Source organism: Apteryx mantelli, chromosome 4 (genome assembly GCF_036417845.1).
Source record: "Apteryx mantelli isolate bAptMan1 chromosome 4, bAptMan1.hap1, whole genome shotgun sequence".
NCBI classification, from domain to species: Eukaryota; Metazoa; Chordata; class Aves; order Apterygiformes; family Apterygidae; genus Apteryx; species Apteryx mantelli.
This window is the reverse complement of record NC_089981.1, coordinates 50469518-50592348: the sequence shown is the minus strand read 5'-3', so window position 1 is coordinate 50592348 and position 122831 is coordinate 50469518. Positions and strand designations below refer to the sequence as shown.

The 122831-nt window shown below is 38.9% G+C and overlaps 1 protein-coding gene across 5 annotated transcripts; it reads left to right on the top strand.

The window, feature by feature from the left end:
* Positions 1-21288: 21288 nt before the first annotated feature.
* On the top strand, positions 21289-113640 carry PCNX1 (pecanex 1). 5 transcript variants are annotated; one of them, XM_067296539.1, is made up of 35 exons: positions 21490-21575; positions 28288-28353; positions 30855-31063; positions 36489-36594; positions 39741-39786; positions 40595-40684; positions 42482-44182; positions 68998-69088; positions 70842-70899; positions 73114-73331; positions 74453-74606; positions 75444-75476; positions 76534-76705; positions 80401-80511; positions 81008-81099; positions 82378-82487; positions 84295-84400; positions 87158-87250; positions 88741-88891; positions 91073-91214; positions 92586-92763; positions 93166-93274; positions 93860-93989; positions 95082-95140; positions 95845-96060; positions 96520-96773; positions 97719-97949; positions 99358-99458; positions 100762-100912; positions 103379-103609; positions 103994-104268; positions 106001-106242; positions 107321-107757; positions 109187-109327; positions 112758-113640. In XM_067296539.1, exons 3-35 carry the CDS (start codon positions 30870-30872, stop codon positions 112896-112898), a joined length of 6564 nt encoding a protein of 2187 aa, XP_067152640.1. In that variant the 5' UTR covers positions 21490-21575; positions 28288-28353; positions 30855-30869; the 3' UTR covers positions 112899-113640. The 5 variants fall into 5 exon arrangements, with proteins under 5 accessions (XP_067152641.1, XP_067152638.1, XP_067152640.1 ...); XM_067296540.1 differs by lacking the exon at positions 28288-28353 and having other exon boundaries at positions 21289-21575; positions 42482-44002; XM_067296537.1 differs by lacking the exon at positions 28288-28353 and having other exon boundaries at positions 21289-21575.
* The last annotated feature ends 9191 nt before the right edge of the window (positions 113641-122831 follow it).

Below are 122831 nucleotides of genomic sequence, written 5' to 3'. Positions count from 1 at the left end.
CCGCCCACCCTCTCTCCCCGGAGCCTCGCACTCACCGCTAACCCCCCAATTGGCCCCCGCCCCGTCAGCTTTTGCTTCCCATTGGCCTAGAGGCGCTTGTCAGTTAGGCGCTCCCAGCACCGCCTTCCCCGCTTCTTCCTGCCTGGGAACAGGGGGGTAGGACACTAGCCCGGAGTGAGGGTGCGGGACCTTCCTTCCCATTGGGTGAGCGGGGAGATCTTCGCCCGCCGTCAGTCGGAGGGCGGGATCAACCGAGACGCTGCTAGCCAATGGCAGCCGGCGGGCTGGGGAGGACGCACCTGCCGGGAGAGCGGGCCGCGGGGCACGTGCTGCTCCCTCCTCAAAGCCAGGGCTGAGGCCCCCGCGGCTGCTCGCCCGGCGCGGCCCGGCCGCGCAATGGCGCTGGCGGAGCCGCCTGGAGCGGAGGCTTACTCCGGAAACCGAATCGAAACGGGGTCTTGTTTTTTAGCTATTCCGGTCGTTCATGCTGTATTTCGCTGCAGGTGCTACCTAACTGCTACTAGCGAGGTTAACATGGACGTATCCCTCGTGGAAGCATTTTATTTTTCACTCTCTTACAATCAGTATAGCTTTTTGGTCCTTACAATGTGAATTCCTTCTCCTTGCCGCCACCATTTTTCAATTTGCAAAGATAACAGACCTCGTGAAAAGGATTCATTCGTATTTACAGTGATATAAAAGGGAGTTTTTCTTTCCCCTTCTCTCTCGTTTGCATTAAGGTCCTTGTTTGGTTCCCAGTGGTAAAACTGCATGTGAAAAGTCCCTGTTCATGTTTCTCTTTAACAAAGCCCACTGATTGTGAATGCGAATCCAGGTTTCCCCGACCATACATGCTCTCTTCCCAGCTACTTAAGATCCTGGGCTTCATTTTTCTTTAGTGTTCTGTAAAAACAGTTACACAGTTATACCCTCTGTAAGATTAAATTTAAAAAATCTTCCCTAGTGAGGTATTTGTTTTAAGTACAGAGTTCTTAAATTTTGTGCAGCTGGGCTTTGTCTCTGTCTCTGTATTATGTCTATCCTTACGTTAGCATTATGCCGCTGCGCTTAGGAAGCACCCGGGTCTCTGTTCTAAAAAGAGAGATGAAGATCTAAAGAAGAATGTGCTCTCTAGAAGTAGTTCACAATCCTTATTGTTTGTGAAATACTTGAATTTGCTAGTCTGTTTTCTGGGGAAACACTTTCACCCCCTGAAACTTAGTAATGAGTATTTTGGAGGACCCTGTACGGAGCTGAAAATTTTCCTTTATTTCTGACAAAAAATAAATATACCTGGCCTAGAAAGGACTGCCATATTAATCCTTATTTTACAGATGAAGAGCAAAATGTGTGTAGTTGGGATCAGAATTTACATTTTAACATGACACACTGAAGAATAAGGCATGCTGTCCCACTAGTTTTCCAATTGAACTTGTTTGACAAGTGAGCTTTAGGTTTTCCCCTGGTGTTTTCCCCATCTCCTGTTGCCAGAGTGAGGATGGATCCAAGGACGCATCCTTTCCACTATTCATTTGTTATTAAGGGTGTGCTTTCACAATAAGGCTAAGCTTATCCAATATTAATCACTCTGATGCTGAAAGGGACTTTCCTGCCCCTTGTCACATGCTTGACCTGCTTTCCCGATTCCAGCTGTAGTGATTGCACGGCAGCAGGGTCATTTCAGCTTATTTATCCAACTAAAAGCTAAGCCACCAAGTAAAAGCAGTTAGTTTTCAATCAGCTCTAGGCTGATCTGACCTGTGCCAGGACTGTACAGGACAGGTGAGGGGGACAGCCAGTCTGCCCTTTTGGCAACAGCCCATAGTTAGATTAGCTTGTCTTGATCATGAAGCTGAGGGGTAACAAATAATTGTATTAGTAATTTTTGTAGTTCAAACAATAGATGATTGAGGTGAAATCTGAAGGACTGATGCTAATGTCCCTATTTAAAACTGCCACAGTTAGATTTCTCTCTGATTTAATTTATGGGGGAAAATGGGGTCTTTAATTCACATAATGAGGAAATATGCTTCAAAGCAAATATTATACTTAAAAAGTTGTAACACCAAAATTTTAGTAAGACTTGCAACAAAATACAGGTTTCCTGTCTTTCTGATATCTAGTACCTGTTTTGATCACTGCTATAAAATACTGAAGGATTTAAAGTCGAGAGTTGGTGGATGTAGATAGTGGAAACCATGAGAAAAAATGACTTATGCATGCATTTGAGTTGTCTACTGTTGTGGCCTAAAAACAAGACAGAACCCTGCCATCTGGTGGTCTTTATATCGTAGCACACAGCTTTACTAGCAGAGCTCTTGCTCCCCTCCTCCCTGCCCCCCCTTTTTCCCCCTTTTTTTCCCATGATGTGTTTGGCTCTACAGAAACAACATCGCTGGCCCAGGGATCCCAGAGCAGCAAGTGCCTGGAGCTGGGACAGTGTCCTGAGAGTGCTCTGGAGGGGCCAGGACAGGCTTTCCCCAATCTCACCGTCATCTCTTGGCATCTTTTACCAGCCATGTCAGAGACTGGTTTCTGGATGAAATGGGCTTTGGCCTGATTGGGAAGGCTGTTCTTGTGATCTAGGTAAACAGAAGAGTCAAAAAATGTCGAGTTGGTATTTCAGTCACTGGCAAAAGACAGAAGAAAATAGCATTAAAGAGTGTCTGCATGCAGTCTGTGAATGATCACATTTTACCATTTGCAAGATACAGAAAGAGTTTTGAAAAAGTACATGGCTTTCTGGTGAATACATGACCTACATGCTGTAGTGGAGATTTTTCTTACACATTTTCTAACAAGACTGTGTATGGTTCTGTTATTATTCAGCAAATCTCAAAGTCTCTGTCAGAATCCACACCCAGGGTTTCCCAAGGTTTGGGTACAGATTTTTGTTTAACACATTTTAAAAGGAGAGTCTAACCTGAAAAATGTGAATGATAATCTGAGTGTAGTTCAGACTTCCCCCAAACTGGAAATTTTGGACCCAGGATTTTAATTCAGGCTCATTTTTGCTTCTATGTTAGGACAACAGAAATTATTAGAGGACAGACAAAAAGGCCAGTGTATCCCAAGCCCTTGCTTTGAGAGGCCATGGAAGGAGCTCAGTTTATTCCATTTCATTATTCATATATATTTAGGATCACCATCTCAGCTTTTGCCCTGTCTTCTGTGTGATGTTTGTGCAGACTACTAAACCAATATTTTCCCTTTTAATTGACTTCTTTCTTCTCTCTTCACTGGACCTAGTGGCTCTATAACAGCATGTTACTATGCCAGCCCATAGCTCTAAACCTACTCTAGATATCAAAATGTTGGCATTATGCTCCTAGCCTCTGTGCTCTGAGAGAGGAAAACAAAAATCTAAATGCTACAGAAAGAAGGAAAGGGAATGTCCAGAAAAAAGAAAAAGTACCAACATAGTCAAACTGCATCACTGTACTGGAACACTTCCAATTATAGCTATGATGGAAGCGTATATCTGCCAGCACAGTAAGAAAGCACAGAAGATGAAGGAGATGCTCCTTAGTACATCTGCTTAGTGCAGCTCACTCCTTTTAAATTCCATGGTAGTTTATATAGCATCTTAAATTAACCCATCACTAATGCTCTCATTTTGCTTATATACATTTCAGAGGATCTTTCTCAGATGTGTTCCGCGCTTTTATCTATAGATAGAACCATATGAACCCCTCTGGAGATGTACCTTAGGCCAGCAGACAGAGTTATTTGATCAGCTGGTGATAAAATGTCCTCAAACAATGTAAGTTTTACTGACAATTTGATGCTTCTGTCACTATAGATGGCCTCTCTGCATAGCTGTAAAATGGGAGTGTGTTTTTCCCCCCACTTCAGAAAAGCATTGCCTTGCCAACGTTGCCTTAGGGTAGGTTTGTTCTTCATGTCGGGGAGAGAGGTAAGCCACTGGCAACAGAAGTTTTATGAACTGTGCTGTGCTAGCTAGGAGGGAGGCTGTGAATCTGAGTCTGTAGCATCTGAGTCAGGAAAACAGAGAGCTCTGCTCTGCTTCATAAAATATATATGCTAATCTCCCAGATGGTTATCTCTTCTTTCTTCATGGAACAGATGACCTGGGAAACAAAACAAGACTAAAAACTGTGGGTAGTGGAAATTCTGGGCCAAGTAAAATCTGGGAGCTTCCAGCAGATTTCACAGTCAGACTTACCTTTTAAATTTAGTTTGGATTTGTTTTGATAATAAAACATAGTAGTGATTACATGACTATTGTTACAGGTCTCCATACGATTTCACATGTACCACATAGCATAAGGTAGTGATGCAATTATCATCCATATAAGAAAAATAAAACAGAGAAAGATTTTCAAATGAGTTTTCTGCCTACACTAATAGATATACAGCTAACTGAAATGTTGTTTGACTTTGGTTTTGTCAAAAGTGCAATCCAAGCCACTTTTATAGGTCCTGTTTCGTTTGGCACTGGTGAGCAGCCACTCCTGCAGAGGAACATCAAAACTGCGCACTGCTATGCAAGCAACATCGTGCCACAGTTTTGTAAATGTGTAGAACAATTAATATAACTGATCTGAATAGAGGAACTGAGATTATTGCAATGCGAATGCACCCACTGCGGTTTGGCAGACACTAGAGTAAACCTTTCGGGAAACATCCCTGACATCTTTACAGCCACTGGTGGCCTTGATCTTCCTTTTTATGTTTCATGTTAAAAATGAAACAGCGGCACAATACCCATCAGTGCCATGTCCAGCATCTGGCTTGGCACTGCTTCAGCGCTCTGCTTCCTAACACACGGCCAGCAATGCCTGGGGCACCCTGGCTTTCCTTAGAGGCCTTCTGCCTAAGTAGTGACCCAGCAAAGTCTCCTCTGTTAGTCCATGGTTTTGTTTAGGTTTTAAGTTTCTCAAACAAAGAGTTTGGGCCAGTTTTCAGGTTGCCATCTTTGAATAGCTTCAGAAACACAACAAAAAAACAAAGAATCCTGCATCTGAACTCAAACCATGAAAGATAGATACAAGCTTTCTTCCTAATTCTAACCGTCCGTGAGACCTAAAACATCCATTAGAGACACCAGGGTTCATATCCAAATCACAGCTCTGTGATCCAGATCATAGCTCCACTAAATGCCCTGACATAAACACATTACAAAATTATAAAATAAAATAGAGACCATTTTCATTTGGTATAAAATAATACCTGTGTTGATTGAGGCTGATGTCTTTTTTTTCTAAGATGTATTCAGTAAGCTAACTTACTATGCAGGAAAATAAACCTCAATCTAAAATAAGATCAGATAGGTCAGTACAGTAGTAATTGTTTTTTTCCCTGTTGTCTTGAGGGAACAGGCAACATTTGCCTGCTGTCTCCTTTTATTTGCAATCACAGTTTAAACCCTTAGCAGAGTTATTAGAGAAGCCTCCTTCAAAAAATGTATGACTCTTCACTGGAAAATTTTCGGTCTTGATTTCCCTGTATAGTGCACACTCTCTGCCTAGTGACTAAGCTCAAATATGATACTGTATCAATTTAATATTTCATAAGGCTCCTGGAAGGGGATTTCCTTGTACTTGCATGGAAGTGGAGCTAATTCCGTTTGATCTTTTTGTGAGTATGGGCAGAAAGACAGATAATGTTTTTATTGTAATGCCATCTCTTAGTACTGGCAGCACCAACTCCATAGACAGCCAGGGACATCAACTCACTGAGCAAGAATACCATAGAATACCATGTTGAACTATTGCAACTATCTCAGGGAGTTTGCCTTTACATTCCAGAATTAATTTACATTATCTATTTTTTTTTCCTTCCTTAATTGGCATATGGTGGATTCTGGCTCTGCATACCATAAAGGCATTATGCAGCTCTGTGCAGCTGAAGCTTCTGTAGAATGTGAGATGAGCATGACTCATGGCATTAGCCTACACAGATCAGTGCCAGACCTCCAGACTGTTGAGTGTCTTCAACTCTAATTGGTACCTGAGTAGTTATCAAAAGATAATATTAAACAAGATTAACTTCTGACAGATACATGCCTCCTTCTTTCTCACAGTGTGGCATTTTCCCTCCAAATTATGCTGCTGAAAGGACCTGTATGTGTAAGATTCATTGGAGTATGAATGACAGGCTTTTTGCACATAAATATTCCTCAAGTGTAAGTTTTCCTGCTCCACTGGTGGTAGAATTTGGAATTTTATATCACTAAGAAGCTGAGATTCTCAGCTTCTATCCTAAAAAGTCTCACGTGATAGACTCTATTATCCTAAATGTTCATGCACAGATGAGTAATATTCTATTTTTTTGAAGTCAACTTTGGTGCTTGTATTCAAAATAAGTAGGACACTTGATTTTACAGGAAAAGGGAATTTGAAAAACAGTCACAATAAAATTTTGTACAATTCTCAGATCTTGTAATATATATTTTTCTGTAACTTCTGTCAAACTAATGGGCAACAGGATAAAGATGAGCCAGCACCCAATAGACTGAGCACTCAGTTCACTCACAGTGAACTGTTTGTCAAGCGTTCACCTCCAATTCATGCCAGTAAAGCCTTTACTTTATTCCACAGCAATATTTACTCTTGTTAGATTCCACACTGCTCCTACTGAAGGCTAACAGGATTGAAGACTGCAACACAAGTTAACACCTAACTGGGATTGTAGACAGGCTTCTAGGGGAATTAAAACACTGAACCAAATGCACCTTTTTCTAATAAGCTTCAGGAAAACCTGGTGTGCTATTTGCCTGTATTATTCTGAATGCATATGTAAAATATATTATAGTGAGACCATTTCAATGGCTATGAAAAGTCACTTTTTTCACATTTTCATCATGTTATCTCAACCTTTTTGGTATAACATAGCTTCTTCATTGCCAGCAAAGAACGCGAGTAAAAGCAATGAGAAATGCTTCCTTTTTATCAAATATTAGTGTATGACTTGTTTAGCCTGCTTATTCCTAACAGAAGGTACGTGTCCTGAAACTGTGAATATTATGCCATGATTTCTTAAGTGGATAATAAAAGGAAAGGTTAACAAATTCCGCAGCTGCCCGGAGAGGAGGATCTATAATGAGGCAGGTCTCATTATCCCTATGCCACGGGAATTTCACGCAGGCTGAGGAGCCGCAGTGCCAGCCTCTGTGTAGTCCCTCTTCTCCTCCGACTCGCTCTGGAGATACAAGACGTAACATGACATTTACAGCAACCTTTCCACACTTGTTTTTGGTCCTCGTTACCAGTGAGGCAGAACGGAGATCACCTAACCAGCAGGAGCTGTAGCTAATTGGCGTCGATATTCTCATCAATCTTGATTAACACAGCAACGGAATGAAACCTTCGACTTGAGGAAGGTTAAAAAAAGGAGGAAAAAAAACGCGGAGAAGAGCGCGTCGGCTCCGCGGCCGCAGGGGTGCCGTGGGGCCGCGGGGCGCCTGCCGTGTCCGGGGGCCGTGTCCGTGTCCGTGGCCAGGGCGGGGGGAGAAACCCCCCTCGGAGACCCTCCGGGCCAGCAGCACCGCACGCTCCCGTGCCTGGTATCTGCACCGCAGCAGCTGCTCATCCCCTCTCCTCCACTACTGCCTTTTCAATACAGTTTATTTTTCCATGCTGTGGTAACAATGAAGAAATTCTCGCCCAAGCTATTTTCGGCCATGCTGGAGCCACATGCTGTTTCCTCAGGGCTGAAAGCTCATTGTTTTTATTCGCTTACATGAAACAATTGTAGTCTGCATAGGACATATTTGTTTTCCAGTTCCTCAAACCATTATTACCTTTTCCTGTTCTCCTTGAGAAAACGGACCTTTGATACTCTGCCAAGTTGCATTATTTAATTTCCTGCACATTTTGGATGAAATTATGACAAAGGCAGGCACTTTTACTGGAGGGAAAAAAATCGCAGAGAGAATGTGGAAGAAAGCCTTACTCTGGAAACAAGCAAGTTGCGTAACACTGAAGGAATGAGGTAGTGTGAGTCATCTCACTCATGAGCACTTCATCTGGTAGAGTTCTCATCCCATCCAAGAGGGAGGTTGCCAGGCCCAGGCTACATCCCACAGCCAGGAAGCCCAGCCAGGGCTATAGCAGCAAATACAGAACTGTGTATATGCAGCTACTAGCATATATGAGAAACAATCTCAAGGTTACCCGTGTAGAAGCACATAAACTCTCTTTCCTGCATTTTACAGCTAATGACACCACTAAACCCAGCCTTATCTAGGAGCGCAAGGAGGTCTGGAAGATTTAGGTCCACGGATTCCCTAAACACTAGGTTCCTGCTTGGAAGACACCTTGTCATGGTCTATGTGTCATACTACTCTTCCCACACTTTTCCTTCACCTTCTGCTTCAGAACAACTCCCTTTTCCTCTGAAATCTTTTTTTTTTTTTCTTCCTTTCAGATTTAGACCTTTTAATCATCTATGGGACTTAGATGTGCCATGCCATTCCAAATTGTACTGGTGAGAAAAAAGAAATACATGCTTTGGGGATGTAATATTGTTTCTCATTCTTAAAACTGTGCAGTACGGTGAGGTAGGTGTATAATTCATTTTTGCTTAGAGTTTCAATTAGTCTTGATTCAAATGTAGCTATACAGGTACTTCTAGGACTCCTGCTTTTTTCCTCTGCTCTGACTGATTCAGAGAATGTGACAGTTTCCAGGTTTATATCCACAGAGACTGAATGCCATCAAAAATATCAATAACTCTCAGCACATTTCTATCTTATTTAGGATAGCGTGTGTTAGAAAGAAAGAAGAATCACCAAGAGAATAGCTCTTGCTATCTTACCAGCAGGAAGGAGAAGAGAGGTGTTATCATAAAGGATAAGTGTTCAGAAATGCACTGTCTCCTTTTCCTGTAGACTACACAAGGCCACACACACTGCCTGGACAGCCATCTCCCACAGAATTTCCTTGAAGGTCACTCTAGCTAACTGAATTTGATGGACTTTCCTGAGAAATCAGTCGCATTCTACTAAACACTTTTAGCCTGGAGATGATGTTCTTCTATCACTTCATTAAACTCAGTCCCTTGTAATTTGTTTATTGCATTTACGAGCAAATCTGACAACATTAAGCACTTGTTTCAAAGTTTATGAGAGTATGAGGTTCGTAGAACCAGGAAATGCAATTAGATAGTGAGAATAGCATCTGCCAAAAGCTCCTACCAGGCCTGCCAATCACATACAAGCCTTTTTGAGAAGATGTATGTTGTTTAGACCTGTTGCTAGGAGTAAGGCAGAAGGGAGGCTTGTGAAAAGTTGGATTATAATAAGCTCTGAACTATTTCCTTCTAAGACCCAAATCCTAGAGACCTTCTGCATAAAAAAAAAAAACTTGAGTGCAGTTTTCCTGACATCAGTGGAAGTGACAGTCATGAATAAAGATGCTTTTCAATATATAGCTTGCAAAATTAAGCACAAAGCTGTGACTAATATCTTTTTTTTCAATTTAGAATGTTGTTTGTTATCTGTCATATACCCATTTAAAGATTTACGTTTAGTTGCATCAATACTAACAAAAGAATGAAGTAGCAGAAAGTCCTAGGGTCAAAATATTTTGGCCACCTGTGCTTAATTGTGCTGTTACCACAGCAAGAATGTTTTTCAAATGATTTGTGTAACACTCACTATTGAATTAAATCTTGGAAGTACATTTTCTACTGCAAAATAGCTTTTTGTGGTTCAAATACTGTTTGCAACAAAACCTCCTTTTTTCATGTCATGTCACATGCTGAAACAATGGCAAAAAGATAAATCACTCAAAATCTAATTTTAACTGCTGTAAATTTTATAATAGGGTCACTGATTTCTGTAAAGTTTAGAACACTTTATATAACAGATATATGCAAATAGCTTGAAGATTTCTGATGCAACCTTCACTGGCATTTCTGGGCTCTATAAGCAGAATTAAGCAAAGTGTAAATCTCTCCAAAAGGGTTGCTTGCTCCACCCTTCCTTTGTTTCAAAGTCTTTTCTGATTTTTTGCTTTTGGGGTTATTTTTAATGTTAGATTATTTCCATTGTTTATCTCCAGAAAAGTGTTTCCAGGCCATTCTGCAGTCATCGCTATTCTGGGAAGGCCTATGAAAAGATAAAGGTTATATGCTTTGCAGGCAGATGTGGTCAGAAATACATGAGTAACTGCCATCAGCATCACACTCCTGTATCTAACTCTTTTTCTCACTAACAGTTTTCTCCCTGTTCATTTTCACTGCATAGTCCATTGAAGATTTCCCAAGGGGCTGGACATATCTTTCCATGCTGAGAACTGATAAAGAATGTACCAATGAAATAAATATGCTAATGATATTAATAGGGACAATTTGCTGGAGCCAGGCCTGGAGCCAGGAGCCTAGCAGCCGCACAAGTCATCCAGGCAAGTGGCTCTCAAGAAACAGAGATCCTTCTGGGTGCCTAAAGATCCCTAAGAATCTGCCATGAGGGATTTACAAGCTGTTCTACGATGGGCGAAATCCCTTATTCCTGACCAAATGATCAGGAAGGAACTCAGCAATGGATTGCTCATTGTTGCGCATGGAGTAGATGCCAGCTTTTACTGGATTTCAATAAGAAAGAATTTCCACTTGAATCTTCAAGGATAATACGATGTTTAATCAGAATATTCAAAGACAGTGAAATAAAAGATTAGCAACTAAATCTTACATCCCTTCTGATGCTAGGAACCCCAAGATGATACTGCATCGGACGGACCTCTCAACCAGGACACAGCACGCTGTGCAGATCCCTTGGCCATAGGATATACTTAGCTAGCTAATCGTAACAGAGGAGCCTGTAGGCAGCTCCCACTTGGCACCAGTGATTACACCACCTGTGTGTCCTCATCTTTATCTAAATGTGTAGCAACATGTTCTAATGTGAACATCCTTTTGCTCAACAGTAGGAATGATAAAATTGTTTTCATCTAAGAAAATCCTGTAAGACAAAATTGCTGGTGAACCTCGCCATGGGCAGGATCTGCACAGCATGCCATGTCCTCACTGAGAGGTCCATCTGATGCTCCATCATCTTGGGGTTCCCAGCATTGGAAGGAACCATAGTTCTCCACTCAACATGGTGATTCATTATGCCACCACTGTTAATGAGGGTCATCAAGCCTTATCTGTATGACAGGCCTCACAGGGAAGGGGATAAATGTAAAAAGCGAAACACAATCTGTTCTAGAAAACAGACTGAAAACTATCAGCTAATGCAGCTGAAGGATTATTTGCACTATCTCATACATGTGCTGTCCACCTGTACTTCAGCAAACTGGGGGATATGCATTAAAAAAAAAAAAAAAGCTATTGGCTGAAAAACTATGCTATTTCAGAACTTATGGTATATGTGTATGTACACATATGTGTATATACATGCATGTGTGTACTCTGTGTTCTTACTGGGTTACAGCAAAAAGCTAGCTGAAAGTAGAGGCTCCACGGAGAAACTGAGCTGAATGTGTGTGTGTGTGTGTGTGTGTTTGTGTATAGTCATGGATTTCCTTCACTGTAGGAGTTTCCTCCACAGTCAACTTAATATAAAATGCTGTCTTTGGAGGGTAGGTTAAAATCAGTTGCCCCTTGAATAGCTACAGCAAAATCTATTCACCCAGCAGGGGAGGAAAAAGATCTTTGCAGCTGCTGTTATTTTTCCTAAGGAATAATTATGCCACCTCCAAGTGGCTGTCAAAAGACCCTGTCTTTAAAAGCCATATGCCCTATCTATTACATCCTTTTTAAAATAGAATCACAGAATGGTTGAGGTTGGAAGGGACCTCTGGAGATCATCCAGTCCAACCCCCCTGCTCAAGCAGGGTCACCTAGAGCACATTGCACAGGATTGCATCCAGGCACGTTTTGAATATCTCCAGAGAAGGAGACTCCACAACCTCTCTGGGCAACCTGTTCCAGTGCTCTGTCACCCTCACAGTGAAGAAGTTTTTCCTCATGTTCAGATGGAACTGTCTGTGTTTCAGTTTGTGCCCGTTGCCTCGCGTCCTGTCGCTGGGCACCACTGAAAAGAGTCTGGCTCCATCCTCTTGACACCCTCCCTTCAGATACTTGTACACATTGATAAGATCTCCTCTCAGCCTTCTCTTCTCCAGGCTAAACAGGCCCAGCTCTCTCAGTCTTTCCTCATAAGAGAGATGCTCCAGTCCCCTCATCATCTTTGTAGCCCTTCGCTGCACTTGCTCCCGTAGTGCCACATCCCTCTTGTACTGGGGAGCCCAGAACTGGACGCAGTACTCCAGATGTGGCCTCATCAGGGCTGAGTAGAGGGGGAGAATCGCCTCCCTTGACCTGCTGGCAACACTCTTCCTGATGCACCCCAGGATACCATTGGCCTTCTTGGCCACAAGGGCACGTTGCTGCCTCATGCTTAACTTGGTGTCCACCAGCACTCCCAGGTCCTTCTCCGCAGAGCTGCTTTCCAGCAGGTCAACCCCCAACCTGTACTGGTGCCTGGGGTTATTCCTCCCCAGGTGCAGGACCCTGCACTTGCCTTTGTTGAACTTCATGAGGTTCCTCTCCGCCCACCTCTCCAGCCTCCCCAGGTCTCTCTGAATGGCAGCACAGCCCTCTGGTGTATCCGCCACTCCTCCCAGTTTTGTATCGTCAGCAAACTTGCTGAGGGTGCACTCTGTCCCTTCATCCAGGTCATTGATGAAGAAGTTGAACAAGACTGGACCCAGTACTGACCCCAGGGGGACACTGCTAGCTACAGGCCTCCAACCAGACTGCGCCGCTGATCACAACCCTCTGAGCTCTGCCATTCAGCCAGTTCTCAATCCACCTCACTGTCACTCATCTAGCCCACACTTCCTGAGCTTCCCTATGAGGATGTTATGGGAGACAGTGTCAAAAGCCTTGCTGAACTCAAGGGAGACAACATCCACTGCTCTCCCCTCATCTACCCAGCCAGTCATTCCATCATAGAAGGCTATCAGATTGGTTAGGCATGATTTCCCCTTGGTGAAGCCATGCTGACTACTCCTGATCACCTTCTCGTCCTCCACATGCTTGGAGATGGCCTCCAGGATGAGCTGCTCCATCACCTTTCCAGGGATGCAGGTGAAGCTGACTGCCCTGTAGTTCCCTGGGTCCTCCTTCTTGCCCTTTTTGAAGACTGGGGTGACATTGGCTTTCTTCCAGTCCTCAGGCACCTCTCCTATCCTCCATGACCTTTCAAAGATGATGGAGAGTGGCTTAGCAATGACATCCGCCAGCTCCCTCAGCACTCGTGGGTGCATCCCATCAGGGCCCATGGATTTGTGGGTGTCAAGTTTGCTTAAATGATCTCTAACCCGATTCTCCTCGACCAAGGGAAAGTCTTCCTCTCTCCAGACTTTCTCTCTTGCCTCCAGGGTCTGGGGTTCCTGAGGGCTGGCCTGAGCAGTAAAGACTGAAGCAGAGAAGGCATTCAGTAACTCTGCCTTCTCTGCATCCTTCGTCACCAGGGCACCCACCCCATTCAGCAAAGGGCCCACATTTTCCCTAATCTTCCTCTTGCTGCTGATGTATTTGAAGAAGCCCTTCTTGTTGTCCTTGACATCTCTCGCCAGATTTAATTCCAAACGGGCCTTAGCCTTCCTCGTCGCATCCCTGCATACTCTGACAACATTCCTATATTCCTCCCAAGTGGCCTGTCCCCCTTTCCACTTTCTGTAGACTTCCTTCTTCTGGTTGAGTTTTGCCAGGAGCTCCTTGCTCATCCATGCAGGTCTCCTGCCTCCTTTGCTTGACTTCCTACTCATAGGGATGCACCGCTCTTGAGCCTGGAGGAGGTGATGTTTGAATATTAACCAGCTCTCTTGAACACCCCTTCCTTCTAGGGCCCTAACCCATGGGATTCCTCCAAGTAGGTCCCTGCAGAGGCCAAAGTTTGCTCTCCTAAACTCCAGAGTTGCGATCCTACTTGGTGCCCTGCTGCTTCCTCGCAGGATCCTGAACTCCACGATCTCATGGTAACTGCAGCCAAGCCTGCCCCCGACCTTCACATCTTCCACCGGTCCTTCTTTGTTTGTTAGTACGAGCTCTCATCACACCTCCTTCAAGCTGCCCTCATTCTGCTGTACTTATGCCTGATTTCATCAAATATTTCATGCAGTGGTATGGTTTAGGATGATGGCTTCCTTAAGGTAGTGCTTAGAGAAAATGTGGCCTAGAGAAAAAGGAAAGATTGTCTGGGACAGCCTGGGTCTTCGCTTCTGTGATTCATGGAACATTACTCATTGGGTTTTCTTTTTTAGTAGCTCTTTAAAGGGCTGCTGGAATCCGAGTTGCTTTAGATCTGCCATGAAGTGACAATGTTTCAGGGCACTCCCCTGAGATTAATCATCATTTTCACATTCTGAAATCTGTTAACCGTACCTTCAGGCATTGCCAATTCAAGCAAATATAAAAATAGTAGTCACGACACCTCAGTGTATGATGTCATCAGACCTTCTAAGCTAAGCAGGTCTGACCTGCCCAGTATTTATCTGGGAGACCTCCAAGGAACACAAAGAAGCATACAGAAAGCAGCAGATCTTGTGGGGCAGCTGAGATTTCTTGCCAGCATGAATCATATAGCATCTCTGGGAATCTAAATCTTGGTAGTTTAAAAAATGGCCCTGCTTCTCCTGAGACCGACCCATATTGGTGCTGAAGCAGAGTGTGACTAGAGATGTTACCTTCCGGAAGGGATTTGAAACTGAGATTCTGTAGTTCTTTTCTCAAATTCAGTTTGTTAGCTATGGCCACTTTCCATCTCAAGGCAATGAATGACATACTGTTTCCAATAGTCTTGAATGTCAAAATCATGCTTCACATCTCCTGCTAAAGCACACAGTCACTGCCATATTCCACTTCAGACAAAGCTGTATTCAGTGAGGAGTCTTACATACACAGCTAGTAAAGCTGTTGAGATCAGACAGAAATATAAAGTTAGTATTTTATTTATTCAGAATGAGCTTAAATCTGAGAAAGACCAAGGGAAATTGCCAAGGCACAAGGGCCTCTGAACGAATCTGCCTGGGCAAATTATCTGCCTTCTACTTGTGTGAAATCCAATCACATGAAATTGTGACATATATTCCCTATGGCTTTTCCCCCCTGCAATGCTGCTGGTTATTCCACAGATTTCCTCTGTTCTTTTATATGCACATTACTCTCAGCACTATCCTGTGCCCCCACCACAATACTATAGCTTCCTCCATAGTTCCCTGCAATAATCTCCCCAAATCATGTTCCCTGTCTACATATTTTTGGCTGGCTAACTGTGCAAGAGATAGTCCATGCTGTGGACAATATGACATTACACGCCTGTTGATAAGTCAGCCATTTTATGACTACGTTCCAAATATTGCCCACATTTCCTCTTTGTGGGTCCTAATTTCGTCCTCTTCCCAGTACCCTGAAATCGGTAGGCATTTAATATTTTTAAAACTTCTGTCTTTCTGACTGTGGTTAAACTGAAACCCTCTTCTGTGCTTTTTCTTAGAAAAATGTCTAAAAAGAGCCATGAGAGAGAGGAATTCTTTTAAAATGGAGAAGATGGTCTTGTGGACTCATTTGCATGCCCTATAGCTTTGCGCTTCAGACAGAGAGTTTTAACTGTGAACAAAGGTCTTAATTAGGAATTTATCCCAGTGGCACCATGAATTATTGTTTGATAGAAATTTCTTACAGTGAGGCATTGCTGTGCTGTAGTTTAAAGAATGTGGTATAAATGCTGCTAAAATACTGTCAGCTCAGTGTTTGGATATTCTAATTTTAGCCTTGTTTATTATGTTTCATCTCCATGGTGTTTTTAGGAGATTCTTGTACCAGAAACACCAGAAGATGCCTCCCTCTTCACAGACACCCTCCAGTCACTGGGACATTGATGACGCTTCTGTGAGTGATTTCTGTATGGACAAGTTCACAGAATTAGGTCTTGTAATGTGAATGATAAAGTCTACTGTGTCATAATTTTCTTGCAAGAAACACTAAACAGTACCATCTCTCAGAGGAAAGTTCATCTTAAAACTGCAAATTACCCTCTGTCTCTAGCAATGGGAGTATTAAGCCATTCCAGTTGATTTTTCAGCCATGCTAAAGCACCTGCAAGAGGTTCCTTTAGGGATACTAAAGGGACCAGGCTTTCTAAAAATGTACAGCAGAAAGCTGTGTAGAGACAATTTCTAGACAACAAAGAAAAAGGAGTGGAGCTGAAGATGCTGTTGTTCTAGTGGTGAGTTGGAAGGTTGCTATCACCAAGAATTTGGTAAGAATTCTTTTCTCCTTGGCCCTCATGGGACTTCCTTTTCAGCATGGATCTAATTTAAAATTTGTTCCCCTTTGAGCATTCCTCGATAATAAGAATCTTAGGTAAGTGCTCCCTAGGAAAAGTCTAACTTTGGTCTGCTTATTTTGTCTTAAGAAAACCTCACGGCTTGGGGAGTGTGCTAAAAGAGCTTACATACTCAGTGTAGCAGGCAGCTGAGAGAGACTGCAAAGGCAGGATTAATGGTACTGTGAGTTTTGTGGTCCAGGTGTGTGCAGATCAGTAATTAGCATCCTCCACTCAGTGAATTAAAGTCTTGCTAAGTAGCACTGTGAAATACTGTGGAGAGCTGTATTAGTCATAGGTATAGTTAAAAATAATAATAATAAAAAAAACTTTCTCCCCTTTCTTGGTATTTGAGTGCAAGGAGTTTGTTTTTCCACCCTGAGAGAGAGGGCATGGCACAGCCTGCCCCAAGTGGTGCCTGGGCAGGGTGCATCCTGAAGAGCCAGGTGGATCTGGAAGTGCAGGGTGTGTGCCGCTCTGATAAAGGTGGATGCAGGCCATTTCCTGATACATGGTTGGGGCTGCAGCATGTGATGTGAGTGGTGAACCTGCTGGTGCAGTGGGGAGATGAGGCCTTGCAGCATGTAGTCTTCCTGCTGGTAAATCCGTGCCTGATCTGCTCAGAGGTGCTATGGAATATGCATACTTTTTCCATTGTTTCTAATGGCTACATTGTGATTGACAGCAGGGGTAATAGACAGGAGTGAATTTCACAGAGTGATTTCACAGTGATTTATTAGTTTGTGAGGCTGAATCTGGTGTGACTTGTTATGGAAGGTTTTGAAGAATGAGGGAACAGAACTGCTAGGAAGGGAATGCAGTCTGTGAAAGGATCTGGCTCTTGCTTAGAAGTTTGTTAAAAGCTGTGAAAATAGCAGATAAGCCTCCATCAAGTGCTAACAAGATGGTAACATGTTCAGCAAACTACTAGTAGAGTACTACAGTTGTTGAGAACCATTCTACTGTAAATAAAAATAAAGCTAGGAAAAACACCTGACAGGTTTTATAAGAAAACTAGCTATCTTACAGTGAAACCAGGCTAACAAATATTACTGTAGAATGACTTTCTGCTTTCTTTCCTCCTTGTAAATAAGCCTACTTCTCAATTCTTTTCTAAGATAGATAGGGAATAAAACAGTTTTATTGCCATCTATGACAATATTCCAAATTTGGATCACCCTTTTTCTACAGGGTTGCACTTACATGCAAATGGCAGAAAGAATGTCAAGACTTTAAGTTAAACAAAGACTATTAATGCCCAAGTAGCAAGGAAATACTTTAATTTTTGCTCCTTCATGAAAGGAACAGTTAGGTATGCTATTTTCCTAGGCTGATCAGTAATGAAGGAAAAAAAATTTGGGGGGGGGATGGGGAGGGAAGGAGGGGAGGTTAAAATTGTAACTTTGGATACTGTATCCAATCCACAGTAAGAAATATCTGTCAGCAGGATTCAAAAGTCAGGGCTGTAATGCTGCTGATCAGCTATAGATCCTGAGCCGAGGGATCAATGGCAGGAAATCAGTAAGAGTCGTAGTGAGCTATGAAGGCCTTCTTTGTCAAAGTTTATCTGAAAACAAACACTGTAGTCAACATGGAGACAGAAGTGCTAACTCTATCTCATAATTGTGAAGTCAGTAAATCATTGTTTCTTTTGTTTTGTGCTGCTTGTTTTAAAGGCTATTAACAGCTTGGGTTTAAACTGCGAAGATTACTGTAATGAAAAATTACAAGAAAGTGCTAATAATATGCTTATTTCTGGACATAATAAATTTCACCCAATTTAAACAAAATCTTGCCTTTAACTTCCTGTTAGCCCTCATGTCTTAATTATCTAAGTTATGTTCTCATACAGCTTAGCAATTCTCTTGATAACTAACTTAAAAATGATAATTTTGGATAGAAAAGATTGCTGTGGGAAAAGTATAAAACTTAATTCCCTTGAATGAAGAGATAGGAGAGACTAAAATATTCCTAACGGTCCAAAGCATGCTCTTACAAATGGCAACATGTTGAAGCATTTCTATGGCAGGCTTCAGTGTTTTGCTACTGTTATAATAAACTTCCTGTTCTTGTGATACCAAGCATTTACCCCTCCCCCCCGCAAAAAAAGTGTATTCATAAGTTTGATCAAGAAATTGTGATTAGCTCATCTGAGTATTTCATAAAACCTTTTCTAAATATAATAGTACTTAATAAATTTTTCACTCTTCACCAATGTTCTGTTCTAATTTTCCCAGAGCGTGCTCTCTTCTCTCACAGAGAGCAATATCCATCCTAAAGAAGTACTGGGAAGCTAAAGCAGAGCATGACGGTAAGCTAGTTATTTGTTGGATTGCAGAGGCTCAATGCATAGATCTAGTCTACTGCTGTTACTTTCTACCCAGATGCAGTTTGTTTGTTTCCCTGAAAAGCTAATCATGATTTTTTTTTTCTTACTTTGTTAATGATGCTGACAGCTCGGCTTGTTACCAGTTTTACCTTCAGGCATGGAGGGATTCCAATAATATTATTTGCTATCTCATGTCTTAATGTTTTCAGCCTGTCTGCATTTAAGTAGCTAAACAATGAAATTTAATTGTCCCCGCAAGGACGTGATATTCTCTTGCTTATTTTGCTGGACTCCGAATACGTCTTCCCAGGATGCAGTTCTCTTGAATGGGGCTATGTGTGCTAAACCAGGTTATGCTGCTTTGGATCAGGGTTGAGCCTATAATATTCATGCTTTGTTTCCTGGGTTTGTTTTTGCTCCCCCTCCTGCCCCCCTTGTCAGCTTCCATCGCTCCATGTTCAGACCAATGACTTCTAGGAGCAGGAGGGGGGAAGCAGCCATAAGCTTCCACAATATCTATTCTCTCACACAAGGGAACTGTTCAGTGCAAATCATCACTATCAAGGTTGAGGCTAATCTGTGCAGATTTAATCAATAGCTCCTAAACAAAAGCAAAAAGGTTTTTAAAGCATTTAGGGCAGCCTTTAGACTCATTATTAGTGAGTGTTATCCCTCTTTCCTCCTTTTTGTGGAGAGGATGAACAGCTTTTATGTAACATTCGTAAAACAGCTGCAGAAAGTACCTACAAAGAACACTTCTTAATCTGGATCATTATAGAGTCACAGTATATTTATGGATAACACCTGCATCCTAAAAACTTCATATTTTAACAAGTGTATTTGTAATTTCAAATTTTAAAGCTATTTTGGAAAATGATGTAGTTGAAACATACTTTACTTTTTTTATATATATATATATTTTTTGAACCTACTGTAACTGGTGATGCTTCTCATGCTTGGCTTCATCCCAAAAGAAGGAATTCCCCCTCCCCACCCATGATAAATCTCTGTAGGTATTTTCTGTTTCCCCCCCTTCCCCCCAACCTTTTTTCTTTTCATGTTTCAATCCTGTTTGACAGACTGAAAAAACATTCCCCTGCCAAATACTGTTAGCAGTCTCATATTCAGAAATGCACTATTTTAAACACTGAATTTATTTATTTTTTATTATTTTTTAATATGAGGAGGGAGCCATCATGATTGGGGGTCTTGTGTCAATCCCTTCTCCCTTCTTTCCCACTGGGGAAACAAAAAAAAATAGATCAACTACATCTGTTTTGAGTCAGTCACTTCTATCTCTTGGTTTTCCAAGAATAGTCAAATGCTGCCACTGGTTTAGCTAATGGAGAAAAACACTGTGGAGACTGTGACATTAAAAGAGTCTCTTGAAAACACAGGTCCAAATGCATGTTAATCATGAGTCATGACTGAGTATTTGGATAGTACGTGCATGCAATTCCTCCTCAACAGAGAACGAGAAGGCTTTGTTCTCCTGTCGTATACCTGGTGGAGTCGGACAGTTACTGGGTTTTGGGCTAGAAACCTAGGTGGGATGTTCCTGCCACCACAGGAGCAATATCAGAGCATGCCCTCATAGCTATTCCCCTCCCCCCCCCCCCCCAATTATGACTGAAGAGTTGGGTAATTTGGTGAAGGATTCTCAGCATTTCTCACTTGCAGGGTTTGAAGGAACAGACTTCCCCTTTCCCCTGCTTGGCAACAGTGTCAAAACTCCTTCCCTAATCTGTCTCTTTCTATTTGACTCATGGTTGTCGGGATTCATTTGTTTAAGTGGAAAGTTTGAAAAGCCAGGATTTGATGAAAACTAATGATCTTCTGTTGCTCTTCTGTAAAATCCTTGAATCTGGAAGTTCAGACTTAAAGCTCGGGACTTGTGATATACCTGTGCAACACGCATTCTCCTTTGCAAAAGCGGGAAATAAATCTAAACAGTTCTGGCTTCATATGTGTTGAGAACAGTAACAAAATGAATGCCGAGGTGGGGACGGGCACTCGAGGCTTTGGCTGAAGTCATGCCCTGACGGCAAATTGGAGGGTTCTAAAAATGGAGATGTTGTTATCTCGCTTTAATTTTAAGGAACCAAAACATAGGATGGGATGATGTCATCCCCCTTAGTGGTGAGAAGAGGCTGTCGTGCCTTATCAGGAATAACTGGTTCAGAAAGGGCAAGGACAGGCCCTCTGCGACTGCCCCTCTCCGTCCGCTTCCCAGCACCGCCGTGACCCGGCCCGGGAAGCAGCCGCGGGCCGCTGCCGTGCGGCTGGCGCCTCCTCGCCGGGGCGAGGGCCGCGGCCGCCCCGCCGCACGCGTGGCTGATGCGTAACCCTTGGTGGTACAGGGCAGGCAGCAGCAGGGGCTGGGGGTAGCGGCCGCAGCCCCTCCGCCGGGGCGGGGAGGCCCGGCCGCGCCGCCACCTCCTCCGCTCCGCTCCCGCCCGCGCCGCCTCCTCCGCGCCGCCGGGGGGCGCCGCCGCGGGCCTCCGCACCGCCCCCGCGCGCAGGCGCAGGCACCGCCTCCCCCGCAGCACGGCCCTCCCCGGCGGCAGCGCGCGGGGCGGGCGTCCCCTGCCGCAAGGGCTGCCGGTCTATCGGGGGCGCGGGGGCGGGCGGCCGGCCCGGGGCCCGGACATAAGATGGCGGCAGCGTTGCTGGGGAGGCGGCGGCGGTGGTTGCGGCCGTGCGGGCTGTTGCGGAGCGCGGGCGGTGCGCGGCTCTGCCCGGGCTCGCAGGGCGGATAGAGCGGAGCCGGCGCGGCGGAGCGGGGCCGCCATGGGCTCCCAGGTGCTGCAGATCCTGCGCCAGGGCGTGTGGGCGGCGCTGAGCGGCGGCTGGTACCAGGACCCGCACCAGGGCGCGGGGGTCAACGCGCTGCACCTCTACCTGTGGCTCTTCTTGCTCGGCTTCCCCTTCACCCTCTACATGGTGAGCGGAGCGCCGCGCCGCGGGGAGCGGGGCCCGGGGCCCGCCCGCGCCCCGCCGGGCCTCGGGGGCGCCGCCGCGGTGGGGCGGGCGGGGCCGGGCCGCGCGCGCGCCCCCTGCCCGCGGCGCCGCCTGCGCGTGGGGCCTCGGGGCCCCGGCGGGGGGCGCTGCCCGCGGCGCGGCCCCCGCGGCTCGCGTGGCAGCCGCGAGCGAGGCGGCCCCGGTGCGCCGGAGCCGCGCGGGCTGCGGCGTTGGGGCAGCCCTGACCTGCCCCGCGGAGGCGCGGCTGGTCCCTGGCGCTTCACCTGCGCTTCTCTGCACCCGAGTTTTCCTTGGCTATGGAGCGGTGGTAACGCTAGCTCCCGCTCCGGGTGTACTGATAGTGCAGAAAAAGCACAACTGGAGTGGAAGCTGTCGAACATAACCAGTATTTCTGGCTGGCGGTGGTATTGCTTTCCCTTCTGACTTTTGAGACTGGGAAAAGGATGTTCTTTAGAGTTCATAATGTAGAAGTTCATTTGGCTGTAATGTGGCATACTGTGTGCTGGCTGGTAGTATATATGGAGTGCTTATTAGTGATGAGTTACTTTGTGCTTTTTGCTCACAGCCAGACTGTGGTATATTTGGTTTGGGAGAATGCCTGCTGAATGTGTCTTTGTATCTGACATTTTGGTGAAGGTTTTTAAAATCCTGACCTCTAAATCTAGAAGTTTCTTGACATCTGTACTTGGAAACTGACATATGAAAGGTACCTTTGGTTGTGAGAGAAGGAAGCAGTTTCCTGTTGGTCACTGCTCACTTGTCTTTCTGTGTTAGTTGTGTGTGGTTTACAAAATGCTGGTGTTTTTCGGGCATCTCAGCAGTAGAACAGTGTGATCATTCTAGGTGTGATGTGACCAGTCTTGAGCTGATGAAGTAGAATGTAATTTGCAAGTCTGCCAGGTCCAGATATTGTGACAACTTAAAGTAGAAGCTGGCTTGTGAAAAACTGAATTATAGTGAGACCTTGGAGGGAAAAATCTGCATGAGTGCAGTTGCAGAGATCTAGAACTCTTGGGTCAGGCATTTTTGCTTTGTTTAAAGAACAGTTTCTAAGGATAGAAGATGCAATGTGGGATGCTTTGTATGAAGAAATGGCTAATGTGGAAGAGGAGGTTACAGCTCTGTACACTTACCTCTTAGTTCATGTTACTATGTTCTTGGAAAAGGTAGCTCCAAGGCTTTGTTGTCTGAAAACTCTAGGCTGTTGGCAAGGAAACTAAAGGCTGAGACAAACTGTTTTTAAAAGCAAAGATAGTGTGACAGCAACTAGATCAAATGTTCAGCTAAACAGATTTCTGTAAAAACTGAGAATCTCTATCTATTTAGAGTTCCACTGAATGTGGGGAGAGGATCCTTTTGGTCTTGAATCCACACTTGCTCAGAAGTAGTGCTTTTATGCTTTGACAAAATATAGGCTATTTAACTAGTACTGCCTTGCTGAGAAAGTGATTCATAAGTGTGATGAGTTATATGTTGCATGTGCAGGAGCCTTTGAAGGGGGTCTGATCTATATTGTATTTAGATCTTCTGACAATTGATAGATCTCTGATAACTAATAGATCTGGATTGGCACTTGAGCCTCCTGCTGCTGTTGAAGCATCAGTTAAGCTTCAGTTGCCCACACTATGGGGTAAACTTAAGTGTTGCTTAAACTTGTTTCTTTTTTCTGTGCAAAGGGAAGACGGGCAAAAGCAAGCTGCTTCAGGTTTTGTTGAGGTTGGAGAAATTCTCTTGCTTCATAGCTTTGGACAAGTTAAAGATGAAACAACAAGTGCCAGCTTCCCTGAGAATAAGTATGGAGATTAGTCACAAGTTAAAGTAGATTGAATCATATTTGGCTATTGTCCCTCTTTCCACCCTCTGCAGTTTAAGTATTGTCTAGACATAAACTAAACAGGCAGAACTGTGATGGTCATCTCAGCCTTTTAACATCTCTTAGACTCTTTTCAGAATAGACAGCAGTAAATGTTGCATTGCTGTAGGACATACATAAACAAGCAGAACTTGCTAAAATCTTAGGTAACAGTAATCTGAATTCTGAGTATGGCCCACTGGTGTGGGAGGGAATTTCTAAGCTAGTTCAGATGACTTGTTGCTGGCAAACAACCCTGCATGTTTTAAAAAAAGGTGTGTGTGTGTGTGTATAAAAACTTAAAATGCTGTTAAGTTTTACACTGCATATACAACTTCCTTGCATAGGAATTCCAAGATCATGCTCTTGCTTTGCTGCATCAGTAACAACTGTAGTTATTTCTAAGTTGTTTTGTAGCAACAAAGGTAAGTAGGATCACTTAAGCACCCTGCCTGTAGCTAGTTCTCAAGACTGAATGCATCTTACAATAGGCTAATCACTTTTCAAGTGTTATTTAACCTCAAACAGTAATGGAAGGCTTCATCTTCTCTGGATTTTGTAATTCAGATGCATTCATTGCTTAAGGACTTGGTTTATTACACCAGTACTGCTGTTTCCCCCCCCCCCCACCCCAGACATTCATTGTATTGATCCTGTAACTTCAGAATGGGATCTGGTAATGGTTATTGTCAGCAAGTCATAACATAAATCTGTGTGCTTCTTTGTGCCTGTATAATGCCACTGCTGTTAGGGCTGAGAGGTAGTGGATGCTTTCTGGGTTTAATGCATGGTGCCGACCAATTGAAGAAATTAGAGGTGGAATTTGGCTAGCTTTTCTTCCTTGGTTTGTGATCTCCCTTCTGAGCTTGGGCATGTGTAAGTCTGGGGTCTGTACCCTTGGTGAAGGAGAGGGGAAAAGATGTATGCATACGGGCATCTATCTTGCAGATCAAGGTGGTTGTTGCTCTCATGCGTATTTATATGCTTGACTGTCCTTGACATAAATGTGGCAAAAAAAGTCTAGGTAATAAAGGGATCAGGGTGTAGAGGAGAAGGGTCTGGATAGGTGAAGCTACTTAAGTCTTTACTCTTAGATCTGTGGCTTGGCAGCATGCATGCAAAAGTATTGCTTGCTAGACTACTTTAATCTATCCTCTTGTAAAATTTGTGTTTAGTAATAGGCTCAATTGTGCCAGTTGCTCTGCATGTCTGTCATAAGAGTCGATCCTTGCTTTAGTCTAATCCAAAACTGAAGATGGGAAAAGAAAAATATGCTACAATATGGGCAAACTTTTGTACAAGACAGTTGTAAAAGCTAGTGACAGAGTTAACAAAAGCTAAGGTATCCTAAATCCAGAGACCAATGTCTTTACATCACTACTAGGAGGGGAGGGGGAGAGCAGAAGAGCTGCCAGAGCACTCTCCCCAGTTGGAATGCTGCTCCAGCCCCCCACATGCCTGGAAGGGGGTGAAGTCTTGGCTCTGGAGTCAGGGGAATTTTGCCAGTGACTGAAGAGGAGCCAGAACTGAAGCTTGCTTTGGGTGATGGGCTTGTACCTACAGAATTTGTCTGTCAAAGACAAGCTCATTTAGATAACAGTTCATTTAATAGGCATTGGATTTCCTGACTTGTGTATGTAGTAATAGAAGTAGGTCATGTAAATGTAGCTTCATGTGAAAGTCTCCTCTAGCCAAGTTTCTGATAGAAGTGCTGTTTCTTAACTTCTCAGTTTAAGTACTCGGAGGTAAACCAAGAGTTTAAGTACTTGGAAGCGGATGTATGGTAAGAGTCCCTGGTATCTCAGCTTGCTCTAAGCCACTTCTAGTTTCTTGGTTACTAGAAGTTTGACTTTGTTCATGTGAAGCCTCAGTCAAAAACCTAGGTAACTTATAACTGAATATGCTTCCTAATATCAGTAGTTCTTTAGGGCTCTGTGTTTGTAAACAGAAAACAGTGACAAAACTAGATCTCCTGCTTCCTGATAGTCTTCTTTCCGCTCCTCCAATGTGAATGTGTCTATAAAATATTGGCCTCAAAATGCTTGAACTTCATAGAATTTTACAAGGCAGCCTTTATTGCTTAATGAATATTTGGTTGATATCAGTTTTATGTAAGGATTTGCAATCTGATTTGGGGGTGAGAGGTTTTGCTATGAATATTTTTAATAGGAAACATCTTTATTTTGAAAAGAGTCAGGAAATTCTTCATTGTATTTGCAGTGTCTAGCTAAAGCATGATGTGGTTAGCTAAGATCAACTTCATAGTCTTCCTTATTTCTTTGTAAGTATACAGCACAACCTGTGATCAAGTGGAATTCCTTCTAGTTCCTGGCACTCTTCTATTTGAAACATTGAATCAAGATGTAGAGAGACCTTTGGAGTTTAAATGGATATGTTTGAAAGCCCTGTAACTGTTGGTCTGAGGGTTCCCTTCTGTTCCAGGCTGACACTTGGAATTTGGGAATGCTTAAGCTTTCCTACCAACCCTTTCATAAAGGGTGTGCGGTGATACAAGTGAGCTGACCTAACAGCCAGCTGCTTCCAGAAAGGACAGTCCCACTCTTTGTAACTGTACATTCCTGCATCTTCCCTTTCTTCACCACTTGTGCTCATCTGACCAACTGTTTTGTGGCCCCCTTCCCACCCCAGGTGATTCAGGAAACTGCAGTGGTAGAACACTGGTTGCCTGTTGTAGTGAGCTTTCTACTAGCCCAGTTGGCTATGGGCACTAGTAGCCTGCTACAGAGAGTAGGACCATGCTTTTTGCTGGCAATAGGCTGATAGCATAGCAGTTTAAGACCACACCCAAATAATGTCTTGCAATAAATGTGCTTTAGAAAAGGAGGAACTCAAATTTAAGTGCTATTCTTTGCTTCTTGTATGTGGTTTCTATCATATCATATATCATAGAGGAAAGATGAAGAGGAGTTAGCCAGATTTGAAAAAGCTGTTGATTCCTTTGATATCAAGGCTCAACATGTATAGTATAGATTTCATAAGTTATCTTGAAAGTTTTAAATTTTGGAAGTAAGTCCTGAAGGAAGGGTAGTAGAAAGTCCAGGCTGTGTGGTGGGTGTCTGTGGTTTTTGTTTGTTTGTCTTTTGTCCCCCCCCCCCCCCCTTAGTCTTTGGAGGTGCTACTTAATGTCCCTTAAAAATGCAGAGAAATACTCTTAGCTAGGAGTTTATCTAATGATCAGGTTTGTTCAACCATTAGATTACTGAAGTTATGGGTAGAAGTTTCTCAATAGAACACAATTAAAGCAGACAGTTTATGTATGGACAAGTCTAGTTTCCGCCCCCCCCAATACAAGAGCTTCAGTTGTGAGCAGTCCTGTTCTGTGTATGTTTTCTTTTAGTGCTAACTGAAGTGGCTACACAGCTGTGCACTACAATTGGATGTTCTCTGAAATGCTGTTGCATCTGTGGACTTGTGGCCAGTTAGTGTCTGCTAACAAGCTCTAGCCTGAGCTTTTAGTCTGTTGGGCCTAATAAAAAGGCTGCTTTATCACTTGTGAAAAGAACTGAAATGAGACCTAGTTGCAAATAGGTAGGACTTCCAGGCATTCCTATTAATCTAGGAGATGGTATTGTGTAGGATTCTCAGTTACGCTGGCAAGAGACCTCTTTCTTGCTGAGTGCAGTAAAATGTCAAGCATCATTTAAGATACTAATCTCATTTTAATTTGACTTCAACCTGGGTTGTAGAGAAGAGATCCCAAATGGAAGTTAGATGATTCCAAGTATTGCAAAGAAAAATAGGTTAGGCACTGGTGATTTAGGTTGGGTTGCAGAAACTCTTCCTCTTGAGACTGTGATGCAGATTAGTTGCTGGTAGCCTGGATAGAACTGCTGTGCCACAGCATGAGATTTTGTGGAAAGTGTGATCAGATAGCAGAATGTGCTGGACATGTTCAAGTTTCTTTTATTCCTACAGTATGCATGCTATCCAGAGAGGAATAATTGCTAATAAATGCTAAGAATTTGAAGTACTGAGTTCACAGAATCACAGAATGGTTGAGGTTAGAAGGGACCTCTGGAGATCCATCTAGTCCAACCCCCCTGCTCAAGCAGGGTCACCTAGAGCACATTGCACAGGATTGCGTCCAGGCGGGTTTTGAATATCTCCAGAGAAGGAGACTCCACAACCTCTCGGGGCAACCTGTTCCAGTGCTCTGTCACCCTCACAGTGAAGAAGTTTTTCCTCATGTTCAGATGGAACTGTCTGTGTTTCAGTTTGTGCCCATTGCCTCGCGTCCTGTCGCTGGGCACCACTGAAAAGAGTCTGGCTCCATCCTCTTGACACCCTCCCTTCAGATACTTGTACACGTTGATAAGATCTCCTCTCAGCCTTCTCTTCTCCAGGCTAAACAGGCCCAGCTCTCTCAGTCTTTCCTCATAAGAGAGATGCTCCAGTCCCCTCATCATCTTTGTAGCCCTTCGCTGCACTTGCTCCAGTAGTGCCACATCCCTCTTGTACTGGGGAGCCCAGAACTGGACGCAGTACTCCAGATGTGGCCTCACTAGGGCTGAGGAAAGGGGGAGAATCGCCTCCCTTGACCTGCTGGCAACACTCTTCCTGATGCATCCCAGGATACCATTGGCCTTCTTGGCCACAAGGGCACATTGCTGCCTCATGCTTAACTTGGTGTCCACCAGCACTCCCAGTTCAATTCTTCTATTATTCTTAGCTGTCTGCAATCCTGTGAAAATGGAATATGAGTAAAAACACTCTTTAATTCTTTACTGGGTTTGCTGCAAGTTGTGTTAGTTTCTTGCCTCCTCCCCCTGCCCTCCTTGTTCTCAAAACTTTCCTTTGCAGACCAAGATGTAGAATGTGAAATCTACACTGGAAACATGGTGTGATCTGGTGGCTGACAGAACAGAGGTGAGAAATTGAAGAGCTCTCCAGATAGTTTATGGTAGACATGCCTGTACTTTCCTAACCTTCACCATCAAATGTTAAGATGACTCCTCTGGTAATGGTTTCCAAACACGAGGTAGCTGTAAGGGAGAAGCCCGTTGCATTAGTGTTTGCAATGGGGCAGCAGACTGCTTAGCACTTATAGGAAGCTGATATATTTTGCCAGAGTTAACGGGTCTGCGTGTGCCTGGAGGAAGCTAGCTGCCTCTGAAGTTCTCAAGGCATAGCATTTCTTGAGGAAACCCTTGTAGCATTGCTTCAGGGGCTGTACAGGTGTCATTATCACCATTGTGGTTTCTGGCTGATTACTGATGCAGTTTTTAAATAGCTTTGTTTCCTCTTTCTCTTCCTGAGGTGGTGGTTGGGAAGTGAATATTTCCCTGTCAGGGAAAGTTAGGGTCTTGTCCAGCTCAGCATGAATAATGACGGGCAAAATCTAAATTGGCATACCCTGGCTTAGTTTGCCCATCCTCCTTCAAACATTATATTAGGTGTTGACTTGTTTTGGAGGAAATGAAGTAGGTTAAACTTAATCTCTCCAAGAAAAGAATCATAAGTAACTTCCCTCTGATCAGTTCCAGACTCTACTATTTATCTGTATTTGACCTTAGAAATGTTATATTGTGTGTGTGTGTGTGTGTGTGTTTTGGTGTGTGGTGGTGTGTGTGGAATTTTTTTCTTCTTTTTCTTTTCCTGCCAGAAAATGGACAGCAAGGTTAGGGTTTGGTTTTGTTCTGAAGTCAGTAGTTGATATGATATTTAGAAGTGTTTATTTTTTTTAATCCCCTTTGTTAGTACAATATTTTGTACTTGGAGATCTCTTCAAACAGTGTTTTTTGGTAAACTCATGGCCTAAATTACATGATGAGCACTGCCTGTTCTTTCAGGACTAATAAGCTCTTGAATATGTAGAAATCTTAATGTTTTAATCTGATCTCTGTAAATGACTGAAACGAGCTCTGTGTGCAGAATAGAGAGGGCTTTTTGTCTTGTTCTCTGGTCATGCTTCTGTTCTGTTTCTGCAAAATGTTTGTAAGGCTGTGATCATAAAACGCTTCTCTATTACTATGGTCTGTATATGGAGGGTGACTAGGTGTATCAAACAACCTGGAATTAGTGTTAGAATAGGAAGTCTAAGAAGACAGTTCATTTATTCTCCTCGTATGCTAACTTCATGTTTGTGCTGGATAAAATGCTATTTAATTGACTGTATTATATTTCTCTGAAGAAGTTCTTAGAATTTGATATAAAAACTGTATCATTAGTAGGTAAAGGAAAATGATGCAGCAAACTTGAGTATGTGGATTCTTGTTGCTTTTGTAAGGAAGTGGTGTATTTATGGCTGAAGACTGAGAATTAATATCTCATATTGTTCAGTGACTGACTGGGTAAATGAAGTGGCAAAAGTATGAGTGAAAGGTGAATTAGATAGGTAAAAGCCTTGAAATGAAAGAATTTAAGTTTGTCTAGCGCTCTAAAATTTCTTTAAAAAGCTAGTAGGCTGTGCTTACTCAATACCTGTTGCTGAAGTGACTGCTCTGTGAAAACTTTTTGGCCTTCAGCAAAAACTGGGGGAGAAGGCTTAATTTTGAGTGGAATTTCAAAAATTGAATTCAGGCCTGAGGTTTTTCATGTGGCTTTTGGCCACCTTTGACACAGCTGAAATTCTTTTCAGAGCGTCTGTGTTGGCTGCCTCTCCATGGGCATGTTATGGTCGAACACAATCCTTGTAGCATGCGATCCCACAGATTGATGTGGGCTGCTGCTCAAACCTGCGAGCCACAGAATGTAAACAGACTTTTTTTTTGTATGCAAGTAAGGAAGGGTTAAGCTTTTGTGACTGATCTTTTTGTGCAAGAGTAGCTGTTGCAAGCTGACAAGCTAAGTCAATCCTCCAGGTTGAGTTGAGCAGGATTTCTCCCCCAGCCATACCTTCCAACTTGTATCACTGTTTCCGAAATGGAGTCACTGCTGTGTACTGGCCCTAAAACAAGGTCTCACCCTGTGCTTGGTTGTAATTTAAGTTGCTTAAAATCTCTTGATCTTCCCAGTTCATAACAACAGATTTAAAATATTGGGTATGACATAAAAATCATGCTGGCTGTAAATCTTCTAGTCTAGGTCTTGCATACTGATAGCCTGGACAACGAGGACAAGGACTAAACATGGTTCTTAAACTCCTTTGATAGCTCTAGTTAGCATGCTGCTCTAGTGCTTTGATTTCTTGTAGTTGGACAGAACACCTTTTTTCTGTCTTGCTAAACTTTAACAATCTCCCTGTAAGATTTGACTGTGGGTGGTTTTTTTTGTTTGTTTTTGGGGGGGCTTTTTTTTTTTTTAAGCCTTAATTATTGGTGTGATCAATATCTTCTGTGTGAAACACTGTTAAATTCTAGAAAGCTTTATATATTCTTATGGACTTTTGACCTTGTATTCATTAACTTTCTTTTATTCTCTTTTGAAAGGCCCTTCCTTCTTCCATGATGATAGTAGCTGTCTACTGCCCGGTGATAGCAGCTCTCTTTATCGTTTTGAAGATGGTGAATTACCGTTTGCACAGGGCACTGGATGAGGGAGAAATTGTGGAGAGGAATGCCAATGAGCATATGGACAGAGGTGCAAAAACAGAACAAAGCAGTGTTTCAGCCAAGAGAAAAGACAGCAATGGGCCCAGGTAAGGTGGCTGCCAATACTTGTGCATTGCTTCAAATGATAAGCAACTTTGTTATAATCAGGTGTGTAACTGGAATGGTGGTTGAAATAAACACTGAAGAGTACAGGTGCAGACCTCAGTGGTTCTGAAGGACTTTTAAGTCTGATCTTTAAAAACAGACTCCTTTTCACATACTAGATTGAGGTCATGGACTCATGTTAATTCCCCAGTTCTTCACCAATAGAAATTCAAGAATAATAGTGGAAATGCTGGAAGCATTGAAACAGCAGCATGGAAAATGTGTGCTGTTCAGGTCACTAAATACTTAATGAATGCAACCAGGATGAGTAATCTTATCTCAGCAGTAGACCTGGTTTTAAAAATCCTGCTGACAAAGACTGCTTACTACACCCTGACTCTTGTATCACTAAAGGAGTGTCTCATCTGGGCTCAGTTTGCTTAGTTTTGCAAAAGCAAGAGTCAGATATAATGCTTGACTCCCATTGTAGACTTACTCCAGGAGAGCACTATCCTGTGAATTTGGAAATCCTAGAATTGCTCAGCTCTAATGAAGTTGATGCTACTTGCAAATCATCATTGGGATTCTTTTCCAGAACTTTTTTGCCATCATCAGCATCCAAAACTAGATGCATTTCCTTCCCTTGACCAGACTGGTCAAAGAGGAGGCAAAGGTGACTCATCAACAAGGCCATCCTAACCAGTCTGATCAGACTGTACATGTGTTATGAGCTCTATTATCAGAGCTTCTGCCTGGCTCCAGATAATTGGAACCATGATAAGAGTTAGACTGCATGAAATAAATCAGTTTTTGAAGAATGGTTTTTGTCTTTTCTGTGGGTTTCTGGTAGTAGTACCCATAAATAGTTTTCAAAAGCTGGTATACTGTCCTGACTCATTAAAGTTGTGGTTTAAAACAAGCAAACAAAACCCCTCAAACTATGAAACATCTATGTGGAGGCCCTTGTATACTATAGGGAAATGTAACTGAAAGAAGCCTGTTATCTGTTTATCAGGATGCTTGGAGAAAGGAAGTCTTAAAGCAATGCTCTTTAAAATACTTAGCGTAGAAGTGAAAGGACTTCATTGCCTGGATAGAATAGCTTCTCTTGTGGTGGACCTAAGTTCTTCTGTATCTGCTCTCAGCTCAGTCACTGTATTGTCAGTGCAGACCATGTCTTATATGCCTTTAAAGCTGATACACAGTAACTTCTTGTATCAATATTTTATAACCTGACCCTTTTTTCCATGTTGTACTTGATGACTGAACCTGTTGATGTTAATTGTGACTCCAGTTAGATCACCATACACCTTACTGAAACTGTATTAAACTAGTTTGGCAGAATGCTTTCCTAAATGTAAATTGATGCTTATTTTGTTTAATAAAATTCATGAAAGTACACCAGCGGTCTGTTCTGTTTCAATGCAACCTTGCTAATGCGTTTTTTTAGCTGTGTTCCTTAGATTTTTAAGCTTCCAAACAGTAGCTAAGACTTCACAGGGGACTTCTTTGCATTAGTATTGTGAATAATTACTTTTGAATATTTTTAGAAGCTTCAGTTTTTCTGAAGAGCAGTTGACATGGGCCAAGTTACTACATTACAAGCATTTGAGCTCAGAGGTGGAGGTTAGTTTGCTGTGTGTCCTGCTTGCCAACTAAAGTTTCATTAACTTTTATATGATCCTTGTTCCCACTTTCAGGTCTCTTAACTAGAACTGGGAACAAGGTCAATGCAGAAATTACGGAGTTACTTTTTGGTAAGTGGGGGGTACAGTATATACTAATTTTTGCCTGGAAGCTTACAAGAACTCTGCAGTAACATTCAAACCAGTGGAGGGGATGTAGGGTGAGCTTTTAGTATTGAGCTGTCACTTTCTTGGTCAGTTATCTTGAAACAATAATTAAAAAAAACCAAAACCCTCTTTAAAGTAGGAAGGGTTTGTTTTTTGTTGATGGTGACTTTTTTTTTCTCAGCTGTCCTAGTATAGCATTGATATAGGGGAGATCTAAGGGAACATACATACATTAGATATTTGCATAATAAGAATATCCGTTTAAATAGCTCAGGCTATAGCACATGATACCTGATTATTATAATCTGTAAAACTGTCCTTCTAGAGTTGTCAAAAACTTACCCGTCTCACCCCTTCTCGAGCCTACTTTGGATATGAGTAATAGCATTGTTGAAGGATTAGGTGATAGATAGGTTTCTGTTCAAAAATTATATTGGGGGTTCTGTTTAGATTTTTAGAACAGTTGTTCTTTCTTTCTGAAATCTTTAGTTGTTTATCTGCAAAGTGGTGCTTCCAGACACTTGACAGAAGTGATGTACTCCTATCTGTAGGCTTATATGGACTGCTAACTTATCTTCTGTTCATATTAGTTCCTAAATGGGATCAAACTTGGAGTTTTTTCATAAAACTTTGACTTAATTAAGCAAAGAATTCAACTTGTTGCTCTTTAAGAGATGCCCAGTTTATTTTTGTCTCTTCTCTATAAATTTGCAATTCCCTAGTCAATGTTTTTAAAAGAAGCCTGTGCAGTTTAAAGATACAGGATAAATTGTCGTCTTTGCTTATGTAACTTGTATGCAGTTGTTGATTTCATTCTTGCTTGACAGGGTGATGTCTGTTAAGCTTGTCTGAGATTTTTGTGAAAACAAATCTTAAGGAATAAGATACAGTATCCTAATCTCTTCACAGAAAAGGTAGAAGCAACAGTGTAAGTGTAAGTGTAATTTTTGTCAACAAGTATCAGTGCACCCATGTAGATATCATAAAACATGTTTAACTTTACCTCCTGCTTTGGGAGATAGGAATGTGGCTTTTCTTTTGTCAGTGACCACTATGGTACAGCATAGTATGAAGCATTGAACTGACTGCTGTTCCTGCCCTGTATAAACATAGGGGCCCTGTATTCGTATTAATACGTGAACGTCACGTACACTTTGTTACAGAATAAAACTTATACCTGGAAAATGCAGTTCATTTGTTGAATCTTTGAATTATTTACAGTCTATTTAAACAAGTATGATTAGGAGAAATAAAGTGTAATCTCTACAATTGGTGCTTCGCTTTTGCTATCCTTCCTCTTTGCTGTTTTCTCTGATTAGCAGTCCTATTGCTAATCTTGGAGTTTTGTCCTTTTGGAGTTATAATTACTAGTTCCATCTTTAAAGAGAAAGTTTCTCAAGAACCTGAAACTATCTTGGTCTAGAATTCACAGTACATGTTGTGGTTCTTCTGTGTTCTCTGAGACCAGCTTCCTGACTAGTTATTCTGCTGTTTTAATTGGAAATTAAGGACAGAGGAAGGTGTGTAAAACAGGAGATTTTTTTTTATTCTTTTCTGTTTTGTCTTGAAATCAAAATTGCTCATTCCAAGTTCTCTCTGAAAGTTCTAGTCCTAGCATCAGATTTCTTCAGTCATTCAGCTTAGGTCCAGTTTTAAATTTCTGAATTTATCTAGACTTGCAGTCTCTTAAGACTTTTAGTTGAACTCCAGCACACTAGCATAATGGAGCTGCCTATGGTAATTTTAGCTAGGGCAGGTACTAATGATTGGAAATACTAGTTTTAATTTTTGTGCAGTTTCTTGATGCCTTTTCCACAACGATTGTGGTTGCTATTAGCTGGATGTGGTTTGCTCAGTCTTCTCAGTGTTTGTGGTAACTTCACTTCTGCTTCATTGATGTTTGCTTGCAAACTGAAAAATGCAGCACTTTCTCTAAGGTATGAAGTCAGCAAAATGTAAGGAACTGATTCTAGAACTTAATAGCAAAAAGGAATGACCACAACACCAGCAGGAGATAACTCTTAAGATGTGGATGTCGATGGCATGTAGAATCCTTTATGCGTACAATGATTAATTCTAGAAATCTGTATTTCCTGCCAGTTCCTGCAGATCTGTGTGGGTTTTTTTTTATGTTGTTACTAGGTTTCGTTAATCCATTAGTCTGTGTATGCTGTCACAGAATGCAGGAGCTATGAGTAGAGTATGGCTGTTGGGTTGTATCATTTCTTATACTGCTCTCTGCTGGTTTGCTTTTAACCAAACTGCCAACTGTGTTGGTCTTACTGCATAGATACCAATAAGGCTAGCTGTGTACTGAGTCATGCTGTGCTTCTGTCTGCCTCTGTCCCATTCTCCAGAGGTAACACAGGGCTACAGCTGTAGTCCCTTTGCTCCAGCTGGAGAAGGGCTGTCCATGTGTTCTTCCTCCAGCAAAAGGCTGGAGTGGACTTGCCACAGCTCTGGATCACTGACTGTTGGGAGGTAATTGTTTGCTTTATCTTTGGGAAGGAGGGCAGGGGAGGAGCAGAGGAGCATGTTACATTGCAGCTAATTCTATTCAGAAGTCTCCTGGATCAAGTTGGTTGAAGATAATCATATTAGGAGAGGGGCAAAAAGATGTCCCTATTTTTCCCTCTTTCAATTTAATGAACAAGTCTAGATTTGATCCAAGAGCTGTAGCCCCCAAGTCATCCCACATCCTATTCGTTCCACACCTGTCCTAATGGGACAGGCCTAGCTTGCTTCTGTATCCTAAATAGCAGCCTTTGAGCTGAACTGTGTTGAATTATAATTTGGTGATGTGATTTCAAAATGTTTTTAAAAATCACATATTTGGAATGTTAAGTTTAAAAACACTTTCAAATCGCATCTATTAATTCTGAAAGTATGAAATTGGTAGGGGATATTTTATATATATGTATGTGTGTACATATACGTATATACATATGTAGTTATGTCTGTATGTATTGCACCTTAAAATATTTTTTGATAGGGGCTGTAAATTCCCTTCAGGTAGCTTATTTCTGAGTAGAAAGAAGTGGTTTGTGTCCCTGGGAGAGATAACACATCCCTGTATGTCTTTGCCATTCCAACAGCTTTCCCTGGCGTTGTGTGGCTACTTGGTTAACCTATCTTTGCAGTATTACTCCTAGATCCAGTCTCAGGAAAACTTTCCTGTCTGGATAAAGACAAGGGCATTCATCAGTTTGAGTCCTTTTCCCCTTTCAAAAGTTTTGTTTATCACTTTTTCTATTTACTTATTTTGGGGTATTCCAGTTGGACAGGCAATCTGAAAGTTATACATCTCAGTGTGTGTATGTGTACATAATGTGTGTGTGTGGCAGTATCTCGAAACTCCATGCAGCTTCTAACTCATCCCACTCTGAGTTGGCCAGTGACTGTGGAGTTCCAAGGCAGCAGCTTGTGTGCTGCAGTCCTGACAGAGCTTCCCCCATTGAATGGGCAGTATTCATTTGAGATACTGGAATATATTTGAGCCTCTAACATTTGAAAAGGGGAGAAAAATGTTTTGAATCTGGACTTAGTGTAGGCAGATGAACTCTTGTATATTTAACTGGTAGGTTAATATTCTAAGTATAGCGCTTTTTTTTTTTTTTTTTTTTTTGTCTTTCAGTGATCCTGGTGGAGGGATTGAGATGTCAGAGTTCATACGAGAAGCAACCCCCCCTGTTGGCTGTAGTTCACGCAATTCTTATGCTGGGGTAGATCCAAACAACCAGGTAAGAATTAACGCTATTGCAGTTGTTGCTTTAGCACTGCTGGCATTTGCAACGTGTAGGGATAATCTTTGCTGAAATTAAAATTTTTTTAAAAATTGCCCCTTATTGTACACTATTTCTTAATTGTATTGGGTCCAACAACTTATTTCTGTATTTCTCTATTGATTATGGTGGCATTGCATTTTCCCAGATGCCTGGTTCTAGTTTCTCCCATCCTGTGTTTGTTCTAGTGACTGTTGGATCAACTTACTGTCCCAGCAGAAAGTATTCACTGCTGGGTTAGCTTTCTTCTGATTTAGTAAATTAAAATGGCTTATGGCATGGTTGGACAAGAACCAAGAACCACTGTGGTGAGGTTCTCTCCTCCTTTTGGTATCAGTTAGCCATTAGATAGCTCAAGCCATAATATATAACTTTATCCTTGAGTTCTACCTTCCTCCCTCCACCCCATTAGTTTTGTTTGATCTTGGTCATTTAGGTGCTTAACTGATAAATTTCAATTGCGTTGGTTTTAAGGAGGCTCCCTTTTAATCTCCTTTTAGCGTGTATCCGCTGCTGCTTATCTCTTGCCATGCTACATGGCTTTCTAAAAGTCATTATTCCTGACAGATTGGACTCTGCCATCCAAAATGTTGATTTGCTAATGTCCAGAGCCAGGTAAATAGCTGGAAATGAAAAGACTAAAATGGTTTATTTTTAGATTACATGTGTAAGAACCTCACTCTGTTGACCATCTAATAGGGAGGGAGCAAGGCAGTAAATAGGGGCTGTAGTACAGCAGATGGAAGGGCTGAAGAACTTGGCTTTCTCTGACTTTAATGCAGTTTCATTATGCTCTGGTTGCTTTGTAATTTTGCTGGGGAGGTTGTTCCATTCCCTTATATATCCACAAGATACATGCATTGGACTTTCATAGACCTGTGCGTACTGTCCCATTTATTTTGGCTGTGATGTTTAGCCAGTCATGGTATCTTTCTTTTCCTAGCTCTTCACAGGGACAAGTAGATTAGCTGGCCAGACTGTAAGGTTATGCTGACAGTGAGCAATGCAACATCATGTTAAAGGTACAGAAGCTATTTTTGAAAGAAGTGGAAATTCTCAGTGCAGTATTACAATATTGAGTCCATTCTAATTGGATCTCTGGGCAAGCAGTATATTAGGTAGTGTAGTGTTATGCTGATGTTGGTGTTCTGGAAGAGCTGACGTATATCTGCATAATGCTGTTACACAGCATAGATATGCTCTAAGAGACTTTCTCTTTTGAAGAGAGCAGGTATTTTGTAGTGTTCATAGGACCATTTTCATGTACAAGAAATATGAAATGATGGTCCATATAGGAAGAGAACCCAGCTGGGGATTGTGTGTCTCTACTCTTTGTTTGGAATAGTGTCGCCCCCCCCCCTCCCCTCCCCCACACACTGGTAACAGTTCTAATGTTAAAGCATGTGAAGAAGCTCAGTATCCTTTTCTATGTGCTTTAATGGTGATGTTATAACAGAACTAAAACTAGTGTTAAAGGAAAGACAGTGTTTAAAACATGTCTATGCTGATAAAAGCTAGTGCTTGCTAGCCTCCTGTGATGGAATTTTCAGTATCAAAAGGGTGTTTGAACAGCAAATACCTGAGTTCAGCTTTTTTTTTTCCCCCCCTTTTCTCCAGTGCTGTGCATTTGCATTCAGCTGCAGCATCTAAAGGCAAGGAAAGGGGGGAAAAATAGTTGAAATACAGCAGAATGACTAACTAAAAATGTTCATAACAGAGTAGTAAAAAAAAAAAAATGCATTGGATTTTTTTTTGTCTTCAGCTTCTGCTTTTCTGCATTGCATGTATGACAAATCTGTTGTCCTGTAGAATGGCTGAATAATATTTGCACACTTGTTCAGATTACTTCAGGTTTGCTGTACTTACAGAGAAGAACTAGTAGAATTGTGCTTGAGGGGGAGGGTTTGTGGGTTTTTTTGGGGGGGGTTCACTTGAACTGTAGATTTCTGAAATACAGCATCCCAAGAAGTATTCAGTAAGGTCAAATTGCTAGCACTATTGTATCTCTCTAGGATTCAGATTGTACATTTGAACACCCTTCTGCTATCCTATTTCTGAATAATTTGATTATTTGATGATTATGTCATTTTGTTCAGAGTTCTTTGAGAGAAGCAATACTAGCAATATTATTAAAGAAAAGACTACGTTCACTTTATCACTTCTGTAAAGTATCCACTAGAGATTGCAGTGTGTATGTAGAAAAGCAAACTGTTTTCATGTAAGGAGCTACTTGCGTACTAGTTGGCCACTGAATGTGATTTTAAAAAGCAGATACTATAAATTCGAAACAGGATTTTAACTAAAATAAAGAATGGATCAAGGAATACTGCACAATCTTTCACTAATTGATTTTCTTACTTTGAGGGAACAGTAGTCTGTGTACTTGGGAACTGTTTTCAAAAGAAAAATTACATTTGCAAGAATGAGAGAGAGTAATAATGAACAATATAATGATCAAATTAAACTGATCAAAGTTTATTCAGTTACCAGCAGGGATTATCCTGCTATGTCCCCTATTCATGCTCCTGCTGCTTTCCATGTGCTAACACTTAAGTTCTTTCTGCTACCTGGTCACCTCCTTGATAGACCTGAAAACTAATCTTGCTAAAAATATGCATCTTTTCCAAGTGGAGCAGTTCCTGGATTTAGCTCAGTATTTACTAGGTTCAACAGATAAGCGTTTTATTAACTTGTTTTCTTTAAGCATTTTAGGCAACAATATGCACTGCAGTAAACATCCAACTTACTATATAATAGTTATTAGTCTACCACCACACATGTAGTTTGTTTTCTATATTAAGTATTTTCAAGGAAAACTCTCAGATTAGAAACTGCACGTTTAAAATTCATGTATTAAAGTCTCTATGCTCATTGGCTATAAAAATAATGCAGTGATGTGGTTGGATGCATAATTTAATGTCATCATGTTCACAGTGGAAACATTCTGAGGCAGAAAAGACTTTACAGCTGTTGTCAAAAGTTTTTGTGCCTTTGAAAATCTCCACTATGTGTATAGGCAAATACATGCGTTCCAACAATGAGAAATAACAGCTGTGTAATTTCTGAAAACTTACAGCTCTTTAAATGTAATTTCCTGTTTCTAGGTTGGATCTGGGTTATCTCGTCTGGGAACAGCAGCATCCATCAAAGGTGAGATTCTTTTAGTTACCATTTAGGATTATTTTACAGTAGCATTTCAAATCAATAATATTGTTTACTACATTGTTTCCAAATACTGTCTACCTTGTTTATCCTCAGAACTTTCTGAGGCAAGTATAGCATTTACTACCTGGAAGAAGTCTTCCTCAGAGTTAAGTTGACTTTTTCCTGCAATTCTGAGTTCCATGCAACCAGTGATCCTTCTGGTATTGTATTCCAATGACTTGGTATTTCTGGTTACTCAGCATCTAGCAAAGTTATTGTCCAGAACAGCCATTGCAAACATCTCTGAGAAGAAAAGATGTATTATTTGTAATACGTAAAGTTGCTATCTTGTAAACTTAAGCTGATAAAATGACTAGTAAGACAGAATAAAATGAGGTTTGAATTTTTGTCACCTTTCTGATTTTTTTTCTTTACCTTTTACATTTTCAGAAGTACTTAAATAAAAATCTGTTCCTCATTTTTATTGGCAGCTGTGCTAAAAGGAGTATTCAGATATATTTATCTCTAAGAATAGTCTTTACTTCCATCGGGTTCTGTTTAATATACTTCTCTTTATTCATGAAAGATCTGTGTAATTGAACAGAAGTTGGCTCTTATTCAAAATGAAACAAATGGTGTAGACAATTCTTTATCTCTAAAAGATCGGAGAAATATTGTTACTTGTAACTATTATTGTTCAACTCCAAATGAAGAAATAAAGGCAACAGTCTTGTTAGGTGAGAAATGTGCACTGTCTGTAGGTACATGAGTTAATATTTTGAGCAATAATACTCTTCTTTCTTAAAATTTACAGGAGGTACTGACACTGCAAAGACCTCTGATGATATCAGTTTAAGTCTTGGCCAGAGTTCTAGCCTGTGTAAAGAAGGGAGTGAAGAACAAGGTAAAATTTCTTCTTGCTGAATATTAAACATGGTATTTTATTACCAAAGACTCTGTTTAAGATGCTAAATAAATCCATGCAATTTGTTGATAGAATCTGGAAAGGGTATCTTGAAGCTCGCACTCTCTTTTTTTCCTAATTACTGTTAAGTTCCCAGGATGCATAGCTTGAATCTTTTAAACTTTATTCTTTGACTGCATGTTTCTTGTTCTAGCACTTTCTAGCAGGTAACAAGTATTTACTGTATATCTGCCCCCTTGCTGCTCAAAGATAGTCAGCTTGTTTATCTCTAGACTATGGTTCTCTGATACTAGAAGTGGCCTGGAATTCATGGAATTCAGTGCAGGCTAATATGCTTGGCTTTCCTGTACATCCAAAAGGGTGTTTTTTACATCAAGCGTGCTTTCCTGCTTTTCCTGTAAATAAGCCTGCACAGTGTTCTGTTTTTAGAGGTAGATTCTATGTAGCTAGACCATGTAGAGTTTTCTAATATAGAGAGTTTTGCAGTTGTTTCCTAATATGGAAGGAGGCAGCTACCTTGGGTTCTCTGCTTGTACATTTTTGTGTGGTTTTTTTGTGGTTTTTAGTGATTTATTTATTTATTTATTTTATGTTTAGCTTTGTCATGAAAAAAATCTGCTTCAACTATAATGGAGCATAAAGCCATAGGGAAATCCTTTGTTTGGTGATTTAAAGCACCTTGTGGTGATTAACAGGAAGTTAACTATGGGAATACTGTAGTTCGTTTTGGCCAATCTCAGCAGACCATTAGATTTTTTTTTTAAGTGTATTTGGAGTCATGACTGCATGATTTGGTGCAGAAGGTATGTTTAAGATTTAGTGTTACAGGTAGCAGTGCTATGGTATTACGCAGCAAGATTCTACTTTCAACTAAGTAATGGAACTGTTTGCCAAGTCTCTTAAGCTACACATATGCTAATACACTGTACAAAAACTTTAGCAATTGTGGTAGCTCAATTTGGCCTCCAGATCTTCTATTTTTGGTGACAGCACCAAAAAGAAAAATAACCTGACTCCCAGTACTACCTGCATATGGCACTTTTACAAGAAAAAGCTTGTGACAGTTAACAATGATTCTGAGCAAGAACCGACAATAAATCCTCGTAATTTGCTTTAACAGCATGGGTTTTAGAAGTTAGGGGATTGGTTTTGTTAGAGCAGTAAGTGCTTGTTTTTGCAAAGCTGGAATTCAGCACTCTTCAGAAGAATCTCAGTAACTTCTCAGGCAGTTTAATTGTAGCCCTGATCAACCTGTGCCAGTGCCTGCAGGTCCTTGTTAACTGTGTGAGCTTATCTGCTATCTAGTAGAAAAGGTGATTTTTTTGTTTGTTTGGTTTTTTGTTTGTTTTTTTGGACTTCATATTTGATGTGATTTACTCTTATTTCCTCTAATCATTTTAAAGTTTTTGTGAGACAAACGCTTTACTGCGTGCAGGAGACTTGACAAAAGATAGGGTTAGATCGCTCTGTAAATAAACTTTGGGATACATAATATTGTCTGAGACATGTAAGCAAGAAGGAAGGTTGGGGATTTGTCAGAATTTGTGTTGTCTTTTATTAGCTGCTAGGTTAAATATGTTGTTAACAGCTTCTTTAAGGAAAAAAGTTGCTGTCAGTTTTGCTCAAATGCTAGAAAATCTTTTTTTAAGGGTAATTAATGCATAGTACTTCCACATGTATTTATCACTTTATTTACTTTCTGATATAAACAAGCAGTTGTAAAGCTAATTGCATAACTTGAACATTTTAAATATTTTCAATTGTATACTTAAACAGATTTGGCAACTGATCGGAAGCTTTTTCGTCTGATGTCCAATGACTCATTTGTCTCCATCCAACCCTCGTTATCCTCTGGACAGGATTTGCCAAGAGACAACAGTGACAAAGTGTGCCTCTCGAACAACCAGGTTGTGGACCAGTCTAAGTCTAGTGCGTGTGACACAGAAGTAGCTTCACTTGTAACTTTGCATTCTCACTCCTATAGAAAGGATCACAGACCACGAGGTGTACCAAGGACTTCTAGCTCTGCTGTTGCTTTTCCAGATGCTTCGCTAAATGACTTCCCTCTGTATCAGCAAAGACGAGGGCTAGATCCTGTCAATGAGTTAGAAGCTTCCAAGCCCCCTGCTGGATCCAAAGAGTCCTTGGCTGAGAATTCTTGCATTTCAGGAGTTTTTCAACTAGATGACATTCTGAAAAGTAGTAGCCCCCAACCATTGGCCAAGAGTGGGAAGAGCAAATCCTTGAAAGCAGAAAAAAGTGTGGACAGTCTGAGAAGCCTGAGCACTAGAAGTAGTGGCTCAACAGAAAGCTATTGCAGTGGGACTGATCGTGACACTAACAGTACCATCAGTAGCTATAAAAGTGAACATACTAGCTCAACACATATAGAAAGCGTGCTGTCGGAGCATGAGGAGGAGTCTCCTAGAGAAGAAGAAAAGGACAGCAAGAAAAAGGACTGTGGTGTTGACTCAGAGGATGACAGTAGCTCTACTACTGACAAAAGGACTAGTAGTGAAAGGACTGCTGTTGAAGTGAGCACTAACAGTGGTGTTCAAGAGGCAAAGAGTTCTAACACATCTGATGAGATGCAGAATCAGAAAGGTCTCAGCGCTTCTGCTTCTGAAGAGGCCAATAAGAACCCACATGCCAATGAATTGACTACACAAGCTGACAGGCCACCTGGGAAGGCTGCTGAACAGGGAGATGAGCAGAGTGAGAAACTAGCTGTGTTAGTAGATTCCAGAACTTCTAAAGAAACAGGTGGAAAACAAAAAGAAGGAGATGTTCGACCAAAATCTTCTAGCTTAATACATCGAACGGCCTCTGCTCACAAATCCAGCCGGAGACGGACAGGAAAAAAGCGGGCTAGTAGTTTTGACTCAAGTCGGCACAGGGAATATGTTTCCTTCCGAGGTGTATCTGGTACTAAACCCCACAGTGCTGTATTTTGCCATGATGAGGACTCCAGTGATCAAAGTGACTTGAGCAGGACATCAAGTATGCAGTCAGCTCACCAGTTCAGCAGTGATAGCTCTTCCAGCACCACCTCCCATTCATGCCAGTCACCTGAGGGGAAGTACAATGCTCTAAAGACCAAATACATTACTAAAGAACGTGGGGGCACAGATGCTGAAAATACTCATAAAACCCACTTAAGTTCTGAAGGAATTAGCAAAAAACGATCTACACGTCGGACTTCTAGCACAAACAGTGCCAAGAATCGTGCCAGAGTATTAAGCCTGGACAGTGGTACTGTGGCTTGCTTAAATGACCCAAATAGCTTAATGGCACCAGGTAACATAAAACAATTAACCACTTCAAAATCTGATTTGGAGGCTAAAGAGGGAGAGGTGCTAGATGAGCTATCTCTGTTGGGAAGGGCTTCACACTTAGAGTCAGTCACTCGTTCTAGGAATAGCTTACCAAGCCAGGCTACATTTCCTGAAGGAGAAGAACAAGAATCAGCAAGTGGAGGTAAGTAACTGAACTACCAGAAGTAATCTTGCCACATTTTGTTAATGAATCTGGTATGTGTGATTTAAGTTACAAGTCAAAGTGAGTAACCATACTTAGGCGACCTCCTGTTTCTTTGTTCTTGCCCAGTAAAACTGACAAAGCATTTCCTTCGTCTTCTCTTGGAAGATCTACAGAAATAGGAGTTGAATTCAAAGAAATGTTATGAAATCTATAGGCAGTGTTTTTATGGATTTGTTACTGGCAATCTTGGTTAACCAGAGCTGTATCTTACAATTGTGATCAAATAAGACATGCTCCACTGTATTGCTCAAAAATATCAAATTATATGTTAACAATAAAATCAGGACTATTTTTGTTTAAAAGACTGTGCAGTGTAGACAATTGAGAATATAGAAGTGATTCTTTGCTGCCTCTTAAATGATTTCTCCACCATGGCTTGAGGTGGTACTAAAAAACTCCTACCAAGCTGTCTTGAACTGTGCTTTTTCCATGATAGTCTAGCTACTAAACTAAATTATCCTAGGGATTTGATTTTGCTTAGCCTTGCCATTGTTAAAGTTGGCTGTACAATGTTGTTTACATTAGGATGGATTTTTTTTATGTCCTCATTATGAGAACATACCAGACTTCCTGTGCCAGAGAGAAGAATGCAGCTTCCTTTTACTTTCTATAATAATTACTTTGCTTGGCACAATGTGAGGAATAAGCTTACTTATAGTAGCTGATAGCAATACTTGTTGCACTCCTTCAGTTTCTGTTTTCAGTTAGCCAAACTGACTGCCTTACTTGAAAAGCTCTTTCATGTCATGGAAGTTCAGTGGGTTTAGAGGGTGTTTTCAGAGCAGTATATGATTAGTAATCATTTCAGTCTGACCTTTGGGATTGTTTCTTGGAGGAAATACATACCTGTGAATCTGGATCTTGTTAACTGAAGGGCACAAACAGTTTATATAATTGCATTTTCTATGAAGAGACAGGTATTTTGAAGAATGTGTAGCCAATTTACTGACTTTGCTACAATATTTAGACTGCCTAAACAAAATATTGTGACTGTCCTATCATAGAAGAAGAGTCTTCAAGTCAAAGTGAGGTGAGAAATGACTGATAGTTCTTTTCTGACACTGGTTTAAGAGCAAACTTTAAAAATAAATACAATTGCTTTCTGGGAAAATAATCATAAACATGACATTGTGAAGCTCTACTGTCTATTGATTACTGCTCAAATTTGACTGGTTTCTGACTAGCTCTGTTCTTTTCAGATACTTTCACTATTTAAAAAAAAAAAAAGTAATTTAGATATGGGATTTCTTTCTATCTTTCTGTTATTTCTAGTAACAGACTTCTGCAGTACTTCTAATGAAAGAATCCAGGTTGCTCTTTCAGGACTAACTTTGCAAGCTGAACACTTGAAATGTAATTCTGTGTTGTTAAAATGATAGCTCTTTGACATATCTACTGGGAGTAAACTAGATTAATAAAAGGGCTTCTTTATGTATTTGCTGTTTTGACTCTATGCTCTCCATAGTAGCACAAAGTTTAATTTAATTTTAGTTTTTGTTATTACAGCTTAAAACTGTTTAGCGTCCTTTCTGATATGCAAGGAGAGATTAATATACCTTATTTTACTGAATGTGATAAACTTTATTTGCTCACCAGTTGTCAATAGTCTGAAAGAATTAGTACGTGACTAATCAATGTATATTACTAAATATTCTGATTAGACAAAAAAAAGTGTCATATAGTGGGGAGAAAACAGACACGCCTTTGTATTTAAAAGTAATCTTAATGATATAAAGTCTGTGGCAGCTTAACTAGGGAAGTCTTGCTGCTGTTCTCATCACAGTATTCTCCTAAGTCTCCCCTATAAACTCTCTTCTTTAGATAAACATCATTTTGAAGTTGTTAGTATGTTTTCTACATGGAGGGCAACCGAATGGTTCTTACCTATGGGCTTCAAACTGTATTTAAGAATCTGAGGTCAGGTTATCCAGACATGAAGATATTGAATGATTAATAACATTTGCTATATCTCATGTTTCCTATTACTGGTGGGATAGGAAATATTCCATTTATTATTGCAAGAAATGAATGTCATTCTGCATTTCTGAAAAGAGAAGAAAGATATCACATTTTTGTCTTTTGAATCATTGCTTGATATTTGTGCAGTCATGTCTAGCATCAAGCCACTATTATTTGAATTTGTTCCTATTTATCTAAATTCTTTCTTGTCCTTTTTTTAAAACAAAGACTAGTAGAAACCAAATTGAATTACTTATGAATTTTCTAATGGCTGTACTTTAATAGTTGCTTTCTTCTCCAGTTGTAACTGCAATTACTATTAATCAGAGAAAATTTTTTTTAACTTTATAGAATCTGCTAAGTTACTTTTTAAAGCCAGCATTTCCCCCTATTGAGTTGTCTTCACCCTTGGGAGTATTTTTAAAGACTTACATGTGTAGCATAAGTATACATCATACCCATGTACAGAAATTATTTCCAGTAAAAATTGAGTTTCTTTTCTTTTTTTTAATGTAGCAGATGAATTGCAGAAAAAGCTTGATTCAGATTATCATAAGATCAGAGGATATAGGTTGGACAGGAATCCCAGAGGTCATCTGGTCCAACCTCTTGCTCAATGAGTTGTTTTATGTTTTATAAAAATATTTTTTGAATTTCTATGGGTTGAATGTGTTAGCTTTCTGAAATAATAAATTAATCACAGATGCCCACTGGATAATCAGTACACTGATATCAATACCCCTGCTTTTTCAGTCAGCAATTATAGCTTTCTAATTTTCAAATATGATTTAAATTGATAATTGTAATTTTATTTTATATTTGAGTCTTTAGGAAAGTAACTAAACAGTACATTCTTACTTGCTCATATAACTATTAAAACGTGTTTAATAATGGATATGGCCTCTAATCTTCTACTAAGCAGGAGGATGTACAAATTTGTATGTTATCTTTCTTAAACAGATACAACTTAGCAGTTTCGTTTTTATGTTATTATGCCAGGAGATAGTGAATGACTCATTTTTTTACAAGATAGCTTGTGTATTTGAATAGAAATTGAAATTCATTAAAGTGTAGACAGCACTTGACAAACAGCACTTGAAAAATTTGTAGATAGATACATTAACTGTGGTGGATGCATAACAAATCAAATGGAAGATGTCTTACAATAATTAGCTGATTTTTTTTCTTGAACAAAGAAAGTACTAAGAGTAGTTAGTGAACTGGTGGGCCATGGATTGGATTTCCAAAAATGTTTAGATTCCTAAAAGTTTGGAAAAGTGTCTAGTGATACGTGGAAAATATCACTAAGATATTTTCCTGTGCCTGGTTTCTGTCAAATGTGTGCTATTTCTAGATCTCAATTTGTAAAGATTTAAAGAACCAACTTAATGCAGTATATGACACAGTGATGTTTTGTAAAACTAGAGCTGACCTCAAAAGTTAAGTGTTCTCCCCAATTCTATATTAATTATAAAAGATGCACCCTTTAAGTTCTTGCTGTCTTTTACAGCTTGCTATAATTTCAGATTTTAACGGACTTATTTTTTAGATACTTGAGTTGCATATTATTCTGGAAGATAAAATTGCATGTAATACTGTTTTTCCTTTTGTGCCTTGTATATCTGTAATACTGAAGTAACAGCTTATGCTATTCTTCTGTATTGTGTGGTTTACAGTGCATCTGTACAGGTGGACAAAACTGTGAACCTGGATTAGAATCTTGTCTTTTCTATGACATATGGAAACCTGCTCATCTTTTCAGTCTGAGTGTATTTGTGTGTGTGTATATATGTATATGCTTAGTGTATCTGCATGTAATCATTAGACAATACTCCTCTCTAAAGCTAAAACAGAAGTTAGGAATTCTCTGATATGTAGCAAACTTATCATGTCAGCTGTTACCAATATATCACTTTTTTCCTACTAAGCATATGTTACATAGTCTCAGCAGTTTGTGATGGTTACTTATTTTGCCTGTGTTGTAGAGCTCTTCCATGCTTCTGGTGGCTTTAGGTTCACGTGTTTTCTGTGTGTGGAATTAATACAGTTCCACAAGATGGGGTTTCTGATCTGTTCTTTGGGAATCTGATTATCCGCACTCAAACTGCTAAATCTGTTTTGCACATCAAGTCAAACTCTGAATTTAGAAATGGTAGAAACCATAAAATGTGCAATTTTAATGTAATTTAGTTGTGTGTATGCCAGCTGTCTCTATTCACATGCTCGAAACCGCTGCCATAACTGGATCGAATTAAGCAGATTAGCCAGTAGAAAGGACTGTTTTGCATTTGAGGTTCTTTTTTGGAACCTAAAAACTGTATTTCACTCCTGGTTCTGTAAAGTCTTGATTCAAGATGTCAACCAGCAGTGTGCCAAAAGGTACGCAGTGTTTGACTCAAGACTGAAATAGAAATTTGAATTTTAACCCTTCCCAATATTTTACTTTGGAAGCTTAATGTTCTTGTGGCACTGCTGCTTTGTGTAATGAAGTAAAGGCTGAGTTTACAGATACACCTCTTTGATTTTGGATCTTTTGTTATCTTAGTAGAGCTGAGATGTAGCCATTCAATCCTTAAAGATGTAAACAATGTTGGGAGTAATGTATAAGGCAGAAGTGGAATTCTGCAGCCTGCAGTTTTGGAATTTCACACTGAAATAACACTTAGAATGACTCTTGTATCTAATAAATCATTAATCACTATCTAATAAAGCAAAATGCAGTTTAAGTATAGCATTCTGTGTGAGAACTCTGTCCTGCTTATTGCTGCTTTTTGTAAAAGGATTTTCATTACATGGCTTATGATCAAAATAATTGTCATCTTTCCTGATGTTTTGTGGTTCCATAAGGAAACTGTAGTGAGATCTGTAGGAACTGATTTAAAAAAAAAAAAAAAAAGTAGATGCCAGGTTTTGTCCAGCTCAGAGCAGTGAATGTTGAGAGTCAAGAATGTGTGTAGTTGCTTGCCAAAAGCCCTGAGTAGTATTTGTAAGAGAATTCCTTTTACTTGATAGAAACATACTCCTTTAGAGTACCAAGCAAAGAATAATAGATATTCTGCCTAAAATCCTGCAGGGCTATGTATGAACTATGGACTATGATAGAAATTCAGGATACTAGATGAAAAATGCATGCCACATTACTGCATTTGCTAAGGGGAAGTTGAAAATTAAGTGAAAAACACTTTATCTGTTGTTGTTTGTTTGTTTGTTTTTCTGGGGATGTCATTTATAAAATTTGACTGAAGTCATGTACTCTCAAGTTCCCCAAAGAAGCAGTTCTTTTAAAATGCCTTGAATCACTGAGAAAGTGAGATATGTCTTAGGCTGGCAGTGTTTGTGCAACTTTTCTTGCAAGTGTATGTGTTTGTTTTTTTGGGTGGGTTTGTTTGTTTAATTTGATTTGGAAAGAACACTTGAACTTCGTTGACAAAGAGCATATATTGTTGATAAACTTCTAGATTATTCATCTCAAGTGAGTTGCGTAAGAATTTTTGACACTTGGTATAAACCAAGCTGTGTCTACAGTTAATTTAAAGTCACTTCTTTCATGCCTCTTTGCAGATGTACCTGGGTTTATTGTTATGTGTGCAGCCAAGAATAGTTCCTGAGAGCTCCCTGTGCTATATTGGAAGTGTTGAACATTGCTGCCAAATGTAGCTGTGGGATGCAATTGCAGGATGTACAGAAGTTGTCTAACAATTAACACTTGATGTTGTAGTTCAGCCCAATCAAAACAAACATTATTTTCTATGTATGATACTGAACACCTTTTATGATGGAAAGGCCTTATGTTCTAAAGATTTACAGACTTTTTTTTCCCCTTAAGATGAATGAATCAAAGTACAAAATCAGAGTGAAACATTTCATTAAGATTAACGTAAGGTATGAACATAGTCTGCTGCATGAATATATTACTGGCTATTGATATCTACATTCCTGGATAAAGTGATTCCTGGATGTAGGGACTGCACTGGGCAGACTAGGTGATCATTTTAAGTCTTTGACTGTAAAATCTGTCAATGTTACAGTCCAGAAGGCTGTAACAAAGAAATATATGTAACACTTGCTGTTTCTAATAGTGAAATAATGCAACTGAAAAACTAAAGAAGTAGAATAACCGAGGTTCATAATTCTCTTTGGTATTAATACAGAAATTTGTCTATCAGACTTCAAGCTAGCATATAAAAACGTTTGATTTGGTATTCAAAACAGATGGTTTCATGGTCATCGCTATTCCCTGCTTGAAAATGTTTTTCTTTCATGGATTGTTGTAGCAACTGTGGCTTGATGTAACTGTAAATATTTCTCCAGTCTCTTCTTAAACTTGTTTTTTCATGCTTCAACCACAGCAGTGGAGTCTTGGGCTTTACTCCCCTTGTTTCTCTTCTAATTTTCTTCTGTGTGACTAGCTTTCCTTTCTAAACTGTGTACTGTTTTCCTCTGCCCTGTTTTCCAGCAGAAGTTTGTATCTTAAGGAGATGTCTCTCAGCTTTTCAGTGTTTTCCCCTTTGCCCCCATCTCTCTATTTTTAGCTTTCTTCAGAAATTGTTACTAGGTATGTTTATTAAATGTACACAAGTTATTGCTATAAGCCAATGCTTTTTTTCTGATCGGGGAAGAATAAGAAATCTACAATTGTAGGTCATATACTGATGTATAATTCATGGTGTACTAATAACGGTATATTGAAGGTATGGACTGAATTGTTTGTTTCTTTCTACTCAAAGTTTCTGCCGCAGCTTAAATGGAACATCTTACAAGTATGCTTTTTAAAATAGAGTTTTAAAGCATGCAAGAATCCACACAGATGATAAACTTACAAATGCCTCAACCATGAGAAGAGGGTTGTTAACCAATAAATGCATGTGTATAGGAAACTAAGCTTCATTAATTCTGACAGTCACTGAACGTTTTATTTTTACACGTTTCCATCACTGCTGAAGAAAGTATGGGTTCTCTCAGATTTCCAGCCCAAAGGAGACCAGATGTAGGTGCTTGATCAAGAAGTGTGAAATTTCAGTTATTTGGTTTGGCAAAAATGTGTTCAGTGTTAGAAGACAGATTTCATTGCTTCTGTGAATGCGCAAGCCATATGCCATTTGTTTCAGATCTTGCTGAGAATTTGTGGGACTGGTCCTTACAAGTAGTTGAAAAAAGTTAGATAAGAATTCCCACTTGATAGAGAAATAGAGTATCCAAAGGTCATTCATTCAGGTTTCATGCAGAAGTTTAACTATGTTTAATCTGAATAATGTTCAAAACGACCTAGACTTCAAGTAATGTGACTCTTCTTTCCTGAGAAGAGTGAGAGTGTGGTGTGGCAGGGGCGGTATTGTGCTCTCATTGTGTGTGGTGTGTGTGTGTGTGTGTCTCTTTTGGTTGTTTTGTTTTGTTTTTTTTGGTAAAAGTCTGCAATTTTTTGTCCTTAGATTTCTGGCTTTTCACATTAATACTGCATCTTTCTTACCTCCATACCGGATCTTCACAGGAATTTTCTAACTTGGGAAGAATTTCTCCGTATTTCAGAATTAATCTGAGGCATTGGGTTTGGCATGTTTTGCTTAGCAAAAATTAATGGGCCCTGTTAATGCAGTACAACTTAGAAAATCGCTTTTTCATCTCATACTTCTTCAATTTCAATTTTCAAGTTTGTGGTGAAAACAATGATACGTAACTGTGTGATGCCATTGTAAATGTCTGTTTTGGCTGTTAAGAAGTGTGACTGTACCTCTGTGAAAGAAAATATTTGTATTTTATATTTCTTAAAGCTAGTTGTATTATATATTGCAGTGTATGACTTAGTAAGTCTTCAGGTCTGTCTCAGACTTCAAGGAACTGTAGAGGTTTTCATCAAAAACACTTGTGTATGTGATAAAGAAAAAAAGTTTCAGAAAGGAATAGCTCACAGGCATGAGAGTTCGAACTGTGTTCAGGTATTTCCAGCTCTCTGATAGAGGGATGTGAGTTGCAACTGTTATAGAACTTTCTCTGGGATAAGTTTTAGTCCTTTTATTGGGAAAGTAGCATCACAAATGCATGATGATGAAATGATATCCTCACAACCTTCTGAGTGCTAGTTTGGCCTTCTTCCAACCAGAAATATAATGAAATAAAAAAATATGGATTTTAACTAATCCATGTCCATATGCATAGTTGCATTAACCAGTACAAAATTTGGAACAGTCTTTTTTTTCTTCTGATATGGTAGTTTAAATTTTTGGTTGGGATATGTTACCTAGAGTAACTTAGTTTCATAGATGTGATAAATTTCCTCAAGAATTAGTTTAATTAAATTGGTAGCTGTGTGCACTCCAAGCCGTAGTAACTAGTATGGAAATTTAAGTTATTACTTGTTCAATTTCATCTGTGGATAAAACCTGAGTACGGACACAGTCATAGCTTTGGACCTTCTTTTAATGAGGGGGAAGAGGTGTGGGGGGAAAGCAGCAATGGAACTGTTTCTGGAGAAGGCAGGAATAAAATATGGTTAAGTTTAAAGGGGAAGAAGTAGTAGAGAGTTAAATGGAATAAGTCTACATTCTCCCACTTTGTCACTTTTTTTTTCTTTTTTTGTCTTTATAAGAGTTTGGGGAGGGAGCTGAGAGCCTTTCCTCTGCGAACAGTGATAGAGTTCCATGGCTGAAGATTCTGGGTGAGGGAATTCCCAGGTGGTTTCAGTGGACTATATTGTGTTGCAAGCCTCCTACCCTTTATTTTTCCTTCTAATGGTTGGAATGGGTGCCTGAGGGTTAAGTTTGTCACAAAGTTGTCATTAGGCCTCTACCTCTTTTATTATATTGATCTCTGAGAAGGAGGTTTGTATTTCTAGTTTGTGCTTTGTGAACTTCAAATCCTGATTTTTTTTTTTTCCCTCTAGAACAGATAATATAGGGATCTCAAGTACATATGAAAATTTAAAGTGCAAAAGTAATTCATACTTAAATCTCTTAGTACTAGTGAAATGTAGTATTTAAACATAAATCAGAATAGAACAGAAAAATCGGAACACAAAGAACAGCAACATCGCTTTATGACATGAAAGGCTTACCTTGCTTAGCTGGTTTATTTTAAAAAGCAAGCAGGAACTGTCAAGGTACAACTTATGGGTTTTTTTGTCCCTATTGGATTTAAATTTTGTACATGAGTACAGGTGTTGGATCTTCCCTTTCTGGAATCTAGAGTAAATGGTTGTAAACAGCAGCATCGGATAAGTGTGAATCATACCAAGTCTAGAGATTTATTTTAAAAAATATATATCCTACTGAGATACTTTTGTTTAACTTTTTTTTTTTTTAAACACCAAGCTTTATCTTATTTGGTAAATATTAAAAGAAACTTTTGTTTGTAAAAGCTATTTCCTTCATGGTTAAATTGCTTTTAGAGCATGATAAAGGTTGTTTTAGGAGCTTTGCCTTGTATCCTACTGGTGAATCAAAGAGTAGCTAAGCAGGGTGAGCCTTTCACGTCATAAAGAGTAGGTGTACTGCTGAGGAGTTATTGTTAAATCCTTCTCATTAAAGACATATAGAAACACAAATTATACCTTTAAAGTCGCTTGGGTTTCCATACTGGCATAATTTTTTTTTAAATTTGTGTGTCCTTTAGAAGGAATGAGTAGGTTGTTTGGATTTCTTTTTTTCCTATTTGTTTTTTTGTTTTGCTTTTGTTTTTGTTTTTTTTAAACCCTCAGTTTGGTGGCTTTCCACACTTACATATATGTGGTCTTTCAAACAAACCATAATCCTTTCTGCTCAGCTGGCTTTTTTTTGACTTTCTCAATCATGGTTTCGGCATATAGCTTCTTGAGGGGTTGCATAATGTTTGCAGACTTAGAGCTATTGGAGCTGAGAAGTTTTGTGGTCTTTTCAGAAGAACAAATAGACTTACTTAGTGGTCCTGAATGTCACCATCTGCATTTAGGAGGAAAGCATGTAGAAGATGTGTATTGAACAAAAGCTTTAAATCACCCACAACCCGCACCCACACACCCCCTGCCCCGCAGATTATGTGGAGAACTATACCAAAAAACCTCTTTTTATTAGGTTAAAGTTGAATAATAAAAAGCTAGGAAATGCCAGAATCTTTTCCCTGTGTAGCTTGAATTCAGTCCCTAAGTGCATATGAATTTTGATTTGAAATATTTTTCTTTTTCTGGAAAAAAAGAATTTTTCAAACATACTTAAATCTCACTTTCCCCTCAGGGCACTGCCTCAGACAGTGCTTGAAGCAGACTTCCTTTAGTTATAGATCTGAGCTGTGTAGGAAGGGCCTCTAGTATTTCTAGAATCTGGGCTTCACTTGTTGCAGAAAGTGACAGGTTTAATGAATAAAGGGGACATCAAAAAAAAAAAAAAGATGTTTTTCCTGTTAAGTATGTTACCTCGAAGGTTTGCATTTGAACGCTGCCTTTGCTAAATAGTTGCTATGCAATGGTAATTAAGATGCTCACATTTCAGTTAAGCTCAGTCACTCTGTTCTTTTTGTGGTGCTCAACTATGGCCTGACTGTGCATGGACTTCCTACTGCATCTGAAGTCAATGGAAGCTGTGTTATCAATTTTTATGTGCTGATATATACACTGGAAAAATTAAGCATTGCAAATTGGCTTCTAAAGTTAGTGTGTGACTTTAATCTCTTGTGAGTTAATTTGATCCACCAGAAAAAAGTCAGGATTCATGCTACCTTGTTTAATGTGCTTCACTTTCTCAGTACTTCAAATATAACAGCTATAGGAAAAATCCTTGAAGAAATTAAGAATTCTTGCTTTAGAGGATGACTTGAATAGGTTGTATATTAAAATAAAGCTTAAAACTATATATTGAACCGCAAGAGTAATAAATTGAATTCTTGCTGAAATATACTGAAAAGAAGTTCTCTTCATGTGTAGAATGAAGCAACAGTTGTGGTGGGACGAGGGAGAAAGTGGGCAATCCTTTTGTATACTTTCCTTGAAACCTATGGGACTGAATTAAGGATGTCTAATATAAACTTTGACATTTTGCTAATGAAATGCTTGTAACCTTTATATTGGTCCTAATGTTATCTTTTCATGTAGCTTCCTAGATTTCAAAGAAAATGACAGATTGAAGTTTCATTATACAATATTCACTTGATAACCTATGGGTAGAATGAGACTCTAGCTTGTCCATGCGGTCTTTATTGCTTGTGCTGTGGGAGTCATGCAGTAGTAGGTTGTCATTCCTTATAGACTAGTGTTAGAGCCAGGTGATGTTCTTTGCTAGTAATGTTTGCAAGTTTAACTGACAGAAGTTTTGTAACTTGGGAAACGTGCTTAAGTCAACATGGACTATTCTGACTGTGATCCTTTTGCCCCTCCATAAAAAGTTTTGTTCCCTCAGTGTTTTCTCTCTCCATTTTGGCTTGACACAGTCCTTATTTTTCTAACTCTAGTAATAGGCTTCCTGTCTACCAAGCTGTGATTTCCAACCCCTCCCCCTCCGCCCCCCCCCCAAAGATTTTGTTCCTATTCTTGCACTGGCTTCGTGTGAAACTTTTTTTTTTCCCCTCCTCCTTCTCCAGTTGCCTGCCAAGACCTGTTTTCCTTCTCTTTGTGACCCATCCATTTGAGCTCTCTAGTGCTCTGCTTGGGAATTGGAGAGTAGCTTCCTTGGCTCAGAGGAAGGTTCTTTGGGCATATAGGCACACCATGAAGCAGTCCAGCTCTGAAGTTGCAGAGAAGGTCCTGTTTAGACTCAGGCGGGGAGCACAGGGGGAATTTGACTGTAAAAAGTCTAAGGTGACTCCCCTGAGTATATACAAGCTGATTTTTACAGTGTCACTTTACAAATGGACACAACCTGCTGTATTTTTTTTCTTTGGGGGGGGGAGGGGTTGAAATAATAAGAGACAAGCCTTAAAAAAAATTGATTATCAGGCTTAATCTCAATCTCCTGCTCCAAATCATAGTGTCGCTAGTATAAAAATGAGTACCCTATTCAGCACCAATGTCATTTTTGTCAAATTTGTCCCCTGAAGAGATGTGATTGTAATAAGCTTCAACCCTACCACTTTGGCAGAATTGTAAAACTGAGAGCAGATTTTTATGGTGAGGAGTGGCAAACGGCCTTACTAGGTTGTCCTCTGAGTCTTTCCTTTATCTGTTAAATGAGAGAGATGGAGAGATCAGTCTGTCTCTTCCTGCCCAGTGTAAAAGGAAGAGTTTGGGGATATCTAACTCTTTTTTGCAACTTGGCTTTTTGGATCTGGGAAGAACAAAGTAGGCTGTATATTCAAAGCAAAATCTACGTCTTTACTCATAATTATTCTCTGTAATCCTGTCTGAGGCAGGTTACTTGAGTAGTCAGTGCATAAGCTACTTTCTTGTTGCAAGTCAAGTTCATTAACTTGGGGAGGGACAGGGGGAAGAAAGGAGTCTTAAGTTACTGTGTACATAACTAGGATGGGTTCTTATTTGACCTGAAGTCTGTCTTGATGCAGCAGCACAAGCCAGCGAGGAGACTGTCACATTTCGCCGTGAACGCAGCACATTTAGGCGTCAGGCAGTACGACGCCGGCACAATGCAGGGAGTAACCCTACCCCTCCTACATTGCTCATCGGATCACCCCTCAGGTAGGGTATCTAAATGTTCCACCATATTTAGCATGCATGCAGCAGACCACTTCTCCCCACACCCACCAGTGTTGCCAAAAAGCACTTTTTTCTTCCCTTCCCACCATAACTTCCTTGAGCTGTCACTGCATGTCACTGTGGGCTTGTTGAATTGTGCATGTATATGTGGCACTATTTTAAAAATGAACAGGATAGCCAGTCTCTAACATGTTACAGTTGGTTTCAGATTGATAACAAAATGAACTAATGCTAACAAACTTAGACTCTGTGTTTTCTCAGTTTTAACAAATACTTTAGAAGTTCTCGCTTTCAAGCGAGGAGAAGGTCCCAAGAAAATACTGTTGTTCGTTACTCCTCATTTTGTTCTTCTCTTTCCCCTAGGAAAGTAAGCATTAGGGATAGTAACACAATCACTTTGCAACTCTGTAGATGGTGAGAGATGAGCATTATAACAAAATGGCATACCATTATAATGAGCTATATCATACCTGGAAAGCTCCAAATCTAAAATGCAAGTAAAGCATTGTATAAACAGCCTGCAACTATTTCCAGCAGAAAAGAAATAACGAACTAATATAGTGATGTTCTTGTTATAAAACCACAATATTGCTCAATATTAAATCTAATCGTGTAGCACTCTGCATGCCTCAGCAGTATATACTATACGCATGTATCCCAGGGCTCCTTAAGCTTCACTTGCTCACTTGGTAACAATATTGAGCCTAGTGATATGTTGCAGACAGCAGCACTCTGTGTTCAGTCTGTCAGCCTGAGCAGTAGAGGCAGCAACCATGGTAATGTAAAAAAAAAAAAAAAAATTTTTTTTCTTAATTTCAATCCCATGGTTGCCTACAGCATTGGAGAATGTGGCAAGCAGAATATTGCCCTTAGTCAAAGGAGCACTCCCACATCCATATCCAACTAACTCTTCCTCCGGTTACATGACAAATATGCAGAAATAAGAGTATACATCGTATATTCTTAACCATCATCTGCCATATGCTAAGCTAACTTTTAACAACAGGAGCATTCTGGTTTTGCTTTTCAGTAATATTTTTGCCTATTTTTAAACTGGAAAAAGCTATAGAAATATGAGCAAATAAATTCAGGAATCCTGCTGTAACAAAACAAAATACTTCGAAATACAAAAATAGAGGATGGGGAGGAGTTTTGTCATCTTTGTGGCACCACCGAAATAATCAGGGACTGAATTTCTACATTGTCCTTGGGCAGGAGGATTGCAAGAATGGTACCTAAGATCTAACAGATCAAGGATTGGCTTTGGCCACATCATGGACTGAAATTAGTAAGATGTGTTTTTATTGGTTAGTGCAGTATGTGGTAGTAATTAATCAATTCAGATAAATCTTTTTTTAAACTTCTGATCTTGCTTAAACATTTTAAGTTAGTGAATTACTTCATAGTAAGGGATGTTGCAATAATTTTTGCATTCTCTTGCATCACTTGTTCTGCTCACTCTGTCTCTCACTCTCTTAGGATGGTGGTGCAGTTTTGTCTCTTGGTGTATAAGAGGTTGTACAAACTAATTGGAGAGAAAGTAATGAGTTTTCTTTCTCCTAGACAAGTAGAAAGTGAGGCAAATGAAGGACTCTGGTTTAAACTAAGATTGACCCCTGCCCCCTTTTCACATGCTAGTGCAGTCATTAAGGTTCCCCAGGTCTAAATTGGACTTCACTGTGAGAGCATGAGAAAGCTGAATTTGGTAGAAGTAACTTCTTATTCAGACAAGATATCTGAGCATGAAAAAAGGAAGTAAATGTTCCGGCCAGACATCATCTTTGTGCATCTTCCCATTATCTGAATTTGTTCCTTTCTAAATAAAAACAAAGCTTAATACTTTGACCAGCTATCTGGAAGAGATGCGTATTATCATAAATACTTAGACATACACCCAGAATCACTGACGGAGGTTACTTTGCTCAAAGCATTGTTTGACTCAGCATTGTGATGCTGAATGACCGTCCCTTGGTGTGGAGTTCCCTTATCTTAGTCTGTGTCAAGTTCCCAAACAAATGCAAAAATTCTTTCAGATTTGACAAATCCTATTTGAATTGCAGAGTGAAATGTGTTTGAAAATCTGTTTTTGTTCAGATTTGTAAATGAGTATTCTGAAAAAAAAGTTTGCATTATATGGGTGACTTAATTTTAATGGGTTTTTGTGTGCTGCTAGAAGAAGAAACCCTTCAGTATCAGTAAAGTATGAAGTAAGGTATGAAGTGCATAAGGAAGAAATGTGAAGTAGTACAGGAATTCTTAGCTATTTTGAAAGGATTTTATTAGATGACTATCACTGCAAATATACAGGCATTTCTGGTATATGCTAGCGTGAACTGCCTCAGTCTTGTTCCTAATATTGCTAATTCATATGACTTCAGATGTTAAACTTCTAACACTGTTAGATTTACTGATCTTTATTAGACCTGATATTACTTCTTTCTTATCCTTGCCACAAAAATTCAATCTCCTAATTTCTTAACTCTGCCATTAAAATTGGATATAATCGGGATAGCCCCTTAGGGCCTGTTGATTTCCACCTGAATTTTTCTATCCACCATTACAAATACTTTTCCCTTCTATGAAATCTTTAGTAAAAGATATGATGGTATTGTATACCTATTTGCTTGGCAATGAAAGATGTTTTAAAGTAAAAACCTGGTCTAGTAAATTCTGCTGGTTTTGACACTAAACTAGACACAAGTGTACTTTAACAAAAAAAATGCCACCCTGCTTTCATCCTGCTTAAGTATCAACAGTGTTCTGGGCACTTCAAACATAAATATGCTTCAGCATCCCTTGTACTTAATGATGTATGCATGTGTGTCTGATATGAGAACTGAGTGGACTGTCTCAAGTAGAATTTTATTTTTAGAAATTTGTAATTAGGCAGAGAATAACTGTCTGTGTATCCATGCAGTCTTCTAATAACAATGTTCTGCCTTTATCCCCCCCCCCCTCCATTGTGAGAGGTATGGATAACTACTGAACGGACAACTTGTATTTACCTTGTGGACAACTTGTATTTACCTTGCGGTATTTAGCTATCCTTTAAGGGAAAGCAGTGTTGTTTAGCATTGTTATGTTGCTGATAATACTTAAGGGAGACAAGGAAGGCTGGTGCATCTGTGAGCTTCCTTAGGGCTTCTGTTGCCATGCAGCTCACTGAGCTTGTCTACAGCAGCAAAATACTGATTCAGATTCAGATATATCAGAATATGGTAATGATGGCTTGCAATTTTGTTACCTCATCAGCTGTGTGCATGTCTGCTTATCTTGCATGAGCTTTTCTTAACACCTATTCTTGTACCTATTTTCCTGGGGTTTTTTTTCTCCCCAGTGGTATTCTAACAAAAGAACTGAAAAGCAAATGTTTTAGAAACTCTTCTATTATAAGCAAGTAAAACACCAGATAACCCTTCCCCCAACTCTTAGTAAGATCTTGTTTGTTTAGTTTCCTCGTTTGCACACTGTAGAACAGCATCATGCTGTATTCAGTGAAATGTTAAAAGCAATAGGTGTTACAGTTTGTGTTCTTCATCACAGAGCACAAAGGAATGGTCTAAGATATTTTTCATAATAAACCCACAAAATAGAAATCCTTTAATCTTGTATAACAAGATTGTTTTTTTGATTTGATCAAATATCCCCTGAATAATGTGCGATGTGTAATTTCTTTAAATGAAAGATAATAAAACCACTAATCTCACTAGGTAGATGTGATCTACAAGTGTAAATGCCACTTATTCTGAGACTTTGCCATGTTAATACTAAACAAGCTATTTCTAATGAAAACATTAGCTAACTTTGTTAAATAGCATAGTAAATTAGTTCTGGAGTGGAAGGGAGGTGAAGAGGAAAATCAGTATTTTCAACCATTGTCTACTTGTATGTCTGTAAATCTGTAAACTTCTCTGAAGCTTAAGTTGAATTTTAAAAACTGTTTTTTGGTGCAGGTATGTGTGTATAGAATTTCTTTGTGGTAGGAATACTGAGATATTAAGTTTTTGCAATGCTACCAAAATAAAAGTTTAAAATAATTTGAGCTAATGAGCAACTTAATCTAATATTGCCAATTAATAATTTGTTTTAAATACACTCAGAAAAGAATTCTGGATCTATTGACTTAACTACAGTTACCTACCAGGTCTGTGACAATGCATGGCTGCTAATTAAGCTTAAAGACGTTTTATAGTTAGAGTGCAGATTGATAACAAGAAAGATGGATGATGGTCCTGTTAGTCTGATGTAAAAGCCCCCAACCTACTAAACAGCTGAGCAAGCCATACATTGGCAGGCAAAGAAGACCCTGACTGTGAGACCACTGGAATAGCTGCTGTTGTATGTAGGTGGGACCTCAGTTTGCAGTTAAAAGAATCGGCGGTAGCTTGCTTTTGTGCCCACGAATTAACGCTTGTAGAAGAGGCTTGAGGGGGACTTGGGGAGAAGTTAAAACACAAAAATAATCTTCAAAAGTAGTACAGGAGCTGTATCTCTAAAGCTACTGTTGTAACTGGATAAACTAAACACTCGGTTGTACATGGGTTATCATAACCCTAACGAATGGCTTCTTAATACGATACTTTCTTTTAACTTTGACCTCTTTAGAAAAAAGTTTTGTGTTGCTTCACTTCTAGCTATTTTTCTTTTCTTCCCGGTAACGTGTCCCCAATCCGTGTTTTTTCGTAGCCTTCAAGATGGTCAGCCAGGCCAGCAGCCCTCCTCCCAGGCCACAGTGCAGTCCCGCCCCCCCTGCCAGGCCGCTGGGCTCAGCGCTAGCGCCTCCTTGCTGGTGAGAAATGGGAGTGTCCACTTAGAAGCCTCACATGCCGCTGCATCTGCTGCAGGCGGTAGCAGTTTGCACGATGAACTTGGTATGCAGGCCTTATGTAACCTTCATGACATGGACGTTTTAATGCGGCAGATGTGTGGGTAATAATGCGCTGAAAATCAGTTAAACTTGGCTTCGTTTCTGAATCTCATAGGTGCATTTCTGCAAAGGCAGTGTTGCTCATTGGTTCCCTGCCTTTCACAATCACTTTTCCATGCACTTTCTCTAACAAATGCACAAGGGGAAACATTTTAAAGATTCATAAATACAAATAATGAAGTTGTAACATCTTTCATGATTTGAACAATATAACGCGTAATGCATAAGTTCCTGTCTTAATCTGCATTGTCACAGGTAGTTGGGCAGAGATTGATATCAGCTTTGGGGAACTTCTGGTTCTTTGTGGGGGGGACACTTATGTTCCTTGGAGAATTCTTAATCTTGCCTTTTTTCCCCTCTATTTTTTGATGACTCTTGCTCAGCTGCTGTTTAATAAAGAAATTGTCATGTGAAGGAAGATAGTTTCAATGTGCAAATTAATTTAGTAACTTGAGATCAGAAGAAAATCATGACTTTCTTGTATCAAATATCTTCAGTTCATTTAGTGCCCCATGGTAGTTCTTGTTTTTTCTGTATAGTACTTCCATTTTATATTAAATAACTGTTTATTAGCTCATCTTTTTCTCTGCAGTCAATAAAATCACTATGGTGAGGGAAGTTAAGATGGTTGTAATAAGTGACCGATTCATGTGACCCAGAAAAGTAGGGGTAGATATGGAAAAATTCCTGGCAGGGATGTTTGCAGTAATCCATACATGGCCTGAATGCTTATGACTTTTGGCATTAACGTAGAATTCCTGCTTAAAATATTAACATGGCTGTCTTTAGAACTGACACTTATTAGTGACATATTATTTTGGGCAGCTGTTGGCTGCATATTTTGAGTTATATAAAACTACAGGTTAGCTCAGAACAGTGATAAAACCCTTCTGACATGCCTTACTGTAATCCACTACTAAAAGATAAATGGATATAATCTTACTCTGCCAGTGAGGAAAATTTCAAGAATTCCCAGGCTGTGGTGCCCCTTAAAATATGAAAATAATCATAACTTGTTAACCAAACTGTACCTTCTAGTTGCAATATAAGAAAAATTGAAAACAGCCCAGACACTTTCTGATATGTTTTATAAAATTAACTACACACGTGGAAAATACCCAGTCAACTTACTGTTTTGTTTTAGATTCTGTGGATCTAGAAGTTTCTAGATAGAAAGATCAAGATTTAGGATTATGCATCTCTGAACAATGAAAGTATACTGGGGTTTTGAACGTACTGGGGGGGGGTTAGTTATTTAATTTGGAGCCTTGTATTTCTTGTTTGAAAGCATTATTGTAATATAACCTGTGAGAAATTCAAGGATGCTTGTTATATCTGTCCAAGGTTAAAGTTAAGGGTTTTTTTATGCTTAAAGCCACCATTGTTATTTCTGAGAAATATGGTTCGTCTTACCCAAAATAATACAATCAAGGTTTATACAACTCAAAATATAATACACGATCTGTTTTTTAACAACCTGAACTTAAAAACTTTATGGTACTGTGTCTTTCTCAAAATTAAAGTGGCTTATTTAAGAAATTTGGCATTTCTTTCAGGGTGTCTGAACAGTCACTAGAAAAGCAGTGCAATGGAGTCTTAGAACTTTTTGCAATTAAATTCTTCTGAAACTTTGTGTTTACTGTGCTTACAGTAGTGTGGGGTGGTACATTGCCAGTGGGAGGCAATAGGAGCTTGAAACATCTGTTTAGAAACCTTCCCTGAGTGAAAGCAGCTAGTATAAGCAAGATTGCCCCCCCCTTTTTTTTTTTTGAAAATTAAATTTTCTAATTGGTTTGGCAGGCTTCCCAAAATTCAGTGGTGTGAACAAATGTGCTCTCAAGAAGAGGTGTGTTTTGTGTGGTAGATATCCTCTTTTGTTAGAGGATAGACCAGCTAATGCAGCTGGCAGAACGGAGCAAGCTTTTGGATGCATAGTCCGTTCATCAGGCCTGACAAGGGAGAGTCTCTGAGGATAGAGATGCTCCGGTCATAAGGAAAGAAAATCAGGGTTGAAATAACACTACTGCTGTATTTGCCTTAAGTCTACAGGCTATTGTTTTTGCTCTGTTGTTCCAAACTATGTTAAAAACCCCTTTTTGTTTTTTATTTTAATTTTTATGCTGCTGTTAAAGCAATGTAGATAAAAGGATGAGGTGTGGGGTGTGTGTGTGTGTTTTTTTTTTTCTTTTTCTTTTTTTAATCCTCCTTATTGAGATCCTATTAGCATTTTTTTCCAGTTCCTCTGGAAGATAAACAGAGCATGTGTTAATGTATGTGAAAAATATTAGGATTTCTTTTTAGTGTACAAGTGCAATATCTGCTTCTACATTTTTTCTGTTTTCCACTAATATGTTGATGTCAAGCTGCAGCTTTTAAGAAAACATATATAATTTTTTGATTTGAAGGTTCCTGTCTATTAATTTGATTTTCGTGGCTTATTTTATGAAGGGTGAACCTTACTGGATTATACCTAGTCTACACTCAGTCCAGTCAGGAAGGGAAAAGAGTGGATTAATGGAGAGCATGGCGAAATTTTAAGCAGTTCCAGAGTAGAGGTTGCAAGTTAGATGGTACTGAGTTATTAACACTTCCTGGTTATATGTAAAAGAAGCAGTGAAGCTTCCTGGCAAGAGCAGTAGTCTGGTAATGACCATGTATTCTTCTTTAAGACTTGCTGGGCATTGCATTGTCCTGCCACTAAGAGATGCTTTGAGGCAGTATCTTCAGCCTTCCAGGTCTGAAGTAGAAAGAGCTCTATAAATTGTGCGCTTGCTTCATGAGGGATGAGGGGGGAAGAATGTGAAAGGGTGGAAAAGGAAGCTTCATGTGGAGCAGTAAATGAAGAAAATGATGGGAGAAACACAGGACAGAAAGGGAAAGTGACAGATTGTACGCCATGATGTATTAGAGGCAGGATTAATATGATATGAATCCAGAGAAGGGGCTGGGGGGGCAACAGGCCATGATTTAATTGAATTAGTCTTTGGAACATAGTCTGGCAGCACTGATAACCTTTTATTCTCACTAATATCTAATTCTCAGGGCGTGTAGATGATGAGTAGAATTTTTGAATACTTGTGGCAAATCTTTGAATACCTTGTGGGTATTACAATTTGTGAAGTAGTTTGGAATCCAAGTACTGAATTATTAGAACAGATGCCTGGTTTCTGAAACTGGGATGAAATAACAACCTATTATCCTCAGCTAGCTATGTGTGGGTTTTTTCTTTTTTTTTTTTCTTTATTGTTAGAATGTATACGTGATTAGATATCTAGTAATTTGAAGCTTTGCAATACAATTACTCTGCCATGTCTGGTTGTACCATGTACAAGTGGTGATCTCTGATTTACTTGCTTCTATTTATGAAGGTTGTTGGATTTTCCTGTTGAAAATCAAAACTTCCCATACTGCCTCTAAATATTAATCAAATAATTTATCTGTGTATATATTTAAAACGATTCAGTATCAGTTCATCAATGTCTCTTTAAAATTGAGTAACCTTATTTAGGATGGATGGGGGAGTATTTTCAAAGGTACAGGTAGAAGATAAATACTTGCTTCTGATTGTCCCCATTGAAAAATAGCCCTGTTGTAGTTTGTGGTACTCTTCATAAGAGGTAAGCTGTTCTTCACATGGAATTTAAAAAATAAACCTCTTTGAAGTGTCCAAACTACAACTATGTAAGTTTCAATACTGCAGCTAAAGATAAATTTTTTTGATCTTTGAAAATATTTCCTTGCACATGGAGACTCTTCAAATTCTGAAGGCTTCACTGGTTGTCCTGACTAGGTTTTAAAGAAGTACTGCAATAAGTAGATGAATGTATTCTAATGATGCTGTAGCCTTCAACTGTTAGCAACATACAGAACTAGTCCATGAGAGGTTTGAAACAAAGTAAGATTTTATTGAACAGAAAACTGGAAAATGTGCTGAAAATAACTTGGCTGAAGAAAACATCAGAAACTCCGTTTTAGTTGGATGCTAAGTCACTTAAATCTTTTCCAGGTTTTAGCTGTGTAAGCTCATCAGTCTGTTGCTTTCATTGATTCCCAAAACTGCAAAAGGCCAATTCATACAGTGGGTGAACCATTACACTGTCTTTGGACTCAGTGATGAGATTTTTGTTCTTTGAAACAAGTGCATGCATTTGTCTTTTCCTCTCATCATGTCAGGATGAGGTTGTAATCTGGATTCGTGTGCCTGAATATCAATGACTTAGTTTTGTCATTTTGGTAATGAGTCTAAATAGAATATTGTTTGGATGACTTTAATTTGCTAAGAATTCACAGCTCTTGCTTTGTGAAAAGTTACAAGCATTTCTCTTTAGTGGCCAAACATACTACTGGCTGTATTTCTTTATTTGAAAAATAAACTTTCAGTTTGCCTTTTATTTACAGCCTGATAAAACTATAGTCCTTTAAACAATAAAAAAAAGGTCTTGCTCACACATATTCAGTGTGATACTATCAAATATTTCAAAGAGAATGCTGTGGGAGAAATAGGAATGGGAGGGAGAGAAGACTACCAGGATAACCATAGAAGTCTGTAAGTAGATCCCTAAATATTGAATCTTGTGAGCATTGGGATCCTTCATTAGAGTGCAAGAGTGCTGTGAGGAAGCTGTCAATAACCTTGCACAGACTTTAAAAAATAATAATAATAATAATTGATTGGGCTTTGGAGCTCAATCATAGAATCTCTAGTTACACCCTATGGTTACTTCCTCTCCAACACAGACTAGTTCTGTAAGTAACCTTTGCTACTTTGGATGACGTCAAGCTCTTCTGGAGAGCCCTTTTATTTTAAAAAAGGGCAACTGTATTTTATTGAGAACTTGCCTGAGTTAGAATTTTAAAGCCACATTTTTCTTGTCAGTGAGCTCACTCTCATTAGAAAGTTTATTTTACTAGAGGGATGCATGCAAGTATGGCAAAGCCTGAGCTGATTTTGTGGTTCATGTGCAGGTAATTTGACATTGTTTCATCTGTTTGTTGAAATCATTGAATACATCTCTATTTACCAGGTATGTTTTATCCCACCACAGTCATGCAGTACTGATATCAGCAGTGCAAATACAGGAATTTGTAATAGACTTACATGAGTTGGGCATGCAGGAAGTGCAGGTATTTCCTAATGTGAAGTTATGCTGATTTTTTTTTTTTTAATAGTTATAAGCCCTTCTCAGAGATGTTGACATTATCGTTCAGTAAACTTCTTTTGAGACATGTTTGTCTGATATATTATCTCAGTCCAAGAGAATGAGAAGATATTTCTTCTAAGTAGTACGCTCTAATTTCTGTGACCATTTCCATAATTTAAAAATCAAAGTTGCATTGCCAGGATCTCAATTTATCTATACAAAAGCATGAAGAACTTAGTATCCCAAACTTATTTCTTTCTTTTAAGAACTGGTTACTTAGAGGATTTTTCCCCCCTAATAAGCTACAAATAATTTTGTCCATGCTAAACTTGAAGTATATTACCCAATATCTTTGCTTTTGTTGTTGAAATTTTCTTTTACTGATGCACTTGAGAAATATATCACTGTAATTCAGATTCAGTTATGGTGACAAAGATCACTAAGTAGTGTGCTAGTTTAAATTTAAAACTTTGCTTTAGTAACAACTGTTACTACACTAACCAAAGGACACTTAACTAAAGGGCTTCATTAGGAGCTTAACTATTCTAAAAATAATACTAACAAGTGGATTTTCTACTTGTTTCCTTACAAGTATCTATAGTAGATATAACAGCCTTTCCTCAATATTTAGTTATGTTGTTGAATTCTGAAGCATGCTGTCCATGACTCCTAAACCATGTAGCTGCCTTGTCAGAATGGTCTCTTCTTTCTTAGCACAGCTGTGGTATGCATCTGCTTGGTCTTAGTGCTCCCCCCACTCCCCACCCCCCAAGTGAAGGTAGGAATTTTTATGAAGATATTTTCATGGTACTAGTATTTTTTCCTTAGTTTCACTGGTTTTTATCCATCCAGTTCTATTTTGTAATCTCCTCATTCTCAAATGCCTCTAGAGGGAACTCAATTTTCCTGAGGAACTGAAGAGAAGTTAGAGACAGAGAAGGGGGAGGGGAGAAAAGACTATGCTCTCACAGATGAAGGAAAGAGGGGAAGAGCTTATCCCTTGTCAGCACCAGGAGAAAGTGAATTCTAGGACATGCAGCTGGGAAGTGTGTGCAATTTTTGCTTTTGATGCTTCAAAGTTGGGTTTTTGTATAAGCATGTCATGTTTTCCATCATGGCGGGTTGTGAGCTAGAAGAGATGCAGAAATTGGCAGGGCATTTCACATAAAAAGATTCCAACTTTAAAACCTGCTTCCTGTATTCTGAGCTGAAATGTATTGAACCTGGCCTTCAGGGGAAATGACGATGCTTATCTCTCTAATCAGACTATTGTGGAGGGAAGGGCACTGTAAGAACATAATATTGCGAGTAAGGTTAACCTATCACTTGGGTTTTCATCTATGGCTACTTTTAATTTTATTTTTATGTATAGGCTTGATATTATTCATTCAAAATTAGTTTTTAATAACAAGTTTAGGAAGTTTTGGTTAATGGATTTTCAATAACTCCAAATGGTTTTGCACTTTTCTGTTCTTACACTGAAGTGTTTTCTTCTGGTTTGAAGGCTAAATCGCTGCCTTTTTTTTTTTTTTTTTTTTTTTTTAACTTTCTCCAGAGGTAAAACTAAGGAAGCATCTCTGGTGGTTTCTTTGACTCTTTATTTCTTTCCAAATAGATATGTACCTTTAAAAAAAACAAAACAAAACAAACTTTTAAACTGGACACTTGAGAAATCTCTACTATGGCTAAATGCCATGGTTCCTAAAGCTTATAGAGAATGATTCACTGATTGCTCTACAGGGGGGGAAAAAAGCAGTGAAGCAATTGGTCATTGCAAGTTATTCGCCTCCTTATTCTCTAAAGGGGGAAAAAAAAAAAAAAACTTCTGTTGTGCTTCTGTTGCATTAATGATGGCATCTTTGTCAATATGAACTCGTAAAGTTTAATTTAGTGTTGCAATTTACTGTATATACTGTAAACTGGTATGAAAGAGAACTGAGTAGCTAAATTCTTACTCTGCTGGTAACATATGTGTTATCAAGTTTTTGTATTCTGACACTGATATAAATTTAGATGTTTAAATCGGTCTCATTAGTAAGTTAATGTACAGAAACTAGTGCCAGTGGGATGAAATGTAATGGAATTTTGACCTGGTTTTTGACATTTTCTTTAATAGGTAAGTTCAGTTCTACGCTCTACGAGACAGGGGGCTGCGACATGTCACTTGTGAACTTTGAGCCAGCTGCAAGAAGAGCATCCAACATCTGGTGTGTGTGAAGGCCAGTCAACAGTGATGATTCTTGTCTTACTGCAACAAAAACTCTAATTTTAATTTTAAGAGGTCATTTAGTATGGACTACAAAAACCACTTTTTTGTGTAAAATATCTGTGTATTTTTACTTTTAAAACCTAACTGATTTTTGTTAGAAGATCACATTAAGTGGATAAATAATCTTCTCGACCTAGGCAAATCTTGGAAAATGTAGACTAATATTAGTGTAAGTAATAAATGTCCACATTGAAAACTTGACAAATGCATTTCTGATTGGCTTACAGGAAGTCTGTCTTAATGAATTTAACTTGGGTTTTGGGAAGGGAGGGTGCTATTAATCATAATTACTATTTTTTACAAATTAACTTCCAATTATGAAGTGAGTGTAAACCTGATGTTTGTTCTCAAGTTCCTGGATGGCATGAAACAATACAGGGTTAACAAGAGTTAACATGCCTGAGGTTAAAATTTGACTTACAGTTGAAATAGCCAGCTATATACTTGAAAGTTCATCTGCTTTTGGAAAGATGCCCTTTCCCCCTTTGAAGGGACAGGAGGCAGGAGAAGGAAAACAACCCAAAACCTCCCCACAAAAATCCACTGCGTTATACAGAACTGCTCTGAAGCTATTATCTCTGGCTGAATGCTACTAAGCCCCCACCCCATGTTGGTGGAATAGCTGTTGGATTTATGGAGCAATGCATTTTAAAAACTCTGTTTTCGAGTCCTTCCTGTGTAAGTGTGCAAGTACCTCTTGTAGAACTGAACTTTGACGTCAAGTTCTGTATTCCTTGCCCAAAGCTGCTGATGCCTGCCTCTACTGCTCGCCTGTTCCAGATGCAGTGGCTTTGGGGATGGCTGCTGTTATGAAGCTACATATGCTAGTGAAAGAAACAAACTGGGCACATCCAAATCGGATCTTGGCTTTTCTAGACAATACTTGCATTTCAGTAAAATAAAACTGATAACAAAGGCAGCTTTTAACTCAAGACAAGGAACTGAAGGAAACTTGTTTAAACTTGATACAAGCCTTGGTTGTGTGATATATAGGGAAAACATATATAGCTAAAAGCCGTCCAAAACTGGGGAGAAATCAATGGCCAGATATGGACTTTACTAATAGAAATTTGTCCTTATTTCTAAGAAATGGCAATTGCAAAGTAACTCTGCTCCTCTTACCAAAGGTTTAAGAGTATTTAAAGTTCAATTTTAAAGAGCAACTTAAAATTAAGAACTTGCGTTAAGCATGTAACATTTTTTACAGTTTTGAGACTTTGGTAATATGGTATAAAACTAACAAACTGTCTGAGAACTGACAGCAGACACAGCGCTCTTCCAGAGATACACGGTGCATGTCTATGTATTAGTAGCTAACTTTTTTTTTTAAGCTGAATTATTTTCATTGCAATAATCCTCATTAAACAACTAAGGGATCTCTAGCTGGTCAAATCATGCATTGAGAAAATTATAGCAAGGGTAAGAGTAAAAAGCTGCCTGCTTTACTGTAGCTTCAGAACTTACTGCAATATACAAGCCCAATGTCAAGATTTGTTTCCTTGCTTGGTTGTGTGTAATGTTTTAAAACAAGAGGATACCTGTGTCTTAAAATGTGTGATTGAAAGGGAAAAAAAATTTTTAAGCTGAAATTTGGAAGGAATCAAAATTGATTTAGGACACTAATAAATTAGAGTGGCTTGTTGAAATCAAATGTAGTTTTATAATCTGAAGTCTTTCCCCTGTTCTTATAGTGACACGGACTCTCATGTATCGAGTTCTACCTCAGTTCGCTTTTACCCACATGACCTAGTAAGTTTTAAAATTTATTTTTAAAGCATGCAAAAAATCAGAAGACTTTGTTTTTATAGCACTGATTAATTGTTCTGTGTTGTCTGTTCTTGAGATTTTTTTTCCTGTGTTCAAATGAAGATAAATTATTATTTACTGTTGCAGTGTCTTCATATATACATACAAATTCATCTTTCTGCAAAGCACTTAAATCTAAATATAAAGTGTTTCATCTGACCTGAAACTTGACAATTTGGATCTAAATTATGTGGAAATCAAATGTGCGGAGATATCCTATAAAGATTTCCAGAGACTGGATAACTGTACTTGGGCAGAGTTTTGTTCCTGTGCACTGCTAAGAACAGCAGGTGACAGAAAGAATAAATGTCATGTTTTTGTTCTGCAGTGTTCTGACCAAACATAACTTCAGTAATTTCCCTGAAAGGAATTTAATAACCCGTCATCAGAATCTCTTGCACAAAGTTTAATTCATATGAAATGAGTTCTTGAAAAAAGGCAGAGGCTTACCTGCCTTCATCCTGCAAATAACTTTATAATTCCCTGTTTTTTCTGATCTCGGGCCTTTTAAATTGCTGTCAAGTCCAAATGTACCTGTGCTTGTAATTTGGAAGTCCAGTATTGCTGTGTCACTAAAACCCTGCAAATGATCATGATTCTTAAGAAAATAAAGCATTTTTAACTGTTACTGTTAACAATGATAACCTAATCAAGATGGGAAATGGAATTTTGATTCTGCGCTTGGCAGAGTAGCAGGAAACCTCCATTAGCCTGACCATGCATTTTATCAATAATGTGATCCTCAAACCTGGTGTTTGCTAGTGGAACTTTGATTTTTATTTTTTTTTCCAAGGGATGTAAGCCTTCAAGAGAAAGAGACTGGATTACCTGTTATGTGCTGTTGCCTTATCAACATGGTCTTGTTGAGGGAGATGTTTAAGGCAAACTCTTGGAAGTCAAAAGTGTAGCCCATATGCCTAAATGGGAACTTCCACTTGAATTCATTGTTAGTGTCATGAATGTTACATTATAGTGATATTCTACTGGTTGAGAAAACAGGTTTTAAAAATGTTCTCCAAAAAACCCATTTTCTGACACAGCTCATCTTAAATGGTGTGGTTTTGTATTTTGAAATGCCTTTAGAAAGTGAATGTTCCTGATTGTGTTTTTGCTTCTTTTTTTTAATAATCTTAAAGGAAAGGAAAGGAGAAGCTGTCTGAGCATAGTTTCAGTATACTGATGCCTTAAAGAATCATGAAAAAATGTTGAAAAGTTAGAAATTAAATGTTAAACTTTAAGATAATTGTAAGATGTAAAACTGTACTTCTGAAATTTCTAGGTGACATGAGCACTTAAGTTTTACTTTGCTTTTTTTTTTACTTTTTCTTTTACAAAGAATTTTCATTAAATGACATCTTAATGTAGTATTAATTAAGAATAAATGGAAGTTCATTAAGATATTTCTTAACCTGTTAATGAGATTTTTATAAATCTCTGGGTTAGACCAAACATATGTACTGCAGTAACTATTCCTTCCCCCCCCCCAACCTTCTGAGTACTTTCCTTAAATGTCCTTTGTGATTATTAGTATTACTATGATTTCAAGAGAACTATAGGGGAAATAATAGCTGATTGAGGAATAAGTGAGAAATTATAGTCAGTCATAAGTAATACTTGATTGGTTCAGGCAGGTTTTTTTTGTTCATCTCTGAGTATATTCAGAATGTAGTGGGGCTTAAATTGGACCACTGATACGGGCATATGTTGCTTTGTCCTGCAAAAATTGACAATTCAGCATGGGTGTGCGTGCAAGTTAGCTGACTACATAAGAAATGTGTTGTCATTTCTTTAAAGTCAGGATTAGATTCTTGCAGTAAGCGTTACTGCTGCTTGCCTATCAGTTTACTTGTCTTCAAATAGGAAGTTTCTAGAGTAAATAGAATAATTTGCTTAGTGGACAGATTCATACTTCATTTGAAATAAGTTAAATGATAGAATACTAAATTGTGTTGTATACAAACTATTATTGATGCTGGTGCTGTTCATTTGCTATGGTAAGGGCAGGAAGAGTAAGTAGAAACCTTGGAACTAGCAGTGCTTAACATAGAATTATTTAGTTTCAGTTTTGAGAAGTTATAACCATTACTTTCAAAGTAATATTCAGTAAGATACAGTGATATAACATAGAGGCTTTTATTAATACTGTCTTTCTTTTAGCTTTCTCTTCCCCAGATCAGATTGAACAGGCTGCTAACCATAGACACAGATCTGCTGGAGCAGCAAGACATTGACCTGAGCCCTGACCTTCAGGACCACATGCAACCTCAAGAGGAAGCAGCTCAGAAAGTCAAACAGTACTATCGCTTTTGGATCCTGCCTAAGCTTTGGATTAGCATCAATTTTGATAGATTAACTCTTCTGGCTTTATTTGATAGGTGAGATCCTTGTATGTTCCTAGACTTCAGGAAGTAAAGATAAGAAAAAAAAAAAAAAGATAACTAAGCTGACTAATACAGATAGAGGTATCCTTAGAGAGCCATACTTATTGTACTCTAAAAGATGAAAGAACAATACAAAATGCAATTTTTCTAATATAATGAAAGTTATTCTCCTTCTCTAGCAATGCTAAAATGAAAAAAAACTCACTTTGTGTGAGTGAGGCAATAACATCTCCTTGAACTGTCAAGAAAGAGATTTGTTGCAAATCTTTAAAGCTATAAAAATAAGCTTGTCAAAAAAACAAAATGAAAGTTGGCTAGGACCTGACGTACACCTATATTATTTCAGCAGGTAGAAGAGAACTTACCTGCTGTTTCAAAGCGTTATTCCGAAGACAGAAAGAGATAGAGCACTGTAACATGTTGTCCCCATTTACCTATTGGAATAAAATGAAAGTGACCCTCTTACCAGCTGTGGGAGTACCTACAACACTTAGGGAAGTTTATTGCTGAAATTTAAGGTGATCAGCGTAGTAGCAATTCTGTCTAGACAGAAATACTATTAGGTGTGTTATTCAGTGTTACAGTACCATATGCTATGGTACACACAAATACTCTTTAGACTACTTTAGATAGTTCAATGTAGATTGTGAGAGAATACTTCTAGTTTCTGCATTATAAAATCATGAATGACAGGTTATTTCTAGATAAGCTGTCATGCATTTAGTTTTCCCAATCTCTAAATATGAGGAAGGGGTTGTAATCATCCTGTGTGGAACTCAAATATAGATTTATATTACAGACCATGCTTCTTCTAGCTGAGCATTTAAATTATTTCTGAAGCTATCAGTGCTGCTTCTTAAAGGTCAGTTCCACAAGATACTAATTGCTTTCGGCTGTCATTGAAATCCTGGTAGCTTCTCTCCTAGCTTTGCTAATAGGCAGTGTGCTAATATAGTCTGTGCAAGTTCAAATTTATTCTTAACTACTTTGCTACCAGCGGTATATTTTATTTGTTAACATCTGACCCTAGCTGTTTCCTTGCAAATTTTTCTAAACATAGTTAGCTATTAATGCTATCTCTCTTTTTTGTTTGTTTGTTTTTCCCCCTAATACAGGAATCGTGAGATCCTTGAAAACGTGTTAGCTGTCATCCTAGCTATTCTAGTTGCATTTCTGGGTTCTGTACTTCTTATAGAGGGCTTTTTCAAGGATATTTGGGTCTTCCAGTTCTGCCTGGTAATAGCCAGTTGTCAGTACTCACTGTTGAAGGTATCTTTATTTCCATCTTCGCTTTTTATAAACAGTAGAAATGACTTAATTCTTTTGTGTAACAAACTTCCATGTTCCAAAATGTTTGGAGGCTGGGTATTGTCTGCCAGTCAGGGCTTTAAGGAGAACCCTGTGTGTGCGTGTGTGTGTTTACAATGAAAGGAGCAAGCTGCAGCTTCTGGCAAAGTTTGCTAGGTGGTCGTACAAGGTCACTCACAGTAGTTCTGCATATGTTTGTTGCACAACCTTTTATTGGTTGTTCTCATGCATTTTCTGTTTTCCTACAGAGGAAGAAAAATTCTCATTGGTTGAAAACATAGTCTACTAACTAAACCTGAAATTTTACTGTTTTTCAGTGGTTCTACCTGAATACATTCCTATTAAGTAGATATATATCTAAGCATATTCTTAATAAAAAAAAAATCTTTCTTTTCACATTTTTATTAGACAACTCTAAATTGTGTTTTTATAATTTAAGAATGATTCCTTCCCCCCCCCCCCAATGATTATGGTTAGACTATTAGGATGGAAATTGTATTTAAACTTGAAATGCATAACACGTTTTGGAGAGGGGAGGGAAAAAAAAAGCCACAAACCAACACCCCACAGTGTGAAATGTTTTACTTCAGGCAATTTGAATAAATAAAATTTTGATTTCTTTAAAACTTTGGCAGTAGACATACTCTTTGAACATATTTTGTGATTTAGTGGATCATCAATTGAGAAATTAATTTTAGATATTATTAAAAGAGCTTTAATTAATAAACTGGGGGGAAAGGAGGATAGATGAATTTATCCATAAGGTAGATAATTTTTCTCTCTGCATTTTGGTTTCAGAGTGTTCAACCAGATTCTTCTTCCCCTCGACATGTAAGTCATAGGCATGTTTCACTTCAGTAACCTTGCAGATGTAGAGCTTCCCCTGCAGAGAACTGATCTTGGTTTGAGTGTTTGGATTTCTCTCCTGAAGTGCTACTTCAGGCCCAAGAGGTGTATGCTGTTCTAGTGTGCGAGAAGTGAATGGACAACCCCCCCCCCCCCCCAAGAAAAAAAAAAATACTGTTCCTGCATGTATTCAGCATATCATAGCCTCCCTGTTTAGAGCCTGGCTTGTGCTATGGGGTTCTATCGTGATATTGTGATAGGTTTGTCAGTGCAACTCTAGTATTCAGGTAGTTATACTGAAAAATATTCTGAATGTTAAAACTTGCTTTGCTGATGTTCTATACTGCCCTTGTAGACCATTCAGTTGTTCCAAGTGCAGACACAGCCTTATTTTTCCACTTTCTAAAACCATGAGTAGTTGCCACAATGCTCTATTGAGCATCAACGTTTGAGCATGGAAAGGTTAATATGACAGTGTTAAACAGCATGTCAGTATTTTATTATGCATCTGCTAGATTGCCAGGACAAAATATTTTTTATGTCCTAAACAAGATGTGAAAAAAACACTATTCCTCTGCAGCAGGTTATTCATAGTAATTTAGGTAATGAGTCATGTTTTAATGAATGCATTCAACAGCAGCAGTATCTGATCAATAAACCTTAATTGCTGTTTCTTCAAAATTTAATGTATTCTTTTCTATTGCTTATGAAGTCTAGTCAGAGCTTCCTCTGGTATTTAGTATTGTAGGAAAAATACTTTAAAACCCAGAGGAGAATAGGGTAAACATAGCTTTAGTCTACCTGCTGTGTATTCATTACATAAAAGCAACAAAACCCATGAATTTATAGCACTGAAGAGCAATACACTGAGGATTTTATGATCTAAACTTAAGGATGTGGTGGGATTGCAGCACACTGCGGGAGTCTAGCTGATGAACAGAAATTAAACTTTAATCATGAAATACTTTTCTGGTAATAAAACTTTTTCTTTTGACAATAAAACAAATGTCTTTGTTCCCCTTCTCCCCCCCCCCCCCAACAGGGTCATAACCGTATCATAGCCTATAGTAGGCCTGTATATTTCTGTTTATGTTGTGGTCTTATTTGGCTGTTGGATTATGGCAGCAGAAACATATCTACAACAAGATTCAGGTTGTATGGAATGGCTTTCACCAACCCATTGCTGCTGCTGTCAGCCAGGGACTTAGTTATAGGTGAGTGGCTTTCTTGTGGATTTGAACCATTTGCTTCACCACAATGGAATTATTTTGTATTTATTTACACTCTGTATTTCTGAAACAGTTGCATCATCACCTTCTAATTGTAGTTTATTTAGTTTTCTTTGGGAGGAGTAACTTTAGATTTGCTGGTGTTTATAGGAACATTTGTTTCCCTGCACCTCTTCCCCCCCCACACCCAAATTAAGCTTTGCTGTCACAAACTGCTGGAATGTCAACTAAAATGCTGTCATAGTTAAACTAGAGGTACTTCTTCCCCCCACTACCTAACAGCTTGATGCTTGGCCCTAAATCCTTACATTCTTTGTTCTTGGACTGGGATGTGTTGTCCTGTGCTTGGACCTAGCTGCTCAGTACTTAAGCATTTCGAATTGGACTTTTCTTATAGCCCTGCCTAGAGGAACTTTTCACAATTGAACAGGAGCCCTTTAAGGCAGGTTACTTATATTTAGAAATTGGGCAGAACAGTAGGGACACAAGAATTTTAAAATACATTTAAAATACATTATAGACAGATTAAATCTCATTAACTCTCTTATCTCAGAACAGGCCCCCTATCAATAATGCCAAAAGTGTAACTTTGAGCCATGGATGAGGTGCTTTCATTGTATTTGGAGGAGGACAGTGCATTCAGAATAGTGCTGGCATTTTTTTTTTTAAACACCACCACAAACAACTTCCTCCAAGTTTATTTACAACACTTGTTGCAAGTAGTAATGGCTACGTAATCTCCGGCAGAGCTCATGGAAAGGACAGACAGAATTTAAGATACTTCAGCACCATCCTATCATGGGAACCTTGTGCATGTTCTTTTAATGGAGCTAAGTTATTTGTGTAATCCTCTTTGGAGAGGAAAGGAATTGCCTAAGAAATCAGCTAAATTGAACACACCTGCTTTTTTTTTGAAGCTTTTCAGTTGTACCAAAACATTTATGCACAAAAGAATACCACAGCTGTGTTGTGAATTTTTGACTCCAATTCTTGGACAGTCTTTTGTTCAAGATAAAGAAAAACCTTATCTTTGCTTTTCTGTGGTTTTTTGTTTGTTTGTTTACTTTCTTTTGGGATTTGTAATTGATAAACAACAATTACTGACTCAGGAATCCTGAAAGTTAATACTTGTGATGTGATTCTAAAAACATTCTGAATTTCATACCTCATACTATTCTCCTTTTCTACTTTCTGCTAGTCAATCTATACTTAAATTTAAATGTGCAGAGGGAAAAGGTCTAAGCCTCTTATTTATGAACAGAGGATTGTCCAGGCATTTCTAAAGGTGTTTTCTTATAACTTCTGTAGAGCTATTCATGCACTGGTGTTGGTGGTGTTCATTCTATGTCTGTAATAGAGAACATCTGCTGTCTTAATGCCTTTTTCTAAGTCATTCAAGATATAAACTAGTTTCATTTTCCCCTTGTTTTATGCTATGTCAGTCTCAGAGGTTTTCTCTTCCCTTTTCCCTTAACTCAAGTTATAGCAGTACTATTCATCCATATCTCCATAAGGTAGAATATACATTTCAGTATAGGCTGTGTATTATATCATGAAAGTGACCTATTAAAAAAAAAAAAAAGGTACTTTAAGAGTCTTTTTCTCCACATAATCTTGTACTTACAGTAACTTCATAAATGACCCAGTCTTAAAAAGACATGTTGGCATCTTCTCCAGACTACGTCTGTCTTGGATTTAGCTTTTAAAAGTTTTTAGTTCCTGTATTTCAAATGCTTTTTGGTCCTTTTGTTTTACTATTCTCGGGTATCTTGCTAAAGCTTGTGCAGTTTATATTTCTTACCAATCCTATATATAAAAATCAGATTGCTAGAGCACTTCTCATCAAAACCTGCATTTGAACCAACTAATGATGTCACTGAAGCACTGTTTCAAACCCCTTTGTGTATACTGCAAAGAAAGTTGACTGCTAACAAACATAAATTGCTAGCACAAAGTAAAAATCACAGCTGCCTTTTTTGCCCATTCTCAGGCACATCTACTAGAACAACACAGGTGCAGGGCAAGACAAACTTCAAGTTTGGATGATGCAATTGCTGTGTCCTGCCAGCAGACAAGTGAGGGCTAGGATTAATTTTTGAGCCTCCCATGTATTGGAAGCCTCCCACGTATTGGAATTGGACAACTGGTCTAAACCTGCTACACATTAATACCAGCTGTTTTCTCCTAAAGGGTCCTCATTAGAGAGCAAGTCTATTATATAATTCAAAAGCCATCAGAAATACTGGCTGTTTGCTGGACTGCTCCTTACAAATTTTGTATTCCTAGATTTTTGTTGTTGTTGTAAATTTTCAACTGACCCATGCTAGTTCAACTTTCAGGCCTTCACAAAACAACTTTTAAACTTCTCATTAAGATAGCACTATATTGGTTTCCTCCTGTATAGACTTCCTCCAGTAATAATTTAAGTTTGACATGAGAACTCTGAAAAATGCTCCCTACAGGTCCTGAGTAGCTGATACTTAGTCATGTGTTTCCTAACTTGTATTAACAAAAAGTGCAGAACTCAATGTTTTTACCTATCCCTGAATGTATGTGTTTTTAAAAATCTTTTAGTTATTTAGCTTTACCAAGGGGTTAAAAATACATATATATTTATATATATTTATATACAAATTAGTTTCTCAGTACTTAACTCACTGTGGATCTTTTTTAACAATTTAGCCTTTAATATCCAATCACCCTGTGAATATAATGTTAGAAACTTAAAATTGAGACTTCTGGTTCTTTACCAGGTATTTCTAAGCTGTTTTCATCTTTTGGTTACTGAAGCTACAAGTCAGTAAGGTTACAAAAAATCCTCCCCAAGCTGTCAGATTTTCTCTTCTAGGAATATTTTCGTGCTTTGATTCTTCTGTCTCTGGGAACTAGTGCTTATTACACACTGTTTCTTGTGAAGTGCATCTAAACTACTGACTGCTTGTGTGTGAAAGGCAAAATTTTTTTTGTATCTCTTATTCCTGAAGACAGAAGTAAGGGATATGCACAGGTCTGGACAGGCCATTCTCTATATTAAAATTAAGTGGTATTTGTTTATATTTGTGTTCTTATAAATCCTGTGATCTTCAGTGATTTTAGTGGCTCATACAGAGTTACCCTTTTTCACTTTGAAAAATGTCATTTGGATCTGAACAATACAGAATTTTTTCAGAACTGGTATGGGAAAAACTGGGTAAACTTGTCAGGCATTATTGACAGGAGAAAATCTAGGGGTGAAATGCCTGCCCCCTTTTAAATCAGCAGGGCTGGTGTTAGCTTGCTCATGTAACTCTAGCCAGGCAATTAGGCATGCACGAGCCTTAGTTGTAATGAAGGAAAAATTGCAAATCTTTGTAATTTGTAAACACTCTTTGCTGATCTTTACTAAAGCTTTACTACACAAAACTGCAGCCATCCTCAACCAGCCCATGCCATTTTTTATAGTGATTAAAATCAAAATGAAAGAAATAACTATTGGTCTGTGTAATGACTCAGCTAGACTAAATTTAGAGGTTAAAGCACAGATTTGCATAATGGCTGTTTTCCTTAGAAATTATAGTAGAAAAGCTTTAGTGCTGTTGAATTATATGTTGTGTGTTACCCTAGAACTTGAAGGAACTGAAGAGTACATTGCAATGCTGTATTTCTCACAGCGTTTTCAACTTTTTTTTTTCTTCCCGTAGTGTTTATGCTGTGTTTCCCCATAGTATTCTTTGTTGGTCTCCTGCCTCAGGTGAATACGTTTGTGATGTATCTCTGTGAACAGTTGGATATTCATGTCTTTGGTGGCAATGGTGAGTGTGGTTTTCACATCAGTGACAAAAGCTTTTGATAAGGGAAAAGCCATCAGATTTCAAATCAGTTTAATAGGATAGTTTAAAAATAGTGATTATATCGTTTGTATTCCTACCCTCTGTATTCAGAATACTAATTGTATTTTTGAAAAGACTAAAGATCATCTGATCTATTACCGAGAAATATAATTATTGTCCCGGTAAGTCTGTCAAAAGCATGGTTTCTTCCTCTATTGGTTTCTGTGTTGCAGCTGTTAACCATTCCCATGATAATGCTGTTGGATAAAGGAGGTAAAGCTGTATAAATCACTGTTTAAAAAAAAAAAAAAAAGTCTGTAGGGGAAAACACAAGTAGTTGCTGTGGGTTGGGTTTTTTATATGAGAGGGGTGTTGCAACTGGGGGCTGTCATTTTTCTGCAACAACCTGAAGTCTTTTGTATTCTAACCTAACTAATTATGTGTTGTTAACTTTTCCTTTCCTTTCCATGATGTACAGCTACCACAAGCCTGCTTGCAGCACTTTACAGTTTTATCTGTAGTATTATGGCAGTAGCATTGTTGTATGGACTGTGCTATGGTGCCCTGAAGGTGAGCACACTTATAGACACAGTATACATGAACGCTCTGGGTTTCGTTTTCTGCTGAAGTCTTGCATCTTAGATACTTAAATATGCAAAAAGTGAGTTGCAAGTGCTCTTCTGATTTGACACAGTTTTATACTTGTTTTGCTCCAATGCAAATGAAAAAGAAAGCAGGAACAAAGCAGATTTTTGCTTTTAAAAGTTCTATGATTTATTTCAATGAAATGCATATGCTAACAGGCAATTTGTTTTGCCTAAAGCACATACACTTACCTTCAGTTATGTTTTACATTGACTCTTGAGAAAATCACACAACTGGCTTGTTTCTTGCACAGTCTTAATGTATTGGTGTTTCCCTGATTTCTCTCAAAAGGGTTCATTTGAATTTTTTTTCCAGTGCTGAAAACTAGAAATAAAGTGTTTTCAAATTAATGATTACTTAAAAAGAAGACAAGGAATGGTTTGTAGTGCCAAAGTGAAGATGTGTGCCTACCTAAAAGTGGATTTAGCTGACAAGGGAACAAAAAACAGCTTTTCCTTACTTAAAATGCCATTTTGTTTGAAAACTGACCATCGTGTTGGTTCTGTGTCTGTGTTAATTTCGGGTACTTATCAGTAATCAAATACACTCAGTTGACAATTAATCTTAGGGTGTGCTCCTTCAAACTCAACCTAGACTGGTTCTTTTCTACTCTGTTGTAGATAGTAAAAAGTTTTTTAGAGGAAATATTCCCATGATGCCATCACCCACAGAACATCATTAGTGTTCTGTGATTTTGTACAGGTATAACTCATTAGCCTTTTGTAAACACATCTGCCAAAGATAAACAAGCTTTAGCAAAGAATCATTGTCTCATCTCTGCAGGTCCAGTACAGATTATGGACTGAAAATTGAAAATTTTTATACATAAGAAAAAAATTGAGTAAGAAGGCAGGCAATTTTTAAAATATAAAAGTGACTAAAAATGTAAATCTAAAGCTGTGGTCTTAAAACATGCAAGAAACTCTCCCCACTTCTTCATAACCCTCATGAGGGTTATGAAAACTGACCATTCAATGATTAAGAAATATATGCTTGAGATGTACGCTATGTTAAAGATTCTGATTTGTAGTTAGACATAGGTAAATACTGAATAATATTTTTGTACTGAAATTGTTGTTTCACTTTTCTTGAATTGTAAAGTTGATTTTTTCCTTTCTTTTACTATCATATATAATTCTTTGATGTCAGATAATTGTTATATACTTTGTTTCCTTGTTATTAACATCTCATTTCTGCCTCCAGGATTCTTGGGATGGGCAGCATATTCCAGTTCTCTTCTCCATATTTTGTGGTTTGTTAGTGGCAATATCATATCATCTCAGCCGACAAAGTAGTGACCCTTCTGTACTTTTGTAAGTGTCTCTGTTTGTATCTGTTTCCCAATCAAGAAGCAAGTCTTAATGGAAAAGTATTGGTTGAGGATATCAGAAATACTATTCAAACTGGTAGTCATCAGCATTATCAAATAGTGTGATGTTGGTCTGGTAACTAGAGGGGAGAGAGTAATTCTCAAATTTTGGACCTGGTTCCTCCTTTAACCACAGCCTCCTTCTGTGACTTCTGGCAAATAACTTGCATCCCAAAGTCTGATTTAAGTGCTCGTTAATGTTCTCAAAATTGCCACTCAGCTGGCACATTTCTGCTGGTGTCTTTGTGTTGAACTCCCTGAATGGTTTAGCCATTCTGTATCTAAAGAGCTGCTGAAAGCGCTAGTGTAAGCTGAAGCCTACATGTGAGTTTTTCAAATTGTGTTTTCTCACTTCACTATTGTGTTCTTATTTTGAATGTATACTCAAAGCACTAATTCAGATAGACTGATCCCAGATGCAAAATGAGTCTACTTTGGTGACTGGAGCGCTCATCTAGCATGAGGAAACATGTATTCATGTTCATCTTCCGTCTGAGTTAGAGCATTGATCTGATGATGAGAGTAATTCTGATTCAGTTAATGATTTGTGTAAAACAAAATACTTCCAGTAGGAGAAACACCTCCCACAGAATCGCCAGTCATGGCTCAGTCACGTATCTGGGTCAGGCAGAACTTGAAATTGGATTTAAATTTAGCCACAGTGCTGGGTAAACTTGATAAGCAGTGGTCTATTAAATAGTCTGAGGCCTCTTCTGTGGACAGGAAAATCAGTAATTTCTGAGTGTCCCGTGCAGAAGGGAAACTCGTATCTTTGGCTAGGTTAGGCAACTAAGCCTTTTCCTGTTACTCCTAGTTAGTTCTTCGTACTCGCTTGGTACAAGGTTCTTTTCCTTAAGCATCTATTCTTTTCAAGTACTAGGTTATGGATGCTTGTCTGGCCTGTGGATTCTACTAGTCAGCAGGATGCATCAGAGTTGAGCGTTGCAATACTTTGATTGCCTTTGTAGATCTAGGGCTTTGTTCTGTAGTCAGTTTCCTGACTATAAAATGAATTTTTATGTATTTAAACATATACATATATATATATATATACACACACACATGTATTTTTATGTATGTGTTTAGATATAAAAATTTTATTTCTGTACCACATGGGGTATTGTAGGAAAAATTACATTGAGGGATTGTGAGGTAATTCTATATGGCTAGCAGTGCTGCATATGATTTTCTAAAAGCCTAGGTATAAGTTTTCAAGTTTTAGCACCAGTAAGGTCTGCTAAGAAATTAGTAGTTAGGTCAGCATGGCCCATTCATGAATTAACTGCAGTAGCATAGATTTTTTTTTTTTTTTTAAGTTTGAATTAAACCAAGGAGTTCTTGGTTCTCTGATTTATGTATTGACAAATAGACCCCTCTTGAGTTTGGACCAAGTTACATTTTTATTATTTATGCAGTAAGGCTTTGTGTTTCATGAGTGTTGTGCACTCCATTTGAAAATTCAGCATTTGCAGAGTTACCCTTGTTGATACTGGAAAAACTGCTGTTTGAATAAGATCTGGCTACTGATGTTGTGTTCTCTTTAATGGTAGTCATTGTGTGCAACCAGAGAACAGATTATTTTATAAAGTTGAGATCTCATCTTTATAAATTAGTTCAGCCTTGTGAAAGTACTAATCTGCTAGGATTGCTTTTTCTTGTAATAAATTTATAATAATCTTTTGACTTTTTCTTACTTTTCTAAAACTACACAGTGCATGCTTTTCAGTGGGTTCTTTTTGTCTTTTTTTAAGCTCTTTAGTGCAATCAAAATTTTTTCCTAATTCTGAAGACAAAAACCCCGAGGATCCTCTGTCTGAAGTGAAAGATCCTTTACCTGAAAAGCTTAGAAATTCTGTGGTAAGTAGGCTCTTTTCCTTTTTTTTTCTTTTTTTTTTCTTTTTCCTCCTTCCAATCTAAGCATTTGCTATGTGTTGGTTGGTACTGTATCAGTGTAGATATTACTTAGTTCACAACAATTGTTAATTACCCTGGTGTTGATTAGAGCTGGATAGCAGAGAGAGCATAAACATGATATTGAAGTCTCAGTTGCTTTAAGTGCAGTGTATATCCCTTTCTCAGATAACCCACAACACTTAAGAATATTTACTTGAAAACAAATGCTTAGATTATCTGTATCAAGGGGAAGAAATCCATTTCATATTTTGGGGGAAAGGGTCTGCCCTTACTGGTATGGAAGGGAAAGAGGATGCTATTTCATGTCAAGGAGGAAAAACAGAGTAAAGGACTCTTGCTCAGCTCTTTGCCTGGGGAAGCGCATTCCAGTTGGTAAAGTTCTCACTGTGTTATACATACATCACTATATAACCTGCGCTGCTGCTGAGCTGAGATATTTTGGACAGGCAATTCATGAACCAAATGCAGGAACATGCAGTAGTAATATATAACATTGGAGGGAAGAAATTCTTAAGAATGCTGTTAGTTTTAATATGTCTTTGAGTTAGAACTTCAGCATTTGAAAGACAATCTGCAATTGTGTGCTTCCTTTAACAGGCACCAGCTGTTCATGCAGTGTGAGAAATCTTTCTTGGTCAATCTCATGCTCTAAAAAACGTGTGCATCTAACTGGTCCATTTTGTTGTTCATCACAAAGTTAAAACTCAGTGTACACTGAGAACTCATCGTGTTGTATACAATGAAACTTCAGATCTTCTGAAAATTTTGGACTTTTCATTTGTTGCTAAATGCTATCTATGAAAATGATAGTTCTTTTAAATCTGTAGATAAACCCATATACTATGCTAAGAATATGCTCATAATATAATTTAACTTATTTAAATAGAGGCATGTGAGAAAGTGGGTATTTCCCCATGTTACGCTTGGTGAAGGTTCATTGCAGATTTTCTTTTAACTCATGTCAATAATATAAGTAATAGTTGCTTTTGTGTGGAAGTTCAAGTGGGAAAGATTAATGGCGGTAAGACCATGTTAACTCAATATTTCTAGTAACTGTGAGCAAAAGCTGTATGTGCCCTGTTCCAGAAGGGGAAAATATGAATGGTGGAAATCTTACTGGGCAAATCTGCTCCATTTACATGAGCATATACTTTGAATTCTTGGTGCAAATTCACTCTAAATGGTTATGAAAATAGTAATATTTAAACATTATTCTTTTTCACCTAGTAAAGCAGCAAGTATAATACTTCAAAAGCATAATAAGTCTAGCTTACACAAAAGGGAGTTGAACATTTAATTTTTTTATGGCCTGGCTCTAGGGGAATAACTGTATAGACAGATTTCTCCTAGTATAGCATTCCTTAGTCTAGTAGACATAAGCATGACAATGCGCAATGCATGGAAAGTGCAGGTAGATATTTAAAGCGGAGAAATTGAATTTTTTTTAACACTAATGGTGTTAACACAACTTGTCTTTCCGCCCTAGAATGGGAGATGCTGGCACTATTTTTATTCTCAATGCAGAGCCGAGGCTAAGGAGTGGGAGAGGAAGACCAAAGGAGCTGCAACCTCGTTTTTAGCTCTTCATCCCCTATCTTTAGTTATCTTTAGTTGCCTGTTTGGGGAGAAAGAAATCTGAGAAATACAATGTACTATTTCTTTCTTTCTTATTTTTTTTTCCATATCAAGATTTCTTGTCTTTCCAAAAATAAGCTGTATCTCAACAATTTAAGAGCTTGAAGAAATAATTGTTGTGGGTAGTTATTTGGCCAGTATTAGGGTAGTTAATCCAGTAATGCCTTTCTGATCTTGAAATATTAATGATGTATTTACACAGTGTGGGAATAGATCTAAACTTGGAAGACTATCGAACTCAAATGGCTGTAAGTCTGTTTCGCCACCTTGTGACCGAGTCTGGCCTTAATTATTTTGTTATTTTCTTGCCCACTCCTTAAAAAAAAAAAAAAAAAAAAAAAAAAAAAAAAAAAAAGCATGTCTCTCACCTCTTCTTAGCCATAACAGAAAACTCAGACTCATTCCACTTGCTCAGCCCTAAGCTCTTCTTCAGGTTCAGGGTCGCTAATCCTTGGTTCTAAAGCTTCCCTTTCCCATCCTGCGAAGGAGGGGGGGGATAATGGAGAGTGAGTGAGCCTGTTTTTTCTACCTGACGGTTAGCTTTGTCTAGGCATCTGTCATCCAAAGCCCTTTGCTGCCTCATGTTTCTAAACAATTCTTTGATTGTAACTGGGAGAATTGGTTAGCCCTTCCAGCTCTTTTTTTCAGCCAGTGCTGTTAGATAGGATTCTTATGCCCCTTCGCAGTCCAGAATGAGAGAGAGAAAATACATTGGGTATGTTAATTTTCCCTGTCCCACTTTGGGTAGGTGTCTTTCCATTTAACTCATTTGGACTGATGTTCTTGGCCATAGGACTTACCTTGTGTTTGCTAATACTTACTACAGGTTTCCCTTTGTAGCTTAGAAATAGAGGATTGAGGAATGGGATTTTTCAAAAGCATGTAAGTCTCTCTCCTGCCAAGGTGGGATGTGAAATTTCCAGCAACTTCAGTGGAAGTAATTAGCACTGGCATCATTCAAAAATTCTGTAATTGGTTTGGATGTTACTGGCGTTGAACTTTAAGACTTTGAAGAAGACAACAAGAATGGGTGTTTTCTAAAGATTTTTATTCTTTATTTCCCAGAGTGAACGGTTGCAGTCTGACCTGATTGTGTGTATCGTCATTGGTGTACTCTATTTTGCAATTCATGTCAGTACAGTATTTACAGTTCTACAGGTAAGGTGTTACATCATGTATTACATCATTTGTTTTTTTTATATCTAAATGCTCTAATGTTATAACACATATTCACATAATGCTCCAGATCTCCTGATTAGTTCTAGAAGATCTTTAAATATATAGTGTGACCAGTGTCTGACTGAAGATCTTCGCACTTCAGTTTTATGTACCCCAAACCTCTTCTCTGCCTTCTTTCCTACTTTCTTTTTAGCTTCTGGATTTTTTTTTCAGCTAATTTAGTCTCTGCCACAAAATGCCCTTTTTTACTTCATCCATCTATGTTAAATAGTGTTAGGATCATTCTGAACTGAGGAAAGATGAAACTGTTTGTGGGTTTTGGTATTTTTTGTGTGTGTGTGGGGGGGTTGTTTGTTTTTTGGAGGTGATGGCTTTTCTTTTAAGTTTCCTACTTGATAATGATGACTTGGGACCAGACCTATGCTTGGATCTATTCAAGTAAAGGCATTTCTCAAGAGTTGTAGCTGCTGAATTTTTTTATTCCTGTATTCCTCAAATGGAGTCACTGGCTTGCTTAAACAGCATTATTTCAGGCAAATGGAAGGTGGGTTTTTTTGCTTGGTTGGTTGTTTTTTTTCCATTTTGGAAGGACTTTACCATCCTGCAGCTGCCTGCAGTTAAAATAAGAAACTCATTTTACAAAGTTGTAAAAGTTGCATTTAGGTTGTCAGATATTCAAGTTTTCAGATGAAGAGGCTTACTTGAGCAGGTGTGCTAGATTTTTCTGTGGGAAGCATCTGTTCTGTTGTGTGGATGGACCTCAGCACTCCTCCTGAATGTTGCTCTCTCCCATGTTTGAGAAACTTGGCTATATGCTCTTCACCCGTTATATAGTTTAGTAGGCTTGGGCTTCCAGGAGTTTCAGAATTGACAGTTTGTAACAAAGTAATGCAATCCTGATTTTACTGTGCCATATCTAAATCTTTAAAGACAACTATATATAGAAAGTGTTACTGTGAAATTCAGTCTTCATACCATGCAAATATACTAGTATTTTCTGATTTTGAGAGAGGATTTGGTCTTAGCGGAAGGCTTCTTATTTGATTCTTCCTCAAGAGAACACGAGTAATGATTTCTTCTTCCTTATGCTTTTACCTCCTCCTTGTCTCCAGCAGATGAAAAAGTAAATCAGGTTCAGCCCTTAGAGGATAATAGCTTTATGATTTAAGAAACAAAATACAGATGGGTCAGAAGCAACTGACTATGAAATAACACTGGTAGACTATTTTTCCTCTAAGATACTTTTAAACTTAGTGAAAATATGTTAGAAATGGAAAGGTAATTCTCTTGGGGGGCATTCCTTGTTGTTTGACACTCTTAAAGTTAACAGTATAGTTTCTCATGAAGAAATACATTCCCAACTTCTACAGGAACAGCTGCATAGATGCTGGAAAAACTATTACTTTATTAGCTAATGATCTTGTTTATAAAATACAAACCTTAATTTGTTCAATTCTTCTTTTGTTTAGCCTATTTTAAGTTATGTTCTCTATGCATTGGTGGGTACAGTAGGCTTTGTGACCCATTATGTTCTGCCTCAACTCCGAAAGCAACTTCCTTGGCATTGTTTTTCTCATCCGTTGCTGAAAACCAAGGAATACTATCAGTTTGAAGTCAGAAGTAAGTATTGTTAATGATGCTTTTTTTTTTTAACTTGCAGTTTTTGCTGACCAATTTAACTACCAGTGTTCTTCATTCTTTGCTTTATCATCATCATCACTGAAGTATTTCATGATACCAATTTAGTGATGTATTAGTTTTAGTTCCTTGTGCTTTGATTCCATGATGTTTTATGTATCTTTCAACTAACGATGATAATATCCTGGATACGCAAACATTATCTCCAAGCAGTTCCATTAAAGATTTCTCAGAATTCAATGATTCTGATAATGATTGCTTTGATAATTTTTGGTAAAGTTGCAGTGTTTTTTCACTAAATATTTCTTCAAGTTAGTTTTCAAATGTCATAGAGGATTAGATATGGTGAATGCTGCTGGAGCTTTCAACTTGGCATACGTTTGATTCTTATTAGTATCATTGATATGTTTAACAACAAACATGTAGTGCCCAAAAATCTAAGTGAATAACTTCTGATTTCATGAAATGCTCTTCTGATGAAATTTGCCTTTGAAGAATTTCTGTATTGAAAAGTATTAAGTGTATCAAAGGTTGGTAAGTACTGATGTGTTTACATGCAATAGCATCTCTTCTGTTAAGATCTTAAGTGTCCTACTAGTGAAAAAACGGACTAAGGGACCAGTCTTGCTGATTATGCATGGATAGACACTTGCACCATGTGTTAAAGTCTGCATCTTCATGAAATCTTTCCCTGGCAGCTGTAGAATATATAAACATCCTGCTGATCAATTTGCTAACACTGATAAATGCTGTAGAGGTAGATTGAGGTGTCTTCCTTATTGGACCTTTTTTATTTTTCTTAAGAGCAAATTAAACAAATTTATATCAAGAAAGGCTTAGATATAGCTGAAGCTGTTTTGTTTTTTCTCTTCAGCTTTCAAGGCAAGACAATGGCAAAAACCTGTGTAGGTTTCTGCTTTGTCTCTAATCCCTGCTTTAACTGTTAAACAGTACTACAAAAATATATCATAGAACAGTGCAATTTTGCGTGAAATAGCTCATTCATAAGAGGGCAGATCTTGTTAAGAACATGCCAAGGAATCTTAGACAATTCTACTATCCCTATAACTAGGAATTACAAGATAACAGAGTAGTAATGAGGAGAAAGTTGAAGTAAACAAGCATTTTCTCTCAAAAACATGGAGTTGTCAGAATGGATTCTTAAAAACCTCTGTCTTTGTACCAGCTATGCAGTGTGGTCTTTTCACCAGTGTCTAAGTTGCATTTTTCTGTGATTGGGTGTACAGATAGATAAATATGAATACTAATTGTAATATTATGCCAAACTCTCATTGAAGGGGGAAAAAGTGAAAAGTGCACTTGCATGATTAGACTTTTAATGTACAAAACTAGAAAAGCTACAGTATTAGCTCCCTTTGCTCATTCCTGACTTCGGTTTAGCCATATGTGATAGTGTTTTCATTTTAATAAGCTTGGGCAAGATGAAAGAAGAAACGTCTGACACAGGCTCTTTCACCCTGTATTTGTACTGCCTTGTAAGATTTCCCCCCCCCCCATTATCTTCATTTGCATTAATTTGAAACGTAGTGGTCCTACTGCTTTTTTTGCAGTTGTAAAAATTTAGAAGTTCTTAGCTTTCAGAATTTTGTGTAGGTGGGAAAAGTATGCTCTTCTAGATTGTTCAAGGGGTAAACCAGAAATGTTTTAGTTTAAATATCATTGGAAAACATCCTTTTACACCAACTAAAATGCGTAGTGTGAAACAGTTTGATCGGTATCAAAGTTGATGTCAACCTGTTGTGTTACTTGCCACATGCAAAAAGTGTGTAGCTAGCAAAATGATGCTATATTGTAGTAAGTCTTGTGCAGATGCTTACCAGTGTAAGCTCTCTGCTGGGCTTTAGAGGCAACAGCTTAGAATGATCTTCTCTTTATCTCCTGCAGTTAGATGAGAGTATAGAAGTCCAGTGTGCAAATTCAGTTAGTGTTTGGCTTCCTGACTGGAACTTTTGAAGGGAGTGAGATGCTAATGCTGTGATATACAGAAATGTCTAACTTGCTGTTAAATACTTCTGTAGACAAGCTGATAGAGACGTGGGCTTTTTAATCACAAACATCTTGGATCAAGGATCTGTATTGTTAGCAGTCTCCTGAGTTTGATACTACAATCTGTGATTTATTTTTTTTAATGTGTTTTGATAGATGCTGCACATGTTATGTGGTTTGAGAAACTTCATATTTGGCTCCTTTTTGTAGAGAAGAATGTTATCTACCCACTGATAGTCCTCAATGAGCTTAGTAGCAGCGCTAAGAATATTGCTAGTCCAAAGAAACTGGATACGGAGTAAGTAGAAAAGGTTATCAAGTAATCTGAGTATGTCCAATATGCTGTAAAATGGAATAGTGAGCTGTAGTCTCAGTGGGAAGACAGTTAATACTATTTGCTTGAAACTAAGACAAGGAATAAATAACATTTTCCTTTATTTGCAAGCTCTTACAGAACTGAATCAGCTTTCTGGCTTAATATGAATGGAGTATTTCAGGGTTAAATTCGAAACTCTTGCAAAGAAAATCTTTCAAGTCATGGCATATACTGTAAAGATCGCAAGTTGCAGAATTATCTAGTAGTACGAGATCAGAATTTCTTCTTTGATCTTCAGTGTGTAATATGATTATCCAGTCTGCAAAGCTAAGATAGCTACAGTACACTCTGGTATTGTCAGGTGTAAAGGTAAGACTCTGTGACGTTCCCTCACTGATGATGTGCTAGCTTGCAGCCCCTCTGCTGCTTTCTGCTCTCATCAAGGAATTCCTCAGGCCTTCCAGCTCCTTCCTAGGTATAACTTGTGTCCAGACAGAATTACACACTGTCTCTTAAATTGAACCTTGGCTATAATTCCCAAGTAGTCTATCCGACTGTTTCAGTAAGTGTGAATCCAATAATAGGTCCTTAAGTTTATCCCTCCAAGAACAGTGACTAGGTGGCCTTTTTGGATTTGAAGTTCTAATGATTTAAAACAGAAGCATTGCAGAGAAAATAAATCTTAAAACAGAATGATAGATGTGTTTAGCTGTTCTTTCAAAGTTTAATAATCCCTGGATCTAGTAAATTCTTGCTTTAGACTTACTGCTCTTGTCGCTCCAGAGGGAGTTTGGGAGGAATATCACCATTGTGTTACTTAGATTGAAGAGTTATAAAACAATTTGTTACTCGCTCTGAAGAACAACACCATCGTATTGTAAGTTTATCATTAAACTGCAGTACCCCCAATATAAGTTGGAGCAATATAGTCATGCAGGAAATACTGATAATCCTCTATTCAGAAACATCCTCTCACTGGATAATATAGATGGTTCTTAGCGTTTTTGCATCTCAGTATTCATAACCTGAATTAAAGATCAGGTTTTTGTTCAGAATATGGGGATGATTTCACCTCTAAATTTTTTTTAGGGAGACTGTTTTACAAACAGTGCCAATACTTTGAACATTGTTTTGGGCTACTGATTGGGCTTGGCACTACTGTTTGAAAGACTCTGATAGTAACCTTAAAAAATCTGAAGTCATCTTTAAGCGGGGGAGGAGAAAAGAAATCCTAAATCCAAACCTTGAGGTTTTAAGAAATTAGCATCGCATAGCAGCAACAATTTATGTGGTCTTTAACAACCCTTTCAGATAGCAGATAAATAACTTTTTTTGTATGAATTTCTTACACAGGTTGGGTGCTTTAATGATCACAATAGCTGGCCTGAAGTTACTCCGTTCATCATTCAGTAGCCCAACGTGCCAGTATGTCACTGTTATTTTCACAGTGCTTTTCTTTACTTTTGATTACAAAAGTTTTACTGAGACCATGCTGCTAGATCTCTTCTTCATGTCCATACTCTTCAGCAAGGTAACTTTCTCTCTATTTCTGGGCATTTCAGGTCATCCAAAAGAGAAAATGGACTGAAATCCTAATTGATAGGTAATCTTCCAAGTCATCAGTCCTATCAGCACTTTAATCTGTATGCTATAAGACAACTGAGACTTCTCCTTCCCAAAGCACTTACGATCTTTGCTAGAGGAAAGGATATGAAACCTTTTAAAAATCTCATGAGTTTGTTAGTATAACAATATAGTGCATATCATGTTAGTTGTTTCATTATTCCATCCTTTTGTAAATCTAAAAGCTTCTGGCAGACCTGAAAGAACTTTAAGCGGATCAGTAAGCCCTTCAGGATATTTGCTGTACTGCAAAGCAAGTTAATTTTTAGCCAAATCACTAAACAATTTTCCTTCTCTTTCTTTCCTGTAGCTTTGGGAACTCTTTTATAAATTGAAATTTGTATATACCTACATTGCTCCCTGGCAGATCACATGGGGATCTGCTTTCCATGCTTTTGCCCAGCCCTTTGCTGTGCCACGTATCCTTTGAAAATGCAGATTTAGTTTGTCATGTGTATTTATCATTTCCAAGTGTTGCATTATAATGGTTTATGCATTATAGGCTGTCTAGTGTGTGAGCGTACTTGTCCAGTGAGTATGAAAAACTATGTATGCTTGCTACCATGCTGAGAATTATACCATGGTAGGAATAGAATTCTAACACAGAAGCATAGAATAAGGGTTATTTCACTGCAAAAATGGCACAGCTTTTCTTCTGACAGTCATCCCTTTTTCAAGAGTCACTAACTCTGGTTATTGGTTCCTGAGTCAGCATTGCATTTTTAGCTTATCTGTAGACTGTTTTGAGTTGTATTGAATTAATATTCTTTGCAGAAGAACTTCCAGAAAAGGAATTGCCACCATGTCTAGTGCCAGACTTTTTTCACTAACTTCTGTATTTAAAAACATAAACAAAAAAAAAAATCACTTCTTGCTGAAGATACTGTAAAGATGCTTGGTATGCTACACAGAATTTTTGTCCTTAATTGGGGCCACTACTTAATGTATTATTAAAGAACCTTGAAAAAATAGTTGTTGCTTTCCTTAACCCTGTTATCCTACAGATTCTGCAATGTTGTTTGTCCAAGCAGCTGTGTCAGCTTTCTTCTCCACTCCACTGAATCCTTTTCTGGGAAGTGCAATATTCATCACTTCGTATGCCAGACCTGTCAAATTCTGGGAAAGGGACTACAAGTAGGTGACATAAAGCCTTTAAACATCTGTGATGTTTGCGGGGGGGGGGGGTTAATAACGTAGCTATGGCTAAATGTGTGTTTATCTCCAAGTGCTATTTTTTTCCGGAAGAAACCAGTTTATAGCTCTGAATGTTTCAAAAAACTTGTTTCCGAAATACTGTAGCAGCTGTGTGTGTGGTTTGTGTGGTTTTTTTTTTTTTATACTGACAGTATTTACCTTTCTTATTTAATTTCTGTCTATAGAGATAGAGTCTTGGTTATTTTTTTTACACATCAAAATTGTAGTATTTTAAAATGAAATTTTAATTAGAAGATGAATTTTAGGTACAAAAGCTGCTTTGGGGGGTTTTCAGAATCGTATTCGACCTATCTTCATTATTGCTCGTTTTGCAGCTAAAACTGGTTGTCCTTAGTGCTAGCACCAAAACTCAGTTTGAAATCATTCAGGTAAATCTCTTTTGTTCAAGAAGCTATCAACAATAAAAGCTTCTTCATGTCAGATTATACCTCCCCTAGTCTTATTTCTCCAGTATTCGTGGAGTATCAGATCGGTGGAACATTAGACAAACAGTGTAGGGCAAGATGAGCACAGTAGAACAATGTAAGTACCATTTTCAGAATTTAGGGTAAAGAGTTAGGATTGTATTTTGAGCCAAGAAAATGAAAATTTACTGAAAATTGTCCTTTACTCAACTGGAATGTTAGCTGTGCTGATTAATTGCTTCAAAAGCGTAGTTGTCGTATCTAAAGCTTTATGATATCTACCTAAGAAAACAGATGTATTTATGTTATCATGTCTAAAGCTAAAGATTGTTCTATGACTACCTATTGTGGGCAAGTTTTATTAGGTATTGGATCATAATGCTGTTACAGCCAGAAAACTCTTTTTCAAATCAGAAGAATAGCAAATTAACATGTAAAAATTATCAAAAAAAAAACAAAAAAACAAAACAAAAAACCCAAAAACCCTTTGCAAACTATTTCAGTGGAAATACTTTTTAAATTTTTTGTTTTGTTAGTAGTTCCTTCCCTTAAATTTTATTACAGTATGAAATTTTGTGTTAAGAACACTTTATTTTGTTGTTTTCAGCACAAAGCGTGTGGATCATTCAAATACAAGACTGGCTTCCCAGCTTGATAGAAATCCAGGTAGCTTTTCTAGTTTTTGTCTGAAATTGTTTTAAAAAAAATAGGAGGAATGAAGATGTGAATGGTTTTTATAGGGTATGTGATCAGTTTGCTTTCTGGCCATTTTCCTCCTCTCCTCTGGTCATTTTCTTCCCCTACCATCCCTTCTGTCTGCAATTTTCTCCCCTATCATCTCTTCTGCTTTGTTCTTTAAACTGTCATATATGTTTTTTTTCTTATCTCTCCCCCCACCATATGTGTTTATCTGCTTTACTTTCCTCTCCTTCATTTATAATCAAAGTATGCATAAAGCTGTTCTGCTTTTTATTCTTAAGTAGCTAAAAAGAAGCCAAATGTTATTTGAGGATATCTCAATGATATCCCTAAGACCAGCACAACCAGTCATTACTGAGATACTTCTGTGCTCATTTATTTTTGCACATTATTATATAGAATAGACTGGTGGGAGATACATGAGTGAAACTGAAGGAATAACTTGGTAAATGGAAGAGTGAGTCAGTAAGAGGGGAAAACATGGGTGAAGTATTAAACTTCACCCAGCATTTATTCAGAATAGTTGTCCCTAAAAATAGAGATGGGACCTTGAAACAAAATTGCTGTTAAGAAAATACAGGACTAAATGTGAAGCAATAATTTTCATTGACATTCAAGCTTGAGTTTTTCTGCAGATTCAGATGGTAACCCAAATTCAATCTTTCCTGCAGGTGCAGATGATAACAACCTGAATTCAATTTTCTATGAACATTTAACCCGTTCCCTTCAGCACAGCTTATGTGGAGACTTGTTGTTGGGTCGGTGGGGAAACTATAGTACTGGGGACTGCTTCATCCTAGCCTCTGACTACCTCAATGCACTTGTACACCTTATAGAGATAGGAAATGGCCTGGTCACCTTTCAGCTGAGGGGGCTTGAATTCAGAGGTGAGTTTGTTGCACTTTTATTAACTGTCTGTCTTGCAAAGCAGACTTCTGCTCTGGAAACTGAAGTTACTTTCAGTTCTATTCTGTAAATGATTTGCTTTGAAAATGGGCTGTAGAACCTCTGTATATACCCTCACTTGTGAGGAAAGCTAGCTTTTTATTCCAGAGAGACATGCAAGTCTCTCTTTCCATTTTCCGTTAGTGCAACATGGCTACCATAGTTGTTTCTTACCTTCACCAAATTATTATATGTGATCCTACAGTAGTAAATTAAGCTACCCAATTTTTCTATTATAACAGTGAACTATTGTTAATTAACAAGTAGTTCACGTGCTGTTCACAGAAATGCAGTTTGAGACTTGTGTGATTCTAAACACTTGTAAATATGAGTCACCTTTAAGTCCATCATATAAACTTTTCAACTTTCTTCAAATTTATTTTTTCTCCCTTTCTCTGAAGGAACTTACTGCCAGCAACGAGAAGTAGAGGCCATCACTGAAGGTGTAGAGGAAGATGAAGGTTTCTGTTGCTGTGAACCAGGCCACCTTCCTCATATGCTTTCCTTTAATGCTGCCTTTGGACAGCGTTGGCTGGCTTGGGAAGTACTTGTGACAAAGTATGTTCTGGAGGGTTATAGTATCACTGACAACAGTGCAGCTTCCATGCTTCAAGTCTTTGATCTGCGAAAAATTCTCACCACTTACTATGTGAAGGTATGGTTCTGATTAATACAAATGTTGGAGGAAGGCTGATTACAGCTAGGAACTGTTTAAACTTCTAGTGTCTTTCATCAGAAGATCATAGAATGTGATACAAATTTTAGACATATGAACAGTTTCATCAAAGGAGGACAGAGTTGTATTCTGGTGTGTAAGTGGGAAAACGATCATGTAGTCTAGGACAAAGAGAGGACACTTTCCAGCTGAAATGGAAGTCAAAACTCAGAAGGCTATTACCCAAATGTAAAATTTGGTGAAGTAAATGAAAAGATGAATATATCTAGCCTGTTTCTATCAGAGAAAGCTGAGCTGATTTGTTGTTTTAAAGCTGGCCAAACCCATTTTTGTTTAAAAAAAACAAAAAAAAACCCTGAAGTTGTTACAGGACTCTACAGGCCTCAGATTTCCTCAGATAATCAGTTTGCATACTATTTCATGTCTCTTATAAGCTCCCATCTTTCAGAGTGGGAGAACTTTAGATTGAAATACTTGCCAGATATTTATACACACATATACATGTGGCTTTTTTTCCAAACAAGCATGCTTTAAACTTTCCTATCTTTTAATTTACCTTAGAAAGCTAAATTTTATTTTAGAAATGTACTAAGTGTCCATGTTCAGTAGGTAAAAATTCCCATTTATTTGATGTATATTCTACAGAACTACAGTGAGAATCCTGTCCCATCCTTTTTCTCTTTCCCTAGTCCCTCAGCACATGCTTTAGAACTCTTGAAACCATTCTAAATCTTTGAAAAATGTACCTGTATGCAAACCTGTTGTGTTTTCTGAGCACTCAAATTCATTGCATCTGTAAGCTAAATAAACACTACTGTGTACTACTTGTGTTTTTCCTGGTAAGGAACAAAAGTGAGTTGAAACAACTGACATTGTCTTTTATTGCAATATAGTCTCATGTATTTTTTACTACTACTGTTACAGGGAATCATTTATTATGTCACAACGTCCCCCAAGCTAGAGGAATGGTTAGCTAATGAGACAATGCAGGAAGGACTGCGGTTGTGTACAGACCGCAATTACGTTGATGTAGACCCAACATTTAATCCCAATATTGATGAGGATTATGACCACCGTCTGGCAGGGATCTCAAGAGAGAGTTTCTGTGTGATTTATCTGAACTGGATAGAGTATTGCTGCTCTCGAAGAGAAAAGGTAGGTATAAACATGCGAGGGAAGCTGTTCACTGTTCTAGGATGGTCTTATGTGTTTTTCTTGTTGGTTTGGCTTGCAGGGTTCTTTAGTATTCAGTTTAAAATAAAGATTTGTAATCAAAACAGTTTGTAGTTCACTGGGTGTTCCCCCCCCCCCCCTTGAGACTTCCATTTAAATAACTGTAAGTAGTGTATGATGTAACCTGTTTAATAATGCATTTTCACTTTCCAGCTCACATGAATCAGTTGAATCTTAATCAGGCATTTATCTACATAGAGAAGGGTGTATTTATAGAATTGTTGTTGTATGTTTAGATTTTCCTTTTTATAGATCAACCCTAATTATAACCCCCCCCCCCAAAAAAAAAAAAAAAAAAAGCTGTCTCCAGCTTATATAAAACAGACTGCATGTTACTTGGTCCTCATACTGTGCCTCTCCTTTGGATCGCTGGAACTGCTGGCATGTGATAGTGATCATTCCATACCCAAACCTTTTCCTCTCTCTAGGCCCTCCTGCCTTTTAAATAGGATTATGAGAATTTTTGTAGAGGACTGCTTGACTTCTTGCTGCTTACTAAAAATCATATGTGATGTAGTTAGTGTGGCCTTTTGAGAATGAGCAAGAATTGATTGAGTTTAAAAGGAGAGGGATAAAATTTGATTTCTCGCATTTAACGAAGGATCTGAGACTTCAGAATGAAGGTTTACTTTGGAGTGAAAGTTTAGCCCATTTTAAAGGGTATAAGATTTTAAAGCTTTCTGCAGTCAAACAACAAACAACAGCTGAAGATGATCATGTCATTTCAAGTGACTGTCTTGTGAAATATTTTGTGTAAGTAATGAAAATCAGATTTGATCACTTGGATACACAATCTGTTATCTAGGGCATAACACATGGCTCTAGTTGAGAGTGAGTTTCCACTAAGTAAAGCTATAATCTACAGAAGTTTTCAGCTAACTCAGTTATACACTCCTAAATATGAAGTGAGAATCCACTTTATTCACTAGAAGTATTTTCATCTTAATAAAAACACAATAATTTTGCTAAAAAACTCTTTGCATACAAGATACACAGTATGCATAAAGAAAGCTTATGCATCTGTACAGCTTACAACTTGTTTCAAATACAGCTTGATGTGTCTTTCTTTGCAAGTATGTAGAACATACATTTTTACATCTTTAAAATAATTCCTAATGAAAGTCTGAGCAGAAATACCTGGTGTGGTAGGTACATGTGCACACTTAAGTTTGTGTACCTTTGTGTGTGTTGGGGCTGTTGTCTTTTTACTCCTTCTGGCAGAACATTTTTTCTTCTGTAGTGATATATATGTATATTTTTAAACTCTGTTCACCTGACTCTTCTTCCTTCTCTCTACCCCCTTTTTTTTTTTTTCCTTTGTTACTACAAGCCACTGGATTCAAGTAAAGACTCATCACTGGTGACACTGTGTTATGGACTATGTGTTCTGGGGCGGAGAGCATTGGGGACAGCTTCCCATCATATGTCTAGGTAATAAAATGTTGTTGCTGTATGCTCCCCTTCTCCAAAATCCCTCTGGGCACCTCTGGGCACCTAGGTTAGGTAATGGATGAGTGCCTCTTACTTTTTTTTTTTTTTAAATGAATTCCATCTTTCCTTAAACTAGGCAGATATGCTACATAACCTATTTTCATTGTAAGAGCCAGTGAAATTTCACCTAAGGAACAGCCAATGAAGGAGAACTTGAATTTGAGCATTTTTTTATTGAACTAAAGAAAAGTGAGAATTCTGGTGTGGGTAAGCATCAGTGATAATTGATGAAAATCTAGATGGACTGAGTTCAGAAAGTAAGCTTCATTTCCTACTCCAAGTATGTGCCCTATGTATAAACAGGGGGAAAAGAGAGAACACCTTCTTAAAATGAGAACATGTCTTGATGGAAATTAGATAGGGCCATTGTGTTAAGCTTCACAACTTAGCTGGCTTTGTGGCAAGCAGTCTTGCTTCATACAGTTCTCCTTGAACTGAGCTCTGCTATCATGTGGGAAACCTCTGCCTTGCAGGCTAACAGCCTCAGCTTACTTTAGAAAGCCAGTGTCAAAATGAGGCTGTATGTGTCAGGAAATCATGAGGTGATGATTTAAAAACAGAATAAAAAGTGGTATAATCAGGTGTGGAAGCTATTGGTCAGCTGGATGCTAGCTGCAAAACCTGTTTTACTTCACTTTCAGGGGAGCTAATTCCTCTAAGTGCCAGCAGGTTGCCCCATGAAGATCTTGCGGGTATACAGGCACAGGCAAACAATCAAAGTATATTTGAATTTCCCTAGAAGCATTAAGTTAGCTTAGTAAAAGAAAATGATGGCACTAAGAATGAGAAAGTTGTCAAGACTTTCATTCTGTGGTAAAACATCCACAACGGAAGCTAAATTTCCTTCTTAATTGTTCCATTGTGGTGTTATAGTCCCTGAAAAATTTTCTCCTCAATAGTCTCAGAATAAAATCAGGCATTTCTCACAGAGTTCCTGTTTACTTAAGTCCATGTAAATACACTAGGTCTGTTGCATAGTTTAGTTTAGTCATCAGATGTTTTGTGTACTTAAGCATTTAGTGTCTTGGCTTTGTTACACATGTGTTTGATTGTATGTTTTCTTCTCCTGCTCTCCTTCTGTAAATTGCCTTTATAGGGAAGAATTGTATGCCTTTCTCTGCAGCTCAGTGTAAATCCAGAATTTTCTGCTGTTGTCAATGATGATAAATAATAGTGGAAGTGTTTGTGTGTTTGTGTTAATGTCTGGGGTGTGGGATTTCTTTTTTTTTTTTCTCTTCAACAGTAATCTGGAATCCTTTTTGTATGGCCTGCATGCCTTATTTAAGGGTGACTTCCGTATATCTTCAATTAGAGATGAGTGGATCTTTGCTGACATGGAATTGCTAAGGAAAGTGGTGGTTCCTGGAATACGCATGTCACTTAAACTACATCAGGTAAGACATTTGACAGGAAGTTGTCTCCAGTTCTTGTCTGTCTTTTGTTCTTTGTCTTGAAAGATGAAGTGCTGGAAGAGAAACATTTAGGACATGCAGTTCTTTCTACTTGCCTTGGATGAATCCCACCTGCCCCCAAGATGTCTAAAACAAGATTTGTAGGTAGAGGTAATGCTGTATTGGACCAACTGGAATAATTGAAAAGATTATCCCAGCTTTTGGCCACGTGTTCTTCAGGTCTGGGAGAGAAGCTGCCAATTTCAAATTAAAATGCAAGATAAAAACAGTTCCTCAAACTTTACTGAAATATATCAGGCTGTTTCTGAAAAAAGGTAGTTGGTACTTGTAAAGTAGAAGGGGGTGTGAATATGAAGGAGACAACAGTGGTATGGTAGTTATTTCTGAGGGGAAATACACATAGAGAGAAGCAATTTAGAGCTTGTGGATCACAGTGGTTGGGGGAGTAGGACAGACTTATGCTTAAAAACCTTTCTTCCCCAACATGCTGCCTGGTCTACAGGTGTCAAAAACCTTTCGTTTTTTAAAATAGGTCTAACTACTATCTAAACTCTGAGCCATGGTTCTCAATTTGCATTTCACTTCTATTTTATACCTGAAGAAGGTCTTAGGTGTTCAAAACCTTGTTTGATTGCTTTCCAACCATACCAATTGCCTAATAAAAGACTGCTAGCAAGCCTTATCTTACCTACATTGTCACACCTTACCCCTGAGGCATCTGATTCAAACTTCAAGGGAAAACAGGGAGATGATAATACTTGGGGGAAAAGAGGAGGAAAACAAACAGGGAAAGGGCATGCAACCGAGATGGACAGCTAAAAAGTAAATGAAGGAATGGGCAAAAATCGTGCGTCTATCATGTCTTGCCCTGTGTTCTATTACAGCTCATCCGTGGGATTACATAAAGGAAAGGGTAATGCACTTTATGCCCAGGGCTTGAAAGTTTCATCAAATGTAGAGCAGCTGAAGATATGTCAAGCCCTGTTTTGTATGAACATTTCTAGAAATGATTCCTGTATGAATAACCTTCCTAATATTCTTCCTCATCTTTCCCCTCTGCATATATATGTAGTTGGCTTAAAAGGACATCGTGCCATTCAAAGCTCCACAGTTCTCTCCAGTTGTCCAGTGGGAGTTGTTGTTTTTCATTGTTACACTTCAAAGAAAATAGACACTTTAGCATGACTCGTTTATCCCATCAGTAAGGTTTCAATTGAGAATGAGAAGCTTGCAATTCAAAAAGCTGAAATTGGGGTTGGTCTTTATAATGAAGTTAGGGTGAAGATGAGCAAGCTCAAATTCTGTCCAGGGAGCCTATTTACTAAACTCAACAAGTACAAGGAACTCCATAGTGAGTGATAAGCACCCTGTGAGGAAAAAGTATTAGTACTCCAAAAGAACAGATTGCTTGAAAACCATAATAACTAGATAAATCTTATTTGCATTTCTTAAGTAATTTAAATCACATACCTTCCCTTACTCCAGAGTCTGGAAGTTCCCCCAAATTAACAGTGGTTGAATCAACTCCTCTGCTTAATACAAAGAACTCCCTTAATTTATCAGAATGCATATAAATGTTAGGAAGATAGAATTGGGGATTTAGCTATATCAGAAGGTTCTGTGACTAAATACAAAATAAGCAAGTTCAATTCAGTAGTCATACTTGACTACCAAGTTTAAGTTGTGTTAAAGTATCTGAACTGAAACTGAACACAAACTGAAACACAGGAAGTTCCATCTGAACACGAGGAAAAACTTCTTCACTGTGAGGGTGACAGAGCACTGGAACAGGTTGCCCAGAGAGGTTGTGGAGTCTCCTTCTCTGGAGATATTCGAAAGCCGCCTGGACGCAATCCTGTGCAATGTGCTCTAGGTGACCCTGCTTGAGCACGGGGGTTGGACTTAGACGATCTCCAGAAGTCCCTTCCAACCTCAACCATTCTGTGATTCTGTGATGCTGCAACAGGCTGTTATCAAGTATTAATTTGCATTTTTAATAGAAAATACAGATAAACTTTATTATATGAAAATATCTATAGGAAGGAAGTCCTAGTGAATAATAATGCTTTACTTAAGTGTGTGTTACAGTTGGAGACTTGTGAGTAATCGAAGCTAAAACCAGGATGCTTTTACAGTCAGTGTGAATAGATATAATATAAAACTAGTGTAAAACTCCACCAGAAATTTACTTGAATCAATAATAAGCAGGTCCTTTCAATCCTTTCCTTTTTAAGTTAAAAAGGAAACAAATCCAAGCAAACAAGAATGGATCTGTTGGGTCACCCTTAACTGTGGTTTTTAGTAGGTGTTTACTATTTTTGATGTCTAATTTTGTGCAATGTGATGAGCTCTTCATGTGTTTGAGATGCAAGATGTTTACTTTCTGTATGCAATTAATATCTGAAATGCTACCTTTTTTTTTTTTTAAACCTTCATTCTTGGAAACAGGATCATTTCACTTCTCCAGATGAATATGATGATCCTTCTGTCCTCTATGAAGCCATAACAACCCATGAAGAAAATCTAGTTATAGCACATGAAGGGGACCCTGCTTGGCGGAGTGCTGTTCTTTCCAATTCTCCCTCTCTTCTCGCTCTGCGTCATGTAATGGATGATGGCACCAATGAATATAAAATCATCATGCTGAACAAACGCTATCTCAGTTTCAGGGTCATTAAGGTAAGCTTTATGTGTACATTCCAACATGATGGTGTGTTGTAGTATGCTGTAATAATTATAACAAACTGCTATTTTTGACTCAAACAGTTGCCTTTTTGTTACTAACCTGTTATTGCTGGGAATTCTGCTTTTCATGTAGTAGAAGTATTTTTGTCAGAAAATTAGGTCCTGCCTTCAGATATCTTCCTCCCCCTGTCCCATGCTGTTCTCAGATTTGCTTTACTTTCACTGTTGTAGCCTGTGTCCTTTCAGAGCAGTGAACATCAATGGTTGTAGGTCTACAGTGCAGAGGCCTATTTATAGCAAAGCAGTCTTTGCATGCTCTCATTGTTTCAGTTTCTGACACAGCCTTTCTACTTGGCTTCTGTCTGTCGTCTTTTGCAGGTGAATAAGGAGTGTGTGCGTGGCCTGTGGGCAGGGCAACAGCAGGAGCTTGTCTTTCTGCGTAATCGTAATCCAGAAAGAGGAAGTATCCAAAATGCGAAACAAGCATTGAGGAACATGATCAACTCCTCTTGCGACCAGCCAATTGGATACCCAATCTATGTCTCACCTTTGACTACTTCCTATTCGGACAGTCACGAACAGCTTAAGGAGATTCTTGGCGGAGCTATCAGTTTAGGAAATATCAGAAACTTCATAGTGTCTACCTGGCACAGGTGAGCAGTGGAGATGAGTTCTCATTAGTATGTGTTCATGCTTCATTCTTCATTAACTAGTCTCATGCATGCCAGCAGAACATAATTTATAATATTCAGTCACATAAAAATAAATATTCCTTGTCTCTTATTTCAAGGACATCTGTAGCATATGGCAAATTCTGTGGCACAGGAGTTAATCCTCAAGGCATATAAATAATAAGCCACAAACTGTAAATGACAGCTCAGAAAAAACGGAGGACAAAGTCTAGATGCAAGAATTACAACTTAAGTTCTAATGTCAGGTCTGCTAATGAGAGACAATGCAACTGTTATTTTTCAGTACCTGCATTTTTCCTGTCTATAAGCCAGCCTCGCAGTATCAGGACTATTCATTAGGGTTCCAGTCTGGTAAACATTTAGCATGCAAGTGCCAACACTAATATTGTTAGGGTATGTTCATGCATAGTCACTCAAGCTTTAATTGTTGTTGTTCAGAATTGCGTAAGTGCTTATAAATACCCTGTATGTCAGAGCTAGAAAAAGTTACTGTAGCAATCATGATATATCCTCCCTCCTTACAATCCCTTGCTAACCCCGTATAAACTCTTTTCCCGCTGTATTTTACAGCCCCTGAGAACTTCTGCTTCTCTTGTGGCCCCTTATGACTTTGGCCCTGAAAGCAGCAGTGACATGTATGTCCCAGTTCTTACCAGTTCCTGGAGCTGGTACCATGGTTGGAACTCTCTTGTTGCTGTTCTGTTATTCATATTTATACCTAAGCATCTACAGGATATCAAAACAGAATGTGCTGCTTTCCCCCCGGACATGCCATGTTTACTACAGTCTGTGGTGTGTATGTCTCTTCTATCATCATCCGCTTGTCTGACATGTGGATAGAGTAATAGATGAAAGTATAACACAGAACAGTGTTTGGATACAAGCTGGGTATGCTTCAGAGTTCTCAGTCCCGGGGGCAAATAAAATTGGAAAGGATTGCTCAGTGTATTCGAATGGGATCAAAGGAAAAGAAAAATAAATAACAGGAATTGAAAGGAGGAGGAAGGTGCTGTGTTTTTATGTCCATCTGAAATTTGTTTATGCAAATAATACAGTGAAATGCCTCTGTATGGTTATATACTCTGTAAAATGTTGGCTAACCTGCCAGACGAATACTCAAATTTCATATGAGAATTTGATTCAAAGAACCGCAGCATGCAATAAGAGCTTCAAAAAGCTGAGTATATTACTAAAGGTAACAAGAAAACAAATATATATTAAAAAGAATGCCAGCATTCTTTCTGTGCTCATCTAAATTACAGAAAGACTTTTCAGGACAAGACCAGCTGTATGGGTGGTATCATAAGGAGAGTACAAACTTTATTAATACTGTTATCAAATAACCAGCACATTCATCCAGCATTTTGTATGTAGAATTGTATCACTTTATTATACTTCAGAGGGGCTTAATTTTCAAAAAAGGCATTTGTGTATGAAGATTTGGCATGTCATAAATAACTATTACTTGAATAGTTATCATGAAGAAAATGGTCATCTCCCAGAATGCAACCTTTAAATCGACAGAGCATATTCTTAGAAAATAAAATCTAGTTTTACCTGATTTTAGGGAATGTTACAGACTGTGCTGAGTGAAGCCTTTTGCTTGTCATCATAAGGCATTTAGGCATCATCATAAGGAATCCTGATGTTCAGGAGGCCTGACTATATTTTGTCGATTACATTATGTTTTCAGACTAAGGAAAGGTTGTGGAGCTGGCTGCAATAGTGGTGGAAATATTGAAGATTCAGATGCTGGAGGTGGGGCTTCTTGCACAAGTAACAATGCAGCTATCAATGAGTCGCAGAGCAGCATGTCGCAAGGAGGAGGGAATGCAACTACAGGGCAGGGACCTGGAGCAGTACAGCACCCTCCTGTCACAACTCATCCCACAACTCATTCTGCAACTCATCCTCCAACTCACCCGGCAACTCTGGGTAAAGTTAAACAAAGTAACAATTTTATGCAAGTACAATCCTATAGCCAGAACTAGTCTTTCAGCTGTGTAGTAGGCCTAGGTTACAAGAAAAAAGTTAACTTGGTTATGCAGTGTTAACAGCTGCTGGATACATGCCTCAAACTACAGTGCTGTTCTGTGCAATGACAGGTTCCCAAACAGAGATTAGAGCACTAGGGCTCTGGTTATGATAGCAAAATAGATGAAATAACTCTTTGCAACACCTTTTTTTACATGATTGACCTTTTGACTTCTGTCATTTTTGCCTGTGAACACTAAACTTGCCATATCTTGTAAATATCTTTGTATTTCTTATTTATACATTGGAATGGATTGTCTGCTTCTATGGTATTTTAGCTGAATCCTATCCAAGACTCTGTAGTTAGTGATCCGTAGTTAGTGAGGTGATAAGCAGCAAGGCTGAGCAAATATGCTTTTCCAAATGCTGCCTTTGCTCACAAAGGATATAAATGTGTATAGTTGAATGTACTGAAAATCTTTTGATTTTAAAAAGTATCTTTAGGTCCTTAGCTATGGAAAAGTATTCAGTATACAGATGCTTAGTATAGGAAAGGTAATGACACTAAATAATGCTCATGAAAGTTGCCATTTTTGTTTCCTGCTTTCAAGTCCATTAAACAGATTTTCTGACTCAATCTTTGAATGTGCAGTCAAGTATATTAAGAAAGAATGTTTAGTATTTTGAAACATGGACACTTGCACCAGTTGTAATGTCTTCAGTATGGGAAACTTAAGTAGTCACTTTAAGAGACGGATTGTGTGGTAAGAGCAAGGCTGAAGCACTTTTCAAGCCATTTGTATTGTTGGGATTGTAGATAGAATAGAATAACAATTTCTAAGATACGATGAATTGAACAGACTCAGATGCTTCACTGTATAAAGTGCAACAGATCTCTTCTCTGCAATACTGCTGTTTCAGATGTTTTTGATAGATCCATCAATTTTGTATCTACATGCTAAAACATTTGTGTATAGAAAATCTAATATGTGTGGGAGGCTTTATCAAACTCTTCTGATTCTGTATCTTTTATTTTTAGGCACCAGTCACAGCTCTCACTCTGTGCAGTCAAGCCTTGTCAGACATTCCCCTGCCCGTGCCTCAGTAGCTAGCCATTCATCTTATTGCTACGGCAGTCGTCATTCATCTCTTCGCACATCCACAACAGGCTTTGTGCCTTGTCGGCGCTCTTCCACCAGTCAGATATCCCTTCGTAACCTCCCATCATCCATCCAGTCCCGCCTATCCATGGTGAACCAAATGGAACCTACAGGCCAGACTGGGGGCAGCGTGCAGCATGGCCTACCTTCTTCTAGCAGCTCCAGCCAAAGCATCCCAGCCTGTAAACAGCATGCCCTTGCAGGCTTTCTAGGGACAGAAGGAGGGAATAATGCAACTGAAGGTCAGTTAGGTGGTAATGCAAGTCCTGCAAATCAAACGCAAGCCAAAAAGGATGAAGTTATTTACAGAATCCAGGTGAATAGTCCAGAAGAACAAGTTAACTTATGGTTCCTTAGCCATTTGCTTTTGTTAGCGTTATCTTTATCTTGTGGAAATTAATACTTCTAAATACATACACAGTCTGGAATGCCTCAGCATACAACTATTGTGCAGTTATGTTTGGAAAACTAATGTAAACATAAGCTTTTGTGGACAAGCAGCCTTCCTGTATGCTGAGACATGCCTGCTTACATTTCTTTCGCGTATTTCTGTAATGTAGGTTTGGGAATGTCAGCTGAACTCTATTCTGTTTCACACTTCAGCTGTTTTGCTTGTACTGTCTGTCTATTTCATGGCAACATGTAAAGCTGAACAGCTTCATTTGCAGTGCTGAAAGCACATATCTTTTTTTCTTCTAAACTGAATAAATTTTCCACAGAAGTAAGTATAAAATATGTATTTAGTCTTTGGTTATTGCCACAAGCTTGGGTCACTGAGCAGCTGACAGTACACCGTTGACTAAGTTAATTATGGCAGCCTTACTCATTTTGTGGAAATCCGTAAGTTTGTATTCTTGCCTATCTAGCTTTCAGTAGGCCCACATACATGTCTTTGGTAGTGTATTAGTGGGAAACATCAAGAAGTAATTAATAGGACAGATCATCGTGAATTTGATTTCACTGCAGACATCACCTCATTTTAGAGGAAACCAGGTCTTAATCATAGTGAGCAAAGTTGACAAATTTGGCAGGTCTGAGCTTGTAGCTTTTGTTTGCAGACAAGGGCCCTTCTACAAAGCTGTTTAATTCCCCTGTGTGAGGAGAATGCACGCAAATTTGACATATACCCTTGGATAGTGGATATTATACAGTTCTTTCTGTCCTTGTATAGGAAGACATTTAAAGAGTTTTCTCCTATTGCCCTCTTTCAAATGTGGAAAGCCAATTTACTTCAAAACACCGGGTGGGTCTTGGCTAATCATGCTAATAGTAAATAGTCGCCTGGCCTACCAGTAAATTCTCTAAGCTCATGATTCGCAGTATATCATCCTGAGAAGTGGTGAGCCAGTTCTAGCAGCTTGTCGTCACTGAACTCCTCTTCCCTCCTATTGGGCCATGTGCTGCTGATGCTTGTCTTGTGCCAGCTCCTCAGACTCTTCTGTGAGCTGGTGTAGCTGCATGAGGGGGTAGAAAAAGGAACCAGAGCTGCTGCTTCAGACAGTAGTGAACCAGTATCTTTTCAGCTGTCTCTTAAACCACAGACCTAACTTCCAAATTCTGTGCTGCTCAAGCTTTTTCATAACCTGGAGCTTGAGTATGCAACACTGAAATCGGTCAGAAACTGATTTCTGTGGGGTTTGAGGTCACTTCTCCAGAAGTATGCAACAGGATAGTTAGTTTTATCTATTTCTTTTGAATTTTGGATGAACTAATGGTCAAAACTCAATTCCTATTTATAATTATAGATAATGGACCCTAGTCAAGTACTGGAAGGGATCAACATGTCAAAAAGGAAAGAGCTGCAATGGCCAGATGAGGTGATACGGCTAAAAGCTGGAAGAAACGGCTGGAAAGACTGGAGTCCTCAGGAAGGCATGGAAGGCCATGTAAGTTTCATGAAGAACCTGCCATATTAATCTGTATTTAAAAAAAAAAAAAAGTGTAAGGGGAGATGGGGGGCACCAGACAATCTCTTGGCTGTGTGTCAGACTGCCTAGATATCAAGTCCAAGGATAGATTTATAGTAGGCTTTCTCAGCAGCTCTCCTCTAAGTTACTGTTGCTGGAAGAGCAGGTCTAGGATTCCAATTTTGAGCAGAAGGATACTTCTGCAGCTGTATCGAAAAGATGCAGGATGATTCAAATGTTTTCAACCACATCTTCATATGTGCCTTCTTCCTACTCCTCTCATGAACTTATCTCGGGCACTGTGCTTATTCATTCAGCCTTCATTTTTCTTTCCTTAAGATGTCAGTCCTTGAGCAAATACTGAAGGTAAATTTATCAACTAGTGCTTAATTGAATGGTTAACAGTATTTGTTTTTAAAATTAAATTATTCTGATGAAAACAGAGCTACATAGATTGTCTTTAAGTGTCTAGATTATGTAATAGGTATGTAATAGGTGTTTACTTTTCTTTAAAAAAGAAATATGCTATAACTAAAATTTGCAAAAGGGTATGACTTACCTTCATCTCCCTCTTTTGTAGGGATGTTAACTGCATTAAAAAAACTGCATTAGTTGAGAAGCATGTCTCTCTGTATAGTCTCTTTTTTGAAGAAGAAGAAGAAGAAGAAAAAAAAAAAAAAAAGCTCCATCTTTGAGGGTTTTTTGGTTTTTACTGAAGGGTATAGTTTTTCAACCTTTAGGTGTAAAGATTCTCCAATGAATATTCTTTCATTGGTAAATAGTGCCAGGGAAGAGTCACTGACGTTTGTGTCTGTATTGGTTCTTTGGTGCTACTGTATTTTCATTTGGAATGGGTCAGTGCTGACACTTCATAAGAATTTGCTTTGACTGACTGCTTACATCACTTGGAAGTGTCGCTTATTTGTTAGATTCAGAGGGGTTGCTGCTTTGACTATCTATAGTAAGCTTACCAGTATCAATAAAGCCATTAGTTCTTAGGATAGTCTTTTCTTTCTGATACTGCAGTTATGGTCCTTTCTGCAGACAGACAGAAATGATTCTTACCTTCTGGGAAGCTGCTCATCAAGCAATTTACCAGCCAAAGCATTATGTTAGCTCTCTCGGTATGCAGTTCAGCCTCAGAAAAACACGTGTCCTGGTACTACTTACGTATCAATAATTATGGCCATGTACTGAGTGGCATATAGATTTTCTGGTGCATAACAAGGGGAAAGAAGCAACAGTCAAAAGTAGATGCGAGTAAAAAGAGTGGAAGAATGGGAAAACACAGGAGTGAAGAGAAAATAGAAAGACAGCCACATTGTTCCTGGACTTTGCAAATAGGTATAAAAGATAAAGATTCAGGCTTGAATTGTAACAAAAGGTTGGGAGTCATTGCTCTTAAGATTTGTGTGTGTTCTGTATCAGGTTTCTTGAGTTGTATAAAGTATAAAAATACATTGTAACTATTATGAGGAGGCTATTGTGTTAGTCTTGACAGTGATGATACCACCCTTAGTAATACTCATTTAAGTGTGATATTACAGGAGTAACTTCGAATTTCTGAGCACTACATAGTCATAGTGCACCTTTTCCAACTATGCCTTTTCTTTGGCTAAGCACACAGTATTATGTATGTAATATACAAAGACATCACAGGGTTTCTTCAAGGAAATGTAGCAGTCCTGTTTAGATTGTTGCTGCATGTTCTTCAGGTTAAAGCCTACTCTGCATTATGTTTCTATGGGATAGAGAGCAAGATACCTCTTCCTGCCCCCCCCCCTCCCGCCAGGAGGTTCTTATCTCTTTGCTATCTGGTGGTGTAATTTTGCATGTTATCTGTTATAGAAAATGTGCAGTTGTCTTATTAATGTCAGAGTTGCTCCTTTTATCAGCATCAAATGAATGCTGATCATGATTCAGCAGGAGGTGAAACTGAAACTGGGGGAATGGTTGCAGTGAGCTACACTCTGTACAGCTTGTACGTATATACTGTTGGTTGTTAAGAAGCCCCAATATTGATGCCTTTGAAGTAAGCCACTAGCTCAAAGGCACCAGTTTTAAGTTGGACTACAGGGATATAATACTTGGACTTCACTGGGAAATGTTTTGTGCATCTGTGGATGGAATATGCCTGTCCTCACTCTAGAACAATGTAAAGTTTATTTGGACAGGTTTTGATAAAATCGGGCTTGAAAGAACTGCTTGAATACTGCACTTTTGCATCAAGCAAGAGGAGACTGAAGATACTGTGCTTCTGCAAACAAAATGCTCTCTCCATGGATGCAGCATAGATCACGTGCTATACAAGGCTGAGTCTTGTTACCCTGTATTAGAGAAATCTTTAGCTTGTCAGCTGGGTACAGTGATAATTAAAGGTGTCTTTTGGATTTGATTGTGGATGATGTAGATTACTTAAGGTTTTCTTTCTCTCCTTTTCTCTCTTTCTCTCTCTCTTTTTTTAATTATCTGGCTCTTTTAGAAATCTTAAACTCTGCTGGGGCTTGGATTTTGTAAATACTGTTTTTATTTGCTTTTCACCTTACCTTGGCTTGAATTTAGAGTTTTCTTCCCACAGCTGGGGAATTTGAGAGCATTCTGTTCCTGTGGAGGTGGCAATACGTAAAGCCACATTACTGGACCACTCCTGTTGTTCCTTTGGTGCATCCAGAAGTTAAAGGCAGGGTGCTTTTTTTATGGAGGGAGCTGAGCAGACAGTTGGTCATACAAAGACCTGGATGGAAAAGGGTTCTTCTGATGGCCAGTATCAGGAGGGATTCTTGGAAGCAGCAGATGAAAATACCTGAATGCTGTTAGGTCCAAGGGAGCATGTGATAGCAGTTCATGGCAGTGTTTCTGAAATTCTTCCTTTTTGTAATAATTTTCATTTTAAATGATCTTTGAGTAATTGAATTTAAAAGAACATCCTTGAATTCAAAGTGAGTAGGAAACAAATTAAGACAAGGAGTTGACTTAGATGACTGTTTTACACTAACTCCTGATAATGGCACAGAACTGTAGTTTGTGCTGCAAAACATTGAGATATTTTGAAACTCTTTCACTACAGCTAGAGCTTCCAATTATATAAATTCCTTATGTGTACACTTTTTCTATAATTATTCACAGTTTTCATGAACTGTTTGGTTCTGATTTGGGTCAGTTTTTCTTCCCACTAAAATTTGAATCTGGCTGGCAGTTCTCAGATAAGCTGCTGCAGATCTCTAGCAAAACTTACATGAATAGCTCATTTGTGGGTATGTTTTCACTGAAAAATGAGTGGCTAAGACAGTATAGCTTTTTTTATTATTGCTCCCTTTGCCCTGCAAAGGTCCTGAATTATCAGAGACAACTGTGAAATGGCAGTTCTCCCCCTGGAACTCATGTTTTATTATACTTGATTTTTTTCCAGGTGATTCACCGCTGGGTGCCTTGCAGCAGAGATCCAAGTAGTCGGTCCCACATAGATAAGACCATCTTGCTGGTTCAAATTGAAGATAAATACGTTGCTGTTGTTGAAACTGGAGTCCTCGAACTTGGGGCTGAAGTGTGAATCTCTCTGACAGTTAAACTTCCCCTTCTCCAAGGATTCAGAAGAGAGGAGGGGGCAGAAGAAGCAGTTCCCAGGGCATGAACCTTTGGTCTGGTTGTAGGAAAAGACTTGAAACAGATTTGTCTAAGCCCCTTGCCCCAAATAAACAAGTGTAAGAAATTTTAAGTTGTTAGCTGCTGAAGAAACATTTGCATGAAGGATAAATTTGTTGAGACATATCTTCTTGTTTATAAATTTTGTTTATGCATTGCGTAATGCTTTAAATCAACAAACTTTTCAGTTCTAAGATCAGAGCACCTCATATTTTTCTAATTGTTTTGCCAAAAATTGCCATGTCTTGTCACAGAGTACGTGGAATTGATTCACCTTATTTTAAAGAAATTGACTAGCGTACAAACCTTCACTTTGAAACACAATATAAAGGCTTCATGTGTGGCAAGAAGAGACTGAACAGATGTATAGATTCTTATTCCTTATGAGCTAAAACATTAATGAGAACTGCACTAATTTTTTTACAGCAATGCACTAAAAACAACCCTGAGATTGCCGAGAACATTTATTTATATATATATAAATATAAATATATAAAATACCATTATTTAAATTGCCTTTGGGATTAATCCCCTCCTTCTCAATATACGTGTTGATGGTAAGGGCTGTGCCATGGGTTTGGTTCAATGTTCTGTATTTCATACAAGTGCATTTGCTGCATTGTCTTCACAATAAATGGTAAAGTAACAAATGTCTAGAGATGTACCTGAGTATCCCTGTACTACATCAGACTTTACTGTGGTGGCAGTGGTACATCAAGTCTGTACAACACATCTAGCTTTAAAATGGACCCCTATATACTCTTTCATCTGTCCTCCACTAGCTAGCCATGTCTACTTTGCTTCTTTACACCCAGAGCAGGCTATGTTGTTTTGCTGGCTCTTCTCTGGCAGAGATAGTTATTTTTGTTGTTGTTGTTGTTTTTAATGGGGAGGGGCAGGTCCATTACTTCATGATTCTTGGAGGCTTTTTTGATTCCATCCAATTAAAAAAAACTTGACTTTATCTTTTAAAAAGCTTTTATAGAAGGCACAGCCCTAAACTTATCACTTTTACCACCTTGCCTTTTCTTTCCCTTTGGTCTTCATTCTTTTCTATGACTTGAATTTTATTTTCAATGATTATATATTCTATGTAAGTGTAATTTGAGTATTTATAACTGTGAAGTTGAATTATTCATGTGTTACATATCCTAGGTTTTATTGTGTTTTTTTAAATGTGTGTATTCAGGGAAACAAGTAACTCAGAACTATCATGGGAGTGTGAGAGGGAAACTGCGGTTTGTTTTTTGACTTGCAGCTCCTATGATTCGCTTCTCTTAATCCATAAGAAAAAAATGTACCTGTTGTGATTGTTTCCTGTTTCTGGTTTGTAATAATGTAGGACTTTGTGGGGAAACTGCACACAGTCCTAGCTTTTGGGAGCAGCCATCTTCTTCCTGGTCACTTCCACTTCTTCCTAAATAACGTAACCAGAAGACACTTCTGGTATGTCACAGAGGTTATTGTAATTATTTCTCTGACATCAGAGAAACCTTGTTCATTATATACCTAATGTAAGAGTGAAATTACATGGGTTGAGAAGAAAATGTGGGAAGAAACAGCTAGCTAAAAAATGATATTCGGATTCAAGTCACTATGCTTTTTAGCCATGAGAGGGTAATTCTGTATGCCTGGTAGCTAGTCAGTTGCTAATACTGGTCCCAGTGTATTATACTGGGGCCTTGCTTACATCATACAATATGCAAAGCTTGTACTCCATGTACTGTGCATTTTACAGTTGCATATTATTCTTCTGTTTATGCAATCATATTTAATCTTGGTATAAATGCACAGTTCTGGATCTGCCACCTTTGAAATAATTTTGCTGTTCCACATAGTTTATCAGATGTGCACATGATAGTGTACTTGAATTCATCTCTTGCAGATCTGAAGATGTAGCACAATAGATGAACCTTTCTTCAGCAGACTTGTAATTTTGCTGTTGGGAGCAAAGAAAAGGTGTACTTTTGAATTGAAGCCATTTGAATTAAGGTTTTATTCTATATCCTTCCCTTCAGATAATTACAGGGTTTTGTGTACCGCTAGGGATATTGCTTCATAAACATTCTTTAAAAAGAATTTCTTTGGAAATAGGCCCCCATTTGATATTAGTTGCAAAGTTGTTTTTCTGTATTGAAGCCTGGAGATAAACAGATGACTGAAAAACAAAGTATGTACATAGAAGTTGTTTAAAACTTGATTGAAGCAACACTTTCAATATGTTAATGCTGACTTTGAACAATCTTTTTATTCTCTTTAAGGCAAGATAGTGGCAATGTCCATTGCTGGTAATGTACATGGTAGGAATCAATAACCTGTTAACATTAATTAAAAAAAAAAGAGAGAGAGAAAGAAAAAGTAATTGCCTGGAATTAGATTAGGAGGCAGCAGATGGGAGAAAAAGACCTTTCCTGAAGGGTAAAGAGAGTTGATGAATCCTTTTTTTGTTTGTTTTTTATCTTAAGGCTTCTAGTGTGCTGTCATCAGGAGATGGATTGTAATGTGGCCAGTTAACAGGTTAATAGCTTCTTTCAGATATTCAGCAAACACCTGTTGTGAAGTCATTCAAATAGTGCTTGCGCCTGTTCCAGATCTGCTCAACTGAAATAACCTAGTTGCAATTTCACTCTTCCATAAGGTTTTGTGAAAATAAACTTTTTAAAATTTTCCCATATTCTGAACTTTAAGATTTGTGTATGATTATATGTTGGTTTGTGTGAAGTTAGTGTCTTGGTTCTGCTGTAAAATGGCAAAACCCATCAAATATTTTCCTCTAACTCCCAGCAGGATAGGTTTGTCCATAGGAGACTATTCCAGATGGATATAACTTCTTTTTTGTTCTGTTTTTTTGGTCTTAGCCTTGATGTGTAGTATTTTTCTTCCGTTGTGAGTATAGAAAGGATAACTGTTTTCAAATTAGTCTCCTATCAGTCCAGACTGACCTCAGCATAGAGTACAGTGTTTAGATCTTTCTAAACTTTCATGAGAACCCTTTATAGAAGAGTGCTTTAACTCTGTCCAGTTGCACTGTGTGATGATGTTCTTTTGCCTTACGAACATTCCAGTTAAGTCTTGTTTTAGCCTCCAGGTAGATCCCCATCTATTTTGTTTCCCTTGGATTTCTTTAAAGGTGGTATCTATGGAGACATGTATAAAGACTACTGCTCCACTAAAACAAATACTCAATTACAGAAAAGTGCTTAATAACCCCACTAAGCAGATTACGTTCATCAGTAAAATGATTGTTACTTAATTTTTTTTAACTTTTCCCCACTTCACCTGCTTGTGAAATCTTTTAAAATGTTCTGGAAAAAAAACAAAAAACAAAACCCTAACATTCATATGTGACACTGCTGATACCTAGAATTCAGAGCCCCTTATGCTACATGGTAGTTGTGGAAAGATGAATTCTGGGGATCTCTGTTGTGGTTCAGCATTTGTGAAGTGACTTCAGAGTGGGGAGGGTTTGTTGTGTGGGTAGGGTGTTCTGGTTTTGTTTTGGATTTTTTGGGTAATTCCATTCTAGGGTGAATGGTCCTGTAGCCAGTTTGTTGAGACATTTGCTATGTTTCTAAGTGTTGACCTCAGTTTTCATATCAGCTGCGTAGTTCATGGCCAGGCATTCCTCACCCCCACATTCACAACCTCTTTGGGAAGTGAAGAGCTCTTACGACAAGCCTGGATGACTGATGACATGGAAGGTGAAAACAGTTGCGGCACAGGTCTGTGCCCTCAGCTTTCTGGCAAATGGCCATAAAGCTTTATCTCATGCAGGCTGGCGAGGGGGAGAAGAGATGCCTTACAGTTGGATTCAACTTCAGATCACTTCACTGATCACTTCACGCAACTCCATACAACCTAGGAGTGTAGACACAAAAAAGTTCCTTTAAAGATCTTTCTCAATTACAGGATTCTCCATTCACAAGATGGAGCAGGGTAGATTGCATTTCTTACAACTAACAATATTATTCAAAATATATAACTTATTGGATTTGGGGTTATACCACCACAGGTTTTATGTACTTAATTTTATTAAGGAATTTTATACCTATTATATAGGCATCTACTTTTTTTTGTCTGGCTTAGTATTTGATAATTTAATGCAGTACATTCAGTGAAGCTGGACATTCAGAAATTATACTGGTACTTACTGGTGCCTTAGTAAAAAAGTGGGTACATAACACCTTGGTGGAAAGTAAAGCATGTGGCTTGTTTCACCGCAGCATGATATGCATATTTCCATAAAGGTGATTTAAGATGGCTGCTCCAAAAGATTTCAGGAGTATACATGCATCACTCACAGTTACACACATCTGAATCTGAGCAATTTTTATGACTTCTGGTATGTACAGTTTGAATAGATAACCCCAGTACATTTAGTCCACAACTTTGAAAGATGGAGATCAAATAGCTGGATATGTTAACTTGTTACATAAAGACCCCAAGAAAGCCTGACAACAAGCTGTTGATTAGGAAATAGAGGGAGAGGGGAGTAGAGCCATGAATGAAAGAGGATGGCTTTGCTTTTAATGGACAATGAAAATATATATTGCCTCTACCAGCAAATGGATACCTTGCCAGGGATAGGGATATATGTACCTGCGTGTCTGAGTGTGTATGTGTCTGCGTGTGTTATTGGAAACAGCCTGTAAATATTGTAGCTGTTTAAAATGGAAAAGTCTGAGGGGTTTTTTGCAACATGTTGCAGCAAAAGGACAGTATTGACAGTGAAGAAACACTGAGAAATAAAATTTAAAAAAAAAAGTTTTTTTCACTTGTCATTTATTGTACTTTCACATTACATTCCCTAAGATGTCACTCTCTCAAATTCCCTGTAAGCACTATTTTTAAGTTTACTCTGCTCAAAACACCTTTTAATGAAGGATTTAACTTTATTTTAAGTTGATTTTTCTTATGTAGTTGTAGTAGTAGAAGAAGCTTTTTTTCCCAGATGTTCCTATTTGTTACTACCAGGAGTATCTCAATTGGTTAAGTTTTTATATAAATATTGTGTGCAGTAGTGGCTCCCTTTCTGTAATTAAAATGTTATTTCTCTTGTCTTTGTTCAAGTACACTTTCTGCATTTATCATAGCTAAATTATGAGATTCAGATGAAATACTTCAAATCTTTTTCAAAGCTTAGAACACCGTTCTGCTGTCTTTATGCTCAGTAACTTTTCATTCTTCCTACTTTGCAGGAAAATATTTTGCCCTGTGTTGTTAATAAGTGATTTCTAACTTTCTGCTGTCCTTCATATGATAGCCAAGTGCAGTGTTGTATAAAGTCCAGATGAATTCTACATTTACATGAATCACTTGTTGATACAGTGAGATTAACTTAAAAATATTCATCTGCCATCTGTACAGTATATGGTCCTAGGCATCTCAAATTTCTTCATGCTAGCACATGGAATTGCAATGTGATCTTGTCCCTCCAAGTTTAGAAGGGGATTTTTTTAAACACATTTATAAAAATGATTGTTTTAATCATTGGACATCTGTAGGTGTTCAAAAATCAAGACTGGATGCTTCTTAAAATTACTCCACCTCCTGAAACTTGCTTCTTTTTGCCTGTACTAGACACAGTGATTTTAACCAATAGCTTATTTTGGCCTTAATTTATGATTAAGGGGGGAAAGTACAACTGTAACAAGTGTTACCCCACAAATTCTTAAGAAAAAATGAGGTCCTTTTACTAAAAGCTAGGAAGTTTCTTTGAGAACTTCGAAAGACATCTGTAAGTGGTCTGTTTACAAAACGTGCCCAGGGTTGCAGCTGTACCTGTAATAGTGATAGTTAAAAAGAAAAGGAAAAAAAAAGTGAGAAGCTCCATCTGACCCCTGCTCTAAAGCATATGGAAGATATTGGTAATACAGTGATTGGACTTCCTGTGAGATGCTTCCGATATCTTCCAGTTGCTACAGCACTTGTGCCTTTCCAAGGCAAATCCCCCAGTGATTTAGGGGTGGTAAAGGGGAAGATGGATTTGTGCTGTAGTTCCTGATTCTTTGCTCTGTGTCAGTTTAGGGAATATAACTTTTAGGTAAAATCCATCACTCCACAGGCACTATGGAGCAAGCAGCAGTATAGTGCAATCAGTGGGCACCTGAAGAGTGTCCCTGACCTTTTGACTCCTGACTCCTTTACTATTGAAACAGCTAACCAGGTCTGCCATCAAGAACTATACCCTGCAATGTGGGATTTTTAGGTCACCTTGAGCATGAGGTGAATGGGAATCTCCAAAACTAGAGAAAAGCCTGTAGAATAACTGCTTGCCAAATTCAGCCCTAGGTCAGGTAGGGGATAGTGCAAGCACAGGAGAGGCATGGCTCAGCATTCTGCTCTAGAGCAAAGGTCAAGTTAAAAGCTATATTTATGTTAGTGGGTAGTGCTGTCTAATAGAAACCAATCTGTGAAGTAAAATGGTTGGTGCTGAGGACCTGATGTGCACAATGTACGTGTTTCAGGGGCTTTACAAGCCGTAGTTTCATTCTGTGGACTGAATGCCCCTTAGAGGTTGGAGTCTATTTATCAGGTTAGTTTTGCCTGAAAGGAATCCAGTGCATGTGCTCCAAGTCTACTTTGACATGGGAGCCAAAGCATGGTAAGAGGGAATAATCAGGAAGTTTGCTTCAAAAACATCCTCCTCCTCTTTGCTAGTGTAATGCCTATCACGTGGCTTCCTTGTAATGCCAAAGATGATCTTGTATTTTGTTTTTAATTAGCTTTCATCTGAAAAATAGTCTTGTACAGAAACAAGCAGGTGATTGTGTTTGCAGCAGAACATCACCTCACACACTTTGTGCATCTTTTGAAGAGTTTTCCCTTGGGGTTGGATGAATTTTGCTCTGTCACAAAGTTTTATTTTATACATGCTGGGAAGAGCAAACCCTTTGAGAAGTGGGTTGGCTTTGTTTTATTTTTTTTCTTCTTTTTTTTCTTTAAGTAAAAGGAGGTGGGGAGGGAACAGATACTGGTATATAACAGCTTGTCATGTCACAGCACTAAAAACGTACAGAGGTGATGATGCAGGGCACCCAAATGTTCTTGGTAGAAAGTCATGTTCCTGCCACATACAAAATGAGCTCAAATAGTTAAACTGCTTGTGCAACAAGTTTTTCTGTTTTAACCTTTTTTTTTTCTTGAGAATTCATCCCTACAGGACCAACTTAGTGTGATTACAGGCATGAGAAAACTTTGGTCAGACAGACATTTTAGCTGAAGAGAAGCTGTGGTTCCTTTCCAGCTCTCCTGCCTGCATCTGTTCTTCTGTCACTGTGAAAAGCCAGCATATTTTTCTTTGTCTATGCTGCTAGGCAGTGTAGGCCTCAGGTTCAAATTTGGGGCTTCTACCATCTTATCAAAAAAGTCCTAAAGCTATTATTTATCAGAAACAAGCCTGAAAAGGATAGGGTTACTGAGAAGCAGGTCTTTGTTAGTGCTAGATATTTAGGTTTGTTATATTATATAAATAAGCACACAAGCTGAGGTGGGATTGTGAAGCTCTAACATGGTGTTTAGGAGAAAAAAAAAAAGTAGTCTTTGATTGCTACAACGTTAAAGAGAGAAAAGGGCACCTCTAAAGGGGTCAGAGTTGGGGGTGGGTGGCTGGAGGTAGGGGCCTCCAGATTACCTGAAGGCAGTCACGTTTCACCATGCAGCAAGAACCCAGGTCTCATTTAACCCGCGTTGGGCCTTCAAGCGTGAAGGGGAGTGCTCTTTATTTCAGAGAGCTTTGTTGCAGCCGCACCTCACGTTTTAGTAGTGGCTCTCTTAAGGCACTGAAGATTTTTGGGGGCCAACTTACAAGCTGTGAAGATGGAACATAAGGCAGATAAGGCTTTGACAGGTGTGTGATGCATTCAGTTCTTGCACATCACGTGCACTCTGAGCACCAAAGCTCAAATTATTACCCTGAGCATGAGGTGTGTGTGAAAGATATTGATTTCTCCAAGCAGACCGCTGTTTTATCGTGGCATGAGACCCGCAGTTTCACCTTGGTTGCTGCTGTTTTTCTCGTATCACGTTTGTTGCTGCAAATTAACCGTTGAGCTGAAGCGCTCTTCCCGCCTTTGCACCGACTGAAGGAGGCGAAGGCTGGCGGCAGGTGGCGGCAGCGGCCCGCCCGGCGCGGGCAGGCGGCAGGTGGCGGCAGCGGCCCGCCCGGCGCGGGCAGGCGGCCCCGGCGCGGGCAGGCGCTGGGGGCCGCGGCCGCTGCTCGCTCCGCTCCGGGCGCCCCGGGGCCCCGCTCGGCCTGCGGCAGCCCGCATCAGCTGCCGCGCGACACCCGCGACGCTATTAAACAGGGGCGAAGGACAGTCTGCGCAGGAGGAACGCAAAAATCGCAGGGCTCTGTGGCAGCCTTTTTTGGTGTCTGCCAGAGCCAGCCCTTGCAAACCTCTGCCACGGAGGACACAGTAAAAGAATACAATGCCGGTGATTACAGAGTGCTAATCTTTAAATTCCCACCTGGTTTTCTGCTTGCTCAACCATTCTATCCAGCGTTCTGATTTTCTTTCTTTCTTTTTTTTAATGATGTCACTTTAATCTCCACCCCCTGCCAGAGCATCCAGATGTTTCTGCTAAGCTAAGCAGCAAAACTGATAGCAATGTTCACACGCAATATGTCAGTGCTGAGCTTCCCAGTTAATCCTGTACTGAGAGGAATATTGCCATTCTTCCCCTTCAGTGGATGGATATGCTGGAGCAGATGCTCCAGCTGGAGAGGCTTGGGGAGAAAGTTCCTGCTAGTTCCTGCCTTTTTGCTGGGGCTGCTACCTCTCCCCCAGTCAGCCAGCACAGCTGTTTGCATGGCCATGGTGGGAACTGACACCACTCTAAAAATAAAAGACTTCCCCCCCCACCTTCTCCTGGATAGGGAATGGAGGAGGGGAGCAGTAATTTTTGCCCTGACTCTGCTTTCCTGGCCTATTCCCACATACCCCAGCCCTGCTGGGGGAAAGTGCCAAGGCAGGAATGAGCAGTGGGCAGGGCTCAAATCCCTTCAGCTACTGCAGAAGCTGAGCAATTCATTTAGGGAACCCACAGTCTGAAATGAGGTACCTGGGACCTTGCTAGGCTACCACACATTAATAAGGACAAGCCTCTTCCCGCACCCATTAATGAAAACTGCTGACGAGGTCTTTGCATGGTGTGGGAGCAAAGAGCAGCCCGTATTCCCTACTGATACCCCTGAGGCAGCTCAGGAAGCTTTGCCAGGCTTTTACGGGGTGGTATGTCACTGCCCTCCTTCCTGCATCACACATCTGTGCAACAGCAGCCCTGCAGCTGCCTCACCGGCACGGCTGGGGCTGGCTCCCACCGCGGCTGGTCAGGCACACCGAGAGTGGCTGCAGCACGTGTGGGCCAAAAGCGCTTGCGTGCCCCTGCTGCTGCAGCTGTGGGTGAGCTCAGGGCAGTTCTCTGGGAGCCTGTCGCCCTGCTGAAGCTCTGCCCCGGCCCGGCCGGCATCGCTCTGCCCACGTCCTTCTCCCAGTGAGGGTCGAGCCCTGATGCCTGCCCTCCTCTGAGCAAAGCAGCTGCGAATGCAAACTCCGCAAAGACAACGGCAAGATTTCATTTTCTTGCTCCATTAGGCACTTTGCTGCAACTTCAAAGGCCCCCAGAAGCTGCAGAGCCCAAGCCGTCCGCTGCGCTGCTCCAAGCATTCGTGCATCGGGTGGTTTGTATCGCTGCCTGCTGCAATCGCGGTGCGCAGCACCGGATCTCCCTGCCCCGGGCCCTGCCTCAGCCAGGCCCTGGTGTCACTCTCCTCTTGCAAGAGATAAAGCAAAGTCATGCGTCCCTGTGCTCGCAGCAGCACTTTGTCTGTGCCCTGTGA

Bases quoted from the DNA above. Each gene is read 5' to 3' on its own strand.
- PCNX1 (XM_067296537.1), top strand. From the start codon at position 21,423: ATGGGCTCCCAGGTGCTGCAGATCCTGCGCCAGGGCGTGTGGGCGGCG. The intron at 40,685-42,481 runs GTAAAATTTCTT...ATACTTAAACAG, and splicing joins AGAAGGGAGTGAAGAACAAG to ATTTGGCAACTGATCGGAAG. The intron at 80,512-81,007 runs GTGAGTGTGGTT...CATGATGTACAG, and splicing joins TCATGTCTTTGGTGGCAATG to CTACCACAAGCCTGCTTGCA.